At 35.5% G+C, this 114424-nt stretch overlaps 2 protein-coding genes across 2 annotated transcripts; one reads left to right on the top strand and one right to left on the bottom strand.

Annotated features, from left to right (window-relative positions):
• The first annotated feature begins 13847 nt into the window (after positions 1 to 13847).
• On the top strand, positions 13848 to 108470 carry LOC121370568 (centrosomal protein of 128 kDa-like). Its single transcript, XM_041495877.1, has 29 exons — positions 13848 to 14148; positions 17860 to 17946; positions 20865 to 20948; positions 21356 to 21528; positions 22383 to 22458; positions 25272 to 25385; positions 25760 to 25918; positions 27093 to 27210; positions 29787 to 29944; positions 30992 to 31257; positions 31999 to 32173; positions 35821 to 35940; positions 39557 to 39688; positions 40792 to 40866; positions 41898 to 41984; positions 42315 to 42374; positions 45381 to 45467; positions 45706 to 45803; positions 46315 to 46381; positions 49153 to 49181; positions 50481 to 50550; positions 52943 to 53020; positions 53778 to 53837; positions 55813 to 55984; positions 58679 to 58728; positions 73084 to 73200; positions 90151 to 90194; positions 94888 to 94951; positions 106490 to 108470. Exons 1-29 carry the CDS (start codon positions 14026 to 14028, stop codon positions 106763 to 106765), a joined length of 3219 nt encoding a protein of 1072 aa, XP_041351811.1. The 5' UTR covers positions 13848 to 14025; the 3' UTR covers positions 106766 to 108470.
• On the bottom strand, positions 33385 to 35116 carry LOC121370569. Its single transcript, XM_041495878.1, has 2 exons — positions 34495 to 35116; positions 33385 to 33528 (listed from the first exon to the last, which is right to left on the bottom strand). The coding sequence occupies exons 1-2, from the start codon at positions 34851 to 34853 to the stop codon at positions 33477 to 33479; spliced, it is 411 nt and encodes a 136-aa protein (XP_041351812.1). The 5' UTR covers positions 34854 to 35116; the 3' UTR covers positions 33385 to 33476.
• Positions 108471 to 114424: the final 5954 nt, after the last annotated feature.

Here is a 114424-nt window from a genome sequence, read left to right as displayed (position 1 = left end):
CTGTGAAAACACTTAAAGGAAACATGTCACGTAAACCATATTTGGCACCAACCATGTACAATTAATTATAAATTGAATCACCTAAAAAAACAAATTATAAAAAATAAATTACTTAAAATATCTCCATAAAAGAACCCCAGATACGAGCTCTTAGCGGAAATTGCCGATCTTTAATGAGCAGGGCAATCACGAGGTCCGTGACGTCAGAGACGCGTCGCTTGATCTGAAGCCTTACACTTAAAAGCATTAGTCCGTACCACTCATAAAGAATCTAAGACTTGCACAGCTTACCAAAACAATGAGTGTTCGTTCGCAAAACGTTTTGCCGTATCAATATGAGCTGTTAGTAAATGAAGAAAGACACACATTTACTTACAACAGTGATACTGAAGACAAAACGGATAGCGAGTCGGAGGGTGGAGAAACTGATGGTGCCAGACCAGACCGGTCGACCAATTTACAGCCCGGAGCCCGAAAGTAACCCGGAGACAAAACCAAAACTCTGATGCTAATGCCGAGGTGTATACTGTTCATATTTAGCATAAAGATACACCTCGATATGATGTATTTAAATATGTAAAAAATATAAATGTAGGACAAACATTTTTTGGGTTTTTTTTTTAGAAAATATCGCATTTTTTATGTTCGGGCTGTACATAATGAAATCTGTATGCACAGTGTAAACAAACGCTCTAATTTACGACAAGGCGCTTCACTTTCATTAACCTGGCTTGTAAAACAACATAAATGACTTGAGAGTATAATCAACTTTTAAACTAAATATATTTCTATTTGCATCAATAGAACGAAATGGGGGTTATAGTATTTTTCTCTCATAAAAAAAAAGTAGCATATTATTAGGCCTATTGGTAGGGTGCGTTAGAGTAAAAACGACCACTCACGATACCCAAGTGATAATTTTCTTTTCTTTGGTACTACGTAATTGGTCAGTTTTGTAATTTTAGATGGGGAAAGTCTACTTAATCAAGGGTTTTACAGCATTATTTACAGTAAATGAAGCAGGGCGGCTGATAATGTCCATTAACATTGTACTATAGTCGCGACAGGTTACGCCACAATACCCTGTGATCTTAAAAAAAACTGGCACGTATTTTGTACGTATGTCTAGACCGTGGTAATCACTTACCTGGTCGATACCCTGCAATATACACCTGCCAATCAGGAATCACATGTGCAGGCCACGGAAAGAAAGGACCAATTAACTAAAACAACACTCCGATTCTCAAGTCAGCCCGTGAATGAAACATAATAGTTATTTCGACACCGACAGTAGTGGTTTATTTTGTATTGAACTTCGTGTTGCTTTGGGGCTTCGGGCGATGAGGAACGTTTGTGTGTACTGAGATGTATCCTCATGCCAAATCCCATGTTTGTATATGCCATATTTAATTACTTATTGACGTTTCCTTCTTCGGACGGTGAATACAGATTTTGTTATGTAGGCCTACAGCCCTAACATGAAAAATCTTTTTTTTTCCAAAAAAATAAATAAATAAAAAATTCTACATTTTTGTTTTAACATATATAAATACATCATGCTGAGGTGTATCTTTGTGCCAAATATGTACAATGTACACCTCGGCATTCGCAACCGAGTACTGTTTTTGTCTCCGGGTAACGTTCGGGCTCCGGGCTGTAAATAGGCCGACACCAAAGTACTATGCGGTGTTGGTGTCCAATCTTTTCTTTTGCGATAAAATACACGCGTCTTTCTTCGGATACAATGCTTTGGAAAACCATAAAAAAGACAATCCCGATCGTTTAAACTGTTTATTTTTACACCCAAAGGCCGCTCAGTACGGCACTGTTGGACTGAAAAGCTCGTAAGCCCCTTACTCCATATATAAACAGTTAACAACAATGGAAGAGTACAGCGGCTCTGACGTCACTTCCCTTTTTTTCCGAACGCTCACGAAGAAATATGCATAAATCGTACTTTGATACTGATGAGCGTAATTTCTTCATTTTAAGTTAACTACACGTATTTTATTGTTATAAAGTTATTTGTATATTATTTTTATATCATTTTTCTTTTAAAATGAGCTATAATATGGTCTCGTGTCATGTTTCCTTTAAATGTGAACGACTTTATGCTTGGAAGACACTATGCGATAAATCTTGCGTACGCTCTGATTAAAATATAGACACTTGCACGTGCTACTCGTTGTTATGCTAGGAAGACACTTCACGATTATTATCGGTCGTAGGGACAAATCGGTTCTTGGTTGTCGGGTACGACCTGTCGAGCCTTGTTGTAACGATAGCTTCCGGCTGTCGGTTGTAGTTTCATTGATGGTGTCTTCAATGTCGTTTGCGATAAATCGGAACAAAAAGGGTCCGAGAAACGATTCAAATTTGTACCCGACAACCAAGAGTCGATTAGTCCCGACAACCGATAATAATCGTGAAGTGTTTTTCAAGCATTATATAATACGTTCCGAATTTTGTAGGGCCGACAAATCGCATGCGACAAGTTGGTGTGACTAATCGCATAATCATAAGAACGCCGCTTAAAACGTCTGTGAATCATCGTATAGGCATTTTGACCTCGTAAGCTGAACACAATATTTATTCGACTAGGTATCATGTTTTATTTTATAAATGTTTTTTAAAGTTACATTCTCTGGTTACCATATTATAACATGATGTACAAATATGAAATACAAGCTCAAATGCACTTTTAAAGGGACATTCCTAAGTTTGCTTCAATTTTTAAGATGTTATTGATTAACAGAGACATTTTAACGATTGTAATTACATATCAAATATATTTTTCTGCATAAAACATTAGTGGCTGGATATTAAACGTGTTTCTGATCGTTCTAATATTTGTACTAGGTTAAATTTCATCTTATTTCCTAAAATATAGTTTTTTCGTACGTACGAAATTATTTGCAGACAAAATCCAGTTTGGGCTTCATAGAAATATTAAGACGATCAGAAACACATTGAATATACAGACACTGATATTCTAAACAAGAAAATATATCTAATATGCAAGTTTAATCGTAGAAATATTTTATTAGTCGGAAACATCTTACAATGCAGCAAAGTCAGGAATGTCCCTTTAAAAAACTCGTGTGTGTTCGCTATAACGGAGATCGTCAAAAGTATATGCTTGATTCGTCGCCTGTGCCGCCATAGCTCGGCAAAGCACAAACGACAGCCTGTTGTCAGTTTCAGTTAACACGTGCGTGTTAGTAGAACTTTCAAAGTTTAGTTTGTATACTAGTAACACATTAATCATGTATATATTTTTAAAAATAAAATATACTAACGTAGACAATGAACGTTTTCACTTTATAATTTGACGTGTTAGAAAGGGTAAAATTGGGGAGGGGGGTGTTTAACGACATCAAAGTTAGAGCATATTGATTTAATAATCATCCGACGCCATACAACCGTAAATAAAATGTGTTGAGTGCGTCGTTAAATAAAACATATCCTATCCTTCCTTCCATCTGCTGTTGGATGTCTAACATTTGGTAATTTTGACATGTACTCTTAGAGAGGAATCGGGTATGTATTGGCCATTCTCAAAGAGAATGTTACACCCCTGCACCGCGGTGAGGTTACAGCACGCGCAGGGGTGGTACTTTAATGGATCTCTCGTGTAATTGTGGACATTACTTTGAAAGCACTCATCATTATTATTATTTTTAAGGTCAATTTTATAACCAGCAAAGACAAATTCTTTTAACATCTCTAAACAGTTTGAACCAATTAAGCTTCAATTGATATTAAACGGTCGAGACACGTTTAATGATGATACCAATAAACAAATATTTGAACATGTTCACAAATACATTAAACAGACACAACGATTTGACTAAGAAAACTTTAGCTCGTGGTACGGAATCATTTTATTTATTTGTTGTTACTTTTACTATTATATTGTTATTACTTGTACTTCCCAGTTGGGCTGTCTGAGAAGATAAAATGTATAATAATGGATACTGTTAAACCATCGAATACTTCTATTTCTTTTCTTTTCCTTTTCTGTCCTTTCAGTTTTGTTCAATATTTTTCTACAAACATTTACATTGAATTTATTGAAAATTGCAATCGCCATTATTGTACAATTTAAAGTTTGTAATTAGGAGAGAGCCTCGTAAGGTGGATAACTTGTGCAAAAAAAAAAAAAAAAAAAAAAAAAAAAATGTATATATATTTTATATGCAATAAAATATATTTTCAATCAATCAAAAACATGTCGCGACTGAATGAAGAATAACGTCATTGGTCGACCGTTTATAAGTAGGCGAATCCAGGTCGACCATAGCACAGACATTTCGTATGTATCCCATATCGAGATGGTGTCGGCCCGGGCCATAACCATCGAGATTGTGGTATCGGTTCCAGCAACATCAGACAACACGTGACCTTCCCAGATTAGGTAGACCACGTGTGACCACTCTGGCTCGACCGCTACATACAGGTAATTCATCTACGGCAAAGGACCACCACGGCAACCTCTACTGCTGCTGCAATACGAGATTTGCGTAGGATATCTGCTCAGACACATGAATAACAACGACAAATTAAAATACAACCTTCTTTTTTTAAGGAGTGATCTGGAGGAATTATGACTATTACATTATTGATATATTTTGAGGATGGTTGCAAAGTTAATTCTGGTGGGTAAAAATAGCAGCTGGTGTTTTGGGGTTGTTGTTTTTTTACCTTTCTTGGTGTTAAGATTATTTCAGAAAGTATAACTTTGTGGATGGGAAGTGGGTCATTTTTCTTAATGGCCACTACCCCCCCCCCCCCCCCCCCCCCCATATAAAATGTCATTTGAATGTACTGTAAAGCACCGAAAATTTATCCTCCACCCTCAACTTAAATAAGTCTTTACCAGTACATGGATTCTATTTTATTCCCTTTCGAAACACCGAAAGGAAATGCAAGCATCAATTCTACCCAACCAGTTTCCCACAAATATGTGCAGTAAGAAAGTGTATATAAAATATTCCTGGATGCGATTTGATAGCAGTAGTCTATGTGGCATTAACAAGAATTCTCTCTGACCATCTATTCACACCAAGTGTCAAAATAACCGAAATATTAGACACCAACTATCCATAGTTAAAAATGTGCTGCATTTCAAAGCACATTCAATTCTTTTTTTAAAGACTATGTTAAGGAACCTATTTACTTGCTGACAACATGTTACTATGTTTGAGTCAACACATGCCCTGCCCCCAGTAATTTAGTTTGCACAAGCCCCCCCCCCCCCCCCCCCCCCCAATCTCCAAGTGTTGTTTACATCAATGCACTAAAAACACAAAACAGAACATGTAAAAAGAAAACGCCACAAATAAAGAAAAAACCCCAAGAAGAACATTTAATGTCTAGACTAGTGACATATCATGTCTGTTTTTCCAGACTGCAGGCAATTATAAATGTTACCTAGTGTCAATGTATATGAAAATGACAACTGGGGACTCGTAAATATTATTTATCATTATTATTTTTAATACATGCAACTTATTCAGTGATTTAGTGTTTAAGGCTAGTTGGTAGGTTCGAAAATGTATTGTATTTTAAAAGAACGCTCTTTGAGTTGATGACGACAATTGCCTATAAATTATGTAAAATCTAGGCTATTTACCAGAGAAACAAAACAGAGCATGCCCCTTTTTTTCAACAGCAACTTAAGTGACGAATACCATTGTTTATTCCAGTGTCTGTGATTCGCAAATGTAAGATCTATGTATATATATCTTCAGACTCGGCTGTTTAATTTAAATTAATAAAGAAATATTTTATTTAAATAATAACGCATTCAAGACATTTTACCTACAGTTATATGGCATGATATAAATAGTTAAGGACCACATAGATAATGAGAGAGGAAACTCGCTGTCGCCACTCCATGGGTTAATTTGATAGAGTTAAAAATTAATTATGAATTATTCAATTATGTGATTAACACCGTTTTCACAAATATTTGTCATGTTAATTATAAAATTGTGGAGAATGCGAAGCGAGCTTGTGTACATTTAACAATTGAATGATTCATTAGTTTTTCTATCATATAAAATCAATAGCAGTAACCTTTAGAACGGCCAAAACATTATATAAAACTGTTCTCCGCATCAGGTTTGAGGGCATATACATATAAAACGTTAGCTCGTGGGGGAAGAATGCCCTCACGCCTTCAAATAGCTCACCTTCATCTTTAATTTCTTCTCTACGGTCATTTTATACCGCATGTTACGTTTAAATACATTGCGGTTGTCAGTATATATAGAGGATACTCCCCGAGTGTCTTGTGATATCATAATTTATCAGCACGAGTTGATAAAAGTATGAAAGCCGAGTTTTGCCTTTAATGGATGATAAAGCAGTGTATGACAGAGTGTGACTATTTCTATTTGTATTAGAACATTTCCAACTAATCAATTTTTGTAATTAATATTAAAAGTTTAGTGACCAAACAAAATGTTCAAATTTCACATGAAAAGTAGTAAATACTTATACTAAAACGCAAAAGAAACGCAGGTCCTGAAAATGCGAAAGAATTGCACTTTGTAAAGCAGTATCTTTGGTGGAATTGAACCTAAACTGTGTTAAAGGACATGGCACACACCCACACCGCAGTCCCACCTGCGTGTCAATTTCATTACCTGTGTGACGTCACGAATTCTCAAAACACGTTGTTTGCACGTGCTGGATCATCCGTATCATGAATCCAGTGCAAACACACTCATTGAAATGCTTATAAAGCCTACACACCTGGATTTAATCGCATAAATTCAATTTGAGTAGTGACAGACAACAGAATCACATTTTAAAAATGCCGCGACTGACACAACTCCAGCGAGGGATGGCCATCGGGATGTTGCAAGCCGGACAGACCCGTACTGCTGTAGCCAGACAATTGGGATGTCATGTTTCGACAATCGCACGCCTTTCTCAACGTCACCAAATCACTGGATCTGTGAACGATCGACCACGCACCGGCCGCCCGAGGGTGACAACCGCAGCCCTAGACCGGTACATCCGGGTGACCCACCTTAGGAATCGGATGCTGCCAGCAGCTAACACCGCTCACCAGGTGCGTGGTCCACGTGGTCCAGTGTCCGCCGATACAGTCCGACGCCGTCTGAGGGCAGCAGGACTCCGTAAACGCCGTCCTTATGTGGGACCAATATTGACCCCTCGGCACCGCCAACAACGTCAACAGTGGGCGCAACAACATCAAAGATGGCGACGTGGCCAGTGGCAACAAGTTCTGTTTACTGATGAGAGCCGTTACAATCTTTCCAACGCTGATGGCCGAATCCGAGTATGGCGACGTCGACATGAACGTTACTCCGACTGCTGCGTTCTGCAGGCCGACCGATGGGGCGGGGGTAGTGTGATGGTGTGGGGTGGGTTCTCATTCAACCACAGAACACAACTTCATGTGTTCAGACAACGCGTTAATGCCGCCGTGTACCAAAATGACGTCATCAACAATCACGTCGTTCCCTTCTTTGCCGCTCACCCACGTGTGCGCTTGCTGCAGCAAGACAATGCCAGGCCGCACACTGCCAGGGCAACACAGGCGTTGCTGGCTCAGCACAACATCCCAACGTTGCCGTGGCCAGCCTTATCTCGGACATGGCGCCTATCGAACACGTCTGGGATGAAATCGGACGTCGCCTTCAGGCTCGCGGACAACCTCAGAATATGCAGGCGCTGGAGGCAGCATTGGTCCATGAATGGAACTCACTCCCTCAGGCATTCTTTCAACGGCTTGTCAACTCAATGAGGAGACGTTGCACTGCCTGTTTGAATGCCCAGGGTGGTCACACGCGATACTGACTTTGACAATGCTACAGGTCGTCTCTTTCACATTTTTAACATGGACCCCCACCCTACTTTATGACATGAAACAATAGCCAAAAAGGAATTCAATCAAAAATTTCCAACACCAATGTGTGCCGAATTGGTGTAGCTCCAAAATAAATGTTGAAATCTTCATTTCGTTTTGTTTTTTTAATATTTTATATCCAATTTAATGAGAACCTGCGTTTCTTTTGCGTTTTAGTATATGTTCATAATCAGTAGAAATGTTCTGAGTTGTCACACAATGTGATGAATCAATGGGATGTGTGCCTTAAAGACTCTAGTACTTAGAGACCTACCAAAAAGTAAAAAGAAACTGAAGTACTATCAAGAAGCGCGGGTCAAACGGTCACAACAAGATTACGTATCGAGCTTCCATAGACAGCAAACCAACCAAGAACACGGCTGATGTACAAAATAAACATTCTAATCAAGAGGTAGGTAGATAAATACATGTTTGACGTGCTTACATCCAGTTAAGGTTCAGACTCAATCGTTGTGAGTACCGTGCAAATGTTTTCACAGGACTATACATATTTAACAAGATCCTGGTTGTTTTTTCTATGTTAGTCGTTTGGAACAGCAGACCTCGCACCCAGCGGCCACCTAAACTGGATCCCAAGTCGCAATTTGGGCAATACTTAAATGCAGTTTTATTTCATCTTAGTACTACTGTGTCAAGTAGCTTTGTAAGGGATACTTATAAAACTAAGAGCATACATGTACTACAATTTTGTGTAAAACTAGGGGCGTTTTAAAAACATTCACTTTCTTCCCTTAATAGGCTAATTGTTTGGGGTTGTAGTAGTCCGAAACGGACGTAGAAAGAGTGGTAATGTGCGCCTTACACTAGGGTTGTAGTATTTATATTTATGGGTTATAATGTGGTTGATATTTTGCATATAGAATATGTAGCACATTAGTCCATTGGTCAGGACCCACATTTTGGCCAGTTGGTACCAAGGAAAACCAGGATTTTTCATCAGCTGAATGTTTACACCCGATAGCTTTTAATAAAAATGTGCTCTTAAAGAATGGACTATGATATGGCATTATATATATATATATATATATATATATATATACATATGTCTTGTGATTGGCATACCTTTATAGGCCTCACAGGGGGATCCTTCAAAGAAAGGTTTGCCAACCACAAGAAGTCCTTCATGCACGGCAATTACGAAAAGGAAACAGAGCTGTCGAAATACATTTGGGAACTAAAAAGAAAAAAACGCTGAGTACACAATAACGTGGCGCATAATAAGAAAAGTGAACACCTTCAAGAGAAGCACGTGGCAGTGCAACCGATGCATTGAGGAAAAGCTGGAAATACTGAAAGCTATAGGGACCAACTCACTGAACAAGAGAAATGAACTTATATCCAAATGCCGACACCCACCCACATGGATTAACACAGCCACCTAAGCTAAGCCGAAAAGGAATAGCCCGTACCCACTGCACCTGTTGTGACGTCACTGCTTCATGACCAATTCTTTCATGATTCCAGCTACTCAGTATATCATATTAAATTTGCACCGTACTTCAATCTCTTGTGATTGGTTCGATAAACCAAAATATTAAAGAAATTCATGAATATACATTTGAACCATAATTAATTGTTTGATGTCACTACCAACTACCAACATTGTCGCCTATGGGTTTGTATTTGGAGTCTGTACCGAGTACTGGGTATGCAGATATAGGACAACCCGGTCCCGTGTATATATGCAGTGCCCTAAAAACAACGGTGGAGTTTTTAGAACAGTTCTCGCTTAAATCCGACCACCCAATCGAGCACTCCCCATATTTTTAACATTAATGGCGGTCCATTTGATTTGTGAAACATGTTGGAACACATCAAATGTCAATGATTACTAGTATCCCCAGTTCGAATAGGGTCTGTGTGCGCGCGCGCTTATGTTGACATCCTTGAAGGTTTTTTTTGGGGTTTTTTTTGTTTTACCATACCTGTAATTTGATTACAAGATGCCAATGGAAACAATTTTTATTTTTTTTAAATGTTTCATTTCTTTTGCAAGCAAGTCAGAGTGATCGGTCTTGACAGGTGCGCGTCCATTGTTACGTACCTGCACTACTTTTTGGAGTGCAGTTTGTTACGGTTCCCAATAGTTAATGTCAGAAGCATATTACAAAATACTTGAAATGTGTTATATCAACTTCTGCTGACACCATAACTGAACAGAACGAATATTCTAAACGTTTTTGATTTTGCCACCATTTTGAAACATGATTTGACCTGTTTACGATTGTGGAAACGGAGTATTGAACTGTATTCAGGATTAATACTTGATCTGAGGAATGTGTTTGCACATCATTTCCATTTTATAGGCTGAAAATTGTGTATTTAAACTATTTCGTTTGCTGACAATTTTGTTTTTGTTTGTGTCAGTGGAAGGACCTGTACTCAACTCTAGCTATAAACTGGCGTTGTTGTAAACCAAGACTTGCAGTAGTTCAGTGGATTATTTAGATGATCACCACTTGACCACAGCGTGACTCTATGGTATGTATTGTATGTAAGAAAGTAAAATAATAGCTTGTCAGGGCACAATATTTCACGAGAACCATTCTATTCGCGTGTCGGTTATGCATCTTTAAAATCACGAGAACCATCAAATTGGTTACATGGTGAACAATTACATTCTAAAATTAAAAGTAACATATATCAGTAATGAAAGTGAAAATCCGTTTATTTTTCAATGTACATTTGAACCACCAATGTAGCATAGAACCATAGTTCAAGTGTTTTAGGATTAGGTAGGTGTAACTCATTAGTTACGAGAACGATATTCACATATAACCAAACAATCGGTTACCTAAGTAAATCTCATGTGTACTTACTTCCGGTTACCTTAGATTTTGAATTATTGTCCCCTGGTTTATAACATACACCACATGAATATTTATGCAATTTAAATATATATAATCACATCCAGGGACGCTGGAGCTGCAGCAACCCTATTAAGTAGACCCTATATTATGCTTACTGTTTATTTATTTATTTAGACCACCACTCAGTGTTCGAGATTAAATTTTTTGGCCAGTATCCCAGTTGAATACTAACATTTCAAAATCTGGTATCCCACCTGAGAATTTAGTATTATATGGCATCCCGGTGGGATACTGGGTTCTTGAAGTCTGGTATCCAAAATTAAATTCTGGTATCCCCGGGATATCGGGATACCGTTAATCTCGAACACTGCCACTGTTATTTTAGGCCACAGTGTACAGTACATATATATATACAGAACTTCACATACATTGTTTTCACTTCTTATTTATTGCACAAGTTTATTTTGTGCAAGAATATATATACCACGAGACTGCGTAGCGGTCAAGTGGTATGATCTTGCGCAAAATAACTGAGAGCTCTATTTTAAACCATTAATCAATTGTAGCACATAAATACAGAATTAAAATCTAAAAGTAAAAATTATCCCTTACCTGATGGCAGTAACAGAGCTTCTAGATTATGGTAGCCCCACTGCCATGGCTAGTGATATTCAGTGTTGGGCTAGTAAATAACTACTATTGAAATGCCCGACGGCTAGTGAAAAACAAAATTGTCAAATGTTAAGTAGTTAAGTATTTTGTAAATATGAATATCCTGACCCCACCACAACCTCCAATGTTAGTGTTTTAAGCTCTATCTTCCTCTTTAGGTGACATATCTGATTATTACTATTATTTGGTAAAATTATATTAACTAAAGTAAAGTAGGGCTAGTGAATATTTAATCATGGCTAGTAAAAAAAATTAATCACTGATCCCATGGCTAGTGTTTTTTTTTTTTAAATTCTAGAAGCCCTGCAGTAATTTGTATCTCAGGGCAAAAACTACCATTGGTAAAACCTCTGATCTACATTTATGACATTCAGTTCATGAATATCGCAGCTACAACAATTGTTATTGGTGCTACCATTAAGATTGAACCCAGAATATGTCTGATCATATCCTGAGAGTAAACCAGTTTTTAGAATGTGTACAGTACACTAAGACAATATATTGCAATGGATCTTTTATATGCACCATCCCATAGACAGGGTACTACAGCCTTTGATATACCACTACCAGCTGTGGTGCACTGGCTAGAGCGAGAAAGTCTACTTGAGACTGAAATAACCATATGGAGTTTTTAGATTTGCGGGTGTTATTGTCTATTTGATCCCGCAAATGTCATTTTTGACGGAAGGCCTGAGCTCAAAAATGAAACATTTGCGGGCATCTAAAAATATGGTTATGTCCAATGTAAACTGAATAGTTTTTCTACGGAACTAACTGTATATTTGGTATTTCTTGAAAAAAATATCTGGCTACAATCTTAACTGTAGACCCTTGAATCGTCATCTTTGCCTGTTCCAATTGCTAATGACGTCATTAGCTTTCCGGGTGTTATTGTCTATTTGATCCCGGAAAAAGAATGTAATTAACCAATCACAATACAGAACACACTCACAGTCAGTTTACAATAACTGGTGCCGAGTTTGTTATTCTATTTATTACCTGAGCTATTTTTTCTCTAAAAGCCTTTATTTTTGACACACTTGCATGTAATGTATAGAAACAATATAAACCACTTTACGCACTGTTCTGAGTATTAATTGCTATAACTTTGTTATTTAATCACGTTCATAGATAATTTTCAAAAACAAAAGTTCTCTTTATTCTGGTACAAAATCTATAATGAACTGCATTAAAATAACATTTTGTTATAAATGTAACACCAAAACCAAACAGCCGTAAATGCAAACTCTTTAAACTACATGGGGCGGGACCTAGCCCAATGGTAAAGCACTCACTTGATGCATGGTCGGTCTGGGATCGATCCCCGTCGGTGGGCCCATTGGGTTATTTCTCGTTCCAGCCAGTACATGCACCATGACTGGTATATCAAAGGCCGTAGTATGTACTACCCTGTCTGTGGGATGGTGCATATAAAAGATCCCTTGCTGCTAATCGAAAAGAGTAGCCCATGAATTGGCGACAGAGGGTTTCCTCTCTTAATATCTGTGTGGTCCTTAACAATATGTCTGACACCATATAACCATAAATAAAATGTGTTGAGTGCGTTGTTAAATAAAACATTTCTTTCTTTCTTTAAACTACATGACGTGTGTGTGTTTGCCAAATCGTGATGACGTCATTACATAATGGAAGGAAAAATAATTTTCAAGAAATTATTTTTGTAAACATTATTATACCATTTTCATAATAATGTTGATTTCATCATCTTTGTCAAATTTCAGCCATTTACAGCAGGGGTCCAGAAATGGAAAATATTTCACTAGCCTGCAGGACCAGAACAAACTAAAATTTACTAGCCCGTCAGAATGTTTACTAGTTCGCCAGCCTATAGAACAATAGAACAATACATTATTGTTTAACAATATTATAATATACAGTCTTCACTTCAAATGTTATATACATGTATATGTATTTAATTTTTAATAAAACAAAAAATTTATTAAGGACACTTGGTACGTGATCATCATCATCGTCCAAAGTTATCAATGCGGTACATGTATTGTTGTGTATTTTGTAAAAATATTTAGCGGTTTGGAATTTTGACATATGGAGTCACAGATTCGATGAATTAAATAATAATAATAATAATTACAGTCAGAAAAAGACAGATAATCCCTCGGACTGGTAGTTGTATTTTTTAACTCGACCGTCAGAATTTTTACTCACATTTGGCGTTCGGACAAGTACTCTCTGCACCCCTGTACAGTAGGTTTGAGACCATTTTAGTAACAGATGTGGTGGAATATCAGAATGTTCATTTTCTGTCTACTAACACTAATAACAGATGTGGTGGAATATCAAAATGTACATTTTCTGTCTACTAATACTATGAATATTACAATTTAACCACCTATAGTAATCAAATTACTACATTTGTAATCAGTACTCTTTCTCATGATTATTTGTTTTTGTTTTTTGCTTTCCAGATTTGTTGACACTGTTTTGCACAAAGTTTCTGAAAGCTACATACATGTACATTTTGTAATGCACTGTTTGCATCGTGCACATTATTTTACTTGATCTGCTGACACGATCCTCTCTTATCGGTAAAATGTGTGCTCATGTATTATGAGATTTGATGATGTGCACTGACTGTGACAGTAATAGCACTTGGTGATGGCATCACGTAACAATGGTACGCACTTTTCAAGTGAGAGTGATGAGTACTATCTTCCTCCCGGCAGATCGCGACAGCTCGACATGGATCCTCGAGTGGAAGAGCTCACAAGTAATCTTCAGGTATGTACAGACTCATACAGGTCAGGTACGGTCATAGGGCTTTACGTGCACATTCAGAGCAAGCTGTTGTAGCCTACACCTGCCCTAGGCACAAGAGCCGGCGTTGGCCTGCTCCTCTGTCCAGGACAGGAAATGTTGGGATGGGAAGGAGGAGGGACCGCCTGTGCTGGTAGGTGCAAGGGAGCACCAGCAGCCCGACCGTGGTCAGTAACAGGCAGGGGTTACACAGATACACAGTATAGCAGTGTTATATACATGTAGTGGTGCTCCAATGACTGGTTATCGCTGAAAATTGATTGGTTGGCTTCTATACATGTAATGGGTGGGATCGACATAGCCCATTGGTAGAGTGCTCGCTTGATACACGGTTCACTTGAGACCGATCCCCGTTGGTGGGGCCCATTGGACTGTTTCTTGTTCCAAACAGTGCACCACGACTGGTATTAATATATCAAAGGCCATGGTATACATATGCTATCTTGTCTGTGGGATGGTGCATATAAAAGATCCCATGCTACTAATGGAAAAACGTAGCAGGTTTTCTCTCTATACTAAGACTATATGTCAAAATTATCAAATGTTTGACATCCAGTAGTCAATGATTAATTTATCAATGTGCTTTAGCTTCTATACATGTTTTTGAGAAAGTCACTAGCCCTCACAGAAGTCTTGACTAGTGTCCTATGTATATTATAGTAATTGTACAGTTGATAATTTTCATCTGATCACAGTGACTGGCCGGGACCGATGGCTAGTGGATTTGTTGAACCCTGGTCTTTTCATGTATAATTAAGAAAAAAATGTACTGAATACATATTTATGGTAAAATTACTGTGAACATGGCAGTATTTAGGTGCATAGTTTAAATAATTTAAAACCTGCGGAAGTTCCTAACTTTATATTTTAACCACTTGTATAGCCCAAAATTATCATTTGGTACAAATTTATTACAACCATTAATCGATGATGTCAGTCAAACCAATTCCCAACACTACCACATGTATGTAATGGAGAATGTATGACAGGGTGTAGATTCATGAAATATACTTATTGTTCATGAATCTACACTTCCGAGTGCATTCTCCAACTTAATTCAGTATTCATTAAAACAAATTACGTGATTGCTAAATTAGCTTCTATTTTATCTTTTTTAATGAAAATATTGGTTAAAATGGCAAAGAATATATATATATTAAAAAATATCGCATAACTATAGGATCTTTTTGGACCTAACCTAAACGATTTGGTCAGGAAATCCTTGCCAGTGGCTGGCTGGCTGGCATTAAGTGTGATGCACGTGCTAAACATGTAGTCTCTGATTTCCAATTTAGTTTCCGACAATCTTCGCTGTGTTCCGCCAGAATATATTAATATCACTAATATCAGGTGTATAATGCTTAAATTACATAATTATTTGATGATGCATGTGTTTGACCTCGTGGGCTAAAGCGTTGTACTTGGTTTATAATGAATATGTTCTGTCAGTAGTGATTTCGAATCACTGACCTGAATAATAAAAAGTTCAAATTGCATTGTTTCTCAGGTGTTGATTCTTGAAAAATAATCAACACCAGGAACAATAGTGTGACGTCACAGGTATGGGTTAGTGTAAATAATATCTGTTGACTTTTAATGCCAAATATTGTCAGGAAATGAGCACTTGCTTTGTTTTGACATGTAGTAATTAATTTTGGATCAAGCTCGGCGTACATTTGTTGAAATGTAATATATTACAAATTGATGTGCATTACTATTAGGATTATATTTTATGTGTAAAATGTATGTGTTTACTGTACATGTAGATTTTTTTATTGATTAAATTCTAACATTGTCTAATGCTGTTAGTGTTATTAATATTGTAATAAAGGGCACAAAAGTAAGATCACTGAGTTTTAACTATAGCTTAAAGTGACAGACCCTAGTTTTCAAACACTACAACCTATTTTTCACTATTAAAGCCGTTTTTGATCATTTAAGTTACTTATATTTTATTACACCTAATTTTCATACACCTGAAGTGGTTCTTGTCATTCAAGTTTTTGTATGCATTTTTCATAATTCTAAAAACACATGTTTGTCTGAGAAGTAATGGTTATTGAGATAAGCTCTAGTCTGTTTTTGAATGGTATTTCCTTGTTAAAACATCACCAACTTTAGCTTCTATTTGTTATAACTGTATCCAAATGTGTTACAGGCTTGTAGATTAACTAAACTTAGTGTCCATTTTCACGGGCTGAAACTACGGTGTGTGCCTTTAATGTAAGTTTTTTTAGTTGTCGATCCGACTTGCTTGAATGGTTTTATTGAATGTCAATCACTGCCATATTTGCATTATTTGATAGCCTTATCATTCTTTGTGTTCTTGTGTTCTTTGTGTGAACATATCCCAGCAGAATATTATTTCACTGATAACCCTAACATGTCAAGTGCTACAGTGGAGATATGTTAAACAGAACTTAAGAGTTCTTATTTTTTGTAACAAACAAATTGAACAGTTATTATTTTAATTGATTCCTGGCACACACTAACTTATGAGAGTTACTCGAAGTCTGATTATTATTGGTTTAAACCATTTTCAAGTTATGTCACTTTTGGAATAGGTATAAAGAACAATTGACTTTCTAGCTAACTGAGTTTAACTACCATTGAATTTGAATGGGACAATGAAATTCTGTTTGGCCATACAATGTCTTTTACAAATGTATGCTAATCTGAAGTAGTGACAGTCGTGGAGTCCTGAAGTGAATTCTATCACACTGTTGTTGTGTTGACTCATAGATTTGCCATAATGAAGGGTCACATATCTTTGTTGGCTGGTCGTGTCAACTGAACCAGCTTTTACATTCCCTTAGCATTTTTAGAATATAGACTAATGGTTTGTAATGTCATTGTATACACCGGTATTAAGTACAGCTTTCAAACAGAAAACATGGCAAGCTGTCAGTGTAATCACATCAACATTTGCAGTCTAATTGATTTTATTTTATTATTTAATTATGATTTATTTATCTAATTATTAATAAATTTTATTTTAGAACAAAGTATTAATTTTAACATATGAGCGTCCTTTATTGAACTATTATGCGATAAAATGAATAATAAATCTGGTATTTAGGATATATTAGATCATTATAACATAAATGTTAGATTTTCATCCAATTTTTAAAAATGGTACCGGGGTGTGGTAAAATTTTATTTTCCATTTTATATTTTCAAGTCATTTGGAATACAACATATCGAGTTAAAAAAAGGTTTTTTGTCTATTAACACACACACACACACAGACAACACACACACACACCCACCCCCCAAGGAGCGAGCCGTTACCCTTTTGACGGGCAGGGTATGCGAAAATCTAGGATTTATTTTATGCTGGCCTTAGTACCTGTCTATATGACATTAACATAATGGGATTGGTCTTATGACCTGTTGTAAACCATTTGGTAATATCTATGGCTCCTATGTTAATATTTTATAGTATTTAAAAAACATTAAACTGTAATGCACATTTTAAAATGGTGACTTCAAAGTTCATATAATACAAATAGCAATCTGGTTTTTGTGTTAGATAGTGACATATAAATGTAAGTTTATGTAGTTTGTACTAACCATAGTTATGTGATAGATTTTGCCCGACACATGCTATATACAGGTGAATTACATAAGTTTAATTAATAATGTATGTAAAATAAGTTTATGTTTTTACTTCAGGACACAACAAGGAACTTGAGGCAGCTGGATCACATGCTTGACCAATACCGAGATGTTGGCCATGACCAGCGGTCAGCAGTAGACAGGGTAAATACATTATATTCATCAGTCAATGTTTTTGCTGGCTGAAAATTATAGGGAGGGTAGCATCAGTCAACATCTCCCCTCCCCCAACAAAAAAAATAAAATACAGATTGCCAAATTATGATGAATGTTTTAACTACAATAAAATATTGATGTGATCTCTTTTTTAATGTTTGTTTGAGGTTTGTAGGTGGGTTTTTTTTTTTTTTTTTTTTTTTTTACTGTAATGGCCCACTAACCAGTAAATCGAGTTTTGTTTTTGTAAAATCTTAATAAATTAAATTTAGTGTGGAAGATATAATTGCTATAAAAAAGACGACCACTTCCATTGTAATTATAGGTGGTGATATTTAACCTTTTCGTGTCTGTGCTCGAATGACGTTGTGGACTGAGCTTTATGATGTCATGAAGCAGTGTTACTTTATTTATGTTGTTATATGGCACGCTATTATCATCTAATTTCTATGTAAAGACAGTGAAATTTTGTATCTAAAGTTTGTTTTTTCCCCGTTAAACTACAGCATGTAAAACAAACAAATTAGGAGTTCATAAGTAATGTATAATTCTATTGTGCACATTTATATTTCATAGTAGGGACGATTTCTAGGCCTAACCTGTTTTATGTTAAAAGCGTCAATTTCGCCGTCCAAGGGGTTGGTAAGTAGGCCTACTGTGCTTAAAATACACAGTTTCCTAAATCTAATGCCACATATCATTAGTTGGATTATGTTTTAGTTCATTTATGGTATAAAACTTCTTGAATTTGACTGGTACAAACACTACAGGAAAACCCCAGATGTGCCTATATCTGAAAGATTGTGACCTTCTTTTGGTTAGGGGTATCATGTTTTTTCTTGTAGCGTTTGTACTAGTCATTGACATGTAAGTTTAATCTCATAAGTGAACTAAAACATGATCCAACAAAACGTATATATGGCATGTATTTTAGACACAGTATTTACCAACATCTTGGCCAGCGAAATTGTCTAGATGCTATTTTCTGCAGCAAATTCCTCACTTATAACAGGAGTACATCTATATATACATCATACATAAACTAATTATGTCATGGGGTATGTACATTATACTATCGGGGATGTTTATGCAACAGACTGGCAGCTATAGTAGGTATAGTGTATAGTAATAGCGGCCTGCAGCGCGTTGAAACATCCATGACATTATTTAATTAGCGCTGCACCATCCCATTACGAGAGGGTTAAAACAAAACAAACAAACTATAGTAGACACCTTCTTGACCTATACCATTTAAATTTTGTAGGAAGCTTCCTTGGTACATGGCAAAACAAATTTGTTAATTTGGTCTTTTTGACCATCAGGGATCCAAGGGGTCAGGCTCAAAAATAGGAAGAGTAATTCAGTTTAAATAAAATGTAACTATAGCTTGACCAGTTTCAACCAAGCTTGTTGCAAGCTTCATTGGTACATGGGAAAACAAATTTATGAATTTTAATATTTCTGACACCCCCAGGGGCTTGAGGGGTGGGGCCCAAAAAGGGAAAAAAATCTTGTTCTCTACTTCCACAAATTCTATAACCGAATAGTCTTCTATATTTAAAGATCAGTAGGTGGTTTATGTAATTTGTAAATGTCATTAATGTTAGGTCCCTGGGAAGGGGGTGAAGTTGGCTAGTGTAGTTATAAATGTATAAAGAAATTCATTAAAGCTAATTTCTTCAGATTTACTGGACCATTTCCAACTAAATTTAGTGGGAAGCTTCCTTTACCCATAGAGAAACAAAATTATGTTTTGATTGCTCTGACCCCCCCCCCCCCCTCCCAGGGGCCTATGGGATGGAACCCAAAAAGGGAAAAACTAAGATAATTAGTTTAAAAGCTTGCCAAGCCGTGACAATGACATATGGAAAAATAAATGTGTGAAGTTGGTTATTCTGATATCCCCCTCATATGGGTGCCCAAAAGGGAAAAATTAAAGTGACATACGCTAGTTTCTAAACACGCACGTTCGTCTGAATGTATAATGGTTTTCGAGACGAGCTCTTGTTACTTTTAGACAGTATTTCCCTATTTAAACATCACAGTATTTAACTTCTCTCTGTTATAACCTTATCCAAAGATGGGTTGCAGGTTTGTATATTAACTAAACGTAGTGTCCATATTCACCGACTGAAACTAAGGTATGCACCTTTAAGTCTGTTTTTAGAAATCTTCTCTACTTTCAGAAATGCTATAATTGAAAAGTCTTTATACATTGTATATGAAAAAGTCATTAGATAGTTTATCAAAGGTGTGATTTTCATTGTTTGGTCCCCTATTTGTGGCTGAGGATGAGTGAAGTTTAGTAGAGAACTTGTGTAGAGAAATGCATTTAAACTGTAATTTCTTAACTACTACGTGCATATTTCCAACTAAATTTGGTGGGAAGCTTCCTTGACCCATGGAGAAACAAAATAATTAATTTGGTCATTCTTACCCCCACAGAAATGGATATCGTGCACTGTTTAGTCACATGGGCCTCTTGTTTATGAAAAAAATATTTTCTATTCATTCTAAGGATTATCTGGAACACATTTGGCTAAATGTCTCTCGTAATATGTTAATTTGACTTCAGTTGCGGTCTGAGGGGCGAGGTGTAGCCCAGTGGTACAGTGCTTGCATGATGCGTGGTTGTTTTGAGATCGATCCCTGTCAGTGGGCCCATTGCGCTATTTCTCGCTTCAGCCAGTGCACCATAACTGGTACATCAAAGGCCATGGTATGTGCTATCCTGTCTATGGGATGGTGCATATAAAAGATCCCTTGCTGCTAATCAAAAAGAGTAGCCTATGAAGTGATGACAGCGGGTTTCCTCTCTGTGTGGTCCTTAACCATATGTCAGATGCCATATAACCGTAAATAAAATGTGTTGAGTGTTAAATAAAACATTTCCTTCCTTCCTTCAGTTGCGGTCTGATGTGGAGCGAACTCATGATGACATACGTGAGGAGAGACTAAGAAGTACTGTGAACACTGAGAGAGATTATGGGGTGAGAACGCTGCTTGTTCCTCGGCATGTAAAGAGAAAAACCAACACTCTAAGTTTTCCTTCTTACGTAAGCTAAGTCTAGTCAAAAGGTATGCAGCCATCGCCGAATATGAACAGTTTTGAGCATGCTTCTAACAACAGCATATCATCAGCATTTCATTTCAACTTATTTTCATTAACAATAATCCACATCAATGTTTATACCTGGATCCATTTTACATTTTTGTGCTGTAATGATTGAATATTTTGAACATACATTCTCACTTTGTCATCATCATTGGACATTGTTGTATTAGTTCTTATAATAAATATATTCATTGGATAAAGTTTGCTAAGAGCACCTTTACCTTTATGTTGATGCCTGTTTATTTATTTATGTTTTAATATAGTTTTTTCTTATTTGGCTAGAGTGACACTGAATCTCCATCAAGTAGTCGCAGGAGAAAGCGGAAATCTTCAGTCCGTTTTGCTGATGACATGAACAAGGAGCTTCACCACATTCATCAAAATGTCCGAGATTTGTCTTCAGAGCAGCTCAAAATGGAAGAAAGTTTTAACAAAGAAGTGGACAGGAGAGAGAGGTAGGTAGTACCTTAGGAAACAAATGTTCATCTCGGCAGGAAATACCCACATATAGGCAATGACCACACGGAGCTGTGATAGATCACATTGTCAGGTCCTTTTCATATGTCTGAGGTTTGTTCCCACTCTCCATTGCTGCTTGTATATCGAAGGCTCTGATATGTCTTGTACAAATGTGAAAGTGTGTATAAAATATCCTTTGCTACTACTAATAAATGAAAGTAGTCCATATTATAGCATTGTTTTCTTCCCTTTAGGTGAGATTTAGCTCAGTGGGTAGAGTGCTTGCCTCAGGTCCATGGGTCGTAGGATTGAACCTTCTTGGTGGACCCATTGAACATTTTCTCATTCCAACCAGTGCCCCACGACTGCTTTATCAAAGGCTGTCATATGTGCTGTCCTGTCTGGGAATCTGTATATAAAAGATCTCTTGATGTTATTTGTTAATGGAAAAATGTAATGGGTTTCCTTTGAAGACGTGTTAGATTTATCAAATATTTATATATATGTGCCCCCCCCCCCCCCTCCACATTTTGGCACTTTCCTATGCCACTACTCTCGTTCCCCATCACTCACATGATGTTACACATCATTTTTCACAAAATCAATTCATAATATGAAGTTTGATAACTTGCAAAAGTAACGTACATACGGTAAAGAAACATATTGAATAAATACAAGCAAACACGTGCCGATTACTTGTGGTATCCTTTATTTAATCAATGTGCTATGGTATAGTCATTAAACAAAGCAAGCAAACTGGCTTCTTTTGTTAAACACTATTTGATGTGTCAGAGGTACAGTGGTTACACTTTTCACCCTGGAATTCATTTTTTAATGACTTATGTTACAGAGATGCTTTTGAAACACAGAGATCTCTTCGAAGGTTATCTGACGATGTTCGTCGTCTGACACCGCCGCCAGACACGGTAAGTAATTATACTTTAATACCCATATGGTTAAAAATATCTTGGTACTAGAACGCCAAGTGGGACATAACACTTCAACATCACATGATGACTACAACGTTACAGGAACATAACAAAATGAGTTGAATTAAGATCGATTATGGGTAATAAATAAGATATTAAACTGGCTACCATTTTGTATCATGTTTATATCCCTTGTAAAATAATTTTTATTGACCCTTGCTAAAGATCGTGAGAAATGATAATTATTTCACTTGGGACATAAACATAATATGAAATGGAAGCTCATTTAATATCCTATAATACTCATACTGTTATTTTCTTATTACATGTAACCTGTGCTAAGCACACACAAATTTCGATGGCGTGGGGTGGCCTCATTAGCCAAGGTTAAATACATGCCACTTCTATGTTAAAAAACCAAGATGGCGGCCTCCACAATGGTTGTATTTATGGAATCCATCTTTGTACGCAATATATAGCACAACGTGTGTATGGTAGTGAAATGCGGCATCGGTTAAGTACAAAGTAGGTGGTCAGCAGTACAAATCAAAAGAGGAGAAGCGGTCAAAATTGTCAGAAAGGCCTTTTATATTAAATTGTAGATTCATTCAGTGATACAGTAAGTCATTATACTCATTCATACAATGGTACCATAAGTCATTATACTCATTCATACAATGGTACTGTAAGTAATTATACTCATTCATACAATGGTACAGTAAGTAATTATACTCATTCATACAATGGTACCATAAGTCATTATACTCATTCATACAATGGTACTGTAAGTAATTATACTCATTCATACAATGGTACCATAAGTCATTATACTCATTCATACAATGGCACTGTAAGTAATTATACTCATTCATACAATGGTACCACATGTCATTATACTCATTCATACAATGGTACCATAAGTCATTATACTCATTCATACAATGGTACAGTAAGTCATTATACTCATTCATACAATGGTACAGTAAGTAATTATACTCATTCATACAATGGTACCATAAGTCATTATACTCATTCATACAATGGTACCGTAAGTCATTATACTCATTCATACAATGGTACTGTAAGTAATTATACTCATTCATACAATGGTACCATAAGTCATTATACTCATTCATACAATGGTACCATAAGTCATTATACTCATTCATACAATGGTACCATAAGTCATTATACTCATTCATACAATGGTACAGTAAGTCATTATACTCATTCATACAATGGTACAGTAAGTAATTATACTCATTCATACAATGGTACCATAAGTCATTATACTCATTCATACAATGGTACTGTAAGTAATTATACTCATTCATACAATGGTACCATAAGTCATTATACTCATTCATACAATGGCACTGTAAGTAATTATACTCATTCATACAATGGTACCACATGTCATTATACTCATTCATACAATGGTACCATAAGTCATTATACTCATTCATACAATGGTACAGTAAGTCATTATACTCATTCATACAATGGTACAGTAAGTAATTATACTCATTCATACAATGGTACCATAAGTCATTATACTCATTCATACAATGGTACCGTAAGTAATTATACTCATTCATACAATGGTACCATAAGTAATTATACTCATTCATACAATGGTACCGTAAGTCATTATACTCATTCATACAATGGTACCGTAAGTAATTATACTCATTCATACAATGGTACCGTAAGTCATTATACTCATTCATACAATGGTACCGTAAGTAATTATACTCATTCATACAATGGTACCATAAGTCATTATACTCATTCATACAATGGTACCGTAAGTCATTATACTCATTCATACAATGGTACCGTAAGTAATTATACTCATTCATACAATGGTACCATAAGTCATTATACTCATTCATACAATGGTACCGTAAGTAATTATACTCATTCATACAATGGTACCATAAGTCATTATACTCATTCATACAATGGTACCGTAAGTAATTATACTCATTCATACAATGGTACCATAAGTCATTATACTCATTCATACAATGGTACCGTAAGTAATTATACTCATTCATACAATGGTACCATAAGTCATTATACTCATTCATACAATGGTACTGTAAGTCATTATACTCATTCATACAATGGTACCATAAGTCATTATACTCATTCATACAATGGTACTGTAAGTCATTATACTCATTCATACAATGGTACTGTAAGTCATTTCAGTCATTCATACAATGGTACTGTAAATAATTATACTCATTCATACAATGGTACTGTAAGTAATTATACTCATTTATACAGTGAGTTTATTGTTTAATTTATTGCTTTTTATTGTTTTTTAATTGACAGTGTTTCCCCCAGGATACCATAAGATAGGATATAATATTAACGTGCCTATATCCAATTAAGGTTCAGCATATTATTTTTGCTTTCAAGAAGTGTGAAAAAACTATTTTAAAATCTCTTCAATCTGCAAAAAATTAAATGAAGTTTAAGGATTCTGAATCCTTTTTTAACCTGACTCACTTCTTATGGTATGAACTAAATTTACACTTGTTTAAGTTGCAAGATTTTTTTTTTAAAGATAGATACATATGTATTAAATATTGAATTTTGTCTACAAAGTTTGCTTTCAAAAACCTTTTTTTTTTTTTCCAGGTAAGCTGAAATTTCAGTTACTGTTATTAAAATCAATTCATATAACTAATTACATCAGAATGGGTGTTGTGACTTTACCAAACCCCTCTTCCACCTGATCTTTTCTGTAACAAGCTTCCATCAGATTTGTGCTATTCTTGTGTTGTTTCTACCTGTAGATTGGTGACAGAGTGGAGCGACGCCTTGCCGCTATCCAGAATGAAATTCGAACTGATCATATTTTTCGAGACAAACATGACGATCTGCAAACCTTGTCATCGGATCTTAAAGCTGTGAGTTCACAATGGTTTTATAATTATTTATTTTTCAGTAAAATTGTCTGCACCGACTTTTTTTTACATTCCTTCCCTGTCAGATTTAGAGAAGCCAAAACCACCTCAAGATTTAGTAAAAAGTTGTGAAACTTGCAAATGTCAAAAAATAAGTGCATAAATTTAAGGTCCCCTTTGAGGTTGATATCTGGTCATACCCTCTTAACCCCACATTCATTGATCCCATAATGTTTTACTAAATTTAAAAACATTTTTATGTCTGGACACTGCAGAACGTTGTTTTATGTTGTTTTTGTGTTTGATAAGAAGGAATAAATTAAGATAAATATGACTCGTACCAAGTTATGTGATTGGCTTGCTTTGGTTTATTTCAGGCTATTCAGCAGCAGCAGCAGCCGTCCATCCATGAAGATTTGTTACGAACTCACTACCTCCAGACTGAAACAGTAAAGCATCGATTTGAATCCGACCTTGAGAACGTGAAACGAAGGCTTGATCAGAGTGAGGGAAGCAGATCAGTCTTACAGCAGCAGGTCAGTCTTGTTCACTTCATAGTGCTGCCGGGGCGGGGCGTAGCACAGTGGTAAATCGCTTTCTTGGCGCGCGGTCGGTTTGAGATTGATCCCCGTCGGTGGGCCCATTGGACTATTTCTCATTCCAGCCAGTACACCACGACTGGTATATCAAAGGCCATGGTATGTGCTATCCTGTCTGTGGGATGATTCATATAAAAGATGCCTTGCTACTAATGGAAAAAACTAGTGGTTTTCCTCTTTAAAACTTGCCAAATTTTTGACATCCAAAAGCCGATGATTAATAAACCATTGTGCTCTAGTGCTGTCGTAAAATAAAACGTAACTTTATAGTGCTGCCACTATCATTGAACTTTACTGTATTTCTGTGATTTTGCACTTCACATGGTTTCTTTGAGCTTGCACTTGTTTGTGATCATGATCTTCTCAGAGTTTATATGTTTCAGCATTTCACAAAGTATGTGCCACCCTGCTGTTCTCTAGTTTTTGTGGTCATGCACGTACACGGTTTCTGTGATCTCGTGTTTCTCAGCGTTTCTGTAATTTTGCACATCACAGGGTTTCTGTGATCATGCACTTCACAGTGTTTCTGTGATCATGCACTTCATAGGTTTCTGTGATCTTTCACTTCACATGGTTTCTGTGATCTTGCACTTCACAGATTTTTTTGTAATTGTGCACTTCACAAGGTTTTTGTGATTTTGCACTTCATAGGGTTTCTGTGGTCATGCACTTGGCAGTTTCTGTGATCCTGTGTTTCATAGGGTTTCTGTGGTCATGCACTTGGCAGTTTCTGTGATCCTGTGTTTCACAGGGTTTCTGTGGTCATGCACTTGGCAGTTTCTGTGATCCTGTGTTTCACAGGGTTTCTGTGGTCATGCACTTGGCAGTTTCTGTGATCCTGTGTTTCACAGGGTTTCTGTGGTCATGCACTTGGCAGTTTCTGTGATTGTGTGCTTCATAGGGGTTCTATGATGATACATTTCACAGAACCTTTGTTAGGTTGTGAACTGTTAGTTGCTGTTTTGTATATAAATGTTTAAATTAGAGTAGTTTTCGGATAAGAAAGTTGTAAATCTCAGTTAGTTTGTGAATATGTGTGATATACATATTATGAACTTGGTAGTATTTTGAAATAATGTGGTATATTTTGTGATGTACTTACATTATTTAGGTTGAGGACTTACGAAACCAGCTCACAAAAGCAGATCAGGAACGAAATCGAAGTAGAATATGCATACAAGAAGTAGCACTAGAAGAAGAAATGAGAGAAAGAAGAAAAAGAAAAGCTTGTATGTTGAACTATAATTTGATATGTGTGTTTTACATTAGAGGTGTAACAATACAGCGATACATTAGGTTCGCAATAAGATACAACCATTTATGACAGCTGTATCACGATACATACATGTCTTAAAATTACTGGCCTTAATTCCAGAGGTACATACCTTTCTGTTTGGCATAAAATGAATTGTAAGTTACAACAAACATCAAGCTGACCAGAAACACATTGGATTGGGTAAAATTGATAACAAAAGCAAGACATTGTATGTGATATGTAATTTAATAGTAAAACGTTGTAATTGCCAAACATATTTTAGGTTTGGACTTAAGAACCAGTCACCTGAAAACAGAAGACTGTAATCTATTTTTTACAATACGGTAACCTATGACAGTGTTCAAATGAATAAACTATGGCTATTGTTACAGTTATAGGGTCTGTCATTCAACAGAGTGGATCTCGGCCATTTGTTTTGATGAGCTGATCAAAGTACAAATTCCATTTTAAAAATAATTCAGCATTACAGAAAAAGAATAAAGATAAAATTTAAAATGATCCCCAAATGTAGGATGACATTAAATTGTTCCGTAGTTATTTTATTTCCGTCTTCCTCAAGTAAATTAGCATCACTTGGTGATATTTTGTATATACATGTAGCTTTAACACGTACTGTTACAGACGAAGTTTAACTTCCATGGCAATTTACCCATTTTTGACAGAGTTATGGCCCTTGAACTTAGGAAACAAGAAAGAAATGTTTTATTTAATGATGCACTCAACACATTGCATTTACGGTTATATGGCGTCAGACATATGGTTAAGGACCACACAGATATTAAGAAAGGAAACCCGCTGTCGCCACTTCATAAGCTACTCTTTTCGATCAGCAGCAAGGGATCTTTTATATGCACCATCCCACAGACAGGGTAGTACATCAGAGTTTCCACCCCCCTCCTCATCACTCGATTGTGTGTTTTTTGTGGTTTTTTGTTTTTCTCTCGGCTGAAATTTCGTTTAATAAATTTGATTGTGACGTTTGTCATCAAATAATAACAACGCAATCAGTATATAATGATAATCCACTTGAACTAGGTCTGCAAACTGCAGTAACATGCTATCTCTACATCGCCACAGTTACAGCATGCATTGTTTACTTTTCCCTTTCAAGTTTCTGGCACAGGAAATAAGTTTAATGACATGCGTGTTTTGATTGGTTGGACACGTCACGTGGTAGTTAATCTCGCACATATGAACTTGGAAATCTTGCACTTAAGAACTTGGAAATCACCAATTGCGACGACAGGTTAATCTCAATCAAGTAAATACCGGTCACGCTTTGAATTTCAGTGTTTGTTTTATTTACCTGTTGTTTTCTAATTTTACACTTCGCTGACATGTGGTTATCGGCAATCAGGAAAACAATTTACTTTAATGGTAACGCTCATGCAATGACTCTGCTTGACCTATTTGTGTATCGGTCTGGATAATGCGTCACAGCTGCCGATACAAGATGATACCTTTTTTGTTCATCAATTAACAACGGATTAGATGTCACCGTTATATTCTTTTGATATCGGTCTGACACGGGATAATGCCCTGTATTTGAGCAATTGGCATCACCGTTCCTGGCGACATAAATAGTAGGGCCCTAAATGTATAACCCACTACCGAATACACTGAACCATCTGTTACCGTGTGTCACACTGTCGTACCCTCATTTAAATTTAATTATTTTGATAGTGGGTTTAGATATCAACCATGAGTTTGCTCAATTATTTTTGCCCTGGGGGAGGGCAAACGCGAAAACGCGAATGACGATGGATCACACTTGACAAAAAACCAAACGTACAACACGACAAAAAACTGAAAGTTACAACATGATTTAAGTGTTTGTTTTATTTTACTGTTATACTCGTAAATGTGTAATGTTACAATTTTTTTTTATAAAAATCCAGTTATAATTGATCAGGAATTTGGGCTAGTGCTTTATCTTGGTGGGCAGTGGTTTTCACAAACCCACTAGCCCTGTGGCTAGTGACTTTTCAAAATATTTGTCATACTCTGAGTACATACCACGGCCTTTGATATACCAGTCGTGGGTCACTGGCTGGAACGAGAAATAGCAAAATGGGCCCACCGATGGGGATCGATCCCACACCGACCACGCATTGAGCGAGCGCTCTACCACTGGGCTACATCTCGCCCCTTGAACTTACGAGATATGAAAATTTGTTTTCCGGGCTTTTGTTTTGCAATACCTGAATATATTGAGGTAAAAAAAAATAGATAGCTTTATCATGTACTGTTATTGATCAAGTTTAACTTTCATGGTGATTTACCCACTTTTCACAAAGGAATGGCACTTGAATTTAGGAGATACAAAAACTTGTTGGGTCAGGTAGTGGACGTGTATTGCTTTAGCAGTACTTTCAAAATGCTTGTTATTGAATGTGACTGGTTTATAGGCTTCAGCTGTCTGATGGTTGATTGTAACCACCACAGGATTTTTATCATGTTATACTTTTACTGTAGAATGCTCCTTATTCAACGTAATCGGCTACACGTATGCACCCATTTTATTTGTAGCGGATGAAGATTATAGTCGACAAAGAATTGAACATGAAATCCAGGAACTTCGAAGTCAGTTGGCTCGATCAGTAGGTGCTGTCACAGAACTGGAGGATCTTCGTAGAGCTGTTGAAAAGAGTGAACGACAGAGGATGCAGCTGTCTGATCACATAGAGGTAGGATGTCTGATCATATAGCGGTAGGATGATAATATAGAGGTAGGATGTCTTATCATATAGAGGTAGGATGATAATATTGAGGTAGCATGATGTCTGATCATATATAGAGATTTTTTTAATTGTATTTTCCCATTCCAACAAGTATGGACTGGTATATCAAGGGTTGTATGTACTGTCCTGTCTGTGGGAAAGTGCATATTAAAGATCCCTTGCTGCTAATGAAAAATGTGGCAGGATTTCTCTAAGACTTTCTCTAAGACTGAGTAAACAATTAACAAATGTTTGACATCCAATAGCTGATGATTAATAAATTAATATGCCCTAGTGGTGTCGTTAAACAAAACAAACTTTAACTTTAAAAAATGATCTTTTCTTCTTATTTTTTTATCAACATGATATACTGACTAGTCATGAAGTTCAGTACAATTTTAAAAATGATTTGTTGTAATACTGGATATACAAAAACAATGATTTCCGGTTGCTGTTAATTTCTGCTGTAAAAAGTAGTCCATGAAGTGGCGACAGCCGCTTTCCTCTCTCAATATCAGTGTTGTCCTTAACCACATGTCCAACGCAATATAACCATAAATAAAATGTGTTGAGTGTGTCATTATATAAAACATTTCCTTTCTTCATTATTGTCCAAAAAACTGTTCTAGACGTTTGGAATGTCAAATTGCAATTGTGCCTGTCATTGTGAGAATCAAACTGGAAGGGTGTTCAGGGATACTAATGAAATGGTAAAAATTAACATGGCACATTTTCACCTCAGGTTAGCAAATTATATGTATTAATGATTAAATATAAACAGTAGTGGAAGATGCATAATTAAGACACTAATGAAAACACCACACACGAGGCTATGCGACAGGAGAATGAGTGCTCAGAATCTTGTCATCGTTTTAACTTCTGGTTCCTCATGACAATGTACATAAATTGCCTGATTTAACATGCAAATTAACCAATGGAAAATATGCTGGTATTAGAATTCATAACTTGTTGAGTTAAATGCTCCAATGGTGGTTTTAAAATATATATTTGCAGAATCTGACAAAAGATTTGGATAATCGAGAGAAACAAAATGCGAAGTTAATAATGGAGTTGAAAGCTGTTAGTGACAAATGTGAGGGTTCTGACAGACAAAACATGTTACTGGCTACACAGCTGGAGGACGTGTTACAAAAGTTCAAAGACACTTCCAGAGATTTGGAGAAAACGTCCAATGAACTGAAAAATACACAGTTGTCTCTATATGAAACAGACAAAAAGAAGGAAGACTATAAAATAAGAGCTCAAGAAACTGTCCGACAGTAAGTAAATTTGAAAATTTTTTTAAAGTTATGTACTTAAATATTTTATTACCCTTACAGTGTTCGAGATTAATGGTATCCCGATATCCCAGGGATAGCAGATTTTAATTTTGGATACCAGACTTCAAGAACACAGTATCCCGCCGGGATACCATATAATTTTGTTTTGTAATTTTTATTTTTTGTTAAAACAATAAAGTCGTCATTTACAGGCAAACTTAAGTAACAGTATTTTCAAGCTCGTACCTAATGCTATTCCATAACAATATTTCCTCACTGAAATACAACGAAAAGTTTTCAACCAATACAGCCTTTTTCTATTTACTAAAAGTAAAATTGGCTTGCTTGGTATTTGAATATCAGGTAACCATATAACAAAGTGGGATACTGAATTCTCAGGTGGGATACCAGATTTTAAAATGTTTGTATCCAAATGGGATATTGCACAACATTTTTAATCTTGAACATTGCCTTATGGTCTACAACAAACGGTTACATAAATGTCGTATTTTATAACAAAGCCTTGAAAACTGTTACGGGTGTAGAGCTTGACAGATTTCTGTCACAATCACAGGTAAGTATGAATAATAATGAAAATTAGAAAAAAAAATTCTAAATTACTATTACTATGACGATTGTGGTGACAGATTGTTACCTGCCATATTTCCCTCTCCTCAAGAAAACTGTTAGCTACCTGGTCCTGTATTGTTTTGTAAATATCATTTTGTGTTCATACACTAGGTGGAAGCTGAAGGTGAAGCAACTGGAAAAGGAAGTTGATCGTCAGAAACACGCTTCTAATCAGATGATGCATCGCAATGAACAGCTCGTTAAGGAGATGGAGTCGAATCGAAGCCAGAACACACACACTGGCTTTCAGTTTGACGCACTTCGGAAGGAGCTCAGTGATGCATTGGTTGGTTTTGTGAAATTTTCATAAAAACATAATTATATTACTCAATCAACAATTTAGAAGATTTGTAAGAGACAAAAAGATAGCAGATCAGAAAATACATGAATAGCTCAGTGTAAACGTTTATGCAAAATATTACAGGACTTCTAGAATTTAAAAAAAATCCACTAGCCATGTGATTTTCAAAATTCATTAGCCATGATTAAATGAAAAAAAAAATTCAACCAGTGCCACCACCGATCATATGTAAAAAAGAAAAAAGAATCTACAAGTTAATATTTTCGATTTCCTGTCATATGCAACCGTTCACTAATGAATATATGGTCACCAGTAATGTGTGCCCCATCTCTGAAATGAATATACCTACTGATGTAATTTTATTCAAGTCAACAAGATGTTCCCATGTGAATTGGCCACCATTTTCTTGTAACTACAGAGGTGATTGGCAGCCAAACAGTTGTTACTCTTAACACGGTGCAGGTGTAATTATGTAAACAGTGACCAGTCAGGTCAGATCTTTTAAGCTTGCACATAACCTTTATTTTTTTGTGAACTTCAAAATATATGGGTTGAGTATTGTAAAATTGAGAGTATTCAAGTTCGAGACCGGCGAATAAAGTAATTAAATGGGTCCTTCCAGAGTTGGGGGTCTTATCAAATAAACATCAATTAAAGCACTGACAGATTACTTAGTTATAATGCCAGAAATTCTGCTTTTCATGACTTTTAAAGGGGTACTGGAGCGTACAGGGCTTCATATAAAATGGATTCATAGCCTTACAAAGTATAAGGGAAAATTATATATAAATTAAAAAAAAAAATATTTATATTTAAAAACGAGCTCAACCGTGTACGAAAGTAAAAAACGGAACTCTTCTTTTTGTAACACTACAACAGTCATGCGTGACGTCACAGGTGAAACAGCCATGTGGGGAAAACACGTAATGGCCGCATAATGGAAGCTCTTATCATCGATTAAGTTAATTGTTATTACATCTTTGTTCGCGAGAAATCGCGTTTCTATGAATGGAAAATGGTCCTTTGTGCAGCTGTCAACTGTAGTAATGACTCAAGAAGGGTCAAAGGCATTGGGTATTACTCGATACAGGCGAGAGAGAAAACGTACCAAAGTATATATGGGTACATAATCTTCGGCGAAAGAACTATGTTGTCACAAAACACTCTGTTCTGTTCAATAAAAACAAAACAATAAATGAATGTTGTCTTGTTCATATATTTATTATACCAAATTGAACATCAAAGTGTGCACTTATGACAAATAGTTGCGTAGTAACGTGTGACAACTTCACCAACATAAATATGCTACACTGAGAAAATCCTGACGATCTCGCCACAGCCTGAAAAAGTGAAATAATAAGAAATGTAAACTTAAAAAATGTTACATTACATGATGAAACAAACCATAAATGTGTACTTTACGTGTATTTATTATAATAAACTGTAAACTGTAAACTTAAACAAGAAAAAACAAAATCGACACGGGGCGAGATCGCCAGGCTCCGTTGGAAAATCCTGGCGATCTCGCCCCGGCTTGCAAGTGAAATCGTCAGAAATGTAAACTGCCAATGTATTACATTTTACAACAAAAAAATCAAAACATGACTACTGCACATGTATTTACTTAATGAAGTAAACATAAAACAGCTTGTAACTTGAATATTGTTGAGTTATAATGTACTGGCGACTTCGCTAAACAGACTGCAACACGGAAGTAAATATGGCGATCTCGCCACAGCGTGTCCCAACACAAAACTAGTAGTATAAGTGGTATAACCCTGTAGTTTTGGCACAAAAACATGCTGATAATGACAGTAGATATATACTATAATATATGTTGTAATATATGTCTTCTAGCAAGTCTAATATGTATGATAACTTCGCCTAACGATGAAAATAAGTCCTGGCGAAGTCGCCCCGGGCGAGATCGACACGGGGCGAGATCGCCAGGCTCCGGTGTTACAAGGTCAATATAGATGTTTCACAATAAATTAGTATATAAAAATATATGTAAAGCACATATTTAGTCTTTAACTAAAAGATTACATAAATCGACCACATTTTAATAATTTTCAAGGAAATGTACCAAAATTTGAATTTAAAACAAAAATGGGGCTAATTCAGTAATTGCTGTTTGGTTTGACCTAAGAAGGAAGGTAAAAGCGTTTTAGAAATAACAATTTTTTTTAAACTATTTTTGTGTGCAAATTTACAAACCAATCGGTTCAGAAATAAATAACTTGTAGTAAATTGTATAGTATGAAAAAGGGCGTTCCCTGTGGTACGGACCATAGTAAGCTACATACCTATTTGGTACTGGTTCTGTGTAGTCATCGCGTCGTATGTCGGCTCTGGCTACGAGGGCTGTCCTGAGCACTTCTGGATACAAACATATAATCGGGAAATCATAATGTTCTAGAATGCACTGCAAGTTGGTGGTTTGCATTTTGTCGCCGATTTGGTCTACTTCTAAACAACAGATACTTTCTTTTACCGTGTCCATTGGTCTGCAGTTGCCACACAAACACCAATCTCGGTTTCCCAATCGCGCAATATTTTCGACATTTTCTTCCAATTCATCGCCTGAAGATAATCCTATGTCGAAGTCCGACTCACTATCATGTTCGGAACATTCGGGCTCAAACATAAACGGTTGGTAAGCCATTGATCAAAGCGCTAATGTAAACAAATCTATCAAAAAGCACATGGTTTCACATATTGTTTACTGGCTGGCTGTTCACGTGCTACGTCACAGCCAATGCACGCGGCTTTTCGCGTAGTTATTTTATCCATGCGCGTAAAATAGAAACCGTGTTAATATTGTCAATTAATCCTAAACCCGTTAACATATTAAACATTTTATTGCATCATTCTTCATTTTAGGCTCCATATTTGTTTAATTTGGCATTAGAGCCAGCCTACACCTTTCCTTTAAGTGTTATATAATGAAGACAACTGTTAAATTTTAGATGCATTCTGGAGTACATGTGGGTGTCATGTACACTCATAGAAGGATATATTTTAAGATATATTGCATAATGTCAAAACAATAATTTGAAAAGGAAGTATAAAATTATTAGACTAAGCACAAACACATAATACATATTACTGAATTATTGATTGTCATTTATTTTCTTGAACTAAAATCCAGGTCTTTTCGAATTTTCAGAATTTAGGTGTTTTTTAATTCACAAGCCATGATTGACTATCCACTAGCTCTACTTCTGTCAGTATTATTTTAAACATGTTGAGGTGTCATTAAGAAATATTCCTTAGTTTAAACATGTGTTGAGGTGTCATTAGTAAATATTCCATTCCTGTCTGTATTTTCTTACGTATTGAGTTCTTTTCGAGCAGTGTAAGACGAGGACTATTTACCAGTGATATTAGTGTAACTGTTCATGCAAAGATAATCCAATAACTGACACTGTGCAACATTGGGCTTCAGCAGTAAATTGTATAGGAGTTCGTTTCACAACATATTTGATACTTTGCAGGTACCAGGGGCACTTTGCATATTTCACATTTGCCACTGTGGGTCTTACAGAGTTGATTAATGTGTGTAAAAAAAAAAAAATTGAAGTTTTAAAGTGCATGTGTGTTTGACTATATTTGCTGACATTAATTTGCAGGCGGTACGTGCTGCCCAGGATGAAGAGCTGCGACTGAAGGATGTTGAGGTGAACGAGCTGAAGTCTGTCCGCATGGATCTCGAGAAGGAGCTGAGAGATGTTCGCACTCTAGCTGACAGGGTGTGTATATTGTACTGTGGCTGACACGGTGTGTATATTGTACTGTGGCTGACAGGGTGTGTATATTGTACTGTGGCTGACAGGGTGTGTATATTGTGCTCTAGCTGACAGGGTGTGTATATTGTACTCTGGCTGACAGGGTGTGTATATTGTACTGTGGCTGACACGGTGTGTATATTGTACTGTGGCTGACAGGGTGTGTATATTGTGCTCTAGCTGACAGGGTGTGTATATTGTACTGTGGCTGACAGGGTGTGTATATTGTACTGTGGCTGACAGGGTGTGTATATTGTACTGTGGCTGACAGGGTGTGTATATTGTACTGTGGCTGACAGGGTGTGTATATTGTACTGTGGCTGACAGGGTGTGTATATTGTGCTCTAGCTGACAGGGTGTGTATATTGTACTCTGGCTGACAGGGTGTGTATATTGTACTGTGGCTGACACGGTGTGTATATTGTACTGTGGCTGACAGGGTGTGTATATTGTACTCTAGCTGACAGGTGTGTATATTGTACTCTAGCTGACAGGGTATGTATATTGTGCTCTAGCTGACAGGGTGTGTATATTGCGCTCTAGCTGACAGGGTGTGTATATTGCACTCTAGCTGACAGGGTGTGTATATTGCACTCTGGCTGACAGGGTGTGTATATTGCACTCTAGCTGACAGGGTGTGTATATTGCACTCTGGCTGACAGGGTGTGTATATTGCGCTCTAGCTGACAGGGTGTGTATATTGCGCTCTAGCTGACAGGGTGTGTATATTGCGCTCTAGCTGACAGGGTGTGTATATTGCACTCTGGCTGACAGGGTGTGTATATTGCGCTCTAGCTGACAGGGTGTGTATATTGCGCTCTGGCTGACAGGGGTGTGTATATTGCGCTCTGGCTGACAGGGGTGTGTATATTATGCTCTAGCTGTCAGGGTGTGTATATTGCACTCTAGCTGTCAGGGTGTGTATATTGCACTCTAGCTGACAGGGTGTGTATATTGTGCTCTAGCTGACAGGGTGTGTATATTGTACTCTAGCTGACAGGGTGTGTATATTGTACTCTAGCTGACAGGGTGTGTATATTGTACTCTAGCTGACAGGGTGTGTATATTGTACTCTAGCTGACAGGGTGTGTATATGGTACTCTAGCTGACAGGGTGTGTATATGGTACTCTAGCTGACAGGGTGTGTATATGGTACTCTAGCTGACAGGGTGTGTATATATGTATGGTACTCTAGCTGACAGGGTGTGTATATGGTACTCTAGCTGACAGGGTGTGTATATGGTACTCTAGCTGACAGGGTGTGTATATTGTACTCTAGCTGACAGGGTGTGTATATGGTACTCTAGCTGACAGGGTGTGTATATGGTACTCTAGCTGACAGGGTGTGTATATATGTATGGTACTCTAGCTGACAGGGTGTGTATATGGTCCTCTGGCTGACAGGGTGTGTATATATGTATGGTCCTCTAGCTGACAGGGTGTGTATATGGTACTCTAGCTGACAGGGTGTGTATATGGTACTCTAGCTGACAGGGTGTGTATATTGTACTCTAGCTGACAGGGTGTGTATATGGTACTCTAGCTGACAGGGTGTGTATATGGTACTCTAGCTGACAGGGTGTGTATATATGTATGGTACTCTAGCTGACAGGGTGTGTATATGGTCCTCTGGCTGACAGGGTGTGTATATATGTATGGTCCTCTAGCTGACAGGGTGTGTATATGGTACTCTAGCTGACAGGGTGTGTATATGGTACTCTAGCTGACAGGGTGTGTATATTGTACTCTAGCTGACAGGGTGTGTATATTGTACTCTAGCTGACAGGGTGTGTATATGGTACTCTAGCTGACAGGGTGTGTATATGGTACTCTAGCTGACAGGGTGTGTATATTGTACTCTGACTGACAGGGTGTGTATATGGTACTCTAGCTGACAGGGTGTGTATATGGTACTCTAGCTGACAGGGTGTGTATATTGTACTCTAGCTGACAGGGTGTGTATATTGTACTCTAGCTGACAGGGTGTGTATATGGTACTCTAGCTGACAGGGTGTGTATATGGTACTCTAGCTGACAGGGTGTGTATATATGTATGGTACTCTAGCTGACAGGGTGTGTATATTAATAGCTTTAGCCAGATTATGACAAATATTTTTAAAAGTCACTAGCCACAGGGCTAGTGGGTCAGCTAGAGTACCATATACTAGCCCACCAAGATAAAGCACTAGCCCAAATTCCTGATCAATTATAGTTGGATTTTTATATAATTTTTGTAACATAACACATTTTCAAGTATAACAGTAAAATAAAACAAACACTTAAATCATGTTGTAACTTTCAGTTTTTTGTCGTGTTGTACGTTTGGTTTTTTGTCAAGTGTGATCCATTGTCATTGTTCCGTTTTCGCTTTTGCTCTCCCCCGGGGACAAAATAATTGAGCAAACTCATGGTTGATATCTAAAACCACTATCAAAATAATTAAATTTAAATGAGGGTACGACAGTGTGACACACGGTAACAGATGGTTCAGTGTATTCGGTAGTGGGTTATACATTTAGGGCCCTACTATTTATGTCGCCAGGAACGGTGATGCCAATTGCTCAAATACAGGGCATTATCCCGTGTCAGACTGATTATCAAAAGAATATAACGGCGACATCTAATCCGTTGTTAATTAATGAACAAAAAAAGGTATCATATTGTATTGGCAGCTGTGAGTGTGACGCATTATCCAGACCGCTACACGTAATAGGCCAAACAGCTATTGCATGTGCGGTTACCATTAAAGTAAATTGTTTTCCTGATTGCCGATAACCACATGTCAGCGAAGTGTTAAATTAGAAAACAATAGGTAAATAAAACAAACTGAAATTCAAAGCATGACTGGGGTTTACTTGATTGAGATTAACCTGTAGTCACGATTGGTGATTTCCAAGTTCTTGGCCTAAAACATGTGCGAGATTAACTACCACGTGACGTGTCCAACCAATCAAAACACGCATGTCATTAGACTTAATTCCTGTGCCAGAAACTTGAAAGGGAAAATAAACATTGCATGCTGTAACTGTGGTGATGTAGAGATAGCATGTTACTGCAGTTTGCAGACCTAGTTCAAGTGGATTATTATTATATACTGATTGCGTTGTTGATATTATTCGATGACAAACATCACAATCAAATTTATTAAACGATTTTTCAGCCGAGAGAAAAAAACAAAACAAAAAAACAAACACGATCGAGCGATAAGGAGGGAGGTGGAAACCACTAGCCCGCCCGCAGGGCTAGTGGTTTCCACCTCCCTCCTTATCGCTCGATCTCGTTTCTCACTAGCCCGAACTTAAAAACCACTAGCCACGGGCGTTGGGCTAGCGGATTTGTCGAACTCTGCTTTAGCTTTAAATGTTGAGTGTGTGTAACAATAAATTGACAACTAGTGATACACTGAGGTGCTGTGGACAGCTATTGGATTGGTTCATACACATGATGGAAACTCAATACAGTAGTGACACCGAACAGTATTCACTAGAATCTTCAAATTGAAATAAATGCATCTTCAAATTAAAGTATTGGGGTCACTTCAATAATATTCTCATATTTCTTTTAATACCACTTTGTGCAGATGGAAAATGAGCTGCATTCTCTGCGGGAGAGGTTGGCTGATGTCTCATCTGATAAACACCAGCTGGAGGACAGACTTTCAGCAGTAGAGGCAGCCCATTTACTGGCTCAGGATCAAGCCAATCAGCTGCAGGTACATGTATTATGATTTATTTCCTTAGAATACTAACTGCTAGCTAACTGCAAGGAATTGCATGTGGCACTACTTGGTGATGCCACGACAAGAAGCGGTCAGGCCCTTTATAAGGGCCCTATGGGCAACCTAGGGAGATACCACAGCATCGTAGAGGTCTAAAATTAACGAGCTACTCTCGATTTATTAATATCAAAACCTATATTAGCAAGGCCATTTACCTTTCGACCGACTGTTCAAAATTGTGCCAAATTCCCTCAATCAAAATTGCGCACCCTTTTCTCTTTGGCATTTAACTGCTCCATTCAAATTCCATAGCACCACCACCACCCCCACCCGCCTGCTACCAACTTGATCGGGCTGCTGGTGCTCCCTTGCACCTGCCAGTGCAGGCGGTCCCTCCTCTCCCCTTCCCCCACCTTTCCTGTCATGGACGGAGAAGCCGGCCAAGGCCGGCTCTTGTGCCCACGACAGGCGTGCACTACAACAGCTTGTTCTGAATGTGCACGTAAAACCGTATGACCTGACCTGACCTGTGGCACCGATGCCTGTTTCATTTCCACTAGAGAGTTATTCTTCTTTACAGTACAAGTAGCAGATGTATTCAACTTTCAGTTTGATACTGGGTGTTGTTATGCATGATCTTTTGATGAATAACGTTGTGTCTGCTCAATGCCATTCTGTACAGTAAAGTTGGGTAAAGTGATTGATATTCGCACATGGTTGTGAGTTAGACCTTTGTTTCAATGCTAAATGATTGCAATCTTTTTTATTTAATACCAGAGTCTAATCTGAAATGAGTCCTAGTTTAGGAGTTAGCACAAATGGTCGGTTAGAAAAATGCCTGTGGTACCAGCTGTAAGGGGGCTAGAAACACAATCCTGGTGTTGAATGAAAGGTCTAATCCTCCTCTAAATATTTGTACTTATTATTGTTAATGTGGAGTAAATTTGCATAAATTATGATGTCACAAACATGTGTTCTTTTAAAAAAAGGTCGTTATTGTTAGGTATTTACCATTATAATGACATTTGTACATCTGACAAATCTTATAAAGGACACTTCAAATTATGATTACAATTTGTATTATTTTGTTTGTGTAGATGGAGTTGAAAGAACTGAGCACAATAAAAGCAGATCTTGCAGGACAGTGTGCCGAGGCTAATGGCAAAATACACGTAAGTTCTTGCCATGTTGAATCAAAACATTTTTCTCCTCATAAAACTGCATAACTACCTCAACAAAACTTTAAAGCATGTTTAGAATTGTGAGCAATTACGGCGGCTAGGTTAACTGTTGAAATGCTATGTTTTCTATGTTTTACCAGAAGTAATGTCTTACCATGCATATAATACAGGATCCAAGACACATGAGATCAATTAGTGTCATTATGTTTCACAAAGAAAATACTTTCAGATTTAGTTTTATTTATCAGAACAAAATGCACACTGAAATGTGTTTTACCTCATATTAAGCAAAAATGATGCATTTAAAATGAGGATGAAAATATTATATCTAATGACATTTAAAAACAATAATTTATAACTGAATATAGTTTTATATACTCAAATATACATACTCGCATTTATGATTCTGTTGTCGGACAGACGTACAGGGTTTCAGTTGGTCTCGTCCTCTTTGGAACATTACTAATTATATTATCATTGCTCTGAATTAGCACATTCCTCATGGAACGAGCTTTCAGGGAGTGATTAATGCCAGTGCTGTTTTTGTAAGTCTTCTGAGCATTAAATTTTGGACATAAACTAAACATCAGTGGTAATTAATTTTAACACAGGATGTAAATCAGTTAAGTTTATGTATATTTCTGATACTAGGAATAAAAATGTTTTTAAAAATAAAATATAATACAAAAAAATTATGATTTAATTAATAAAAGATGTGGTACTGATTCAACTGAACATTTATGTAGTTTTTCCTTGTTCATTTATTATTATTTAAAAAACTAAAAAAACGGGCCCCTTGTCTTGGAATAAGTTCACTTCAGAAAACTTCATTGCCTACCAGGTAAATAGATATTTGTATTCTCAAGTTCAAGAAACCAACTGTCAACATGTGATGGAATGTCGTTTTGATCAATCTCATACAGGCTTTTTCATTTCCCCACCTTGCACTTGTGGAATGGAAGACAAAATTAAATTGGGGTTTTCATATCTGAATTAAAAATATATGCAATGTTCTCTTGAAGGATTTCCGTCAAATGGTGCTAGAACTTCAACACAGAGAGAAAGCTGCTAAAGAAGAGAGCGATATTTATAAAAGACAGCTTCTTGAGGTGTGTAACTCAACTTGTTTGTTTTTTTGTATAGAATTGTTTGTTTGTTAAATATTTATCTTAAAGTTTTTTTTTTAATTTAGTAATTTCAGTAATCTCACATTTCATTAAAAACAATTGCTTTGTGTTGTGTTGTGGCTCAATCCAAGGGCTAACAAATACAATGTGGTCTGTTTAGTTTAAATTAACTTTATTTTTCTCAGACATCCAATCAAACGACAGAAATTGTGTGCAGAAAAATGTGGAACCTAAATCTTAATTATAATTATTATGCTTATTTGGCACTGTAAATGTACAATGTATTAACTACTAGGCCACATTTTGTTACAGGAGCGGAATAATCACCAAAAATTACTGGAAAGTATGAAGATAGAGCTGAATGAAGCCAAGGTTTGTTGATTTGACAAGACATGTCTTTATGCCATTAAAGCTGCAGATTCACCTCCCATTTTATACAGTTTTACTGTAATCAACTGATAGGTTTTTATTTATGACCAACTGCCGTAATATGAAATAAATATAAGTTGTTACACTAAGCACCACATGAGGTATCTATTTATACACATCTGTTTATCTCATACGGTATTATAATTAATAAATCTATGTGAGCTACACGTAGAACATAACATTTGCACATGTATTTTGGTAGTATAACCATTAATAAATCCATTCAATGGACAAGTGCGTGAAGAGTAATGTCCCTTGCCGAATTAGACTCTATACAGGCCATATACAACTCAGGGGGCATGATCAACAGTTGTCATGAGTGTTGTGAGTAGCTTCGTAGGAGCTGTGAATCTCTAGCGACTTAAATACATATTTCGTATCGGATGGTAAAATGGCTGTGAAAAATGTTTTACTAAAGTTTCCATTGGAATGGTTTAAGACCAAAAGCAGTGAAACATTAACTTGGGTGAAGTCTCTGGAGCTGCCTGTCATGGGTTTTAACAACGGAAATTAAAAGATTCATAGAATAAAATTAACATAAGTGGAATGTGTTTGCTACTTTTTAACAATTAGAATTATAGTTTCAGTGATGTTTAATTCTCCATATGTATCAGTATTTAAAATTTAATAAAATATGCCTCCCCTTCCCACTGAAAAAACAACAAAACCCCTACCTCACATAGACCTTTATCACAGCTCTATTTTCCCCTTATCATTTCATTAAAAAAGACAGTTGTACAACTACTAATCAACGTTGCATGTCTATTCACAAATTATTATTTATTTATTTATTTATTTATTTACTTATTTATTTATGTTATTTACTATTTTATTTATCTTATTTTATTTATTTATTTTATTATATTTCTTTCTTTCTTTCTTTTATTTACTTATCACTTATATTAGTCACATACAACTTCATTTGAAATATCTGGTATTTATGAAGGTTAAAATTAGTTTTTTTATTTACATGTATTGTTTTATTTATTATTCAATTTATTATAATTATTTTGGGACTTTTTCTTTATTTACACTTCACCCTCATTTGTATTAGTCATATACAACTTGATATGAAATATCTGGTATTTATGAAGTTTTAAAAATAGTATTTATTTATTAGGCCCTATTTGTTCTTTTTCATTCACCATTTTAATTATTTCGACTTAAATTCTGACTTGGCCTGTTTACTTTTGTTGGTTGTCTGTTATCCGAGTCTTCCAACATTCATACAAAGTACCTTATGACTGCATCTAATAAACCCTCATGAGTTCATAATAATGTAATCGTTTATAAATAAAACTTACATGTTTCTGAGGCTAAATAATCTTGCTTCGAATATAAATAGCTGTATATGCAATACAATTACATTTCTGACCATTCTCAGGTCGGTAGCAACCGAGAAGCAGCTGAAGGGGGGTGGCGACTGTAACCCCACTTTTATAAACCTGGTTTAAAATATGGCTTTTGCCCCCCACCAACTAGATTGCCCTTCCACTACAGATTGTGCGCCCCCTAACTTCAGATATCATTTCTACGGGCCTGATTCTAATGTTTTATGATACTGTAGCTCAAATTTCATATGTATCATTTAATTTTATTCCAAATACCGAACAAAATTTTAAATAACTTGGTGAAATGAAATCCTGACAAGAATCCTGAATATATTTATCTGTATAATGCTTTATAAATATTTAAACCATGTTAAATACAATAAATATCTGCATTCATACACGCACGCACACATTAATATTATTTCAGCCCATATTCAATATTTATTGTGTACGGATCCGAACCGATGGTTTCTCGGATGTTAACAACAAAATATTTTTTATTTTGTGATAAGCAATAATTTACAAAGGTCTCCAATAAGTCTTTGTTGGATGTCAACAGAATTTTCGGGTTCCCTACTGATAGAATAATTAATCATGGAGATACTCACATTCCTATTGGGTGGCCTCCCATTGTCTATCCGCGCCAATTTGTACACAGTGCTATTTTTTGGCGAGATCTTACGTGAATTCACGGTTAGCGTCCACTAGTTGCTACGTGACACGGACATGCGCAGTGGAATGTGAAAGAGGTCTATTAAGGTGTATAGATATGACTTTTGGAAATGTTTTTGAAAACATTTTTTTTTTTTTTTTTGCCTTGTATATTGACATTAGCACATGTCAGTAATAGTTAAATTAACCAGACATGGGATCTGACTCAGTTGGTAGTGTGCTTACCTGAGATGCTTTGATCAGAGGATTGAATCCTTTCGGTGGACCCATTGTCTGATTGGCTCTCTTTTCTGTCCCAACCAATGCCCCACAACTGTGCTGCTTGTTTTTTGTGATATATTCTGTCCTGTCTGAGGAAATGTGAATATAAATGATCTCTTGCTAATAGAAAAATGTAGTGGGAGTGGGATTCCTCTGAAGAATTACCAAATGTTTAACATCCAGTAGTCAATGATTAATTAATCAATGTGCTCTAGTGGTGTCATTCTACAAAACAAAACTTTTAAATTAACTTTTTTTTTTACTGATTATGAAATATAAAATAAAATATAAAATAAATTAATATGAAATATAAAATAAATTAATATGTTTTTATTACAGTTTTATTTGTATAATTTTTTCTTGTTGGTTACTTATTATGATTTTTATGTTTATGATCAAACCTTAAGCAACAGTCAAATAGTGTATTGAAAAGTAGCTTCTTAAGACAAATGACAACATAATACAGGTCATGGTTACTAAATTAGATGATACGGCAGAATGTAAAGATAACAATTTAAGTCCAATTACTTGTAAAAAGTGGTCGTATGATGCAGTTTGCTTGTAATAGCCCACTTCATTGTAATTATCTCACATTCAGTGATATTAGCCCAGTTCATTGTAATTAGTTCAAATTCAGTGATATTAGCTTGTTTGATTTTAATTGATTCATATTATAATGTTACAGGTGAGAGAGGCTCACATGAAGCATGATTTATCAAGACGATTCAAGCGAGGTCATGTTGAAAACGAAGCATCTCTTCAAGCCTTGATGGTAAAGCTTGGCAGCATTATTAAGACATCTGTGATGTTTTAGTTTAGTTTATTTCGGCAAGTTACAAAAACTAACAATTATAGCAGTTACTAATCAAAGAATGTAAAATATACTTTTCAATATTTGTTAAATTTCATAAAACTGTTGTTCATGATTAGTTCAGTATCTGTTATTAGACAAACATGTTGAATACAGAGCTTTACATGTAGTTCATTTGGTTTGAATTCTCTTTCTGCAGATCGAAATACAAGAAGAAAAATCTGTGTCAAAAATAGCAAGAAGAAATGAAGAAAAATTGAAGAGTGAAGTTGAACGGTTACAAGCCCTCATTAAAAAGTACATTTTAATCTTTCATTCAAGTCTTTCAAGTAATAGATCATTGAACCAATATTTTTATAATTTGCAATATCCATTAACTGTGATATAATTTATCTGTGTTTTTTTTTCATCTGCATCTGCTTCATGTAGAAAAATAACTATCAGCACATGGACATATTAAAATATTTTATTTTTAAGTGTAATATACATGTATATATATATATAAAACCAGATGACAATACTGAATATGAAATTGTCTAAAAAGTATTGGGTCTGTAGTTTTAATCTTTCACACTGATTATTATATATGGATATTTGCCACATTTAGTGAAAATTGTAGGCCCATAGGTAAATGTTTGTAAGAATAGCGACAGATTCAAAATTGTAAGCCAAAACCCCCACACATATTAAGTTTTAAACCCATACCAACTAAAATAACATTTTATAAAAAGCATATTTAGTGCAAAAATATTTTATTGGTATATATATATTTATAGAAATCTTCAAAACTATGTAATTTTATTTTTAGATATGAAGAAGACAACATCAAGCTTGTCAAAAAATTGGAAATGATGAGACAGGAATTTGAAAATCAGGTTTGTTTTATTTTAATAATTTTATGTATTATTCTTTTTCCTGAGAATTTGTTGGCTTAAGGGTCTTGACAGATGTTCTGTCAAATTTATTTCTAACCAGCTTACAAAAGCAAAAGCTGTTAATATTTCTAGTATTCTTTTTTTTTCTTATTTCAGTATTGGGACTTGAATTATAACATTAACGTAGGATTTCCACTTAACTTTAGTTTTTGTTATCAGTGGGTTTTTCATCTTATATAAATTGCTGAAACACCTTTAGTTCCAAATACCATCCTAAGTTTGCATCTCTGCTTATTAACCATAGCCGTACAGCAGGGATTCCAGTGCTTTTTATACTTGGGCCACCAAATAAATACTTTGGGCAAGCCCGATGGTAAGTGAAATAAATTTGTAAAAGTCCAACACTACAATCCTACAAAACAACTTCTTTCAATTTGCTTTCGTGTGCAGCCTTTCGCTAACACTTATTTGGCCACTGGTGATCTGTGACCCATCTGTGACATTAATTTACCTACAATCTACTGTAAACTGGATTAATATTGTGACATTTTGTGTGTGTGAATATGCACCTTAGCAATGTTCGCAATGTTTAAATTTCAGTTAGAGTTAGTTAGGAATAACCTCAAATTAATAATTACCTTCCCTTTAAAACCAAACATTTTAGAGCAGTTATTTGTATTTTTTAGGTTTACGTTTGCACAACTTATGTTTTTACTATTGTTTTGCACATGCAAATTAAAATGATTAATTCAGAAGTAAAACTCGAGTCTGTTTTTAAACAGTAATGCATTTATTAACACTTGAATTAGGACGTTTCTTGGTTTGCAGAAATCTCCAGGCTTTCTAGATGGATTGAAGCTGTCATTTAATTATGTAAATATAATTTAATGAACTTTGTGTGATATCTTTTTGTGATTTTGTTTCTTAAAAACAGTTAAGCTAGAGGATTATTTTACAACATGTGTGTTTCTGCTTTTAACCGCATGCCAGAGTGATATTTCTACAACCATTCATTTAATATTTTCTTTCAATTCCAACACTAAACATACATTTGTAGGGGGAATAAAAAACTTTAAAAATCAACATGAAAAGCTGTAAGCAAAAGCTTTAATTTGATTTTATCCTCATATTAATACTAATAATAGGCTGTATATTATTGCTTGTTCTATATAATTATGGTACCTTGGAATTCCAACATTTTCTTCCTAAGACACTATCTAGTGTTTATATACAAAGAACATGAAAGACAGGATACAAACAGTTTGTAAAAAATAGAAAAATCAAAAAGTAAATGTTATATAACCCCTGCAATTGCTCATGGCAATCGGCAGTGCTGTAGAGATTGCCGTGGAATTTTTAATTCTCCACGGAAATTTTTTGTCTTCGACTATATTCATTTTATTTTTTCAATGGCGTGGTTTTTTGCCATGGACATTTTCTTAATTGCAGGGGTTGTATAATTATTAAAAAATTAGAATTTAATTTTCACACAGTTACATGTATTTAACAAATGTGCACAACACATAATAACATTTTGTTACCACAGCAGCCACTCATAATTGGAGAAATAAAAAGTCACAAATTCTCAATGAGAAATTATCATGCATTGGTGTAATGTACAACATTATTATGGTTTTCTTTGTTCACCAAACCTTGCAAAACATTTTGGTACATACATCTTCTATTCTACTATGACAGTTCTTTTCATTAAAACATATCCAGAAACTAACTACCTGTATACATAGTTTAAATCAACTAATATCTTCAGGGCACTGAAATATTGTATATTATATTAAATAATTTAAAGTTGAATACATGTAACTATGACAGTTCTTTTCATTAAAATATCAAGCATCACATAGTTTAAATCAGCGTTTCAGGGCACATTGTAGGGTAAAATGGGTTATGGCAGGAGAATATGCATCCAGAACATTTGCCAGAGGGTAAAATTTGCAGATGTTTTTTTTTTTTTTAAAGTTAACTTTTTAACAAAATTAATTACTCTTATCATTAATGTATGATTTTCTTAACCCTAACCCTAAACTGAATCAATTTTCTTTCTGGGGGAGGCCCCCCACACCCCCTGTTGACTGTGGTTGTATGCAGTTCCATAGCGCCATACCCAAAAATTTCTTTCTGGCAGAAACACTGCAGAACATTGAACACTTGCATGACCACTATTGACTTTCAAGGAGAGACAATCCCATTGTGAGCAGTCCACAGCTTTCCATAGGGTACTTAAAAGAGAAATCTAAGAATTATTTTAGGAAAAAGTAAGGACATGCATTTTATTCTAAAAAGGGGGAAAATTTGCTGTGGTAGAAGAAATTGGCCTCTAGAGCATTGTATTTAGTACATGCAGTAGATGATGAACTCAAGGGTGTATTTTTGGTATAAATTTTGTATCATATAACATTTTAACGGTAAACTAGTATTAAAGTTAAAATTCTACCATCAATAGATAACATACTAAACTGTTTTTGTGGAAATATTATGTGACCTATTTTGCATTATTTTCTCATTTTATAATTTCCAAAAGTGAAATGGGTTTTTTTATGAATTGCCTGATTTTATTAGTTTATCCATTTATCAGCTATTATTCAACATTTTGACGTACATTTTGAGTAAAGAGCCAATAAATATACAAGTATTTAGACTATGTCTCATGGTGGTTTTTTTAGGTAGCATAATATATTAAATTCTAGAAGTAACATTTTGATGATTTTATCATGTGCTTCAATATGTTTTAAATTTCAATTTTGATCTTTCAGACTTACCTAGCAGAAGATGACATTGTTAGGTAATAAACATGTAGCTCTAATTTTCAGCATATTCAAATTTCTCTCTACTAATGTGTTTATTAGTCCCCTACCTGTCCAACTGGAGTTGATTACTGTATATGTTTCGTCTCCATCTGTTTGTCTATCACCAGGCCATCTGTTCATGTAATCTCTGACACATGTGTAATGTTTTGTGACTACTACAAAAGTATCTAACTCAGTAGGACCCAGTAAGTACTGCAGTTTCACAATATTATTTTGCTACTTCAATTTTGAACTATTATTAATGAATACTGGGCCACACTTCTTGCAAACTCATCTCATCAAAATCAGAATGATTGTGTACATAACTGTTGTGATAGTCGTTAGTGGTCAGTAACCTATAATGTGTTCCAGCACTAATAGTGGCCGATATACATGGAGAGAAAAAATGTCAGAGACATCATACTGTAACGTTGCATTTGTTATTGCATTGTCGTACTTCCAATCTCATATACACATTGATGAAAATATCTCTCAATGCAGCTTACATCTATTTAATAAACAAAACTCTTATACTAACAGACGTGGGTTAAACGTGAAGCTGAAAGTGAAAGTATTATAAACCACACAGTTATATAAACCATCCCTTCTGATTTGGAAAAAAAGGTAGTGGGTTATATACCGCAAAATATGGTACTTAGTTAAAATTTTAAGATGTTATATGTTGGTGTTCAGCATAGATGTGATGTAACGGCCTATGAAAATAGCACAAATGATTTGTTTCACAAAAGTATAGTTTTGCATAACCGTTTCTCTTTTTTTTAATGCACATTTAATTTAGGTACATAATTTCTGGTTGTATCAGGTTTCGCAAAATGAAATGACTTATCTGTCATAATGTGAAATTGTTTTTGTGAGATCCATATTTGATCTGTTTGCACATTTTCAATTTCCAGAGGCCTAAATGTACTGAGTAATGGCTGACTGGAATTATTATTGAGTAAAAGTTTACAAAAAATTACTTATATGATATTAAAGAGATTATTATTCTTGTGTGTTATGGTATTATCAATAAAATAATGTATTATTCTCACTAGAGGGCTGCATAATAGTAATGACAGATCAGTATGTTTGACACCCAATAGTCTTTGATTACATGCTTTACTCATATGTTCTTTGAAACATAGTATGCTGTATGATGCATGGTCATCTGTCTCGTATAACGCTCAGTACAGAATAGTGATGTTTTGGGCCTTATTTATCGTTTATTGGTCTAGACAGATTTTTTTTACATTTTTGGATGTAATATTGATATTAAAATATGTATGCAATTACAGAGTAAAACGTTTGGATGAGCAGCTTTATGAACTGCAAACACAGCTTAGAAATATGGAGAAACAACAATATGTAAGTACATCAACATTTGTCACAGTTTTAATGCTCTGTTCTCGTTTTCTGCTTTCCTCTTTTAACTTACAAAAATGTTCCTTCTGGTCATTGTGGACCACTAACTGAACCTTCTCATGTTAATGATCCAATACAGCTTCTCATTCTCATCCTTGTTTATTCACTTTAAAATCTTATTACACCAGTAAAAGCTCAACAAATCAAAATTAATTCCACTGGATATAATGGTAGCAGTATACATGTACCAAATACAAGTAGGATATCACTGAGTAAAATTTGAAGTTCCTAGTCCTATTAGAGGCTATATTAGATTTCACTTGAACAAGCATATCTTGAAAACTGATGAGCCAATCAAAGCAAAACCCATTTCTGCTATTGGTGATACATCTGACAATGTTTGTGCATGGTCATAAAATGTTGTTTCATTTATAGGGATCGAATTAAAAAACAAAATTGGGCACAACAAGTAGTGCCTTGAGGTTAATAACACAAATTAGGGTGCTAAAGCAAGTTGGAGGGGCATTAAGTCAAAACTGGTTGCAAGTATGTTTGGTTACTAAAAATTGAAATATACAATAAATATACTATTTATAATTTTCACAATCAAGGATGCAGGTATAGCATGGGATGTATGGTAAGGGCATGGTGGCAAACCAAGAATTGATAACTCATTCATTTTCTTTCATTAGTCTTAGAGTTTCAAGCTGTGTAACAGTGGAGCATTATTTTGTTTGTTTGAATTGATTTTCTTATTATTATTCGTGTGCCTTTTTATTGTGGACAATTTCTTGAAAACCATTGATCGGTGAGATCTGTAACATTCAGAGATGGTAGGTCATCAACTGAACAGGTGCAAGAAATAAAACAAAAAATTGGCTATCTTGAATATAAAAAGCTTTTCATAAATGTTTTCTTAAAGTTCCTAGTCATATTGGAGGTCATATTTGATTTCACTTGAACAAGCATATCTTGAAAACTGATGAGCCAATCCAAGCAAACCTTGGTTAAAATAATAAGGTATGATAGCTCATTCGAATGTGGATAACCAGTAGTCAATAGAAGAATCTTGCCAGTCGTAGGCTGTTGGGTTATCAGACCAATCTAGTGTTAAGGCGAAAATGTCATGTTATGAATGCATAAAGCAGAGTTCGACAAATCCGCTAGCCCGAGGCCCGTAGCTAGTGGTTTTTAAGTTCGGGCTAGTGAGAAACGAGATTGGGCTAGTGGTTTCCACCCCCCTCCTTATCGCTCAATCGTGTGGGTTTTTTCTTTTTCTCTCGGCTGAAATTTCGTTTAATAACTTTGATTGTGACGTTTGTTATCGAATAATATCAACAATGCAATCAGTATATAATAATAATCCACTTGAACTAGGTCTGCAAACTACAGTAACCAGCTATCTCTACATCGCCAGTTACAGTATGCATTGTTTACTTTTTCCCTTTCAAGTTTCTGGCACAGGAAATAAGTCTAATGACATGCGTGTTTTGATTGGTTGGACACGTCACGTGGTAGTTAATCTCGCACATATGTTTTAGGCTAAGAAATTGGAAATCACCAATCGCAACGATAGGTTAATCTCAATCAAGTAAACCCCAGTCATGCTTTCAATTTCAGTGTTTGTTTTATTTACCTATTGTTTTCTAATTTAACACTTCGCTGACATGTGGTTATCGGCAATCAGGAAAACAATTTACTTTAATGGTAACCGCACATGCAATGACTGCTTGGCCTATTACGTGTAGGGGTCTGGATAATGCGTCACAGCTGCCGATACAAGATGATACCTTTTTTGTTCATCAATTAACAACGGATTAGATGTCACCGTTATATTCTTTTGATATCTGTCTGACACTGGATAATGCCCTGTATTTGAGCAATTGGCATCACCGTTCCTGGCGACATAAATAGTAGGGCCCTAAATGTATAACCCACTACCGAATACACTGAACCATCTATTACCGTGTGTCACACTGTCGTACCCTCATTTAAATTTAATTATTTTGATAGTGGGTTTAGATATCAACCATGAGTTTGCTCAATCATTTTTCCCCGGGGGTAGGGCAAAAGCGAAAACAGAACAGTGACAATGGATCACACTTGACAAAAAACCAAACGTACAACACGACAAAAAACTGAAAGTTACAACATGATTTAAGCGTTTGTTTTATTTTACTGTTATACTTGAAAATGTGTTATGTTACAAAAATTATATAAAAATCCAACTATAATTGATCAGGAATTTGGGCTAGTGCTTTATCTTGGTGGGCTAGTGGTTTTCACAAACCCACTAGCCCTGTGGCTAGTGACTTTTCAAAATATTTGTCATACTCTGCATAAAGTTTTCTTTGTATTATATATTTTCACTGATTTAGAACTTGATTTATTTCAGAACTTGATCCAAGAGATAGCTCTGGAGACTGACGTGTTGGTGGAAGCAGGAAGACCAGATGCTGTTTCCAAATATCAGGTAACTAAACAGCCCCTTCTTCATTATAATGAATTTCTCTCTACCAGTTAACTCGTTGTGGTTAAATATTTAGCTCCTTTTACAAATGTGCATACAATTGTCCTTGTTACAATGCGTGTAACATTAAGCCACCTGTTAATCACATCTGTCTCATAGGTATGTCTATAATATTAAGTCATCAACTTCTCACGTTTGATATGTACTACTTTTAATTGTCCTTTAATCAACTTGTTTACAAGACATGAATATAATGTAGCTTTTACCTTTTCTAAGATTGTTGATTGTATATCTGGTATAAGTATGTCTGAAAGAGGTGGTGAAAGTTTCTATTTATGTGTTTATCAAGTCTTCACAAAAACAATCTGATTACCAGTCTAACTGGACGGGACTATTGATTTCATTCTATCTGATATTGAGGTGAAATTTTTTATGTAACTTTATGACAAACTGTTACAGATCAAGTTTGACTTTTGTGGCAATTAACCCATTTTTGACAGAGTTATGACCCTTGATCTTAGGAGATATGAACATTTGTTTTCCAAACTTTTTTTCCCGCAATGCCTCAAGATATTTCAGCGGAAATTTTGTGAATAACACTATCATGTACTATTACAGATCCAATAGGGAAATGTATTACTTTAGCTTTTCAACCTTATTGTATGCAAGTTACACAATAAAAAGTCTGTGTGCTGTACATTTCAGAAATGAACTATTGCTTTAGCAATACTCTCAGAATGCTTGTTAATTCTACTTTTAGCCCCTCAATGGAGTGATAGATTGCAGTAAAGGAGCAAGTTACCTCATGTGTCATATTAAAGTAAGTGTTAAGTAGTACTTTGGCAAAATAGCTTTATTTTTAACTTTTTTTATTTCTATTCAAATTCTATGACAAGTATATAGTTATACTACAGTGTATAGTACATGTTTGAGCATTCAGTTGCTTTTACTTGGTACCTCCAATGTTTAAGCTAGCCCAAATATTTAGCCCCTTTTGGGGTATCTGGTGGCCTTTTGCAATGGTTGGTGTGTCTGTTGCATATGACCTCATTGTAAGGTTGGTAGTGTGCACAGTTTGGAAGTGATTTTGACTGGTGTCTCCAATGTTTAAGCTAGACCATTTCTTGCAGAGAACCGAGGGGTGAATATTTAGGGGTGTCTGGTAGGGCCAGTGCAGCAGACAATTTGTCTGGCATGGGTCATTTTACACTCAGTGGAATGTACATGTACTTGTTCATTTAAACTTGGTTTTACCTGATACCTCCAATGTTTGGACTAGCCCAACTTTGGGGCCCATTTGGGGGCATCTGGGGGGCGGGGGCTTTTGCAGTGGTTGGTCTGTCTAAAGCATATGACCTCATTGTAAGGTTGGCATTGTGCACAGTTTGGAAGTGGTTTTTACTGGTACCTCCAATGTTTGAGCTAAACCAATTTTAGAGTTCATTTAAGGGTTCCCAGGGTTAACACGCAGCAGGTGGGTCCCGGCAGAAATCCATTTGTGTGTGTCTCATGTTACTCCCTAACTGTCCCTGTACTCGGATATTAGTACCCCATTCGCTGAGCTTGAAGGCCCTGGGCTCCCGGTCTACGTCCAGCTAAATGTCACAGTGTTGAACTGACTGACACTGGATGATAAACTTAAAAACAGTGATAGTTTCGAATGTATTACTGGAAAATCAACTGTTGAAGACCTATCCAAGAAACCAGGTATATATAAGGCTGAGTATGAAAAGAACACTACAGTGGAAATAAATGGCAAGCACAAGCAAAGGATTTTGCATTGGTGTAAATGTCTAAAAACCTGACGTCGTACTGGCATTGTGAAGCATTATTACACACATTGTCACATTAGAGAAGGAAGCTTAATTATTAAGTTAATGGTAGAGTACTCACCTGAGGTGTGACTTGTACAAGGTGTGTATGGTCCTGTCTGGAAAATTATATATAAAACACCTCTTGCTTTTCATGAGCAGTCTGTATAACGGCAGCAGTGTGAAAATGTTAAATGGCAAACAGTCGTAGTTTAAAATGTTGAATGGCAAACAGCCGTAGTTTAAAATGTTGAATGGCAAACAGCCGTAGTTTAAAATGTTGAATGGCAAACAGCCATAGTTTAAAATGTTGAATGGCAAACAGCCATAGTTTAAAATGTTAAATGGCAAACAGTCGTAGTTTAAAATGTTGAATGGCAAACAGCCGTAGTTTAAAATGTTGAATGGCAAACAGCCGTAGTTTAAAATGTTGAATGGCAAACAGCCGTAGTTTAAAATGTTAAATGGCAAACAGCCATAGTTTAAAATGTTAAATGGCAAACAGCCATAGTTTAAAATGTTAAATGGCAAACAGCCGTAGTTTAAAATGTTGAATGGCAAACAGCCGTAGTTTAAAATGTTGAATGGCAAACAGCCGTAGTTTAAAATGTTGAATGGCAAACAGCCATAGTTTAAAATGTTGAATGGCAAACAGCCATAGTTTAAAATGTTAAATGGCAAACAGCCGTAGTTTAAAATGTTAAATGGCAAACAGCCGTAGTTTAAAATGTTAAATGGCAAACAGCCATAGTTTAAAATGTTAAATGGCAAACAGCCATAGTTTAAAATGTTAAATGGCAAACAGCCATAGTTTAAAATGTTAAATGGCAAACAGCCGTAGTTTATAATGTTAAATGGCAAACAGCCATAGTTTATAATGTTAAACGACAAATAGCCATAGTTCAAAATGTTAAACAGCAAACAGCCATAGTTTAAAATGTTGTCAAGTGTCAATAACCAATAATCGTTTCCTGGCTATTGCAGAACAAGTTAAAGTGGATACGAAATGAACTTTTTGAGCGGATCATTCGGGAGCAGAAACTGCGTCAGGATTTCCGTCAAGCACTGAACTCGACTGATGCGGATCGCAATTATCTCCTGCAGGAACTAGCAAGAAGAGATAATGAATTGGATGATCTAGCAGCAGCCAAACAAGGTATACCGCTTTACTTTAATATAAGGGAAGTAACTGCAGTTGTCTTATTTGTTTCCATAGTTAAAACAGTAACTTCTGTGTTATGTCCTCACCTTCACTATTCACAGTTCAAGTTCCTGCAGCTTTGACAAATGAATATGCATCCTGTGCCATCGCTTTGTAGGTTCAAACATGGCATTCAACAGAACAATATTGTCAATATCGACGGGATATTTTCCATGTAAAGAGACTAAAGAAGAATTTTTTTTTATATACTAAGCAATCAAACCATGTTGCATTCCAATAATTACCTAAGTCCACCTACCCATATACATGTATATGATTTTGATTGAAATTGCCGAAACACATCATGAAAAAGGCTTTGTCCATTTAATGTAAGACATGTAACATACGTTAGTAGGACTAGCTAGTACATGTAATTAGTGCACATAATTCTTAATCCTATATATTTGGTAGAATTTGACAGAGAAAATTGATAACTGTACAAAACACAGAGATGGTGAACAATGATACAAACACTTTTTCAGCCAGTATGCTTACAGTATGAAAATCTGTATATCCAATACATTTCTGGTCATTTAATGTTTCGTAGTAGATTAATATGCATTTTTGCCTACAGTAATTTGAAATGTATCACTTTTCATTGACACCATCACTGTCCAACCATTGCACAATAGTAAGCTAAATTAATGCAAACAACTATATAATATACATTTTTTCAATTGAAAATTTATTTTTAAATCATTTTCCACAAGTAAATAGTTAAAATGTTATAATGTGTAACACCTGTGACTTTTTAAATGTGTAAAATCCAAAACACTGAAAAATCTATTCAGATTGACAGGTACATGTAATTCCAGAAATAAGTTTATGTAATCAAGAAAATAAAGAAGAAATGAACTATTGTGTTTCTGCCATTAAAACTACAGAATCTTTGTTAATTTTTTGTTATGGGTGTTATATTTAATAAAAAAAAGTAAATCATTAACATGAATAACACTTACTCATCTTAAAGTAGTAGCTATATCCATCTTGTAATCAATGAAGTAAAAATGCCAAGCTTTATTATAATCTAATGGATAAGGGATGAAGTTGGGTTAACTTTCCCATGTTTAGAAATCTATTAGTGGAATGGTTGTGAAGTGAATTTTTTTTTTGTTTACCCAATTTTCACATATGTAGAGTATTTCCTTTAAAATTATATTTTTTTTTACTGATTTAAAGAAAAATATATTAGAAAAAGACTAAATGTTGTAGCCATTTTGTATAAAAATAAGCCATTAGCTAATTTGGCAATGGACAGGGTGAGTCCTGCATTTGATTTACACCCTCCAGATATACATCTTTTAAATGCAAAACAATTTATATATATATACCGTCGAATTTGCATTGATACAAAACGTTTAATGATTTTAAATGATTTTAACTTTATCTTTTTTTTTCTTTTCTTTTTTGAAATTTTATTCCCAGTCCCTTGTTTACAATTAAGACAACAGATGCCAAGGGTAAAACATGGGTTGTGTACATAAAAATAATAAAACAACACAATATAATAATTTAAGGTACTGGCTTCCACCCCCTCATCTCTCTCTCTCTCTTGCTCTTGCTCTCTCTCTCTCTCTCTCTCTCTCTCTCTCTCTCTCTCTCTCTCTCTCTCTCTCTCTCTCTCTCTCTCTCTCTCTCTCTCTCTCTCTCTCTCTCTCCAATGTATCTACATCCATCCATCCATCCATCTCTCTCGCACACAAAATGCACACATTACATCCTATTCCATTCTCTGAATGACGTATATAAATATTTAAAATACTCACATGAGATATATATATATATATATATATATATATATATATATATATATATATATATATATATATATATATATATATAGAAAGTAATATATCTACATTATTAATATGTGGACTGGGAACAAGAAGATGCACAAAGAGAGAATGATACACTGGTCTACTTTATATCTCTGTTTAGATTCGTTTTGGAACAAAGCAAACTATAAATAAGTTTGTTATGGATATCAAAGCTGTAACTTGATCTTTAATTGCTTAATTGTTTTTTGCCAACCTACCCAGTCATACATGCATGTAACAGTGATTACGCATTTGATGGATAACCAAAGCACGCGTCTATAGCACTGTCTATGTTCGCATTCAGGTAATCTGGCCTAAGACAGCGAAGTGTCAGTAAATTAAACAATTAGTGGCTCTATAATGATTGACAACGGTCTGGTCGTCTGGTTTTCAGAGGTACAAATTGCACTAAATAAAGAGTTTGGGACTAAATTATACATCCAGTTTTCAGCTTAAAGAGGTTTCCAGTTTAGAGAGGTCAACTTTGGAAAAATGTCCGGTTTTGAGAAAATTCCGCTTTAGAGATGGTCCGGTCTTGAGGGGTTTCACTGTGTGTGTGTGTGTATATATATATATATATTATATCAGCATAAATAAAAAAAAAAATATATATATATATCGGCATAAATAAAAAATTATATATATATATATATATACTAAACATAAGATGAATACCGATTTTAAAGGATGTATGTTTTTCTTATGTTTGACAGCTGGTAAAATTAAACACAGTAAATGAAATGCTGTCTTGTTCTATCAGCAGTGGGCCTTATTTTGGACATACATGTATATTGTAGGGTCAAAAATAGACTGGATTTAATTCTTGTTTCAGAACTGGCCTTCCGGGATATTGCGAACATGAATGCAGTGGAAGCTCTAGAGGTATGATTGATGTTATTTACAGATGTGACTCATGTACTGCTTATTTGGCCATTCTGGCTGATTGATCAGGTATTACTGATGAACCGTTTATGGGTCAAGTTGGCCGGTACACTTTTTTTTCATTAAGAAATGAAACTATTTTTTCTGTTGTTCATCCTCAAAAATCTACATTTTTTATTATATGTGTTACTAATATTTTAATTTTAAGAATTCAGTAAGTTGCATTGTTATGTAAGCAGCCAGGTACCAGTCAATATTAAAAGTAATGTTCTATAATAGTACATGTAGATTATAGTTAATAGATGGTTTGTTAAGTATGACAAACATGTACATGTTCAAAGTTTAAAAATAGAAGTTAAAGTTTGTTATATTAATCATCGGCTACTGGATGTCAAGCATTTGGTAAGTATGACATGTAGTCTTAAAGAGACATTCCCGAGTTTGCTGCATTATGAGATGTTTCTGACTAATAAAATATTTCTACGATTAAACTTACATATTAAATATAGTTTCTTGTTAAGAATATCAATGTCTGTATATTCAATGTGTTTCTGGTCGTCTTAATATTTGTAAGAAGCCCAAACTGGATTTCGTTTTCAAATAATTTCGTACGTACGAAAAAATATATTTTAGGAAATAAAATGAAATTTAACCTAGTACAAATATTAGAACGATCAGAAACACGTTTAATATACAGCCACTAATATTTTATGCAGAAAAATATATTTGGTATGTAATTATAGTTATCAAAAAGTCTGTGAGTCGATAACATCTTAAACATTGCAGCAAAGTCAGGAATGTCTCTTTAAGAGGGAACTTGCTACATTTCTACATTGGCAGAAAGGAATCTTCTGTATTCACTTTACCACAGACAGGACAGCACATACTGCAGCCTTTAATATATCATTTATGGTTCAATCCTACAAGCAAAGCAGCCCAGGAGACCATGAAGCTAAATTCTACCATACATGAACATTGCAAGAAACCAACATGTGCAAAACACCTTGTCTACCTAGGCAGTTTTGTTTAAATATGAATAGGTTTTTTTGGATTGACAGTCATTTCACAGTGTGTTCCACGCCTAAATACATTACAATGCATATACATAAATACACATCTATAGTCTGACCCATCAATCTGTAAAAATGTTTTTTGTAAATAATTTCAGTTTGGTTTGATGTAAGAAGAAAGGTAGTCGTGTTTTGGAAATAAAAATATATTATTTTTGTGTGTAATTTACAAAGCAGTCTGCTCAGAAATAAATAACTTTGTAGTAAATTTCATAGTATGATAAAAGGCATTCCCTGTGGGATGGGCTATAGTTAATTAACAGTAAAACAATTAAAGTGAAGATATTATTAGTACAGAAATACAAGGCTTGTCAAATTAAATGTGTTTTCTGAGCCTTGATTATGAAGTTGCTCAGTTTAGTACAATCATGTGTATTTAAGGGGTTTAGCATTATTAAACATAATTCAAGTTCATCTTGGATGGCAATCTTTTGTGTTTGGTTATTTTTAATGATTAGGTATTTTAAATACATGATTTATAAAAAAAAATATAATTTAAGGCGGGATGTAACACAGTGGTAAAGCATTCGCTTGATGCACGGTCGGTCTGGGATCGATCCCCATCGGTGGGCCCATAGGGCTATTTCTCGCTCCAGCCAGTGCACCACGACTGGTATATCAAAGGCCGTGGTATGTGTTATCCTGTCTGTGGGATGGTGCATATAAAAGATCCCTTGCTGCTAATCAAAAAGAGTAGTCCATGAAGTGGTGACAGCGGATTTCCTCTCTCAATCGTAAATGAAATGTGTTGAGTGCATCGTTAAATAAAACATTTCTTGTTATAATTTAGTAAAAAGTGCATTGTTGTTTAAAAATGGATAATATGGGCAGTACGTATCTTTCTTGGTATTTTAGAATTTTTATGCCTTCCAGTTTCTATATTTAAAGTATGTGAGCTTGTTCTTAATTTTGTAATTACAGAACGTTTATGTTTTGTGGGTAGCAAATTTAAATAAGTGTTATTATTGTATACCGGTAGGTTGTTTAATATTGTCAACTTTGTATTTGGAAACAGTTTTATGTAAGACATTTTGCTTTCAATTTGTTTTTGATATTATTGTTTAATTTTATCATTAAATATATATTATTTTTGTTACAATTAAGATTCAAATTTTTATTTCTGTAGCTTCAAAAGATTGCCATACCATGATTTACAGCTGTTTTATAGTTATTATGATCAGACTTAAAAGCCTTCCATAACGGAATTATATTAGATGAAAGTTGTTCAAGCCTTTGGTAGTATCTAAACATCTTTATTCCATCAGAATCAATTTTTGTTTCCCGTGATACAAGTTTCCAGGATTCTGTATTTTTTATCGGCAGTACACTGTTTCCGGGTTTTCCCACTGTTTGTCAGAAAAAATATCACATTCTCCATCCAGAACTGACAATATGTTTTCAGCTGATGCTTTGCTTGCATTGTTAATTGGGGTCACCATGTTAGACCATTGTACAACCCTAACCCTAGGGCCAATCTCAGTAGCTGATCCATCAGAAGTCCCCCATCCTCACACTGTGATACTGACAGAATGTACAGAATGCTGCTTTAGCAGATGTGTGTGGGTGGGTTTAATTGTCACTCAGTAGTTGTCAGTGCCTGAGGCAAAACCCTGTTTGTCACTGGATACTGGTACATGAATCTGATGACGTACTTGTTGACATCAACTAATGTGATCATTTCATATACATGTAGTTTAACAGTAGGTAGCCTCAGTGAATGAGGTTGTTTTATATACTAGAGGATTGGTTTATTTATTATCGGTGTGTGATCGTTCAGTCACCAAATCACCAAACACTAACGGTACAGGTAGCTGAATTTGGAAAATATATTTCTTAATAAAGTTGACAAAAAGCTGAACTGAGAATTAGCACATATCTTGAGTCTTGATTCAGTTTGAGTAAAAGATAATTAATCTGATTGCACTTTGTTTTTAATTGCAGAGTTGCTAATTAAGTTAATATTAGTTGTACTCAGGCCTTTCCCCAGGATTTTTTTAAGGCGCTTACATTTTTAGCATTAGTAGAACACAAATCAAGCCAAAATAAGTGGGTTAGTGGGTTGAAAATAGTTAAGTGTTTGCCTTCAATCCAGCTAATCATGCGTTTTTCTTTTTTTTAAACATTTTTTTTTATGTAATCCATCAATTCTCCACCCCCAACAATTTCATAATTTGCGCCATGTTGTTGCTGTTGATTTCAGCGTCGTGTTAAATGCTTGTGATTTCTGCTTGTTACATGTAAAATACCTAGGCTAAGAATGCTGACTTACTTCACAGTATTATATTCCATTTATGAAAAAAAAGAAAAAAAGTTAATAAAATTAAAATGTACGGTCTTTTTAAAATCCAACTAACTTATTAAATGTCACCTCACAGTCTTACAAGTATATGTCGAACATTATCTAATAAATGTGATTATTGTAAACTAATTCAGTGTACGTATAACTACTGCCTGTTCATTTCTCGCGATCGCGATCTGCATGCATGCTCTCGATCATAGGTACCAAATTAACAAAAACAAAAGGAAATAAACGAAACTGCTGTTAGTATTCATTGATGCAAACAACTATTGTTTTCTACAAATTACATCAAGATTTACTTCTGTGTAATCGTATTGTTTAATGTCCACAAGTTGTCTCGTGACACGTGGGTGTCAGCTGACTGAAGCGTGACGTATATATCCGCCGAGAGCTCTCTTCAGTTCAGCCAACGGACGTTCTTCCTAACGTTCACAAACTATTTGATTGGTGTCCGTCGTGTCCATTTGGTTTAACGTGAAGTGCACAAACCAGTGTACTGAACGTGTTGTTTTCGCTTGGTCTGGCTGAACTCATCCCTTGGGATAGCCTACATGTCTTTCGGCCCTGAACTGGCATGTGTATTCAAATTGACATGCATTGTCGGTTTGTTTTTATTAATTTGGTTCAAAGACTTTACAAAATTAAAATAACAAGTTACATTGAATCAGACATTGAATCACCGTCACATTGCTGCCATACATGTCGAATGCATGCCGTTAAAATTAATAACCGTGATTATTAAAATAAGCAAACATTATAAGGCCTACGCTGTATTCTGGATGACACTGTTTCTCGTTACTGGTCGCGAGATCACTATTACGCTAATTGAATATTTGGTATTATTATTATGTTTGAGGTGTCGGATAGATTATGTATCACATCAAAAGATAGAAAATGGCTTAGCGAAAATTTTAGCCACTTGCAAATTTTATTAGCCATTTTTGTAAAAATATTTTTAATTAGCTAATGGCTAATTTGGCTACCAACAGCACGAACCCTGGTCATGTTTTCAGTGTGTGTTTTGGGAAGGATGTTTTAGAAATGATTGATTGCCAACTTAACTGTACCTTTAAAAAAAGTGCTTCACCTGTTGTTTATTCAGTTAAATGGTACAGTTGATTCTGTCAGTGGGCATCTTCTTTGATCGGCCTTGAAGTTTGATTGCTCGGCACGGGAATCCCATTATGCGTAAGCGCCTTCCTGACGGATTAGTGGTCCCAGTAGATGTGGTAAAATTACCAAACACCAATAATTGTGAGCAGACGACTGGTCCATTGTTAGGTATTTAGGATTGATATACTGGTACACAAGTTGTTTGCAAGAGGTAGTTGACTGCTACGCTGTTACTTGTGATAATTGTTTTTCTAAAGCACTTCAAATCAAGGCGTAGCGGCGATTGATTTAAGGCGCTTCCACGTTGTCAAGGCGCTTACTTTACGAACCAAGGCATGTCGGGCCGCTACGCCTAACGGCCCTGGGGAAACCCCTGTGTACTAGTTTAAACCTGACATGTTCTCTATTTTGAGTCCAGATACACTGATGCCCCTCAGATTCAAACTGGCAATCAGTGTTAGAGTTCACAGCCATATTCCAGGCCTGGAAATAAAATTTTTAGTGGTGCCTGTCAGTCAGTCAATTGACCCCTCCGTATGACGAGTTAACCACGCCTCCCTATTACACGTGATGCAAGGTTAGACAAACTTTCAATAATGGCTGCCGATTCGCATAGATCGATAGCAAAATCAACTGATCTGCCGATTAAGTTTTCGCCTTAATGTATTTAGAAATATTGTTGTTTAATTAAAAAGCCGACAAGAGGAGACATTCAAGTGTTTCATTACAGGGTACATTTACGATGACAACGTGATTTAAATTTACGAAACCATTTTTACTTCAGTAAATCGAAGCACAAGAACCCGGAAGTGACAAACGTCAAATGTAAGCAAAAGATGATTTAAAACATCCTATGCTAACTTTTGTGAGAACTGACAAATTAAAATGTCTTGTTTGTTTCGTTTTTCTTCTTCTTTTTTTTTTTTTTTAAGGGGGGGGGGGGGGGGGGGGGGGGGGGGCGGGGGCAGTAACATTAAAATACAAGGCATGGGGGAATGCTATCAGTGTATTATAATTTTATGCACAAAAGGTTACAAAGCTATAGCAGGATACACTCGCATGTGCAAAAATTATGCAAGCAGTGGTTTAGATTGTGGGATTGCGAAGTTTATGTGGGTGTATTCTTACATAGCTGCACTGTTTGAACCAACCAATATACTATTTATGAATGAATGAATGTTTAACGACACCCCAGCACGAAAAATACATCAGCTATTGTCAAACTGTGATAATGCAAATAAATAAAGTGATGATCAACATCAATATAAAAATTTAAGACTTAAACAAAAACAGCGTAAAGAACTGTGCAAAAACAAAAATATCACAGAATTTTACTCAAAACTTCAATTTTGTGCTGTATTGACCATTCTCAAAGAGAATGTTACACCCCTGCACCACGGTGAGGTTACAGCACACGCAGGGGCACTATTTATGAAATGAAAGCCATACACTTTAAATTTTTAAAAAAAAGAAGAAAAAAAAAGATCACAACTGGCATAGCCAGAGGGTGAGTTGGTGAGGACCACATCTTTGGGCCTCCAGTTATGTATACTAACATATTGGCCCGTCTTCATTCTGACAAGACATATTAGGGCTGTGTATGTTTGGATGCCCCATCCCCTCTATCAAATCAGGCTGTCTAGCACCCTTTTGAAAAAGTTGGACACAATTAGGAATGAAAATATAGAAAATGTAGGACAAAAGTAGGAAAACGTAGAATAAAAGTAGGATTGAAACAATACGTAGCGACATTATGCATGCTCAAAACACCTTTTTATCTGGTGCTCAGTTTGTACATGTATTTTATGTTCTATCAAAAATAATGTGATCTTACGTAATGGTCACATTATACAGTTATTTCAAATTACTGTACACTATATTAATCAATATACATATTTACATGCATAGGAATGCTGATGCACAGTAAAACAGAGTTAACATGATTTCCATAATGTATTATAGATTCTGAAGTCATACATACACATTGTACATTATAATCATGTTAATCATTGGAAAATATGTTGGCTTTGAGGGTATAATTTTAATATATTGAGATTATATGGTGCCACAAATTGGGAGATATATCTTCCTGCCAAGAAAAATTAAAATAATTCCCATAACTGATGACTTTTATAATAACACAAGGAATACATGTATGCACATTTTAACAGCAATTCTTGGCATTTTCAAACAAAAAAGTAAGAAAAACTAAGTATTCTGAAGAAAAAGTAGGAAAAATAGGACAAAGACTAAACCACAGATTGCAGTTCGCACAATTTTTTTAAATATTTATTATGAAAATACTTCCTAACATTTTCTTTTTTCTCAAAGAGAGCGTCTTTACATATTAATCCCCATGCAGGTAAATATATTTATTCAAAAATGTATCTTCCTGTGGCATCCATCTCCAAATCCTCGAAACTTGTACAGTCAACTGAGCAATTAAGGATTACCATTTGATGGGTGGTGTCAAACTGAATCCCAAGTCTTGGAAGTCTGAATTACTCCTTAGCAGCAATATGGTCAAACACAAAAAACAATAAAATATTGTATTAAATGAAATTGTTGAAAGTGTTTCATTTTCAGCAGCAATTTCACCCCCTGCCCTAGTTTTTCTTTCACATATCAGTTGAAACTGTTCTATTATTTCTATCATTCTGTTCTCAATATCAAGATGCAATGTAATTTGTTTTATAGTTTGTCTTCAGAATCTCATTTTCGACATCTAATCAATGACTCCACATCCATTGGTCCATTTGCTGAAATATATTTTAAAAAAAACCATGTTAAGTATTTCACATCCATTTGAAGAAGTACATTAGTCTGTAACTTAATTACATATCGTATTAATTTAAAGTTTAATTTAATTTAATTTTAGGAATTTTTTTTTTTAACAGGAAACAAAATCAGTGTGACTAAACAAAGTATAAAATTAAAAAGTATAGCAATAAATTAAGAAAAGTAGTAAACAATGTATTTAACTTTGATGATGTTATTTGATTTCTATTAGAAAGTTGCACAAAGCTACATATAAAATGACACGTGGAAGAAGAAAAATTAATTATTAATCATCAGCTATTGGATGTCAAACATTTTGTACTTTTGACATGTACCGTATAGTCTAGAGTGCAAACTTGCTATATTAGTAGGCAGGTATCTTTATATATATATATACACCACTCAACAGACAGAATAGCACATACCACAGCCTTTGATAGTCGTGATGCACTGGCTTAAATCGAATCAAACCGAGAAACCGTAACCGGCATATCTGTTCTGATTGCAAAAAATCACAATTATTTTTTCTTTCTTTTTTTTTTGCTTCAAAACATTTCAGGGTCCCTACATAAAATTTGCAACAATATAGGTTACTCCCCCCCCCCCCCCCCCCATACACACACACAAAAGCACATAAACACAAAAGCACATACATACACTCACTCCTACACACATGCAAACAAAAAGAAAAGGAAAAAAAGCTAAGACTTCCAAATGTTCCAGCATGCTTGTTAATACTATCACTAACCCTAAACCTAACTTAAAGGGACATTCCTGAGTTTGCTGCATTGTAAGATGTTTCCGACTAATAAAATATTTCTACGATTAAACTTACATATTAAATATATTTTCTTGTTTAGAATATCAGTGTCTGTATATTCAATGTGTTTCTGATCGTCTTAATATTTGTAAGAAGCCGAAACTGGATTTTGTCTTCAAATAATTTCGTACGTACGAGAAAAATATATTTTAGGAAATAAAATGAAATTTAACCTAGTACAAATATTAGAACGATCAGAAACACGTTTAATATACAGCCACTAATATTTTATGCAAAAAAATATATTTTATATGTAATTACAATCATTAAAAAAGTCTTTGTTAGTCGATAACATCGTAAAAATTGCAGCAAACTCAGGAATGTCCCTTTAAACCTGAATTAACTGAATGCTGGAACAATCGGAAGTCTTGCCAAAACTTTTATTTTGGCCATTTGTCCGACTGTGTGCAGTTTAATGACGGATTCTTAACGACAATATATACATCGAAGACTGATTGAATGAGTCAGTAAATTCCATTACATTGGAGGGAAAGTGATTCTTAAACTCTTACCTTCGTAGAATTTATATATCAGTTTCAATACCATGTGACGGTTTCGCAGGAAAACACTGTTTTTACGTCAATCGTAGGCTCTGCATAGTTGTCATCGCTGTTAACACATGTCAGCAGAAATATATGTTTACTATGATTATAATTCAGTTGGAAGAGACAATTATTTTAACTACTTTTAATGCTAACTATACAAAAACGTTACATATCGAAAACAATTATGTTGTCTAACCTAATGGCGTCCAAGCAAATTTGGGCCCGTGGTTTTTGAACCGCGAAACATGATTGGTCCAGCGCGGTTGTCAATCATGCCGTACGGAGGGGTGAATTTGAGCCTTTCAAAAACAAATATGTGCCTGTCAACCAAATGTTGAAATAATAGTCCTTTATTAATCATGTATGTTAATTATTATATTATACCTGTAGAACTATTCATGATGTAGTGAAACCTAGCTATAGTCCTTCCCACAGAGAACACATTTTTTCATACTATGGAATCTACTACAAGTTATTTATTTTTAAGCCTTTGTTTTCTAAATTGCACACAAAATTAGTTGTGATTTTTAAAAAACACTTTTACAATTGTTCTTATACATCATACCAATTAAGCCAGTTTAAAAAGAACAGAGAAGATGGAGTGTCATTAAACATTCACTCACTCACTCACTCACTCACTCACTCACTCACTCACTCACTCACTCACTCACACACTCACACACTCACACTCACTCACTCATGTAAAAGTCATTAGATGGTTTCATTGAAGATATGAATTTCATTAATGTTAGGTCCCGGGTTTGTCCCCTGGTACCGGCCTCGGTGGCGTCGTGGCAGGCCATCGGTCTACAGGCTGGTAGGTACTGGGTTCGGATCCCAGTCGAGGCATGGGATTTTTAATCCAGATACCGACTCCAAACCCTGAGTGAGTGCTCCGCAAGGCTCAATGGGTAGGTGTAAACCACTTGCACCGACCAGTGATCCATAACTGGTTCAACAAAGGCCATGGTTTGTGCTATCCTGCCTGTGGGAAGCGCAAATAAAAGATCCCTTGCTGCCAATCGGAAGAGTAGCCCATGTAGTGGCGACAGCAGGTTTCCTCTCAAAATCTGTGTGGTCCTTCACCATATGTCTGACGCCATATAACCGTAAATAAAATGTGTTGAGTGCGTCGTTAAATAAAACACTTTTTTTTTTTTTTTTTGTCCCCTGGTATGTGGTGCAATTTAGTAGTTGTATAGAGAAATTGCATTTAAACTGTAATTCGGGTGGGATGTAGGACTTGCTTGATGTGCGGTCGGTTTGGGATCGATCTCCATCAGTGGGCCCATTGGGCTACTTCTCATTCCACCAGCGCACCATGACTGATAAAGGCCATGGTATGTGCTGTCCTGTCTGTGGGATGGTTGCATATAAAAGATCCCTTACTACTAATGAAAAAATTGGTCAACTCGACCCAAAACCAACTCGCCCCCAACACAGTTGGACAACTCGACCCAAAACCAACTCGCCCCCAATGCGGTTGGTCAACTCGCCCCAAAACCAACTCGCCCCAAACTGTTTAGTCAACTCATAATATTCCCATTTTCTTAATTAATATACCAATATTTAAGCAATAATGTGCATTAAATATTGTTGAATATGCACACCAGTCGGAGTCCAAAAGCCTTGCCTGGTCATTCCTTTAAGAAAATAAGGAACAAACTCACAAATGTCGTTAAAATAGGCTTGACAGTTCATTATAATAGATTATTATTTATCCGATATTACGATCTCCCCAATATAAAACCATTTATCCTCCAACCACTGTTTCTATTGACAGATTATGATGACCGATTAAAGCAAAGTCATAAACGTATACTAGCAGATTATGACTTTTGACGTCACTCATATGACGTCACATGCATAGCTACATTACAAAATTGCTCATTTGACCTCTAGGTCATCGTACAATTTGAAATAACAGGAATAATAGCTTTTCCCATTAATTTTTATGGTCTGCAGAATAAAAATAATAATTAGTTACTGATATCGGATATCTGCTTTATCCTGTTCAGGCCGAATGAGAAATTCCATTTGGCAGAGCCTTGCGGAATTTCCCATTCTTACCTTCACAAGATAAAGCAGATATCCAACGTCATTAACTAGTTATTCTCTATTTATCCTGTTCAGACCGAATGAGAAATTCTGCTCGGCATAGCCTCATGGAATTTCCCATTCTTACCTTCACAAGAACCTTCATATCCAACGTCATTAACTAGTTATTCTCTATTTAATAAGTGGTTGTAATAGCGGCGTTTGACTGTAATATTAATAAATAAAATGACACCAAAGTTGTAGACGTCCATTTTTAATTTTGTCATAATTATTTACGGACAGTAAAGTTTGGGGCGACTTGTCCAAACACTGGGGCGAGTTAGTAGGGGGTGAGTTGACCAAACATTTGGGCGAGTTGGTCGGGGGCGAGTTGACCAAACACTGGGGCGAGTTGACCAAACACTGGGGCAAGTTGGTAGGAGGCAAGTTGGTTTTGGGTCGACGTGACCAGCATTCGCTTCCTTGACCCACTGAGAAACAAAATCATGAATTTAGTCATTCTGACTGATGAGGAAAACGGGTGTTGTGTACTCCATGAGTGGTAGGTTGGGTAAACAATTTATTCAGGTGTCTGTTTAAGCCCATGGGCCTCTTGTAATTGAATTTGAAATATGGTCAGTGTACCAGCTTGAAACATGTGCAGGGTTTGACTAAAAATAGCATGTCAATTTTTGTGTGGAAATAGGGTAGTCAAAGATGCTTCATGTTATTCAGCTTAACCCCCAATTTTTTCTGATACACTTTTAGGGTAAGGGGTATTTATGTGCATGTTGTATATTATGATTCAAAATGCTGCAGGTAGCAGTTTTACCCACATGTTACTATTGTCATCTATGATATTTCATTTGGTGGTATATAGGCACTGGGTCCATATATCCAGCTTGTTGTGAGCACACTGCTAAGGTCAGTGAGGAGGTGCAAAATAGATATATAACAATCAGTGCTTCACAACTCCTTTATCAAGACAGATGTCTAATATTATTTAGCAAAATATACCAACACTACTACATTGTACATAAAGACTGCACAAGTTGGGTTTTCAGGTGTGTATGTAAGAAACTATGCAGGGAGTCTAGACTATGGAAAACAACCTTTTTAGGGGAGTTTCTAAAATATTTTATATAAAAAAAAATACATTTTGAGCTGTAGGGGAATTTGACCCCTAAAAGAGCACACACACCTTGCATTTTGCAGTGTCAAAAGATATCATTAGTGATTCATTACTATTTCTATATACTACTCAAAAGAATTTAAGGGTCAGACGATATTTTCGACATTATTTTCTGAATGTCAATTATATTAGCTAGACCATAATGTCACGCATGGTATTGTTCCATTTTGACGAAAGTGGGTCCAAGCAACCCATAAATGAATTAAAATCCACTGTCACTGACACTGTCGACTATATTCTAATGGCGAAAACATGCTTACATTTGCACGTAAATTAGGGCGAAATCGAAAGGTCTGCTAAGTGCCCATAACTTGCTTTTTCACAAAGCGCTTCATTTGCACGCTTTGCACGTGTATTCCATGTTCCCAATGCTGAATTTCCGTATAATTGGAGCTTGCGTTCGTGTACGGTGCACACTCCAAATTCGACAATGGTACGACTTCAACTGACTATCGAAGATCGAGGAAGGGCTATTGCTTGGCTTCAGGATGGCAATACGCAAAGAAATGTTGCTCTGAGACTTGGTGTCAGTCAGAGTGTCGTTGGCCGACTGTGGCAACGGTACCAAGCAACAACTTCTGTTCGAAATCGTCCACGTTCAGGAAGACCCCGAAGCACTACAAATAGAGAGGACCGCTACATCACCAATATGGCTCTACGTCAACGCACAACCACTGCACGCCGATTACGTGACAATCTGCGGACTGCGACTGGAACTCGAGTGTCAGATCAAACCATACGCAATCATCTGAGAGCCAATAATCTACGCTGCCGTCGCCAGGCTGTTCGACCACCACTCCTACCACGTCACAGAACAGCCAGACGTCACTGGTGCACGCTTCATCTGCGGTGGCAACGTGTTCAGTGGGGTCGAGTGATGTTCACTGATGAGTCCAGGTTTAGTCTCCAGTTCAACGACGGTCGGGTTCGTATCTACAGACGTCCTGGGGAGCGCATCGCTGACGTTAACGTTAGACAACACCACCGGTTCGGTGGTGGCAGCGTCATGGTGTGGGGCGGCATCTCTATCCACCACAGGACCCCCCTCTATGTGGTGGATGGCAATCTGAATGGAATCCGCTATCTGAATGAGATTATCCGGCCGTTGGTTCTCCCAGGCCTTCAGCAGATTGGCAGCGGGGCAGTTCTGCAGGATGACAATGCCAGACCCCACCGCGCCAGGGTGGTAACGGACTTCTCAGACAACAAGGTATCGCCAGGATGGATTGGCCAGCATATTCGCCTGACTTGGCCCCAATAGAGAACGCCTGGGACGAATTAGGCAGGAGAGTTCGGGATAACCATGCCCCTCCGGCCAACCTTCATGATCTGGGTCAACTTCTTATGGCAGAGTGGCAGGCCATTCCCCAAGAGTTCTTCAGACGTCTGATCAACAGCATGAGGCAACGATGTGTCGAGTGTATTCGCGCCAGGGGTGGATTCAAACACTATTAAACGAATGTTCTAATGTGTAAAATCCATGTTTGACAACCTTCAACTTTGACAGCATGTCATGTGACTTTCTTGTATACATAATACAGTGACGTTTATTTGTGGTTTTTTGTAAATATGGAACAATAAATAAAAAATTTGGTGTAGTTTACATCATCAATCTAATACACTCTGAAACTTATTTGGTTATACATTTTTGACCCTTAAATTCTTTTGAGTAGTATATTTTTAACATCCAGCTGAACATACATGTAACCTCAAAGTTTAACTTAAAAGTATTAAAAGCCTTAAACGTTTACATATGTACATGTACCTAAACAAATGTTAAAATCTCTAAGTAAAAGGTTCTTTATTAGAAGGCATTTGTTAGATACATGTATATTCAATAAACAAGATATGCATACGGTCAAGTCCATGTATAAAAAAAATATTAGTGGAAGTTAGAGTCTCCATGAGTACTCGAGTACTCGGGCATGGGCCGAGTCTAGCAAGACTTGAGTCCGTTCACAGGACTCAAATACCTGTGCAAGAAAGAGTATTCTCATTTAATTATATTGTTTTAACATTATTTTGCCATATACTTGCCACCAGTTACATTATAGAGCTATGAGACATGAGGGAAACAAAACTCGAATGTGTGGAATGTAATACAATGTCATGATTTAGCATCCATGTTCAGTGCTGGAATTGAGATGCATAATGCTATTTTACTGTATTCCTTAGTCTAGTTATCATCTAGTTTATGTGGCAGGTACTCGGGTCCGTGTCGAGTTTGACCCTCAAGTACTCGAGTCCTATATTTTGGACTCGTGAAGGCCCTAGTGGAAGTAGTAGTGCTGGTTGGAACTTTAAAATTCCAGTCCGATCTGACCAGCACCAACTACTATGGGTAGCTGAACATAATGTACATATATATACTAGATCCTTTGTCATTTATTGGTAGGATTAGTCAGATAGCATTAACCCTTTAGCCTTGTCTGCTGGATGTGAACTAGGATGTAACATAGAAATACCCTCTCAGTGATAACTGCATGATGCTGTGATTGCAGGAGCACATTCTGGATCTGACAGATGAACTTCACATGCAGAAAGTGAAACAGGTGGAGCAAGAGATAACGTTTGAGATGGAGAAGCAGCACATCATTGATGAAATGGAGGATGTTGTAGTAAGCTGTCATTTTCTACCTCTTAGCTAATAATTGTTTTTCATCTTTTGTGAATTTATCAATGTATAATAGTAACAAATTGTATAAAATCGCATAGTGTAATGGAACTATTTTTAGACTAATCTTAACAGTTATATGTATGCATCAATAAATTCACAAGAAATAAAAGCAATTATTATAATAATAACAATCACAATGTTTGGCTCAGTAATAGAGCTTCCACATAATGTAAAGTGTATTTTGTTTAACAACACCACTAGAGTACATTGATTTATTAATCATCGGCTAATGCATGTCAAACGTTTGGTAATTGTGACATTTTGTCATTAGCAGCAAGGGATCTTTTATATGCAGCATCCCACAGACAGAACAGCACATACCACAGCATTTGATATACCAGTCGTGGTGCACTGGCTGGAATGAGAAATTGGTTGGTGAAATGGCTTCGTATAGCTTAATTTTTGTTTTCAAGCAGACATGTCAGGTCATGCGGCATCGACACACGCAACGGTGCAGGACCTGTCATACATAATCACCACCAATTTCTCAAAGATCTTCAGATCAGTCCTCCACTGTCGGTGGGTATTTGCTAAGCGTGGCAAAAACGTCAAGAGGCCTCTGTACATACCTCCCAGGTCTGCCATGCAGACTTCTTCCTCATCCCACGAAATGCAGAGACGACATGGAAGAAAGAGTTCCCTTTGGTCTTCTCTGGACCTACCAAGGAGTTGATGTCATGCACAGGAATGTGTGTAAAATCAGCTTCCAAACATATATGATTTGTTGGTCAAATAATCAAAATGCACTACTCTCACAAATATTATGGTGAAAGCACTATTATCTGTAATGGTGGCCATATTGAAAAATGTCCTCCATCTTGAATTTTGAGTGGCACCACATTTGTCACGTGATCAGAACAGTAATTCTGTCTTTTGTGTCCACTAACTCTTGTCTGATATTTTGCCCTCAATTACAGATTTAATTTGTGATAATTGATGATTTTTACTTACAGTCATTTGTTTATTCAGTAATTCTTTATAAAATATTACAAACTTTTCATTTTTTGGGGGGATATCACAACTTATAAAAACAATGGAAATGGTAGTGTTCATTATTAAAATCATTTATCTTGGGTGCCAAATAATATTATTATACACCGCCTTTACAAAAACAAAACCTTTTATCAACATTCATTCATTTGATGAAGATGGAATAAAAAGAACAGAAAATGTTATCCCACAGTAGGGAATCACTTAAAAAAAAGAGAAAAAAGAAGAAGTTTTTCAGATATCTTAAAATCTTTATTAACATAATAATATTAAAAGTTTGATTGGTTCACCAAAACAAATACCCATGAATGTTTTGACCGACAATACACTGTAGCTCCGTTTAAACTAACTACATAAAGATGAGGCATCATACAACTTTTCAGTACCAGATACTGAGGGACAAAATAAGAGATAGGTATTTCGACAAAGTCGACCAACATATACGGTAACCAAGCTTTCTCTTTTTCTCTCTTTTTTTTTTGCTTTTCACAGTATTTTTTTATTTTCTTTTTTTTCTGTTTTTGAAATGGTGGGGTGGGGGGTCCCACGGCTGTCTTCCAATAATTTTCACCCAGCGAGAACACTGTAACCAATTTCCCTTTTGGGGGTAACCGGCAATGATTTCAGCCTCTTGTGAATACTGCATAACAGTTCTTAAATATTTGACGGTGCACTTGAACTTTGACATCCCAAACATTCATCTTTGGTACAATGCAACCTTTAAGTAATGGCTTCAATATACAATTAACTCCATGTGTGAAGTTAGTCTTTGACAGACAGTTATTGGCTATTTGGTGCGTAACATGGTTATTTCGATATTTGATCGAAAGAAAGAAAGAAAAGAAACCTGTTGTTACTACACAGGCTGTACTCCTACCAATAAAGCAGCAAAGGATGTGTTAAACATACTTAACACAGACATGAGAGTACATACAACATGCAGCCACTGATGTATCAGTCAGGAGTTGGCACTAGCTGGGACAGAAAACTTTTCATCGAGGCAATCATTCCACATCTTTGCAGAATTACATGCAGATGTACCACTGAGCCTCAAATTACAGGAAATTCCACAAAAGAATATTTAAGTATTTAAACTTTAATTAAAACATTTTTAATTAAAAACTGCCAAAATGTCTCATTATTAGGTTGTGGAGACAGCCCCAGAAAATCATAGTACCAAGTTTCAAAACAATCCAATAAAAACTTTAGCAGATAAGACTTTTACATTTTCAGTGTATATTAACCAATCAAATTTTCTCATTGTCATGGTTATATTTCTGTTTTTAAAATTTAATAAAAATTCTAAAATTCTAAATTTACTAAATATCTCTCTATTACCGTATGTTTTAGCCTATAAGCTGCTACTTTTTTTTTACTGTGAATTGCAAGGTGTGGTTTATAAAATGGTGTGCTTTATTTATGAATTTTATGGTAACTGCTGTGCATATTAACCACACTTTTTTTCTTTTTTTTATTATTATTTTTTTATTCTCATAATAATAATATAGCATACAAAATGACTGGGACTGAAGTATTACGATGGAATGGCTCTTTATTGTCTAGTCGGGCTAGAAATAATACAAAGCTTGTGTATTGTTATACTTAAAGTGAAAAAAGTAGACTCGACCGCGATGTTTCTTAGTTTGATTTCTGTAACATTTATTGTTAGTAGTGCATCAGATGTGTTTGTCTGATGTTTTAAAATGAAGTAACCTGCCTCATACAAAGTAATGTTGTTATTCTTTGTAGTAAACACACCCCACTTGCATGTTCGGTACTGCAGATAAAAAGCCAGTGGCAGCCTAAACAATGTCACGTGATACAGTTACAATGTCATGACCATTTACGGCCAATTGCAAAAGCTGGACCTTAAAGGATTTGTGAACAGACCACAAAACGTTGTCATTTTGTTCTGCATTGCCATACTATAAGTCTAAAAACATTTTTTTTTTTTTTTTAACTCTTAATTTAGTGTAAATAGCTTAAAACAACAAAATAATAAGGCAGTACCAAATCCTTCCCGACTTTTAATGAGCTGGTCTGTCACGTGGTCTGCTGACGTCAGAGACGCTACTGCCAGCCAGAGGAAGTGAGAAGCCAGTTCGTACGCGTGTGCTAGTTTCACTTTAATTTCCGCGATTATTTCTGAATGGCAAAACGGTGGGAAGAAAACTTTTACCTGGACATACAGCCGTACCAGTTCGAGCCTTTGGCCCACGAACGAGCTGTTGAGAGCGAAGATGAAAGTGATAGCGAGCACGAAAACCAACGACGGTATGGAAAACCGTGTTGGAAACATAAACTGGTAGAAATTATTATTAAATTTTTTTTAATGACGTTCTTATTAACTACTTATTTCTACAAGGCCATGTATGTCATGTATATTTTGTTGCAGTAAATTATCGTATTTCTATAAAAAAAAGAAATGTACTGTTTTTTCCACAATCTTGTAATGGGATGTCAGAAATTTTCGCTTAGAATGCATTTTTGCGAAAATACAATGTATGGCGATATGTTTTACGGTACAGGATCGTGCTATTTGGACATGGGGATTTTATTTGTTTTATTTTAGGGGAGGGTTTTTAGCCAAAAAACAAGTACCCATATATATATATATATTATAAATACGTTTGCTGGTTGTAAAACTATTTGGTGGAAGTCATTTGGCTAGGGCCTAATGAATGTTTTACCTCGGCATTGCGTCTTTTCTGAAAAGCGGACCTAGGGCGGCGAATCGGCATCTCTACCGAATTTTCAACAAACTCCCTGTTGGTAAATATAGTCGGGACAGCAGTGCCTTTTAACGAGATTCTTGCATTGCTGTATTCCATCTTAGCCATTTCAACCGGGTCCCGAGCGAAAGCATCCTTTTCGAAATGTGCCGAACACAAACCGACTTGTACATTTTGGTGTCCATCCCTTCCACCTCTCTGACACCGATGGATCCAAATGTTCCTTCTAGAATCACCTTCTGGCGGAAACCTAAAAAAGCTGATTCCTGATCCCTTTTTTGATTGGTTTTGACATCCCCATGCCACACAATAAAACCATATTATAAAGGATAATTCCGTAATTTAACTCAGTGTTGTTCGAAGAAAGCACGCTTTTGTAATGGCAAACAATAGGCTACTGAATAGCGGTTCACGGTTGGACAGCGTCTCTGACGTCATCACGGAAATTGCCGATCTTTGCCGGTAAAATATGCATATTTCCCAACGATGTCAGAATTACGAATTGTACTGCTTTTAAGTAGTGAAATAATTTTTATATATTTTGTAAATTATTTTTTTAGTCATATTTGGCATCATATATTTACACAGTTACAATATTTAGACGCTGTTCACAAATCCTTTAACAATGACATCAAAACAGTTTCTTGATCTCTAACATCTCTGTTTGTTACTTGTTTGTAATATATCAGGATTTAAGTTCAGTACAAAGCTTGCAAATTAAAATCACATAATCGGAGTACCTGTAATGTTTTTATTAAAAGTACATTCCCAATATAATTAGCCTGCTAATATATACAGAGCATGCTTTGTGTAAAAGTACATTCCCAATATAATTAGCCTGCTAATATATACAGAGCATGCTTTGTGTAAAAGTACATTCCCAATATAATTAGCCTGCTAATATATACAGAGCATGCTTTGTGTAAAAGTACATTCCCAATATAATTAGCCTGCTAATATATACAGAGCATGCTTTGTGTAAAAGCTTAGTTTATTGTTTCAACAGTTATAAAAGGTCACCATGTGAATATTTAGTGTTTTGGTATTCTAGATTGGGAAAATAATATAATAAATAATTGAACTACGGTATACACCTGACCGCTGACCTGTGTTCAGCTGTATAACTTTACACTACATTAATGTTTTGTGCATACATTGTTTTGTTGTATTTCATTATATTACATGTAATTATATATATTATAAATATATAATTCTCCGCCAATATATTTTTTAAAAGGCCGTTGTTTAAAAGTCATTAAAAAATTGTCGAAAATTGTAAACGATCGACAGGACCATGCTTAGTTTTGTAATCATACTGGAACAAATAAAATGTTATCATCTATTTTTTTTTTTTTTTTTTTTTTTGGCAACTAATGTTAGATTATGAACAATGCATTACCAAGTTCTTGTTAACATTTTGGTGAAAATATTGGGGTTTGTCAATGGTGTGTTTTGTTCATGAAACTTACCTATTACTTGAAATGAAACTGAAAGCCACACAATCAACAATTATTTATTGTTTGAACTTAAGGGAGAATGGATCTCTTTATTATTATTAAATACAAACAATAATTAACTGTAATTAAGTTTATGGGGTTTTTAACTGCAGCTTATTAAAAGGTGTGGTTTATGTACGGATGAAGGTCGGAACTTGGTCTAAAAACAAGGGGTGCAGTTTATACACCAGTGTACATGTATGTAATAGGCCGGAAAATATGGTAGTTTGTGAAGACTGCCACAGACAATCATAGTACCAAGTTTCAGACATGTCCTAATAAAACTGTACAAGAAAGTACCTTTTAAATTCCTTTGGACCAGTTTATTTAAATAGGGGGAAAATGCAATTGATCAAATGTCAGGCTAAGTTGAAAAATAATTATCTCTATTAGTTTGTGTAGACTGCCCCACAGGACCATTGTACCAAGTTTCAAAAAAATGGAATAAAAACTCTCTGAAAAGATAGACTTCAAAGAAAACATTGGCAGATGAACAATGGACAGATGCCCTGTTAGTATTAATTAGTATTAAAAAAGCTCTGTTGATGAACGTAGTGGAACTAAAAGGTTTTGTTAGCTGGAAACATGCTGTAAAGTCTGCTTTAATTAACATTTAAACTGCAATTAAGTTAAATGGAAAATTTTGTGGGCACTTTCTACCCCAAAAAAGTGTAAAGGATTTTAGAAAAATATATATTCAACTCCAAGGATACTGAATTCTATAAAACAGCATGCACACAGGTAGAGCACTGATGTTGGCAGGTTGGGCTTGAAAAGCCACATCTATGGTCAAATGAATTTCTTATTTGTAAGGCAGTTTAGTAATGGTGATGAATGTCAATAAAAGTGATAATAACTGACAACACAGCAGGGTGTAATTCATAGGTGTCCACCCAATTGAATACTTCACTAATTTATAAGTTGCCATGTCTATCAAACAAAAGGAAAAGGCCCCACACTAAGATTAAGACAAAATTTATGGGGAAAATAACACAATTAGTCTATTGCTCAACAAATTAGCTAAGAAAACGTTGAAGTGAATACTGACAACGCCTTCAGGACTGAATATGTAATGAGTGTAATCACACTGGGTCATCTTGTTTGACAATTTCCTTTACATTCACTTAATCAGTTTGAATTCTAATGTAGGGTCATCAGCAGTCATGTAGTTTTGAATGAAACCTGTGGTGACAGTTTTATGACAGTTGACAACAGATCCATAAAATAAATTAATTATGCTGATTCAGTGTCATCTACCATAATTATTTGAATAGATTGTCAAGCATACATAAGTCTTGAAAGTTATAAATGCAGGTAAAGGTAAAACCCAAGGCATTGTAATGTTTTCACATGATAAAAAAGAAAATTTGTATTTAAATAACCAAGGGTTAAAAAAAACCCACTTTATTCTTTTAAATTCATGCACAGTTAGTTTAAGATTGATCCCTGTCGGTCGGCCCATTGGTCTATTTCTCGTTCAGACAGTGTACCACATTTGGTATACCAAAGACTGGTATGTGCTATCCTGTCTGTGGGATGATGCATATAAAATATCCCTAGATACTAATGGAAAAATGGATTTACTCTCTAAGGACCAAATTACCAAATGTTTGACATCCTAATGATTAATAAATCAGTGTGCTCTAGTTGTGTCATTAAACAAAACAAAGAAACTTTTTTTTAACTGTGAAGGAAAAAGCTCTTGCTATATGTTTAACTCTACCCAGATGATATCAGCCATAGATGGCCAGTTCACTCCAAATGGTATCAGCAGTATGCAGTGAAAAATGGGTTTCTTTCCAAACAACTTAAAATCTTAAAAATAAAAGTCTATGCAAATTCATACCAAACATAATGCAGCCTAACTTTCTGTGTTATCTATTTGTATCATTTAAAATATTATTACTGTATTTTAAGGCAGCACTCAATTAAAATAATAAATAATGAACAAATGTCTCATAAGTTTTAAAATTTATTCTGACACAAAACTCCAACTTTCATTTTTGTAGCCTACAAGAGTTGGATGAAACATTTTGAGGCTAACTATACTGCTGTTTTGGAATGATTTTCTTTACTAGTTATTTTTTAGTCCCCTTGACAGTCCACACATTTCTGCCAGCGGTGCTGCAGCGCGTGGATCCCTGCATTGTAAAACGTTTCCTCTTCCTCCTCAAAATAGTCTTGAAGGGTGGTTTTGATCTCATCATCACATGAAAATGCTTGCCAGCTAAGTGTTTCTTCACGTTTGGGAAGAGATGGAAGTTCGAGGGTGCCAGGTCAAGAGAGTATGGAGGATGCTGAAAGAGGCTGAAGCCACAGTTATGGACAGTTTCCATTGTAATGGCGGATTTGTGAGAAGGGGCATTGTCCTGGTGGAACAAGACACCTTTTGTCAACTTCCCGGGTCGTTTCTTCTTGATAGTTTCATGCAGCTGCCTTAGCAAGTTCGAATATACTTCCCATTGATGGTCCTTTGGAAGGTAGTTCATAAACACAACCCCCTTGGCATCCCAAAAAACTGAGGCCAGCAGATGAAACGACCGTTGCCTTCTTTGGAGGAGGTGACGCTGGGTGTTTCCACTGCATGGACTGTTCCTGGGTCTATGGTTCGAAGTGATGGACCCAACACCCATCTTCAGTCATATAATGTTCAATGAAATCAGTCTGATCTGCTTCAGAAAGCGTCAAGTTTTCCATAGACATGGTTGGTCTGATGGACTTTTGATCAGGGTTAAAAAAGCGTGACATTCCAAGTTCTTTAGTTAGAATATTGTCAACTCACTCATGGGAGATGCCAATGGCAGCAGCTATGGAGCGAATAGTCTATCATCCATCACCATTTGATGCATATGATCAATGTTTTCCTGTGTGGTGGCAGTTGAAGGCCTGCCAGAATTTGGTTCATTTTCAACACTTTTTCTCCCCGTCTTGAATTCTGCTGCCCACTTTTTCACAGTGGCAAATGAGGGAGCACTATCAAATAATGTACTGACCATATTGGCATGGATTTGCATAGAAGTTAACCCTTTCAAATTAAGATACTTGATGACGGCCTGGTACTCAGTTTTCTTCATTGTCACGAAAAGTTGATACCTCTGGACTTTAAAAGTCCTTCTGCAGTCACCAAAGATGTTGTGAACATGAAACAAAATAGCTAGTTAGTCATCAGAAGAGCTGAATTATATGCCTATCAAGTTTCATCGCTCTACCAGCACTTCATTATAGATTCATCCGACCCTCGTATATGGTTTTATTTGCCACAAAATAATATTCTATATTTTTCAGTTATGGTACATGAAATAAAATATATTATAATCAGTTAAACAAAACAAAATCAACAACATGGATGTAAAATGAATCCATTCTAGTAAACAAAAGTGTGGTTGTTTCTAACTGCGTTCAGGCACATGTGTTTTAAAAAAAATAACCTTTCTGTACATGCACAGTTCATCATTTTAAATTTTTATAGCCATTACATGGTAAAAGTTACATTTCTGAAATATGCATTTTTTTTAAGGATACATTCAGTTTGTAGTCAGTTTTAAATTCCCCCATGATCAGTAACAACACTTGATGTCAATACAGATAGATATTATGTTCATACCAGTGAATAGTTTGTAAAATATAAATTTTCTAATAAATTGATTCTTAATTAAAACAATTTATACGCTCAAAATTATTTACAATTGTTCTGAATGAACTATTCACTACTGTAGGGATACACAGATGCAGCATACGTTTTTGCAAATAGAATATAATAATTGAAAACAAAATTATAACAGGGCATGAAAATCATAAAAATTAAATGATTTGGCCTCGACATGTTGATCTGACACGTGCAAGTCGTGTAACACACACTTAATTTTAATTCATCTTCCTACATTTTAACTCAATTTCTGTGAATCAAGTGAACTCTTTAATAATAATTTTAAGGTAATTTCAAGGAATAAAGAAAAACAACTTCAAGTTAGTAAAGTTAATGGTTTGAGGGGTTTGTAAAGTTTTTTATTTAGATACTTACTTAATTGTCTAAACTTTATTGTTGATGGAAATGTCCCAAACTGTGAAAAAACTCACAAATGAATATCAAGCAGACGACGAGAAATCGAATGTTGATTGCACGAACCGTGCATGAGAAAACAAACTGAACAGAATTTGAAGCATAATGCAGTGAGGGACTTTAATAATACATTGTGTATATTTTTAAAGAAGTAAACAATCATGAGTCAAACAAATCCCTATTCAAATAACCAACCATCCCACTTCAGCATATTATATAATCATGCTAACTGCTTTTGTCCTAAAACTGCCTGTACACACAAAAATTGTCATTTTGCATTTTTCTGTAATATTTAATTTCATACTTTCAAACTTTAAAAAAAAAATAAAAAAATTTGACCAATGTACAAGTCTTTTCTTTTTTACCCTTTTGTGGTTTTCTATAAAGAATAAATTTCTACCTAACTTATTGTGGTGCTTTTAATTTGTTGAACCTGAAATTACGAATAATTCTCATCCTTTTCACAAGAGTATAAAGAATGTATCCTTTTCTTTTTTTTGTTACACCCCGTACACACTCCTAAAAGTGAATTTAAAATGTTTATTTTGCAAGAGATATTATAAAGCATACACTGACATTAATTATAACCCCCTCCTTCCCCCAGCAAATAGTTTGTATGTTTGTAAATGCTGATAATTTTGAATGGCACCATAGATTTGCAGGTGGTGTAGTGGTTAAGCCATTGTACATAAGGGTGGTAGGTACAGGGTTCGCAGCCCGGTACCGGCTCCCACTCAGAGCGAGTTTAACGACTCCATGGGTACATGTAGGTGTAAGACCACTACACCTCTTCTCTCTCACTAACCATTAACAACTAACCCACTATCCTGGACAGACATCCTATAGCTGAGGTGTGTGCCCAGGACAGTGTGCTTGAACCGTAACTGGATATAAGCACAGAAATATGTTGAAATGAAAGCATGTACATGTACATGTAGTGTGTAGCCATGCACACACAGACTATAAGTTACTTAAGGCAGTATTTAAACAATGCTAATAATCCCACCCTCTCTCACAAATACATTGTAATGATTAATCCACCAATAAAAAGACAGCAATTCTGTTGTTCCCACATGGTTGTTTTATTATATGGTATGTGGTTTTTTGTGTTTGGGTAAAAATAAATCTGGTTAGATTTTTATCAGTTGCCTTTCAGTAGAAAAAAACACATGTATAACTTGAAGATCCACTGGTGATAATAGATTCTTTTCTTATGATAGTCCTGCTTGTAACAGATTTTTGCAAACTCATATTGAATGACGAAGCATTTTATTCTTATCAGTTAGACAAATATTTTTAAAGTCAAATTTCAAAATTGATCATAAATATGTGTATATTAGTATCTTTAAAAAATAAGAATTGTGATGGCTAAATATCTGCATTAATAATAAATTATTAAATATAAAGGGCTGTTTAAAGAAGTTACATAATTCAGTTTTAAATTAATTAAACTGGGTGTAAGAGAAACTTGTAAATAGAGGATAATAAATGAGTTCATTAAATACTTTTTTGAACTGCAGAAGTTGATGAACATTACATAAATTATTTTAGTTCATTTAATCACAATACATGTATGAACACCGACAACCAAACAATTTAATCCTAGACAGCCCAAACCACCCGAGACAGGCACACTTCATCTGATTGACCTGATTGACAATTCATTCATCTTTAAAATACTATCGGCAACGACAGTTTGATCAATCCACATGTGTCGAGTTTTAGAGGTGCATAATCTATTCAATATTTATGGCGGGACCAAAGAATTAAGTCGAGAGATCGAGTTTATCAAGAGTTCAAAGTTTGAGTTTTAATAGGCTGTTATTACTAGAGTTATCAAAGTTTGAGTTTTAATAGGCTGTTATTACTAGAGTTATCAAAGTTTGACTGTATATTAAGCTGATATAATGTATTATTATAATAATTACATATGATGACATCACTGTAATGAAAATTAAAAGTTTTTTTTGTGTTTAACGACACCACTAGACCACATTTGATTAATTAATCATCGGCTGTTGGATGTAATTCTGACACGTCTTCAGAGGAATGCTAAATTTTTCCATTAGTGTCAAGCGATCTTTTACATGCACTTTCCCACAGAATGCACAGCATATACGATGGCTTTTGATATACCAGTTGTGGGACACTAAGAAGGTTGGAACTTATGACCCAAGGACCTGAACCCTGCCCACAATATAATACCCTGCGTATAAATTTTACATCGTCATGGTTATATTGCTCATTTGTATGGTGAGGGGTAGGTGTCAAATTTTAACAAAAAATTTCATTGAATAGATGAATAAAAAATATATTACATGTGTGTACAGTGTTGTGTATGTAAGGGGTGGGTAGCAATAAGGGTGTATATAGCATGGCACCTGAATGTATAGTGTTGTGTATATAAGGGGTGGGTAGCAGTTGGGGTGTATATAGCATGCCACCTGCATGTACAGTGTTGTGTATGTAAGGGATGTGTTGTCGTGTATGTAAGGGGTGGGTAGCAATGAGGGTGTATATAGCGTGGCACCTACATGTATAGTGTTGTGTATGTAAGGGATGTGTTGTCGTGTATGTAAGGGGTGGGTAGCGATGAGGGTGTATATAGCATGGCACCTGCATGTACAGTGTTGTGTATGTAAGGGATGTGTTGTCGTGTATGTAAGGGGTGGGTAGCAATGAGGGTGTATATAGCATGGCACCTACATGTACAGTGTTGTGTATGTAAGGGATGTGTTGTCGTATATGTAAGGGGTGGGTAGCGATGAGGGTGTATATAGCATGGCACCTGCATGTACAGTGTTGTGTATGTAAGGGATGTGTTGTCGTGTATGTAAGGGGTGGGTAGCAATGAGGGTGTATATAGCATGGCACCTACATGTATAGTGTTGTCGTGTATGTAAGGGGTGGGTAGCCATGAGGGTGTATATAGCATGGCACCTGCATGTACAGTGTTGTGTATGTAAGGGATGTGTTGTCGTGTATGTAAGGGGTGGGTAGCAATAAGGGTGTATATAGCATGGCACCTACATGTATAGTGTTGTTGTGTATGTAAGGGGTGGGTAGTGATGAGGGTGTATATAGCATGGCACCTACATGTATAGTGTTGTCTTGTATGTAAGGGGTGGATAGCGATGAGGGTGTATATAGCATGGCACCTGCATGTATAGTGTTGTCGTGTATGTAAGGGGTGGGTAGCGATGAGGGTGTATATAGCATGGCACCTGCATGTACAGTGTTGTGTATGTAAGGGATGTGTTGTCGTGTATGTAAGGGGTGGGTAGCAATGAGGGTGTATATAGCATGGCACCTACATGTATAGTGTTGTTGTGTATGTAAGGGGTGGGTAGTGATGAGGGTGTATATAGCATGGCACCTAGATGTATAGTGTTGTCTTGTATGTAAGGGGTGGATAGCAATGAGGGTGTATATAGCATGGCACCTACATGTATAGTGTTGTTGTGTATGTAAGGGGTGGGTAGTGATGAGGGTGTATATAGCATGACACCTACATGTATAGTGTTGTCTTGTATGTAAGGGGTGGATAGTGATGAGGGTGTATATAGCATGGCACCTGCATGTATAGTGTTGTTGTGTATGTAAGGGGTGGGTAGTGATGAGGGTGTATATAGCATGGCACCTGCATGTATAGTGTTGTGTATTTAAGGGGTGGGTAGTGATGAGGGTGTATATAGCATGGCACCTGCATGTATAGTGTTGTTGTGTATGTAAGGGGTGGGTAGCAATGAGGGTGTATATAGCATGGCACCTACATGTATAGTGTTGTCTTGTATGTAAGGGGTGGGTAGTGATGAGGGTGTATATAGCATGGCACCTGCATGTATAGTGTTGTTGTGTATTTAAGGGGTGGGTAGTGATGAGGGTGTATATAGCATGGCACCTGCATGTATAGTGTTGTCGTGTATGTAAGGGGTGGGTAGTGATGAGGGTGTATATAGCATGGCACCTGAATGTATAGTGTTGTCTTGTATGTAAAGGGTGGGTAGTGATGAGGGTGTATATAGCATGGCACCTGCATGTATAGTGTTGTTGTGTATGTAAGGGGTGGGTAGCAATGAGGGTGTATATAGCATGGCACCTACATGTATAGTGTTGTCTTGTATGTAAGGGGTGGGTAGCAATGAGGGTGTATATAGCATGGCACCTGCATGTATAGTGTTGTCTTGTATGTAAGGGGTGGGTAGTGATGAGGGTGTATATAGCATGGCACCTGCATGTATAGTGTTGTCTTGTATGTAAGGGGTGGGTAGTGATGAGGGTGTATATAGCATGGCACCTGCATGTATAGTGTTGTTGTGTATTTAAGGGGTGGGTAGTGATGAGGGTGTATATAGCATGGCACCTGCATGTATAGTGTTGTCGTGTATGTAAGGGGTGGGTAGTGATGAGGGTGTATATAGCATGGCACCTGAATGTATAGTGTTGTCTTGTATTTAAGGGGTGGGTAGTGATGAGGGTGTATATAGCATGGCACCTGCATGTATAGTGTTGTGTATGTAAGGGGTGGGTAGTGATGAGGGTGTATATAGCATGGCACCTACATGTATAGTGTTGTCGTGTATGTTAAAGTGGTGGGTAGTGATGAGGGTGTATATAGCATGGCACCTGCATGTATAGTGTTGTCGTGTATGTAAGGGGTGGGTAGCGATGAGGGTGTATATAGCATGGCACCTGCATGTATAGTGTTGTCTTGTATGTAAGGGGTGGGTAGTGATGAGGGTGTATATAGCATGGCACCTGCATGTATAGTGTTGTCTTGTATGTAAGGGGTGGATAGTGATGAGGGTGTATATAGCATGGCACCTGCATGTATAGTGTTGTCTTGTATGTAAGGGGTGGGTAGTGATGAGGGTGTATATAGCATGGCACCTGCATGTATAGTGTTGTTGTGTATTTAAGGGGTGGGTAGTGATGAGGGTGTATATAGCATGGCACCTGCATGTATAGTGTTGTCGTGTATGTAAGGGGTGGGTAGTGATGAGGGTGTATATAGCATGGCACCTGAATGTATAGTGTTGTCTTGTATTTAAGGGGTGGGTAGTGATGAGGGTGTATATAGCATGGCACCTGCATGTATAGTGTTGTTGTGTATGTAAGGGGTGGGTAGTGATGAGGGTGTATATAGCATGGCACCTACATGTATAGTGTTGTCGTGTATGTTAAAGTGGTGGGTAGTGATGAGGGTGTATATAGCATGGCACCTGCATGTATAGTGTTGTCGTGTATGTAAGGGGTGGGTAGCAATGAGGGTGTATATAGCATGGCACCTGCATGTATAGTGTTGTCGTGTATGTTAAAGGGGTAGGGAGCGATGATGGTGTATATAGCATGTACAGACCTCACTGTTTAAGAGGAGTTATCACTCGATCTCCATCACTCTTGAGTCTAGTTCAGTCAAGGTGAAGGAGAGTAATTTTTAGCTCCCCTTAGCATGTGGATTTAGTATATGGTATCAATCTGGTAACATATATGAGTTAGGGAAGCAAGTAATGGCCTCCATCAGTTTTTAAACTCTGCTATAATGTTTGTCAGCAAAGCTTTTCTGATACCGATTTCCATCCACCTTTTTTCTTATTTTCTCCTACAATTGTATTTGAATTGCTCTTTAATTAGGTGCAATGATCCTCTGGGGCACCCTCCACAAACTAATAGAGAGATATTATGGAAATTGTGAATTTTTTTTTTTTATTAAATTTAAAGGGACACACCCTAGTTACAGTTATTTGTTAACCATTACGGCGTTGTTTTTCACTATTAAACCCCATTTTTCACAAATAAAATTGCACTTTACTTACATTTTATTATTTAGAATACACATTTCCATTCACCTGAAGTGCTTTTTGGTAATCCTGATGTTTGTAAAACCACGAAATGCATTTTTTGCATTTTTTCACAAGACGTGCTATCGAGAAAAAACCGTTAAGCAAGCGAGGTCCAATCTATTTTTAGAGGGAATCTTCCTGTGTAAACGTCACAGATGTTGGTATACCACGTGACCGTTATCATTTTAGTTCGGTTTGTTTTCTCGTGCACGGTTCGCGCAATCAACATCTGATTTGTTGTTATTCATTTGTGAGATTTTTCTTCACAGTTCGTGAACATTTTCAGTAACAATAAAGTTCAGACAAGTAAGTTTCTCAATATAAAACGTTACAAACCCTTAAAACCAATAATTTTGCTAAGTCTTAGAGGGGATACAACCAGGACAGAACAGTTGGAAAATGTCCGGGAGAGGTGAAACGAACGCACCCCAAGTCTGTGAAATTTGTCGTGACGTAGGCATTGTTGTGCTTCAAGCGACATCTACCGGTGACATAAGAATACAAACTTTCAAAATTATTTCAAGCAGTTGGGACATGGGGATTCCCATGGTATTTATCGATATAAAACCTGCTTTTTCACTCCATTTGATAAAAACGTGATCTAAGTGTGTTACAGGTTTGTAGATTAACCAAATTATAATTTATTTTCGCTGGATGGAACTAGGGTGTGCGGCTTTAAAGATTTTAAATAAAAAATTTAACATTGAAAATTTAAAAGTCGATCTTCTCCTTGAGTTTGATTCGATAGTTCTGAAACTTAGTATAAGTACATGTATTTTCAGGGACAGTCTTCAAAAACTAATACAGAGATTGTTTGGCAATTTTAAATTTTTATTGGATTTAAACATTTTCAATAAAAATTTAAAATTTAAAATATTTTTTGGCCAAATAGTACTTAAACTTTGTACTATGATTCTGTGAGGCAGTCATCACAAACTAATAAAGAGATAGGTTTGAATTTTTCTTACCTTTTTAAAATTTAAATACAAATGTAACATTAGGTGGTCTTTCCAAATTAATTAATTATTTTCTACTGACAAACTTAAACATTCAGTGGTGGAGCTCTATAGGTTGAGAGGCCTCTTGTGTTATGTCAAGGTCTGCATGTGTTGCTAGAGGTCAGTGGTATTTTTGACTGTAATTTAATTCACTGAGAATGAAGTTATATATACATGTAAGTTGTAGTGGTTTACTTTTGTTTGCATGTTGATGTACCAGTAATATATCTTACTTAAAGGCATACTGTCACGGATTTAGTGACCTTATTTCTCTAAAAATGGATAATAAATAAAAATTACTTTAATTGCTGGAAAGCAAATCTAGCTATCGCATCACCTTAACTGAACCATGATGGAGTGAAATCCATGTCATCCCTCTCGGCAATTTTAGTTTTTGAATTATGGACCATTGCCATAATTCAATTATTTTTACAAAATGTCGTTAATAAATGGAGTATGGTGGTTATGAAGATGGTTGAATAAAGTACATTTAGGGACAAATCAAATTATTTTTGTTCAGGTAATACTTTGTTAGACCATTAAATAGGTCAGTGGTCTGTGACAATATGCCTTTAAACTGGGTTTTGTAACATAGTAGTATATTCCCATTTGTTTGCCACTTTGTTCTGCTCACATTATGGGCTGGTGATTATTAATTGTTTGGGTTTTTTCCAACTGTAAGACTATGGGCATACATGTACAGGTATAATGTGTTTATTGCCTTATTTTATTTTAAAAAAATTATTATTATTATTGTTATTTTTTGTTGTAGGATTCTCAGAAAGAAAGGGATTTAATAGAGCAGAGATATAGGAGGTAAGATTAATGTTTTACTTACAAACAAATCAGTCTATTGGTGGATTTAATAGGTTTATATGCACCAGTGTTCATCAGAAAAAATGGAACCATATTTTTTCTGAATCTGGTCATTATTAACATGAAATTTTCATGGGACCTATTTAGATACATACATGTATGCCCCTACACTATATCACCAATGGCAGGACTTGTGGTATTAACTGCTCTATCAAAAATGAGGTGCAATTTTGATCCAGCCGGATGTTATTTGGTTTAGTACTACCTATAGGCCATAATATGTACACAACATGTATAATACTTTCTTATATATGAAAATATGCATATAAAAGATTCCTTTCTGAATCTTGGTTGACAGCTTGTTTCCTCTCTCTGTTTTTCTGTTTCTCTCTGTTTCTCTCTCTCTCTCTCTCTCTCTCTCTCTCTCTCTCTCTCTCTCTCTCTCTCTCTCTCTCTCTCTCTCTCTGTTTTTCTCTCTCTCTCTCTCTCTCTTCTCTCTCTCTCTCTCTCTTGTTTCTCTCTTTCTCTCTCTCTGTCTCTCTCTCTCTCTCTCTCTCTCTCTCTCTCTCTCTCTCTCTCTCTCTCTCTCTCTCTCTCTCTCTCTCTCTCTCTCTCTCTCTCTCTCTGTCTCTCTCTCTGTCTCTCTCTCTCTCTCTCTCTCTCTCTCTCTCTCTCTCTCTCTCTCTCTCTCTCTCTCTCTCTCTCTCTCCGTCTCTCTCTCTCTCTCTTTCTCTCTCTCTCTCTCTCTCTCTCTCTCTCTCTCTCTCTCTCTCTCTCTCTCTCTCTCTCTCTCTCTCTCTCTCTCTCTCTCTCTCTCTCTCTCTCTCTCCATTCTCCCCCCCCCCCCCCCCCAACTTTCCATTTCCTTTCTTATTATTCTGATTGATCATCTGGTGAAGACCTGGCTTTGACTACCTACTGACCAGCATGTTCTTAAGCTATGTTAATTGCCCTGGGCTCACTGATGACCAATTGGTGCATTTGCCTCCCAGTCATTGATATACAGGTTTAATTAAAGATTAATCAGTCAGTTGACATAGTTACTGATGTTCACCATGACATGTAGTAATATAACTTGTCCTTCATGCTTACAGCTAACCTACTGATAGCCAAAGATAGTGGACTAAAATTTTAAGTACTTTTTTCATATGCTTGAAAAATTAATACACTTTTTGAACAAGGTTTGAATAGGACCAATTTTCTCTGTTTGTTAAAATACAGATTCTCTAGAAAAAATATATTGTTAATTTATTCTTCTAGCCTTTGATTATGCTGACATATAATGTAAGCAAACAATTTGGCAGTCCCTGCACATTTTTATGATTACAGGTGAAAGAAAGCTACGAATACTGCACTGCAGCCTTTGATTAGGAATAAGTGATCTAAATGGCCACAAATTTACACGCTTCATTGGAGAAAATCCATATTATACCTGTAGTTATTACACTGATGATTTGGAACATTTCTCGTTATTTTGCACCAGACCTACATTGTACTTAAATCATATAAATTAAAATATCAACACATTAATATACGGGGATCCCAACTTAACACTACAAGATAATAGTCTCATCTTCAAAGCAATCCAGCATTTCATTGCTGAAAGCTAACATTTTGACTGATAAAACTTCACCTTTATTCTTCTTGTTTCTCTGGTTCTAATTTATATACAAATATTTATATTTCGACAGGTTAATAATACAATAGTTTTACTTTTTCCAACACTAAATGCACATCTTGTATTGTTCTCAACATGGCCATGTTGACCAGTTATTATACTTCAATTGTATAATGAAGGGAAATATAGGCTATCAGGCCTCTACATTGCGACTGATTTGCGACCATTTCTTTTGTTTGGCAACTGAAACATTTTATACGATCAGAAATAGTCACGCTGTATACCACTAAATTTTGCCTTGTTAAGCGCTTTTGTTTTCTTCGAGATAAAAATCATTACATCATCAAAAATATGATCACCACGAAAATAAACAGCAACCATGTTTTCGCCAAATGATCGAAGTAAAATTTTAACAAGTATATATTATCGGAGTAAAAGATATCTGAATAGTTATTAAACGTTTCTTGGTACACCTTTTGAGGTATGTTATTTAAAAGGAAACTGAAAGTTTGTTACAAAACATTACAATCATATCAACATCATAAACAAAAAAAATGAAAAGTCGATTACGTGATTAACAATGACTGCATAAAGTAGAAAACCAGTTAACTATTGGTGAATTGCGAATATATGCAAAGATTTCCAAATACTCCTGGAGCTGGGGACTTTTTGCATGCATGAGAGGTCCCCTAAATCACCCTCCATACCTGGGCCATCATAAAAATCAGGTGGATATTCTGATTCCTGGCAATAAGTGAGAAATCTGAACTTATGTACAGACTTAACATGATAAAAAAAATGAACAAAAATTAGGGGTAGGGGAAATTGAATTTGACATAACTTGGGGAGATATCGATACATTATAGTATTTTACACATCGAAATGAAGCTTGCAGTATCCCCTATGAAATAAAATAAAGACGTTTTAGATTGGATAACTTTTCAACTTAGGTTAAATTATGATGTCATCAGGGTGTTGCCTTTAAATTATGACCTCCCAAAATTGTAATCGACCCTTAAAAGCTCAGAATAAACGTACTCATTGTTTAACTTTTCTGCAAGAAGACATCATAGGTAACATATTAACCCCTTAGATGACATTTGAACTTTTGAAGTAACTAGGTACATTTAAAATCATAACCTTTGAATGAGGTAACATTTTAGATGACATTTGAACAATATTTTTTTACATGATTTAAATTTTCTCTTTATTTACATTTTCATACTTAGAATATGAATTTCTCTATAACCAGTGCATTTCTGGACATCATAATGTTTTGTAGTATCTCAGTATAAATTGTTTTCTAAATAATTTTGTACATAATAATTTATTATTTCTTGAAATATTTCATCTAAAGGTCATACCAAATATATTTATCTGTATAAAGCTTTATATTTAAAACATGATACGGTAAGATAGGGTTTTAAAAAAAAAAAAACCACAGGCAAAAGCAGAATGTGTGTTTATTTTTTTGGGGGGGGGGGGGGGGGGGGCAAACGGAAGTTTTACTAGGGCAGAAATCCCAGGCTAGTCCCTTAAAGTACTAAAGAATTGTGGGTAAAATAGTGAAAACACCTTTTGTTCTTTTTTTTTATTTTTAACTTATTTTCATGTTTATATTCAATTAAGGTTCAAGCACGCTGTCCTGGGCACACACCTCAACTATCTGGGCTGTCTGTCCAGGATGGTGGGATAGTTATTAGTGGTTAGTGAGAGAGAAGAGGGTGTAGCGGTCTTACACCTACCCACTGAGTCGTTAAAACTCGCCCTGGGTGAGAGCCGGTACCGGGCTGCGAACCCTGGTACCTACCAGCCTTATGTCCAATGGTTTAACCATGACACCACTGAGGCCCGTTTTTTGTTCTAAAGATTTTGTGACAGACGTTACATGTGACGGATGTTCAGTATCTTTTCTTCTCCCACATTCTAATCATGTAATTTCAAGACTGATTGACATATTTATTATCTTTACCTTGGCTATAATGCTAAGAGAATTAGAAAGGACATGTTATATGTGCCTTCAGATTTTCTTCTCACTTAAACAATTCTCTTTTTTTTTGTGATTGACACTATACTGACTGAGCACATTATTTCGAATCCAAATATTTAGCTACCTACTTTCATAAAATATTTTAAATGCCCATATTCTTTTAAAGTGATACTACTGACATAAATTGATTAACATGAATCGTCAAAGCCAGTTTGGTGTAAGGGATTTGAGTGGCTTAATGTTCTTGTTTTGGGGTAGAATGTATCTTTAAAATTATGTAATACATCAGGGTTTCTGCCAGAGGGTAAAACGGGTATGACGCCATACCCAAAAATGTTTGCAGATTTTTTTTTTTTAAGTTAACCGTTTGACTAAATTAATTACTCTTATTATTACTGTATGATTTTCTTAACCATAACCCTAAACGTAACCCTTTTTCTTTTTGGTGGATGCCCCCCATACCACCTGTTGACTGTGCTTGCATTCAATTCCATAGCGCCATACCAAAAAATGTGAAATATAATGAAATAATGAAATTTAATTTTCACCCTTGTGTCGCTCGAGTCATGGACTTGCCTTACTGCTCTTAAGAACGAGGATGCATGGGCCCATTAGTCTAGTTCTTGTTTTAGCCAGTATTTCACAGCTGATATAACAAAGATTGTGGTACCTGTATGTACTAACCTGTCTGAGGGACATGCCATAAATTCTCAATATATCTCAAATATAATACTATCAAAATAAGATTGAAAATAAAAGTTGCTCGTGAAAATAACAATCAGAAAGCATTTTGAAAGCATATTGTGCATATTAAGCTGCATTTGCTGTTTGTAGAAGCAGCCTATATGTGGCAGCTGCAGGTTTCTTCTCTCACTCGATCTGTAAACTCAGAGTCATAATAACTGGACTGTAAACACACAGTAGCTGTAGCTTAAACTGTAAAGCAACTAGTATTCTAATATTCAGATGTGACTCGACATGTAAAGCATTTTGTTTTCAATTAGTAAGAACACAACACTGAAGAGAATGACATTTAATGAGAAGAGAATGATGTAATAATTTGCTATATAATATTTGTTTTGTAGATTACAAAATACAATGAAGTCTCTGCAGTCAGACCTTCAGTCCACTGGACTATCCTTCAATAAGGTAAGAGATTACAGCACTGAACTTTCTCAGTCCACTGGACTATCCTTTTTTAAAGGGACATTCCTGAGTTTGCTGCATTGTAAGATTTCCCCGACTATTAAAATATTTCTACAATTAAAGTTACATATTAAATATATTTTCTTGTTCAGAATATCAGTGTCTGTATATTCAATGTGTTTCTGGTCGTCTTAATATTTGTAAGAAGCCCAAACTGGATTTTGTATTCAAATAATTTCGTATGTACGAAAAAAAAATGTTTTTAGGAAATAAAATGAAATTTATCGTAGTACAAATATTAGTTAGATCAGAAACAGCCACTAATATTTTATGCAGAAAAATATATTTGATATGTAATTACAATCGTTAAAAAGTCCCTGTTAGTCGATAACATCTTAAAAGTTGCAACAAACTCAGGGATTTCCCTTTAAGGTACACATGTAAAACATTACATCACTGAACTTTCTTAGTCAAGTTCACTGGGCTATCCTTTAATAAGGTAAAACATTACATCACTGAACTTTCTTAGTCAAGTCCACTGGGCTATCCTTTAATAAGGTAAAACATTACATCACTGAACTTTCTTAGTCAAGTTCACTGGGCTATCAATTTATAAGGTAAAACATTACTGCACTGAGCTTTCTTAGTCAAGTCCACTGGACTATCAATTTAATACGGTAAAACATTACAGCACTGAACTTTCTTAGTCAAGTCCACTGGGCTATCCTTTAATAAGGTAAAACATTACAGCACTGAACTTTCTTAGTCAAGTCCACTGGGCTATCATTTAATAAGGTAAAACATTACAGCACTGAACTGTCTTAGTCCACTGGACTATCCTTTTTTAAGGTAAAACATTACATCATTGAACTTTCTTAGTCAAGTCCACTGGACTATCATTTAATAAGGTAAAACATTACAGCACTGAACTTTCTTAGTCAAGTCCACTGGGCTATCATTTAATAAGGTAAAACATTACAGCACTGAGCTGTCTTAGTCAAGTCCACTGGACTATCAATTTAATACGGTAAAACATTACAGCACTGAACTTTCTTAGTCAAGTCCACTGGGCTATCCTTTAATAAGGTAAAACATTACAGCACTGAACTTTCTTAGTCAAGTCCACTGGGCTATCATTTAATAAGGTAAAACATTACAGCACTGAACTGTGTTAGTCAAGTCCACTGGACCATCCTTTAATAAGGTACAACATTACCACACTGAACTTTCTTAGTCAAGTCCACTGGGCTATCATTTAATAAGGTAAAACATTACAGCACTGAACTGTCTTAGTCAAGTCCACTGGGCTATCATTTAATAAGGTAAAACATTACAGCACTGAGCTGTCTTAGTCAAGTCCACTGGACTATCAATTTATAAGGTAAAACATTACTGCACTGAACTTTCTTAGTCAAGTTCACTGGACTATCAATTTATAAGGTAAAACATTACTGCACTGAACTTTCTTAGTCAAGTCCACTGGACTATCAATTTATAAGGTAAAACATTACATCACTGAACTTTCTTAGTCAAGTCCACTGGACTATCAATTTATAAGGTAAAACATTACTGCACTGAACTTTCTTAGTCAAGTTCACTGGACTATCTGGGCTATTAAGGTAAAACATTAAGGTAAAACATTACTGCACTGAACTTTCTTAGTCAAGTCCACTGGACTATCAATTTATAAGGTAAAACATTACATCACTGAACTTTCTTAGTCAAGTCCACTGGACTATCAATTTATAAGGTAAAACATTACATCACTGAACTTTCTTAGTCAAGTCCACTGGACTATCAATTTATAAGGTAAAACATTACTGCACTGAACTTTCTTAGTCAAGTTCACTGGACTATCAATTTATAAGGTAAAACATTACTGCACTGAACTTTCTTAGTCAAGTTCACTGGGCTATCATTTAATAAGGTAAAACATTACATCACTGAGCTGTCTTAGTCAAGTTCACTGGACTATCAATTTATAAGGTAAAACATTACATCACTGAACTTTCTTAGTCAAGTCCACTGGACTATCAATTTATAAGGTAAAACATTACTGCACTGAACTTTCTTAGTCAAGTCCACTGGACTATCAATTTATAAGGTAAAACATTACAGCACTGAACTTTCTTAGTCAAGTCCACTGGGCTATCATTTAATAAGGTAAAACATTACAGCACTGAACTTTCTTAGTCAAGTCCACTGGGCTATCATTTAATAAGGTAAAACATTACAGCACTGAACTGTCTTAGTCAAGTCCACTGGACTATCCTTTAATAAGGTAAAACATTACCACACTGAACTTTCTTAGTCAAGTCCACTGGGCTATCATTTAATAAGGTAAAACATTACAGCACTGAACTGTCTTAGTCCACTGGACTATCCTTTTTTAAGGTAAAACATTACATCATTGAACTTTCTTAGTCAAGTCCACTGGACTATCATTTAATAAGGTAAAACATTACAGCACTGAACTTTCTTAGTCAAGTCCACTGGGCTATCATTTAATAAGGTAAAACATTACAGCACTGAGCTGTCTTAGTCAAGTCCACTGGACTATCCTTTAATAAGATAAAACATTACATCACTGAACTTTCTTAGTCAAGTCCACTGGGCTATCATTTAATAAGATAAAACATTACATCACTGAACTTTCTTAGTCCACTGGACTATCCTTTTTTAAGGTAAACATTACATCACTGAACTTTCTTAGTCAAGTCCACTGGACTATCAATTTATAAGGTAAAACATTACATCACTGAACTTTCTTAGTCAAGTCCACTGGACTATCAATTTATAAGGTAAAACATTACATCACTGAACTTTCTTAGTCAAGTCCACTGGACTATCAATTTATAAGGTAAAACATTACTGCACTGAACTTTCTTAGTCAAGTTCACTGGACTATCAATTTATAAGGTAAAACATTACTGCACTGAACTTTCTTAGTCAAGTCCACTGGACTATCAATTTATAAGGTAAAACATTACATCACTGAACTTTCTTAGTCAAGTCCACTGGACTATCAATTTATAAGGTAAAACATTACTGCACTGAACTTTCTTAGTCAAGTTCACTGGACTATCAATTTATAAGGTAAAACATTACTGCACTGAACTTTCTTAGTCAAGTCCACTGGACTATCAATTTATAAGGTAAACTGGACTATCAATTTATAAGGTAAAACATTACATCACTGAACTTTCTTAGTCAAGTCCACTGGACTATCAATTTATAAGGTAAAACATTACATCACTGAACTTTCTTAGTCAAGTCCACTGGACTATCAATTTATAAGGTAAAACATTACTGCACTGAACTTTCTTAGTCAAGTTCACTGGACTATCAATTTATAAGGTAAAACATTACTGCACTGAACTTTCTTAGTCAAGTTCACTGGGCTATCATTTAATAAGGTAAAACATTACATCACTGAGCTGTCTTAGTCAAGTTCACTGGACTATCAATTTATAAGGTAAAACATTACATCACTGAACTTTCTTAGTCAAGTCCACTGGACTATCAATTTATAAGGTAAAACATTACTGCACTGAACTTTCTTAGTCAAGTTCACTGGACTATCAATTTATAAGGTAAAACATTACTGCACTGAACTTTCTTAGTCAAGTTCACTGGGCTATCATTTAATAAGGTAAAACATTACATCACTGAGCTGTCTTAGTCAAGTTCACTGGACTATCAATTTATAAGGTAAAACATTACATCACTGAACTTTCTTAGTCAAGTCCACTGGACTATCAATTTATAAGGTAAAACATTACTGCACTGAACTTTCTTAGTCAAGTTCACTGGACTATCAATTTATAAGGTAAAACATTACATCACTGAACTTTCTTAGTCAAGTTCACTGGACTATCAATTTATAAGGTAAAACATTACTGCACTGAACTTTCTTAGTCCACTGGATTATCCTTTTTTAAGGTAAAACATTACATCACTGAACTTTCTTAGTCAAGTCCACTGGACTATCATTTAATAAGGTAAAACATTACAGCACTGAAGAAACGAATGTTATTGATGCCAGGACCTCAAAAGATATAACCTTTTGGGTGGCAAACATAATTAAGCTTGTTAATAAATAATTATGTTCATTGAATGTTAATGTATGTTTCATGTACATGTATTAACAACAAACTTCTTATTTTTCTATAAAAAAATCCTCAAGGAGAAATGTATTTTAGACAAGCAATGTCAGTTAAAGATGCTGTTTGGGCAACCCCTGCAATTACAAAAAATGACCACGGCAAAAAAAAAAATGCCATTGAAAAAAAGAAGTGCTTTGGGGAATTTAAAACTCAATGACAATCTCCATGGCATTGCCGATTGCTGTGGGCAATTTGCCGGACTTGTTGGGCAAATTAAAAACAAGCCATGCAACTGGTGGGTTTTGTGTCCTAACTAGATTGATCACTGTGCACTTTTGTGAACCTGTGGTTATTTTTATTGGTATGTATTAGGTATTTTGTACATGTACCATGCTGATGAAATTGTGACACACTAAATTTGATTTATTGCTTTCTTTATTCTTCTGGACATCAGGTACCTGCTTGGTTTGTTTACTGAAATTCAGATCAATCATTACATCTGTAGTTCAGGGTCAAAAGAAAGCAGTCAGCTAGAACATATATCTGGGCGATCTAGATTACTTTATATGTTTCGAAATTAATCTAATTTTAATTATATTAATATGGGTGTGGTGTATCCGGTATGTGCTGTTCTGTTTGTGAAAAAGCCATATAGGTTTTTTACTTTTTTGTTCACAACGAATCAAGATAATGAACTGAAATTACAGATCAAGTTTGACATTCATAGCAAATCTACCCATTTGTGACAATTATGACCGTTGAACTTGGGAAATACGAAAATTAGTTTTCCAAACATTCTTTCATAGATATTGAGCTGGATTTTTTTGGTATAGCTTATCATGTTCTGTTGCAGATAGGTTTTCATGACAATTTTCTATTTTTTTTAACAGAGTTATGTACATTTGAAAATCTCTTGGACAATCTTTAAGGGACATGTATTGCTTTAGTAGGACTCTCAGAATGCTTGTTTTTATTACATACCCATGTCCCAAATAATAGAAGCCTGGAGCTTATTACCAAAGATCCTAAGTTTGTGTGTACGGTTAGTCATTGGACACCTGTGGTACATTTATGTATTTATTATATTGTGGAATCTATTTCATGGAAATGATTTGGCCATTATGAGACTACAGTTAGAACGAAAAAAGAAAATGATTTATGTGTATTTCAAAATTTATTGTTTGTGCTGTTAGTACTTACAGCAATTGTTGGAATTATAGTTCAATAAACCACCCTTTTCATTGGTTAATTGGTTTTGTTGTTTAGGAGGTAGACGGCCATTGCTACCTGTTCATTACTTCATTCCATAATCAAACAAAAGCAGTACATGATGTCATGTAATATATAACACTGCATGCATTCCTTCTACTAAGTTTACATAATATATATCAGCTGTGAGCAGGGTCATGACATCACAGTACCAAAATAAAATGCATAATGCATAAAGTATAATTTTAAGTAGAAAATGTTTCTGGCACTTGTCCTTTTGTAGATGGATTTTGTGATACTAGCTCGTCCCAAGAAAATTAATCCTTGGAGCTTGCTGTAAAGCTCACTTTAATGATTGATTTTTTGTTAGACTTGTGTAAAAAAAAAAAACCCATCTACAAGAGGAATCATACCAGAAACTAGTCCAGGATTTATGTTTACGTACAAAACTAGGCTTACAGCATATTGTGAAACTGATCCCAGGTCTCAAAACTAGGCTTACAGCATATTGTGAAACTGATCCCAGGTCTCAAAACTAGGCTTACAGCATATTGTGAAACTGATCCCAGGTCTCAAAACTAGGCTTACAGCATTTTGTGAAACTGATCCCAGGTCTCAAAACTAGGCTTACAGCATTTTCTGAAACTGATCCCAGGTCTCAAAACTAGGCTTACAGCATTTTCTGAAACTGATCCCAGGACTCAAAACTAGGCGTACAACATTTTCTGAAACTGATCCCAGGTCTCAAAACTAGGCTTACAGCATTTTCTGAAACTGATCCCAGGTCTCAAAACTAGGCTTACAGCATATTGTGAAACTGATCCAGGTCTCAAAACTAGGCTTACAGCATATTGTGAAACTGATCCAGGTCTCAAAACTAGGTTTACAGCATATTGTGAAACTGATCCCAGGTCTCAAAACTAGGCTTACAGCATTTTCTGAAACTGATCCCAGGACTCAAAACTAGGCGTACAACATTTTCTGAAACTGATCCCAGGTCTCAAAACTAGGCTTACAGCATTTTCTGAAACTGATCCCAGGTCTCAAAACTAGGCTTACAGCATATTGTGAAACTGATCCAGGTCTCAAAACTAGGCTTACAGCATATTGTGAAACTGATCCAGGTCTCAAAACTAGGCTTACAGCATATTGTGAAACTGATCCCAGGTATCAAAACTAGGCTTACAGCATATTGTGAAACTAATCCCAGGTCTCAAAACTAGTCTTACAGCATTTTGTGAAACTGATCCCAGGTCTCAAAACTAGGCTTACAGCATTTTGTGAAACTGATCCCAGGTCTCAAAAATATATATAGGAGCCCCAGCTTGTAATCAAGTATTTATGGTATCAAAATATTATAGCTATTTCAAGGCTTGACAGATATTCATGGACATTCGGGGTATGTGTCTGTTATACAGTCATACACTGTGCACACAATTAGTTTGGTTCATACACATGTACATGTGCTTGTATGAACCAACAAATAATATCAGTCAGTTGTTTTTTAAACAAAGTTAACATACTTCATGTGTTCATACAGTTTTGTGAAAATAAAATGTTAAAGCCGCACACCCTAGTTCCATCCAGCGAAAATAAATTATAATTTGGTTAATCTACAAACCTGTAACACACTTAGATCACGTTTTTATCAAATGGAGTGAAAAAGCAGGTTTTATATCGATAAATACCATGGGAATCCCCATGTCCCAATTGCTTGAAATAATTTTGAAAGTTAGTATTCTGATGTCACCAGTAGATGTCGCTCGAAGCACAACAATGCCTACATCACGACAAATTTCACAGACTTGGGGTGCGTTCGTTTCACCTCTCCTGGATATGTTCCAGCTGTTCTGTCCTGGTTGTATTCCCTCTCCAGATATCGTAAGACTTAGCAAAATTATTGGTTTTAAGGGTTTATAACGTTTTGTATTGAGACACTTACTTGTCTGAACTTCATTGTTACTGAAAATGTTCACGAACTGTGAAAAAAAATCTCACAAATGAACAACAAATCGGATGTTGATTGCGCGAACCGTGCATGAAAAAACAAACCGAACCAAAATGATAACGTTCACGTGATATACCAACGTCTGTGACATTGAAATGGAAATATCCCCTCTAAAAATAGATTGGACCTCGCTTGCTTAACGTTTTTTTTTCGACAGAACGTCTTGTGAAAAAATGCAAAAAATGCATTTTGTGGTTTTACAAACATCAGGATTACCAAAAAGCACTTCAGGTGAATGGAAATGTGTATTCTAAATAATAAAATGTAAGTAAAGTGCAGTTTTATTTGTGAAAAATGGGGTTTAATAGCGAAAAACAATGCCGTAATGGTTAACAAATAGCCGTAACTAAGGTGTGTCCCTTTAATAAATAAAAGAGATTTTTAATGATTTTACTTGATCTATGTTTATTATATGACCGTCTATTTGATATTTAAGATTATGATCCATATTACTACCTCTTACTGACAAATTTATATTAAATTGAATATATTAATAAAATAAATGTGATATATGCCATACCGAATTCATGTACATACATAATCATTTAAAATAATTTTATATCTAAAAATAACTATAAAATCAAGCTGTTTATGTATGATGGTGGCCAAGTTGGATTTAGAAAAAATGTCACACTATTTCTTTCTAGATATCTACAAATAAAATGGAATTTTGCTTTTAAGAAAAAAAAAAAAAAATTACACAAGCTAGGACCTTCACTAATGTATGTATTGGAGTGATTAATTTTATAATCAATTAATTTTTCAATCTGTTTGTGAAAACAATTATAAACTGTCATCTATCAAGTCACGAGTTCATCATAAAGAAACTGTAACGTGTCAGAAAGAAACTGTTGTATTTATTGTTAAGAAACGCCTCTCTCTGTAACAGTCCCCTAACAGTGTGTATGATGATGCATAAGTGTTGGACACTGGATGCATTCTATTTATCCATATTTCACAGGGATCACATGTTGTTGTTTGTTTGTATGGGTTATTTATTTAAATGCCAGAGAATGTGTTCCCAAGCCAAAAGAAAATACATCAGAAAAATGTAAACTGAGGCCTGCCAATATACATGTAGTTAGGCAAATCAGACCCAGTAAAGAAGTATTTCAACTCTAAGGAACACTCATGGTAGAGTTGTTGAACACAGTGATCCGTACTATGAGTAGATGATTCAGTCCCAGTGTAATTTCAGAAGGCTGCAACGACAGCTGCCATGTTAATGATTTCACTCTGTAACTGGTACCCGGTACATGTCCAAACATATTTGTTACGACCACCGAGTATGTTTACATCAGTATACAGTGTCATATATCTTCATTCTTTGGGTTTTCCACATCTTCATAAGCTGTCAACCTCACACTGGGTGTTTTATTAATACGTTACCTAATTACAATGCCTCCAGGGCCTGGAGCCAGAAAGCAATTGATGGCATTATTCGGAACCCAGTCTTCATTGTGTCATACACAGTTGCTGAGACCTTCAGTCTCTTTCTTATATAATTGGGGCTAATCGCACACATTGTGTTGGTGATGAGGGTGACTGTGAATGGGGGTAGTAGGTGCTAGCAGGAACTTGGTACCACTGCTGGATACAGGCTCGCGGTTTCGGTCGTGTTAGGCACATTTGTTTGGCCTGTCATTGAAGATATATTAGAAATGTTGTCAGAAATTGTCTCGTCATGTTTATTGCTTCTGGGGCTTACATATTTTAATATTTTGAGTTGTTTGGTTGTTCCGTAGTTGATCACATGAGAACGGTGAGAGGCACCGTGTGTCAATTAGTTTACACCTGCTGGGTCTGTTACAGGGTGGGGTTGTTTTTAAATGTGTGAACTTAAAGGCTTATTGTCACGGATTTAAGGACATCATTTCTCTAAAAATAGATAATAAATGAATGAGTGAAATTTAAATATCCATTCTACATATGAAGAAACAAGGTACATAATGAACAGCTTATTGGCAAACATTTATCAACAGATATATGTTCAAGTAACTAATTCTGATGGAAATATTGAAAGTGTTAAAAGCTGATTTGATATCCATCTTGCCTATCAATTAATGCATCATGTCCCAAACTACTGACCATTTTGATTGCTTTATCAAATGTGTAATAATTAACTGAACAGTGGTCTGGGTATATGAAATCATTCAGGCTAGATCCCCGGTATAAAATAGACATACATGTATACACCAACTAACCAAAACTCATATTTACATGCCTAAATCGACTGAAGGTTCATGCATGTCCATCCCGATTACTGCATGTACATATTATATACGGACTATAATATTCACAAATGGGGGATGATATACAATAAGAAACATACATAAATTGATGTATTGTACATCGATAGCATATGTGTAGCTTACATTTACATCATATTTACATATGTATATACTTCATTTTCACATGTGATCATCTGTTTTTTATTTGGTAGCTTTAATCAGAAATCCACATAGTTTAATCAACTGTTTTGTGTTATCAATGGACAGTAGTTTAATTAATTTAAATGTTGATGGTTTATTGTAAAGCAAATCTAGGCATTCTAAGCTAGTCTTGGGAGTGGCAGTCATACATACATACATACATACATACATATATACATGTACATACATACATACATACATACATACATACATACATACAATATATAGATATGCATACATCAATCAGACCTGTCAACCTTTTAGTCAAGATACAGCACGAGGTGTGTGTTAAAAAAGCTGGAGATTTTGTCAAAAAGCAGGAGATTTTTTTTAATACACATGATTTAACACAAAATCGCATGTTTATAAAAATTATTACAATAAGTTATATGAACACTACATAATGTAATGTATACTTGTCAACATTAGATCTTGGCATTAAAAAAAAATAATAATAATATATATATATTTTTTTTTATATTAATTATAAAAACATTTGAAGTTTAAATATTATTATGATTTAATACATATTTATCCAAAAATGTTAAGAACACTAAAAAGAAATTTAAACATTAATTATTTAGTACATTTACGATATTACAATTATACATGTAGGTTACATCATCCTTATTTGTTGTTTGTGAAAAGTACCTAAGACAAATTTATATAAATTTTATAAATTACTATTCAGTTGTTACTATAATGAGGAACTGAGACTGGTACTGACATTGTGTGAAATATACCAGAATTATACCCATTTTCGTGAGTAACTTTATGTCAAACACAACATTTATTAATTGTACAAAAATTATCCCTTGAAATGTACTCTTGTTACCAACATTTTTCTGCACAAACATACAACACTAACCGATACAAGTATTGCTTATATAGATAATTGGTCTTTTCATTGTCTTGCATATATACTGAGAGGCATAAATAACGCAATGTGTATTTCACTGAATATTTTTTTTACAGAAATGTCAAACATATATATGAAGCATGTGGACAAAATGACATATTGGTAACAGCAGTAAGTGAAAAGGATTTTTTTTAAATCGAAAAACAAATGGAATAAAATGCATTTGAAGCAAAACCATAACTTGGTTTTTATTGCAAAACCACACTATTGCATATGAAAATCTTTATGCACATGCTTTGCCTGCACTGGTCTCCCTATGAAAGCAACCATTAGTTTGATTTCCTGCCCTTTTTTAATATTACATGATAGTAATGCTGAAAAAAATTCAATTTTATTGCAAAAAAGCCACAAGTTTTTTGTTTCAAACATATTTTATTACATTTTGTTTCCCAAACAAGATCTTTTTTCACTTACAGTTGTTACCACTATCTCATTTGTTCGCATGCATAATATATATGATATGACATTTCTTTAAGAAAATATCAGTTAAATACCCATTGCGTTATTTATGACTCTCAGTATATATATAAGCTAAAATCAGACTGTACATAATGGGCTCGATGGTGTCATGGTTAATCCATCGGACATAAGGCTGGTAGGTACAGGGTTTGCAGCCTGGTGCCGGCTCCCACCCAGAGTGAGTTTTTAATGACTCAATGAGTAGGTGTAAGACCACTACACCTTCTCTCTCAGTAACCACTAACAGCTAACCCACTGTCCTGGACAGACAGCCCAGATAGTTGTAAGAGAGAGAGAGGAAGAAGAAGAAGAAAATGTTAGTGCAGATGTTGGGGGTTTTCAGGAGGGTGGTGGTGGTTTAGAAATCTTAAAATGTTGAAACATCATGTTTGTGTTCTTCTATTAAAGACTGCAGTGGCAAATGGTGAGAAACCCTCTATCCTGAGATCATCGACTCCGACCTCAACACCGAAGAAGAAAAACCATGTTCGTATCGTTGAAAGCCCTCCTGTTTTGGACCGCCCCCCGAGCAGGTCGAACTCTCAGTACATCCCCCTGCGTGACGACCTCAACAAGACTCCACCTCCACTGTCTCTCTCCGATGAGGAATTCAAGAAGCGTTTTCTTCCGCACACTCCTGAAGCTGTTGGGAGAGGAAAACTAAATGCAGTAGACTGCTCCTAGCAATTTCTCACTGGGAAGAAAAGAGGAAAATAAACCACTGTGATATATACTGCCTTTATTGGATGACAGGAAATCTATGTGACATTAACAAAATGTGTTACACTATTGTTAATAACTTTTACCCAGTCATAAAATTAATCTTTTTTTGTACCATATGTACCTTCATAGAAAGAGAAACTATTATAGGACAGTCAGTTTTGGAGGTTTTTCTTTGTGTATTTTTGTCTCCCACTGATAAATGCCAATGTATATAGTAACATCGTGTCAGAATTTTGTAATTAGAAATCATTAACCAAATCGAAGGATGTTTTGGGGGATTTTGTTAGTCATATACATATATCCTATGCTTCTATATCTGACTTTGTGGTTTGTTATACATATAAAGGCTATCTCACAGGGTTTTATTTCAAATATGATTTTTATGTCAATTAGGGTTGTTTGAAAACCATATTTTTACAAATTATTTGAAGAAAAAAACCATGAATCAAAATTAAAGTCAATGACAGGACATTTTTTTACCAATATTTGGCTTCATACACAATCAGTTTTAGATATTTTACCGTTGTTGCACTTGATATTTTTTTTTTTTGTATAGGCATCATTGTTGAATTTACTCTCTTTTTTATACATTCGTCGTTCATGGGTCGTATTATTGTATGGCTTTGTTTGTCCGTACATTCGTCCATAAAACTTTTATTTCCAGAATATAGGATCATCATACTTTGCATGCAAGTACAACTTGGTCTGGCACTGCTGTGTGATGCGTACCATAACTAGGTCACCATAACCTACTTTTTATTAATTACTGCATATTAAAGGAAATCTTGTCCAGGCCATATCTTCCTTAACAATTCATATAGGAACATCAAATCTTTCATGCAAGTACAACTTGGTGTTGGCGGTGTGTTGCATACCATAATTAGGTCACTGTGACCTATATTTGACAAACATATATACCTCACTGATCCAAGGAACTAAAAAACGATGAAGCAACTTTGATCTCAATAATTAGATCATATGGGAGAAAACTGAAGTGTGAACTTGATCATAAAAACATATATTTTATTTCTGTATTTGCACTGTAACTAAAATACAGTGAAAATATGACTTTTCACTGAATATCACTTTTATGGTTTCTGCAGATCTATATATTTCATGGCTATGTGTATAATAATCTATGATACAATAATGTTGTATATGGTAATCCATAGATATATTTATAAATTATTTTCAAGAAAAGATGTATGTATATTTACCACTTATAAAAACCCCAGTACATCTGGAATGTATCCTGTGAAGTAAATTGGACTGGTTCTTGTTATATAAACATATCTTCTAATATTCTGTGATATTTTTTATGATATTTCATGGCTATTGTAAAGTACTTTATTTTTGTGGCTCACAATTTTTGTGCAATACAAAAATATCTATTTATCTATACATTATTATTATAATTATTTCTGCGCATTCTTCATGGCACTCAAAAATAATGAAATGTGTATATTCCAATAATAGCTTTAATATTTCTATGAGAAGCATCAGTTACAGCTCACCAGCCATTTACAGCATTATTATGGAGTACATGTTAAATAAGAGGGGTATTGGATCCAGACTGGCCTCACTGGTGCAGTGGTTAGGCCATCGGACTACAGGTTGGTAGGTACAGGGTTCGCAGCCTGGTACCAGCTCCCACCCAGAGCGAGTTCTTAAGGGCTCAGTGGGTAGGTGTAAGGCCACTACACCCTCTTCTCTCTCATTCACTAACCAACTAACAACTAACCCATTGTCCTGGACAGACAGCCCAGATAGCTGAGGTGTGTGCCCAGGACAGTGTGCTTGAACCTTAATTGGATTATAAGCACGAAAATAAGTTCAAATGAAATGAAAATTGGAACCAGACGGTTACATGTAGCTTCCTCTGTCTTTTAACAGTATTTCATATTACATGTATTGCTGACTTTCATTTTTATGAACTGCTTTCCAGTATAAATGTTTGGCTCAGACACCATCTAAGATGGAACATATCTCATTACCTGTGACTAACAGTTCTTGTAAAGTCTTTCTTCTTCACTAAGATGTATCCATTATTCTGAGAGCACCTACTTGTCTGCTGCTGATGTCAGTTCAAAACAAATGATAGCAAACCGAAACTGAATATCCTAATAAAAGCCAATAACAAAGAGGTAAATCCGGTTTCTATTTTAACAAATGTAATTATATATTGGGACCTTAAGTTACTATTCACAGGCTGACACTTAATTTTTCATGGAATCTTAAATTTTGCACTAAATGTAATTGCATGAAAAATGAAAATTAATCCGGTGCATTTTACCAAAGTAATGATATATTGGGACCTTAAGTTACTATTCACAGGCTGACACTTTTAATTTTTCATGGAATCTTAAATTTTGCACTAAATGTAATTGCATGAAAAGCATGAAAATTAAGTTCTCACGAAAATCCGGTTTCTATTTTACCAAATGTAATGATATATTGGGACCTTAAGTTACTATTCACAGGCTGACACTTTTAATTTTTCATGGAATCTTAAATTTTGCACTAAATGTAATTGCATGAAAAGCATGAAAATTAAGTTCTCACGAAAATAAAGTAGTTTACAGTAATTGCTTTTTTAAAACTAGCTTTATTCATTGTGTACATAACATGTTTTTAAAGTATTTTCATATACATTCCCACATTATAGTAGTTTACCCAGTAAATGTTGAAAGCATACTACAACTATAAGTATTGGAATTTTTTTCTGGAATGTTCCACAACAGTGAAAAAAATAGAATCTTAAAGGCATATTGTCCCTGACAATTGACCTATTTAATGACACAGCAAAGTATTACCTTGAAATATATACATTTGATTTGTTCCTAAAACAAATTTATTCAAAACATCCACATACATATAACCATGATATCCCATTATTATTGGTCTATAAATCAGAAAACAATAATGGTGATTTGAAACATACATGTTACATATTATATTTTAAGTCACATGACGGGCATGCCCCAAATAACTGCAGTGTCAAAATGGTTTACCATGTTTTTGTATCAAGAAAGCATAATGCACCGACTTCGGCAAAGTGGACTAAACAGAAACAAAAATAATGAAAACAAGTATTAATTTTTTTTTTTTAAACTTGCACTGAATAATAATAAGCTTATACATTAATTTATTTTATTAATATAAACATTTTAAATGGTGATAATTCCTTTTACCGGTAGTCACACCTATACTGGACTAGTGTACCTTTAGACTATCACGTATATTTTCTACTCATTTTATGCCAAATATGCTATAGCTACATGGGTAAGTACATATATTAGCATTCATTGTAACTTTTAATTATTTAGCTTCGAAATGACGTTTGTCAGCCAAAGTTTTGTGATACCAATTTGTCTTGTGTCTGTCTGTCTGTCAACTTTTCCTTTGAAGTCTGTCTTCTACAGTTTTGATTGAATTGTTCTGAAACTTGGTATAATGATCCTCTGGTGACCATCCACAAACTAATAGAATTTTATTAAATTTTTCAAAACAATTTATTGAAAAATTGTTTAACAACAACAGCATTTAATGGATTGTAATTTGGAATTTTTATTTTTTTATTCAACATGTCATGTTCGGTGGCTAGCAGGATATTTATTTTTAAACTCTTGTCAATACAAAATGTTGAGTTCACATGATAACTATTATGCAAAATGTAGTATGACCAAGTATGTTTTATAATCTTCTCATTGAAGAGTTCCAAGATTCAAAATGAACCTTTCTGAGAGGGTTGACATAGATTTTCCTCAAAGGTTCATTTAAAACATTTTGGGTGATACAATAACTAGGTTTGTAATCCCAAATGAATGTAATTTTCATATATAATCCTATTTTTATAGACATTGTATTGGATTTGAAAAGTGAGGTCATTTTGAGTCATTCTCCAACCAAAACTAGTCAAGATATTTAACATAATACAGATTCTTTAGATGAAGCCAGGAAAGAAAAGTAATGTTGCATAATGAGATCTCAGACCTAATTATGCAGTAAAGTATTTGTAGGTCTACGATCTCTCTCGTGTTTACTGGTAATTGTTTTAGGTGGTAGACCACTGGTCTGAGATGCTTGGGTCATAGGATAGAGAGAAAACCCCACAGTGGACCCATTTTCTAACGAGATTTGTCCTGTCCCCACCAGTAAACAACAACTGGTATATCATATCAGGCCTGCATATTGACCCTCAACTTGATGGTTTTGACGATGCAAAATTAAAAGACTTGTACAACAAAATAACTGAATTGCAACTGTTAACAATTAGAATCATAGATAAATGGATTCCCAGTAATGTTTAAAATGTTTAAATCTCCATCTCCATCTGTATTAGTATTTAAAATTTAATAATACATGTTTCCCGCACCTCCACCCCCCCCCCCCCCCCCCCCCCCCCCCCCCCCCCCCCCCCATCTCACATACCTTTATTCAGATATGTTTTGGGCAGTCTCTGGTATTTTTGCAATAAAGATTATTTTGCTTATTTTTCCTTCACCAATTTAATTATTTCAGCACATTTTTTTGAACAAGCTGCCTAATTGATTTATTAAAGAATATTCTGTGGCATCATGTAACAAACATACTTACAATCAGAACGGGTTTTTAAAAAAGTCATTTTTATTTATGTCATACATTGGATAGGTAAGTTTGTTATGGCTTTGTGGTTATGCATAACATTTGCTGTTACTGTTTCTTGAATTGTAGATTACTTAGATTTAAAAAAAAACCACTTTGTATACGGTACCATAAGTATGATTTATGTTTTTTGACAGTTCCATGATTATGTATCCTGTTTATAGTATTATTTAGTATAATATCTGTGATGTATGATAGAATAATAGTTTCTGGAATGAGTCTTTTTGTAGATGGTTTTTCTGACATGAGTTTCAAGAAAAGCAATTTTTGTATCATGACCTTGCTCACACCCCATATATATTACGTCACTAGAAGGATGCATTCAGTGTTAATATAGCATGTCGTCAAGTACTACCTTTGATTATGGAATGATGTAATGAACAGGTACATGTGTAGCAACGGCAATCTACCTCCTAAGCGATGAGACCAATTAACCTATGAAAAGTGCTCAATGCCGTCTAGTGACAGTTTTTCTGGCACCTTTCTACCAATTGATTGAACTAGAACATGTATTTTTGCTGAAACTTCATATATCAATAATATATGGCTGTTGATAACTAAAATCTGTGTTATAGAAGTACCAATGATAATTTTAAATGTTTGGTTTCAATTTATAAAATAGAACTGGGGATACACATTTTAATTTACAGTTTTATCCATCACTAGTTATACAATTTATTTATTTATTGTCCTTTTGAACATTTTAAAAATCATTTTACAAAAACTTTTAGAATTTCTTTCATGAATTTTAAACGTCGTGGTTAGGCCATCGGTCTACAGGCTGGTAGGTACTGGGTATGGATCCCAGTTGAGGCATGGGATTTTTAATCAAGATACCGACTCCAAACCCTGAGTGAGTGCTCCGCAAGGCTCAATGGGTAGGTATAAACCACTTGCACCGACCAGTGATCCATAACTGGTTCAACAAAGGCCATGGTTTGTGCTATCCTGCCTTGTGGGAAGTGCAAATAAAAGATCCCTTGCTGCTAATCGGAAAGAATAGCCCATGTAGTGGCGACAGCGGGTTTCCTCTCAAAATCTGTGTGGTCCTTAACCATATGTCTGATGCCATATAACCGTAAATAAAATGTGTTGAGTGCATTGTTAAATAAAACATTTCTTTCTTTTTTCCAACCTTATTTTGTGAGAAGCTTGACACATGGAGAAACAGATTTTTGAATTTGGTCATTCTGACCCCCACCCACCCAAGGGGTTGTTGGTGCTCAAAAGAGGAAAATATTAAGCCAGTTTTAAAAAAAATCTTCTCTACTTCCAGAAATGCTATAACAAATAGTCTTCATATATGTAAAGGCCAATAGATGGTTTATCTTAATTTGTGAATGTCATTATGTTGGGTTCCTCATACATGTATGTCCTTGGGAATGGGGTGAAGTTTACTATAGTAATTTGTTTAGACCATTTCCAATTTAATGTGATGAGAAGTTTTCTTGACTTATGGAGATACAAAATTATTAATTAAGTGGTTCTGACCCCCACCCATATGGACCTGAGGGGTGGGCTATAAAGGGAAAAATTGAATTAAGCCAGTTTTTGAATACGCCTTCCATAAATGCCAAGTGGGAAGACATGGAGAGATAAATTTGGGAATTTTTATCATTCAACCCTCAGGAGCTGGAGGGTGGGGCTCAAAAAGTCCATATTAATTAAGCCAATTAAAAAATAAAATCTTCTCTACTTCCAGAAATGCTACAATTATATGTGTATGCAAAAGTCATTAGATGGTTTATCAAAGTTGTGAATTTCATTTATGCTGGATCCCATGTTTGTGTGTGGGGAGGGATGAAGTAATTGTTTAGAGAAATGCATTTAAATGTTGACTTTTTGACAACTAGTAGACCATTTCCAGATAAATTTGGTGGAAGTTTCCTTGACCCTTGAAAAAAAATGAAACATGAATTTGGTCATGGGCATCATGCACTCCATGAGTCTGGTATGTTTCGGGGGGGGGGGGGGGGGGGGGGGGGGGGGGTACAGTTTACTTTAGTGACCATTGAAAATCGGCAAGTAATCATAATTAATATCCAAATTAAACTCATTCACAGCAATGAATAATTGAATTTGTCATTGCAGAAATGAACCACTGAAAATTTGTTTCAATACACTCTTATATTTATACAGGAGATGTTGGCAGTACTCATGGGCGGATCCAAGGTGGGGGACCAGGGGGACGCGTCCCCCCAAAAAATTGTTCAAGTGCCCTCAAAATGTCCAAGTGCCCTTTTTGTTTGTAGATTTTTTTTTTTTTTAAGTAAACAATAATTATATTGTAGATAAATGAAATCAAGATTTTCGTGTACATGCGCAAGCTAGCAGATATGTGTCTGTGTTATTGAGTCTCAATGGGGCCCCATTGAGGTTCTAACGCGAGTGACGCCAATTTACTTCATTATTGCTAGTATATTATGACGTAGAACTGTAGGAATTCATATTAATTGTAAATATCAAAACTTGTAGTAAGGTGCCCTTTTGACGAGTCAATGTGCCCTTCTTTTTTGGTCCCCCCCTAAAAATATTTCCTGGATCCGCCCATGGTACTCCTGCCTCCCCTCCCCGCCCCTTGACAGAACTCATGCCTAAATTTTAGCTTAGCTACATGTACATGTATGCACCTAATTCATTTTTATTATCGTTCAATTACTATATTTACTAGACAATGAAACTTTGTGTATGTTTTGTACTGCATGTTATTTATTATACAACAAATATATATATATATTTTGTAACAGAAAAGAGGGTTTTTTTTTTTTTTCAGTATGAATGAGCATGAAGGTGGCCCTATACCATTCAATTGTTTATTGTGGTAAATTATAGCATATTAAAACAATCGTGACAAAAGAAGAATGGCTATTGGAGAGTATAAATAAATAATTAAAGCATGATATATTAATTATCTGATTACAAAATTTCTGTACTTAAGGTAGTACTAAACCAAATAACTTCCAGCTGGGTCAAAGT

The sequence above is a fragment of the Gigantopelta aegis genome, chromosome 4, assembly GCF_016097555.1.
Source record: "Gigantopelta aegis isolate Gae_Host chromosome 4, Gae_host_genome, whole genome shotgun sequence".
NCBI classification, from domain to species: Eukaryota; Metazoa; Mollusca; class Gastropoda; order Neomphalida; family Peltospiridae; genus Gigantopelta; species Gigantopelta aegis.
Note: the sequence above shows the minus strand (reverse complement) of the source record. Positions and strands in the feature narration are given on the sequence as shown.

Bases quoted from the DNA above. Each gene is read 5' to 3' on its own strand.
- LOC121370569 (XM_041495878.1), bottom strand. From the start codon at position 34,853: ATGGCTTACCAACCGTTTATGTTTGAGCCCGAATGTTCCGAACATGAT. The intron at 33,529-34,494 runs GTATGTAGCTTA...TCACTTTTTCAG, and splicing joins ACAGAACCAGTACCAAATAG to GCTGTGGCGAGATCGTCAGG.
- LOC121370568 (XM_041495877.1), top strand. From the start codon at position 14,026: ATGGCATCACGTAACAATGGTACGCACTTTTCAAGTGAGAGTGATGAG. The intron at 25,919-27,092 runs GTCAGTCTTGTT...TACATTATTTAG, and splicing joins GATCAGTCTTACAGCAGCAG to GTTGAGGACTTACGAAACCA. The intron at 32,174-35,820 runs GTTGGTTTTGTG...ATTAATTTGCAG, and splicing joins AGGAGCTCAGTGATGCATTG to GCGGTACGTGCTGCCCAGGA.